The sequence below is a fragment of the Neomonachus schauinslandi genome, chromosome 7 (genome assembly GCF_002201575.2).
Source record: "Neomonachus schauinslandi chromosome 7, ASM220157v2, whole genome shotgun sequence".
In the NCBI taxonomy this organism is placed as follows: Eukaryota; Metazoa; Chordata; class Mammalia; order Carnivora; family Phocidae; genus Neomonachus; species Neomonachus schauinslandi.
In genome coordinates, this window is record NC_058409.1 from 12,635,466 (window position 1) to 12,779,644 (window position 144,179).

Genomic DNA, 144,179 nt, shown 5'->3' on the forward strand with positions numbered 1-144,179 from the left:
AAGCAAACTACAGGCTATGTGTAGAGTGTAGACCACCTTCAGGTTTGATGATTTGCTAGAAGGACTCACAGAACTCAAACACTATTATACTCACAGTTAAGGTTTATTACAGCAAAAGGGTATGGATTCGAATTAGCAAAGGAAAAAAACACAGAGGACAGAATCCAAGAGAAACCAGGCACGAGCTTCCAATTGTCCCCTTCCAGTAGAGTTTTATAGACAACATTTAGTTGTCCCAGTAATGACGTACAGCAAACACATAGTGTTGCCAACCAGGATGCTCACCTCAGCCTTGATGTCTGGGTTTTCATTAGGGGTCAGTCACATGGGCATGGAATGACTGACCTTCGTTAGTCTCCAGACCCTCCAGAGGTCAAACTGATACCTGATGGTCCAGTGTCCCAGGCAAATAAGAACGGAAGTTAACCAGAAATCACATAGTTAGCATAAACTCTCTGGTATGGCCCAAAGCCCTTGATACACAAAGACACTCCAGTTAAGGAGGATATATCAAGGACTTAGAGATTGTCTCCTGGGAGCTAATCAAGGGTCAGTCCTTTCTTTGGGATGTACAAGTTTTGGCCATCCCAAGGCTGCAGAGTTACCCCTCTACTGTACATAAGACCTACTACGGTTTAGTATAGGAAGGACTACACAAGGGCATGAATTCTGGGATGCTTGGTTCTTTGGGGCCATCTTTGAAAACGAGGTACCATATCACTATTTTCCCCTCATGGCTCTAACAGAGCTAATAGAGTACTGAGGGTGTCTGGAGTTCTTCATGCGATAGTCTGTTTTAACTGGAAATGAATATATATATAAAAAATGAAATAACAGTGGGCTAACCTGTTAATAATCACATTCTTGTCCATATGAAGATGTGAGTCCCATCTGTGCCTGTTAAGTTAATCTATTCAATTGAAGAAATGATGATTGAACATCTTTCATGTGTCCAACACCAGTCTGGGGCCCAGAACTATACAAGATTACCTAATTCCTGTACCTGAGGAGTAGTTTACTGACTGGCGGGGACAGTGACCATGCACAGGTAAGTTGGTACAAAATTAAGATTTCCAGGGTGAGGAGGATTCCAGGAAAAGCTTAGTTAGCCCCAAATAGGCTGCCTGGCTTTAAAATTTTCAAACATTTTTTGAGTTTTGAAATTGAGACTTTAAAAGCAGTATGCTCAGGGCGCCTGGGTGGCTCAGTCAGTTAAGCGTCTGCCTTCGGCTCAGGTCGTGATCCCAGGGTCCTGGGATTGAGTCCCACCTCAGCTCCCTGCTCAGCCGGGAGCCTGCTTCTCCCTCTCCTTCTTCCTGCTGCTTCACCTGATTGTACTCTCTCTTTCCGTCAAATAAATAAATAAATAAAATATTTTAAAAAATAAAAATAAAAGATAAAAAATCATTTTTCCAGAAGTTGATTGCAGCCAAACTTGTGAAGCCAGAGAAACCCTGGCTTCACATCCTTGTGCTCAGTGAGGGGTGTCTGCATCCCGTGAGGCTTCAGACCAGAACACAGAAGTGCACGATTTGAGCTGGTCCTGTGAGCATGGCCCTTCCCCGTTTCTTGGCAGCCTAGCCAGTGAGCCAGATCCCAGGGGGTCCTGCCCACTATTTCGTTCTGTCTTCTCGCTTGTCACTGACCACTGCCCAGCTCCCTGAGTCTTCAAGAGGAAATAGTAACAAGCACCATGTCCTCTTGTCAGCAAAGGACCAGGAACGCAGCCCGAGGAAGGAGACCAGTGTGTGGTTTGGACCCTCACTGCGTTTCACCCCCGGTGGCTTTCCCTGTGGCTCTTAGACAAGACAGGGGGCTTTTCCTTTTCATTGGATTATGTTCAGAGAATTGGTGTCCAGAGTCCTTTTTGGACAAATCATAACACTTCCTCATACTTGCGAACTCATGACAGGATTTTTTTTTTTAATATCTCCTGATGACAAAAAGATGGGCTTTTGAAGTTTTAGTTTTAGTTTGTTTTATCTATCTCTTGACTAACCACAGAATTTCAACAAAGAATAATAATATAAACATGGCTGATTGCTTTAAAACCCACTCTGTGTTGTGAACCAGTTCGGCTTTTATTTGCAGACCGAGAAAGAAGATGTCACCTCTAATCTGTGTGATAGTGTTCGCTACATTTCTTTCTCCCAGACTTTAGAAGACGCAATCCCACTGATAGGACACTGGCTTCTCAGTCCTTATTTAACTTGAGGAAAGAGAAAGCTACCATCTTGGTAAGAGGCTCTGACTTCCTGGTGGCAGTCAGCAAGAATTAAGTTTGGAGATTTAAGACGACCTAAGCTTTTCAGTCTTTTTCCAGGGCTGATTTTAATACAGATGCTTTTCCTAAGTAGCTTACCTTTAACTCTTCTGATGCCAAATGGGCTAAGGCTCTGCGATGGAGGGCCTGAGGCCATAGGCCAAGAGGGTTCTTGGCTTTGCATGAGAAAGAATTCAAGAGCAAGACTTTCAGAGAAAGGGACTAAGATTTATTAGGTATAGAAGTAAGAAAGGTGGGGTGGGGCACCTGGGTGGCTCAGTCGGTTAAGCATCTGCCTTTGCCTCAGGTCATGATCCCAGGGTTTTGGGATTGAGTCCCAGGTTGGTGGGGGATGGGGGTGTCCTTGATCAGTGGGGGGTATGCTTCTCCCTCTCCTTCTGTCCCTTCCCCTTCCCCTGCTCCTGCTCTCTCTCCCTCTCCCCCTCTCAAATAAATAAAATCTAAAAAAAAGTAAGAAAGGAGCTACTTCATAGACAAAGTAACGGTCTCTTCTCCCAGATGGAGAAGACCACTTCCCTTTGCCTCTAACAAAGGGCTTTGTAAATTCTCCAAAAGTAGCTAACCATATAGGGAGGGGCTTACTCTTTAACTTTGGAATCATCACTTACATTGGGTTGTTAGTTGTTTTTATCATTTTAGGGTTGTGGAATTACCCACAGGGAACATTTTAAGAATGCCCAACCTATGTGGCTTTTATGGCCAGTGGGAGTGGGGCCTTGTGGTCTTCCATGAGTCTGATCTTTTATCTCTTTTTATGATCTGTGGACTTTTAGGTTAAGGGTCAGCCTTAAACCCAAAATGGCTTTACCTTGGCCAACTTGTCTCCCGAGTCTCCCTTCCCTCCTGCCTTACTTCTGTTTAGTTATCATGATATTTAAGAAAATCTTTGTACACACATGTGAAGATTCCACTTTCAGTAGAAGAGTCTTATGTTCAAAGTTGATATGAAATCTGTTATGAAAATCATGCAAACTTGAGGAGCAAGAGACATGAATCAGTGAGCCTAAGAAGCATAGTTTGGCTACTCCTTTCCCTCGCCATTTGTGAGTATTTTCTGTAGATGAACTCCCACATAAGGACTGTGTGTTTTCCTCTGACAGCACCTGATGGTAGGAGTTATGGGGTAACAACCCTGCCTGAAGAAATGGGGTTTGCAAACTGACAGCACCTGATGGTAAGACACAGAAGTTATGGGGTAATAATCCTGCCTGAAGAAACGGGGTTTGCAAACACATATGGGGCTAACTGAAACTGGCCAGGGTTGAAGAGTCTTCTCTTTTTTTTTCGTTAACACTTTTCATTTTAAAATAATTATAGACTCATAAGAAGTGGTAAAAATAGCACAGAGTCCTATGTACCCTTCATCCAGCTTTCTCCAGCAGTGACCTGTTGTGTAGGTGTAGTACAATATCAAACCCAGGAGTTGACAACGATATGTTGGCACCAGACTACAGACCTTATTTAATTTTCACTGAATAGGGTTCATTATTTTTTAACCTGCGTTTGTGTGTGCGTGTGCGTACACATAGAGTTCTACGCAATTTTATCCTATATATAGATTTGTGTAACTACCGCCATAATCAAGGTGCAGAACTGATTCATCATCACAAAAGAATTCTCCCCTGCCACCTACTTCCTTGTACTCACACCCCCACTCCCTCCTTCCCCCTTCCATCCCTAGTAACCAGTCATCTGTTCTCCAGCTCTGTGGTTTTTTCATTTAGGGAATGTTGTATAAATGGAATCCTGAAGTATGTTATCTTTTGAGATTGATTTTTTTTCCCAAGTAGAATGCTCTTGGGGTCCATCCTGGTCCCTGCATGTACAGCAATGCACCCCCTTTTTATGGCTGAGTAGTATTCCGTTACATGGATATACTAGACTTTGCTCAACCATTCGTCCACTGAAGGACATTGGAGTTGTTTCCAATATTTTTCTACCATGAATAAAGTTGCTATAAACATCTGTGTACATGTTTTTGGGTGAAATAAGTTTTTATGTCTCTGGATGAATGCCCAAGTGTAACTACTGACTCATATGGTAAATACTGCAAAAAAAATTTTATTTTCCAGAGGGGCTATGTCATTTTACATTGAGAGCAGCAATGTATGAGAACCAGTTTTTCCAAATCCTTGCCAGCATTTGGCATTATCAACATTTTTTACTTTAGCTGTTGTAATACAGGTGTAGTGATAGCTCACTGTAATTTTATTTTTTTTTTTTTTTTTTTTTTTTTTTTTTTTTAAAGATTTTATTTATTTGACAGAGAGAGACACAGCGAGAGAGGGAACACAAGCAGAGGGAGTGGGAGAGGGAGAAGCAGGCCTCCCGCTGAGCAGGGAGCCCGATGTGGGGCTCGATCCCAGGACCCTGGGATCATGACCTGAGCCGAAGGCAGACGCTTAACGACTGAGCCACCCAGGCGTCCCAGCTCACTGTAATTTTAATTAATGAAACATCTTTTCAGACTCTAATTATTTTACTTTTTTTGTTTTAAATTTCCATTCATTTTCTTGTATTCTTTCTTTTGTTCTCTCCTCCTCTCAGTAAGCTTACTAAAATGTAACATATATATAGAAAATCATAAGGGTACAGTTCTGGACGTTTCTCACAAAGGGAACCCACCTGTTAACCAGCACTTGAATTAAGAAAAGAACATTTCTGGAGTGCCTGGGTGGCCTAGTAGGTAAAGCATCCAACTCTTGGTTTCAGCTCATGTCATGACCTCTGGGTCCGGAGATTGGTCGAGTTGGGCTTCTGGCTGGGTGTGGAGCCTGTTTAAAATTCTCTCCCCCCCGGGGTGCCTGGGTGGCTCAGTCATTAAGTGTCTGCCTTCAGCTCAGGTCGTGATCCCATAGTCCTGGGATCGAGCCCCGCATCGGGCTCCCTGCTCGGCGGGAAGCCTGCTTCTCCCTCTCCCACTCCCCCTGCTTGTGTTCCCTCTCTCGCTGTGTCTCTCTCTGTCAAATAAATAAGATCTTTAAAAAATAAATAAAATAAAATAAAATAAAATAAAATTCTCTCGCTCCCTCTGCCCCTCCCTCCCCACCAGCACTTGTGCTCTTTTTCAGAAAACAAAAAAACAAAACACCACTTCGATTACTCAGAAGTCTCCCACCCATTCTGACTTCTGACACTAGAGACTAGTTTTGCCTGTTTTTGAACTTCATGTGAATGGAATCATTCGGTATATATTCTTTCATGACTCTTTTTTTTTCTTAAGATTTTATTTATTTGAGAGAGAGAGAGAGAGCACAAGTGGGGGTGAGGGGCAGAGAGAGAAGGAGAAGAGAACTCTCTGCCAAGCAGGGACCCCGACGCGGGGCTCCATCCCAGGACCCTGGGATCATGACCTGAGCTGAAGGCAGACGCTTAACTGACTGAGCCACCCAAGATGCCCCTTTTGTGTTTGCTTTTACTTAGAAGATTCATCAAGTATTCTCTTGAAACATCTCTAAGAGTGATAGACTGCAAACTTGAGGTGGCAAATACCATGAGGATGTTGTGGAGTGAAATGTTAGGACACAAAAGCCCTGGGCTCCCTGCCCACTGAGGCTTAATGTCAGCAGCCAACCAGAAAGTAGTTCTGATGCCCGACAAACACAAATGACCAAGTCTTATTGTGGCTTGATGATGATAATGGTCTGGCCAAAGCAACTTTTGAAATGTACGCCACTGAGCCAACCTCCTACCCTCTCCACCTTCTTCTGGATCCACCTTTTCAAGGGTGTAAGAGCTGCTTTAAGGATAGCTTTGGTATGGCGTGCCTGAAAGGCTGAGTCGGTTAAGCATCTGACTCCCGATTTCTGCTCAGGTCATGATCTCAGGGTCGTGAGATCGAGCCCCGCGTCCTCGGGCCCTGCGCTGACATAGAATCTGCTTAAGATTCTCTCCCTCTCCCTCTGCCCCTCCCTGCCCTGCTTCCCCACGCTTACTCTCTCTCTCTCTCACTCTCTCAAAAAAAAAAAAAAAAAAAAAAAGAAAAGTTTTGGTAATAGGGAAGCAGATATTATCAAGAAGGAAGACGAATGAGTTGAAACAGGGATCATACTTCCCTGAGGTGTGATGAGCCACAGCCATCAACTTCCTAGTACCTTCTCAAGAAATGGCATTACTGAGATCATTTGGATACAGGTGGAGGCAAATTGCCAGATCTGTGCCCCCATTCCAATCTTCTCTACGGCTCCAGCAGTTACAATTCGAAAACGTTTGTGTACAAATAAGAGTGGCTCAAGGGAAACATTGATGGAAATTCTTGCAGATGAAACATTCTTTATTCCAGGAAAGAGGAAGTGGCACATTTGGGGTTATTTTAGTCAAGATTAGTTCTTGCAGAGATAGAACGGCTATCTCTAAATTTAATCCTTTCCTGTCTTCTGAGCTTTCTGTCCCTTCTGCAGCTATCTTGCATTGATCATCTTGGGATTCAGCATTTCCCACTCTGAATATGATGCTGTTATCATGAAGCATTTCCTGTGTGCCAGCGTGAAGCTGTTAGCTGTTTTATTTATTTATTTATTTTTTATTTTTTATTCTTATGTTAATCCCCATACATTACATCATTAGTTTTAGATGAAGTGTTCCATGATTCATTGTTTGCGTATAACACCCAGTGCTCCATGCAGAACGTGCCCTCCTCAATACCCATCACCAGGCTAACCCATTCTCCCACCCCCTCCCCTATAGAACCCTCAGTTTGTTTTTCAGAGTCCATCGTCTCTCATGGTTCGTCTACCCCTCCGATTTTCCCCGCTTCATTCTTCCCCTCCCGCTACCTTCTTCTTCTTTTTTTTTTCTTAACATATATTGCATTATTTGTTTCAGAGGTACAGATCTGAGATTCAACAGTCTTGCACAATTCACAGCGCTTACCAGAGCACATACCCTCCCCAGTGTCTATCACCCAGTCACCCCATCCCTCCCACCCCACCCCCCACTCCAGCAACCCTCAGTTTGTTTCCTGCAATTAAGAATTCCTCATATCAGTGAGATCATATGATACATGTCTTTCTCTGTTTGACTTATTTCACTCAACATAATACCCTCCAGTTCCATCCATGTCGTTGCAAATGGCAAGATCTCATTCCTTTTGATGGCTGCATAATATTCCATTGTATATATATATACCACATCTTCTTTATCCATTCATCTGTTGATGGACATCTTGGCTCTTTCCACAATTTGGCTATTGTGAACATTGCTTGTTAGCTGTTTTATATTGTACTGTGAGGTATGTCGTTCACTCTCTGCAGAAGAGACACTGATCCTGAGAAGATAAGAACTTTTTGGAGTGACTCAGCTGGTAAGTGGCAGAGCCAGGGCTCGAACCGAGGACCGACACTGAGAGTCCTCTTCTCTGCGTGACATCCTACAGCTCCCAGAATGGGTAGGTGGCTGAGGTGAATTCTTAGTATTCACCTTCTCTAGTTCTAGATGTTCAATGACAGGATGTTCGGTGGTGGGTCTAAGAAAGTGGCTGTCAAAAAATGATCTAAATCTCCTAAGTCCCGCCTTTACCTGCATGAGGCTTGTTCATGCATATCCAAATTAGAAGGCTGACAATTTTTAAAAGTAACAACGGGCACGTTACCGAAAGTGAGAAAATTGAGATCCTTACTACCATGTCCACAAATCAGATGATTGGGTGAAACAGGTGGGTGAGGGATCCACTTACTGGCTGTTACTTTGTGCCGGTTACTTATTTTCTGTCTCGTGTTATTTTGATCTGTTAAGTGGAGATAATTGTGGTATTTATGTATTACTTATGTAAAACACTTGGGTAAAGAAAAGCACCTAGCATATAGTAAATGACTGATGCCTGGGAGCTGCCACCCCCCCCCACCATCATCATCATCATCACCACCACCTGTGGACGGGGATGTGTGGGTGAAGGGGTGGTGCCGTGTGGGAGCTGAGGCCAGGTCTCTGGGCTGAGATCCCTGTATAGATGACAGCTACATTTTCTAAGAAAATGCTGGTTATTAAATTTGAGATTTGAAATATACTTGGGCATCATCCTTGCTGTTTTATGAAGAAGGAATCTAATGCACAGGGAGTTTATTGAGGAGACCTGCTTAATCCTGGGGCATTTTAAATGAGCAGTTTATATTTGAGGAAGATTCAGATTCAGAGTTAAATATTCTTCATTCTGAAAATATTCACTATCTTTCAGGTTGCACCTTTCTCTTTACTTTCAGGCTATAATAACATATTCCACCAAGGGTATTGGGGCTGTGCTAACAGTTTCATCCACCCAAAACTAAATTCCGTCTTACCAGTCTGCTGACTTCTCCAGCAATGACCCCTCTCATTCCCTGGTGCCTAGCTGAGATCATGTTCTTGGTGGATTCCAGCTCCAAGAAAGGTGATTGGTCAGTTCCTCCTGCATCACCCTTGTCTCTGGCTGTAGGTTTGACATAAACTCTATGTACATAATAAGTAAACCACATGGACACCATCTGAGTAGAGACTTTCTCCTCTGTTAGCTCTTTAGGATAAACTGAAAATTTCGGGGGACTGCTTGCCTGTGGCTCCTCCAGTCTCTTTATGGATTCTTTGTTTTGAGGCCTGGAATTTCCAAGGTCATGACCAAGTAAGCATGGGGGAAGAGGGATGATTGACACTTTTACGTAGCTATGGAAACACAGGTATTGACTCTGGCATAACTTAATTTTTGCGTGAAAGGTGCTTTATATTAACTGATTAAATCCATACGTAGCCAGAACATAAGACCTCTGTCCATATGTTGGCAGTTGTTATCTGCATTTTAGGAATTATCTTGATTTCTAATGTTCTGTCTTCTTGTCATTCCATGTGACTGGACTGCAGAATATATGTAATTGAGAATCCCTAGGTTCGTAGGGCATCAGGACCTATTATGTTGTGGTAATTTACATTTGCTATTTGGCATTCATTCTCATTCTATTGTTAACAATATCTTAGGGCAGCTGGGTGCCTCAATTGGTTAAGCATTTGCCTTTGGCTCAGGTCATGATGACACCAGGGTCCTGGGATTGAGTCCTGCATCTGCCTCCCTGCTCCATGGGGAGTCTGCTTCTTCCTCTGCCTCTGCCTCTGTCTCTCTCTCTCTCTCTTACGAATAAATAAACAAATAAAATCTTAAAAAAAACACAAAACAGTATCTTGGTTTTTCTTTAGGAGCACCACCTGTCCCTAACTCTCTATCCAGGTTCTGATGTCAACTCTAATGATAATTGGGCACGTGACCTGGGTCTGGCCAATCAGAGCATTTCCTCCCCGTTGAGTCAGCCATTGATTCGGGGATGAGTACGTAATACAGCCACATGATCAGGTCAACTGTAGATCATCCTAGAACTTCCACTTGAGAAACAGGTAAAGAACTCTTCTTTCTCCTCACTGGACTTGCAACCATGAGGTTTTGAGTCTGGAGCTTCTGGCAGACGATGTGTTTCCAGGAGAAGAGAGAAAGTGAGTCCCAATGCAGTCATCTGAGGGGGTGCTTTGAGCCACGTCTGCGGTCAGCCTTCGCTTGGACTTCTTAGTTTCAAGAGCCAATACGTTTTGCTAGAGCCAGTTTGAGTCAAGTTTCTGTCCTTATAACTGAAAGAGTTCTGATTGATAACAAGGTGATTGCTGGGCTGGTTTTGTGTTCCCCGTGGAATAGAGAAGGGGGAGGGAACCTAAGAAACCGCTAGTCCCAGGAAACCTTGTCAAGAAACAGACTAGTGGGCACCTGGCGTGGTCAATGGACACAGACCAGCCAGAACGCAGAATTAAAGTCTTTTCTGAAGCATCATGAGAATGTATTGATTCAAATTAAGGTTTATTATTTGTAGGCACTTGTGATCGTTTATTTAAGTATTGTGGAAGTTGTAAAGTGTCCTCAGCGGAAGAAAACAAGCTTTGAAGCTTGGGAAAGTGGTTTCATTTCCTTGAGCCACTCTTTCCTCATCTGTAAAGTGGGTATATTCTACTTCCAATAATCATTAAAGGTGCATAAAACACTCAGAACAGGATGTCTAGTACATCCTTAATAAATAGAAGCTATTACTATTAATAATGCTCTGAACCTTTCCTTTTTGGGCTCTGTGATGGATCATATTAAATCCTTGAGCCAAAATTAAGAGTCAAAGTAATGTAAACTAATGAATGAAATCTTGCCATTTGCAAGAACATGAGTGGAGCTAGAGGGTATAATGCTAAGCGAAGTAAGTCAGAGAAAGACAAATACCATATGATTTTACTCATTCGTGGAATTTAAGAAACAAAACACACAAGCAAAGGGGGGAGAAAAGATATAGAGAGACAAATCAGACTCTTAACTTTAGAGAACACACCTATAGTCACCAGAAGGGATGGGTGAAATAGGTGACTGGGATTAAGGAGTGTACTTGTCGTGATGAGCACTGGGTGATGTATGGGAGTGTTGAATTCCTATATTGTACACTTGAAACTAATATAGCTAATATAGTTAACTTTATGTTAACTAACTGGAATTAAAATAAAAGCTTTTAAAAAGCATAAGAAATAAAAATAAAGCCAAGAAAATTCAGAATTTTGCCATTCGGCATGACACGTTAGAAAAATGTAAAACAATGTTGTAGGATTCTCACGTTAAAGGCAGAATTGTGTAACAAGTAATAAGCAATGATATTAAATATTTTAAAAATAGATTAGTAGTCGCAAATACACATGTAGTCAAATTTGCTGAATAATCTAATATGCTCCTCAGTTTCTAGGTTTTTATGCAACTCCAAACATCACTGCAGAGAACTGGGTCAATCAGAAATTAACTCTGAATATTAAACAAACAAAAATAATAATTTGTAGCTGACACATCAGTGTGAACAGGTGTATGTATGCAGCAAATATCGATGCACATGTAGAAACACACACAAAGAAAACATACCTAGTTTGCATAACTCTGTACATTTATTAGAAGTCATTGCATTGCATACTTAAAACGGAATTTTTTGGTTACATAAATTATGCATCAATACGACTGTTAAAAGAAAAAAAATGAAAACTGTTAACTGAAAAAAAAGTTTACATGAACGAGTCACAAAGACCAAATAATTAAACTTTAAAAATGATACTAATAAAAAACTAATTGTTGAGATAAAAAAACAAAAAATAAAACCATAAGCTGGAAGCACAAACTCTCTAGAAAGAGGATGTTAGGTACATTAAACATTCTTTTTTTTTTTTTTTAAGATTTTACTTATTTATTTGAGAGACAGAGAATGAGAGAGAACACATGAGAGGGGATAGGGTCAGAGGGCAAAGCAGACTCCCTGCTGAGCAGGGAGCCCGATGCGGGACTCGATCCCAGGACCCTGGGACCATGACCCGAGCTGAAGGCAGTCGCTCAACCAACTGAGCCACCCAGGCACCCACATTAAACATTCTTTAGACTGCCTAAGGTTTGTTCACTAGCTCTTTCAAGTTGGTAAGGCAGAGGGAAGCCTTAGTACTGGTTGTTTTCTTATTTTTGGTGAAGGACCAAGTTACTTAAACCTTGCTCGGTTTAAGGCAGCTACAAGCTCTCAATGACAGTCCTTCTCCTGATGGAAGCAAGAGTTCAGGCCAAGCTTTATCTTCTGGGCACTTAAAAACAAAAGAAAAAAAACAAACACAAATCAAAAAGCTCAATCCAGACTAATTTAGTACTTAGGGCCTGGCCAAACTCTGTGGGCCATCTTGTTTTCCATTGCAAGTTGAGAAGGTAAGAAATCCTATCGTCCCTTTACAGGGGAGAAAATTTAGGCTCGGAAAGAAAGAATGGTTGAAGGACACACAGCTGGTAAGTTTTTTTTGTTTTGTTTTTTTTTGAGAGAGAGAGAGCACGAGAGCACAAGCAGGGGGAGAGGCAGAGGGAGAAGCAGACTCCCTGCTGAGCAGGGAGCCAACATGGGCTCCATCCCAGGACCCCGGGATCATGACCTGAGCCGAAGGCAGATGCTTCACCGACTGAGCCACCCAGGAGCCCCCACAGCTGGTAAGTTAAGGAGCTGGGAAGATAACCCAGACTGCCTGACTCCGGAGCCCTTTGTCCAGAGCCCTTTGCACACACGGCCCCTCGCCTGGGCACCAAGTCCCGCAGAATGGGAGTCTTGCATTTGCTCACTGCAGGTCTGAGAGCATCATGAGACCTAGTTGCCAGGAGTCAGTGTCCTCAGGATCACCCAAACGACTGAGACTGAGATTTTCCAGTGACAAGTTACAGATGGTGGGTGCAGAATTGAATCACTCTGAGGAAAAAGGATGTCTTTCCTGGGAAAAATTGTTTTATCTCCTTGTTGCTCTGAAAATTTGGGAAAGATGCCTCATTGTGGAAGGACAGTCACTCCTTCCTAATAAGCACTCAATCATTGATTTGATTACACGTGGCTAATATGGGAACCAGATGCAGGTAGAAAGTTATCTGCTCTTTTAAAAAATAGTGCTGAAAGGGGGAAATAGAGATGTTTACTTGAAGCAAGCGATTAATGTGCATTTTGTATAGATAAGGTGCCTTGTTCTAAGATGAATTTAAAACAGTGGTAATGAATGCTTCCCATCACTCTGACAATCCTTGAAGTTTCCCCAGTTACTGTGATGGGTTATTATCTGAGGTCTTTGTTGTTGCTGTCAGATGTTGTCATTAGCTTGGCTGCTTTCCCTGAGATGTGTGTGTGTGTGTGTGTGTGTGTGTGTAACTTGGTGACAATAGAAATTCCCAAAAGATATGAGCAGATACTGAAACAGCTATTGATGGTCCTCATCACACAGCAATGACCAGTGTGCTGAAAGTCAGAGCCACCATATTGCACAACACCAGTGGTTCCATTTGCACTGTTTTCAGACATCCAGTGTTCCCTGGAAGCCCAATGGACCCATGCTGGAGACTATGGAGACAGAAGGGCTGGAATGGTTGAGGTGGATGTGGTGTTTCTGGGCTGCCCAGAATTCATTTATTCTCTAACAGCCTCCAGCATTAACTGGGAATCTACTCTTCTCCTCTCTTCAGGCAGGTGGAGCTCATTTCACCTCTGGCCCCGAAGGTGGCATGTGACCCAGTTCTGACCAATCAAAGCTTCATATTCCCCTAGTGCACAGATGGATAATGACAAGCCACCCGGACTCCATGTTTTTTTGTTTTTGTTTTTGTTTTTTTGCTGAGACTTCTGAGCTAGACCTTGACGTAGTGACTCCTCAGTCGGGAGACAAGGTTGGTCTGCTTCTAAGAAGTTCCTGGGCTTTGGGGGCCTGATTGTGAAATCATATTGATTTGAGCAGATCTAAAGCTGGGCAGGAGCCCAGACCCAATGGCCAGAATACAAGTTTGTGGTGAGTTGGAGACATCTATTTCTCTGTAATAAATGAGCATCGTGGGGCGCCTGGGTGGCTCAGTCACTGGGCGTCTGCCTTCGGCTCAGGTCATGATCCCGGGGCCCTGGGATTGAGCCCCACATCAGGCTCCCCGCTCCACGGGAAGCCTGCTTCTCCCTCTCCCACTCCCCCTGCTTGTGTTCCTTCTCTCACTGTGTCTCTCTCTGTCAAATAAATCTTCAAAAATAAATAAATAAATGAGCATTGTGTTCGAGGGACCTGTGTTAATGGCAGAAGGGTGTTAGGGAGAGGAGTTTGGTGAATTACATCATGACAGATTCTGAATTTGAAACCTGCTGGAGGACTCCAAGATTCAAGATTTGATGTGTCCTCCAAGTTGCAATAAGCTTCCCCTGGCTTTTGAGATCACTGTAGTACAGAGCTTTGGCTATATTCTTCTTCGTCCTTCAGTTAAATGTCTTCATGCCAAAAGATTGAGCCATCGCTCTTTCTACAGGCATCTGGAGTCATCTTCAGTTTCTAAGGTACCTTGGGGATTGTCTTTTTCATCTCTCATCTTTTCTCTGTCTAAGCTTACGTTCTTATTTAGCACAACACCTTGAATTTTTTGGAGGAGAGCTATCGTAGAAATATCCAGTGAAAGAATGAACTCTTATGGCAGACGTTTTATAATTTATTTTCGATTTTTTGTTTTGTTTTGTTTTGGATCGTAGCTTGGAAACCTGTTCTGCTGACTCCGTGTGTACTAGTAAGCATCAGCCAGGACTCAAGGAATCTTATTTCTACTGTCACAGCTGTAAGGTATTCACTCCTCCCTATATTTTTGCCTGACATCCTGCCTGCAGCATCTGACTAACTCATTTGAGGGAAAACTATCTTACTCAGCTCTATTCGTTATTCTTTTTCCAGGCTGGGCTAATAATGAAAAAAAAAAAAAAATCCCCAAACACCCTGTATGGTAATTAGGTACAATGTGCCACCACCATATATGGGGCCCAGAGTTTTAGAACTTCCCCAGGCACAAAGGACTCATGAATGATTGTGGATCATAATCGGGGATTTCTATTTATGTCATTCCAAGAGAGGTGTATTTCCCAGGCTCTAAATCTGACCTTTCTCTTGCTCACTGAGTGCTTACTGAAGGACTTTGAAAGTTACTCGTTGGCCTTTGTACTACCTGGTTACGTTAGTGCCATGATAAATTAATTCAAGGACTACTTGAATCACTGACCATAGCAAGTATTCTCATAAACAAGGCATTTGAGCTCTGGTGGCAAATCAGAGGGCAGAGACAAGCACTGGAGGGTGCCTTCAGCATCCACACAGGAACCCACCACTGTGTCGATCAGTCCTGGAGAGCGTTCTCTGGGAAAGTCAGCAGCAAGAGAAATAAGCTGCCCCCAGCAATATTTTCCTTGTCTTTACAGAGATCTGCAGATATTGGCCGTGCCTTTGTCCAGAAGAAAGTCTCCGGGTTACTAGAAGGGGAACAAGTATGGGGGAAATAGAAACAGAATGGCAGAGCCTAGCCTTAAAAAACAATGAATGAGATGCTTCTGTGGCTCTGTGCTCCCTCTTGTGGTGATGTGGTGCTATTGCTTTCTAACTACGGGAGAACCTCTAAGGCAGAAATCACCAACCTGTTTAACCTGACGACATACGTAGCTTGGACATAACAATCCAATAAGGCAAGGGGCAGGGGATCTATTGCATTTGGAAACATTTCTCAGAGAGTCAAGGAATTCCACTGTTAAAAGCTGTAAATAGGTGCGCCTGGGTGGCTCAGTCGTTAAGCGTCTGCCTTCAGCTCAGGTCATGATCATGATCAGGTCCTGGGATCGAGCCCCGCATCGGGCTCCCTGCTCCGCGGGAAGCCTGCTTCTCCCTCTCCCACTTCCCCTGCTTGTGTTCCCTCTCTCGCTGTGTCTCTCTCTGTCAAATAAATAAATAAAATCTTAAAAAAAAAAAGTTGTAAATAAGCATGTCAATCTGCTGTTTCCACCAAGAGATGGTTTCACACTTTTCCCACCAAATGTTGGGCGAGTATAGAGGAGTTTAGGATCTGAGGGGGAAAGAAAGCACCAGATTTTCACCCTTATGAGCTGAGATTTCACCCTTTCAGCTGAGAATCAATAATAGAAATTTTCACAACAAAGAATAAAATTGTACGTCCTGAATTCATATAAACATTCCAATGCCGGTCACCTGGGTGGCTCAGATGGTTAAGCGGCTGCCTTCGGCTCAGGTCATGATCTCAGGGTCCTGGGATCGAGTCCCGCATCGGGCTCCCTCCTCAGCGGGGAGCCTGCTTCTCCCTCTCCCACTCCCCCTGCTCGTGCTTTCTCTCTCTGTCAAATAAATAAATAAAATTTAAAAAAAAATTCCAATGCCATTTTATATATGTGACATGATATAAGAGATATAATGATATGCAGTGATACTGGAATTATTTTATTTATGGGTTTTTTTCCCCTCTATGATATACCCCCCTGCAGCACAGAGAGGAGTGGAAAAACACACTTTAATTGGGAAATTCCTTTTTGGAAAACCTGAACAGGATGGGCAGCTGTCCAAGAAAATGTGCCAGGAGTAGATTTTGTTTTTTTAGGAAAATGAGCTGGCAGCAGATGTTAAAGTGCGTGCCTTGCTTTAGGATCGTTCGCAGTCGGGCCAGGTACATTCACTGTGTTGCTCATTAGTCTTCAGTACGTTGGTATGTGGTGTTACATCAAAACAAGATGGAGTCTTTTCAGGCACAGATCCTATTAAGGGCATTCTGTAACTGGCCTGGCTGCTTGGGCATTGTCAAGATAGCTGTAAACATTTGTCTCCCCCTGGCGTGGAAGACAACCTCCATGGTTTCTATGATCCTCCTCTCTTGGTCTTCATACCTTTGTGTAATCTTCTCCCTTTGAGTGTGCGCTGGACTTACTGACCTGCTTCCAGGGCACTGAATGCCACAGAAGTAATGGGATGCTACTTCCAAGATGAGGTTACAGAAAGACTATGATTTGCCCAAACTTGGAAGCAACCAAGATGTCCTTCAGTAGGTGAATGGTTAAATAGACGGTGGTACATCCAACAATGGAATAGTATGCAACACTAAAAGTGAGCTATCAAGCCAGGAAAGGACATGGAGGAAACTTAAATGCATGTCACTAAGTGAAAGAAGGCAATCTGGGAAGTCTACATACTGCATGACTTCTACTAGAGGACACCCTGGAAAAGACAAGACAACAGAGTCTGTAAAAAATCAATGGTTGCCAGGAGGTAGGGAGAGGGAGGGATGAATAAGCAGAGCAGAGGATCTTTAAGGCAGTGAAACTATTTTGTATGCTCCTACAGCGCCATTATACATTGGTCAAAACCAGTAAGATGTATAAAACCAAGAGTGACATCTAAAGTACACCAGGGACTTTGGCTGATAATGACGTGTCAAGGTAGGCTCATCAGTTGTAACAACGTACCACGCTGGTGGGGGATGTCGACAGTGTGGGAGGTTGTGTGTGGATGGAGGTAGAGGGTCTAGGAAGACTCTGTCCTTGATGCTCACTGTTGCTGGAACCCTAAAACTGCTCTAAAGGGCTTCTCATTTTTAAAGAGATATGGCTTTATTTATTTATATGTTATTTATTTATTTTTAAATACATCTGGCTTCTGTCTTGGGAGTCTTCTCTTGCTCTGTCATTTGCTCACTCTGAGGGAAGCCAGCTGCCATTGGGGATGGCCGCCCATCCTGCAGAGAACTCACGTCTCCACCCAATAGCCAGCAAAGTCCACCAGTGGCCGTAGGGGTGAGCTCACAGTGGATCCCTCCCCACAGAAGCCTTGAGATGACCACAGCCAAAGTGTCCACCTTGATGAGAGACATTTTGAGAGACTCTGAGCTTGAGTTACCCAGCTATACCATGCCCAGAATTCTAAACCACAAACACCGAGATAGATGAATGTTTGTGATTCTAAAGGTTTTATAGTAATTTGTTATGTAGGGTAGACAACTCCTATGCCTTTTAAACTACCTCGCACAGGCAAATGTCAAAGAGATTCTTTTTTTTTTTTTTCTTTTTTTTAAATTTATTTATTTGAGAGAGAGAATGAGAGAGAGCACATGAGAGGGGGGAGGGTCAGAGGGAGAAGCAGACTCCCTGCCGAGCAGGGAGCCCGATGCGGGACTCGATCCAGGGACTCCAGGATCATGACCTGAGCCGAAGGCAGTCACCCAAGCAACTGAGCCACCCAGGCGCCCTCAAAGAGATTCTTTAATACTGAGAAGTAGAAGAGAGGATGCATAGTTCATACCAGGAATGCCAGGCACAGTTAAACATAAATATATCCAACTGTCTGCAAGTATAAAGTTAGAATCACTGCGTTGTTCTAGAGTAAAACATCAATCCCTTCTCATAAAATAATTTTCGATGGCACTTATGATTTACTAGACACTTAAATGGTATCTCTCAGGAGGATATTAGGGTAGTTAAATAATTTAGATAGATAGAAGGAGAGGAGATGGGAGGAAAAGTCAAGTGTCACTTTCAAGTGATCAGTCTTTCCAGAACCTTCCCTTGAATCTTCTATATCCTCCAGTAATCCGTGACAAAGTCAGGCCTTCCCCATAGTCCACAATTATAGTGGGATAATTGATACATATTTTTCTCAGTAACCGATAGAACAAACAGGCAAAATGTCAGTAAGGATAAACAAGACTTGAATAACATGATCTGCAAACTTGACCCTGAGCCCCAAACTGCAAAATACACATTCTTAAGTACACATAGAATCTTCACTAAAACTGACCACATGGTGGGTCCTAAAGCCAACCTCAGTATATCTAAAAAGATTGAAATCAGAGTAAGTCCTCTGATAATAATGCATTAAGCTCAAAATCAACAACAAAAAGATTATGAGGAAATTTCCTTATGTTGGATATTAAGAGATACCTGTAAATAACACCTGTATCAAGAAAGAAATGATAATAAAATTAGAAAACAGTTAAAACTGGAAAACCTGAAAGTTTTCTCTGAGGAGTGTGTGGTAGGTGGAAGAGAAACAAGGCCATGGATTCTAATGATGAACCACAGGGACTAAGCAAGACAGAAAGAAGACAAGAAGAGGCTGTAGGCATTGAGAGAGGCATGGGAGTCATGCACTGGAGGGGGTCATGATGATAGGGAAGAATTCCACAGTGGGAGCACTTGAGCTGAAAACGTAGCATGTTTGGACATATTTTTCAGAAGTGGTAAGAGGCGATGAACATGTCCAGGATGTGACCGTGGGAAAAAATGCCAGCAGTGGATTGGATAGAAAAAAATCTCTGGAGGTGAGAGGAGGAATAACGAGGAGGCACTGGACAGATGGTGCACACGTTCCTGAGGACTCCAAGCGGAATTCGGGAGTCGAGGTGAACAGGAAGGCAGCCGAAATACGCTGTGTGATGAATGCGGGGTTGTGAACGGGAAGCCGGAAGATTGAAAGCAACGAGGAGCTATGAAAGTGGGCGGTAAACCCCCAGGGGCTCAAGTATCAAAAGAGCAGGTGTACAAGATAAGCCAGGTTTACTCCCAGAGCACATTTCATCAGGTTCGTTCTATAAAGAAAGACAGAAATGGCAGCAACTCCCCATACACTGAAAATGGTTTTCAACCTTTATATGATGCCCTGGATTAACGGCTGCTTCCCCCTGGGAGAAACCAGCGAAGGTCCTAGTCCTCGCAATGCAGCCTCACTTAGCATGCCTCTTCTCGGTATTCTCGGCTTCCCCCTGCAATGATTTGTTCAACGCGCAGTACACACGCTTGCTTGTGGTTTCTCTAAGGGAGATACGCATCTTGGAATTCGGGTGTGGCTAAAACAGGCTTCGCAAGCCACGCAAATGCTGTGATTTCTTTAGCATGACGTTATCTGCTTGCAACTGAGTGGGTTTTAAGCTGCAACACATGGGATTGTATGGAGCTTCAATTGTTTATAAACGTTATTCACTTGTATAATAACACAGTACATTTTCATATTAAAAACAGGTCAAGCCGAAGTCTCCTTGATCACCGGCATGGTGCTCAACCCAGGGTGAGAACTGACGAATTACCTGCTGTTGTGTTCCTTCTGGGCTTTTCTCTGCGCATTTATAGACTTATAATGTAGTTTGCACATCAGATCATTTCACTTTCCTGCTTTTCAAGGGTTTCCCATTATACTTCGAATAAAATCTATACTCCCAACCGTGGCTTACAAGACTAGACACAATCTGGTCCTTGTCTATCTCTGACCTCCTCACTGTTCCGGGAGGTGCGAAAGTGTTTTCCCCATAGGGCTCTGTATGGGCTATTTCTTCTGTTCTGAAACCTCTGTCCCAATCCTGTCTGACAGGTTCTTCTCACTGTTCAAGATACAGCTCCAAACTCACCTATTCACAAGCTTTTCCTAGGTATACACTCTCTAAATTAGTACCTCCCTCCTGTCTCTGCTTCAAATCTCTTCTGAATCCCATTACCTTGTTTGAGCAACGGAGCTATACCCTGTGGGGGGCGGGGGGGGGGCGCAAATCGTGCTGCCTAAGTTATTGACCGTTTTTGTGCTTTTAGGTTCCTCATCTGAAAACAAGGATAATGACAGTTTCTCCTTTATAGATTGTTATGAGACCATACGAGCTAATATTTATAAAACACCAAGAAAGTGCCTAGAACATAGTGGACTCTGATAAATCGCTCAATTTTTTCCTTAGCACTTGCAATCGCTTGGAATCATTCCTTTATTTGTATGTTTATCATCTCTCTTCTCTAGAATGGAAGATAGGTAATTCCAGGGACTTTGCTTCTTAGCACCAAGAACAATGCCTGACTCATAGTGCACAAGTATTAATAAATAAAAGTGGAATGTATGAATATTCAAATCTTGACTCCAGCATAGGGTTCTGTGTGCACAAGAGATATGTTTAAAACAGAAAACATGGTCTTCCTTTTAATCCATGCTTTTAACTTTTTTTTTTTTTAAGATTTTATTTATTTATTTGACAGAGAGAGAGACACAGCGAGAGAGGGAACACAAGCAGGGGGAGCGGGAGAGGGAGAAGCAGGCTTCCCGTGGAGCAGGGAGCCCGATGTGGGGCTCGATCCCAGGATCTTGGGACCATGACCCGAGCCGAAGGCAGACGCTCAACGACTGAGCCACCCAGGCGCCCCGAGCCTTCTTTTTTTTTTTTTTAAGATTTTATTTATTTGAGAGAGAGAAAGAGAGCAGAAGCAGGGGGAGCGGCAGGCAGAGGGAGAGGGAGAAGCAGGCTTCCCGCCGAGCAGGGAGCCCGATGCGGGGCTCCATCCCAGGACCCCGGGATCATGACCTGAGCCGAAGGCAGACGCTCAATGACTGAGCCACCCAGGTGCCCGCCCCCCCTCCCCAACACCATGCTTTTAACTTTTATAGGCTGGCTACCACTAGGGGTTTCCCCACAGCTTATGCATCTTACCCTAGAATGGCTATTACTCCTCCAAGACTGCAGAGTAAGACTGAGCCAACTGCTGTTCACTCATGTGTCTGACTCTTCCAGAAGAGCACAGGATACATAAGGTCAGGGTAATAGCAACCACACTCCCATGATATTTATAAAAATACCGCCAGCAAGGGGCGCCTGGGTGGCTCAGTCGTTGGGCGTCTGCCTTGGGCTCGGGTCATGATCCCAGGGTGCTGGGATCGAGCCCCATGTCCAGCTCCCTGCTCAGCGGAAAGCCTGCTTCTCCCTCTCCCACTCCCCCTGCTTGTGTTCCCTCTCTCGCTGTCTCTCTCTCTGTAAAAAAAAAAAAAAAAATACCGCCAGCAGTTATCACAGGCAAAAATAACATTTCCAGATTCCAGCTTCCCGGTCACACTGGGCAGGTTAGCAGGGTCTGTGAGGCTGAACGCAATGGGTGAGATCTGTAAAGAGGTTGCACAGACCTGGCTTTCTTCAGCTGCTTTGTAGCCCGCTCTCACCGAGATGGTGCTTTCGAGGTCCAGGAAAGGCACGCTCCCAGAACCCTGCCTCCTCCAAAAGAAGCATAAACCTTTCTTTCCTGAAAATAACTTCTTACTGCGTCGAGTCTAACCTGGGTCATCTATCCAAGGCTGAGAAACAAGATAAAGGAGAAAACAATTAACAAAAAATCCATTTGATTTCTACCTACGAAGCTGAGCTTGAGAAAAAGCCAGGTCTGAAGGGTTCCATTCCTGCTACTAGCGATGGGTCTGAAGTTCACGCAAAGGACAGTTGCTCTAAGGTCCCCCCAGAGAGCTCCTCGTGACGCAGAAAAGAAACGTCTGTCTCCATCCAGGACTTGATTCTGACTTAGGCAGTCTGAGTTCCTGGAAAGGCTGTGTTGATTCCCAAATGGATCTCTTCTTTTATTAAACTCAGCTGCTGTGGTCTCTGCGCTAAATCAACCTGCACCCCTACCATCTCAAACCAGCCATGGGGAATACTGACGTTTTCATCATTCCTTGTCATCTTTTAGTTCCAGGTGGCGATTCTTATCTTTTGCCACACCGGGCCCCAGTATATTTGGGGTTCAATGTGGACCTCTCCCTATTTCACAACCCGAGCTCTGCCCAGTGCAGGGTTAGAAGAGGTATGCCCACAGGAAAAAAGAAAAGAAAGCAGATTATGAAAAAGCACATGTTTGTCCTAATGCCCAATGCCAGGCAGCCCGGGTTGACCACTCCGTGGCTCAGGTGGTTGTGGAGACCAAGCTGCCATACTGGGAAAGAAAGGACAGGAAGGAGATGGCCGAGTCTCTGGACAGCTCAGAAGCAGTCTTGCCTGGCTTGCTGATCCATGTGCTAGATGAGAGGAAGCAGAAGAAAACCCTCTGTGTGGGTGCAGGAGGTGAAAGAGACATGGGGCTTGGTTACTGCCTTTAGAACCTGGTATCATCACCCAGTAGTAAGTGTGGTTCAGTGTAGGTCTCCTTGGCCATTCAATCAGGTTAGCCAGTCCTCCTTCTTTGGGGGAGACATATTAAGTGGGGCCCATATGAAAGAGGGCCTAGATATGGCCTCTTGTTCACTGTTGTTAAAGGTATTCTCCAATAGGTTGGGGCGCCTAGGTGGCTCAGTCGGTTAAGCGTCTGCCTTCGGCTCAGGTCATGATCCCAGGGTCCTGGGATCGAGTCCCGCATCGGGCTCCTGGCTCAGCGGGGAGCCTCCTTCCCCCTCTGCTGCTCCCCCTGCTTGTGCTCTCTCTCTGATAAATAAATAAATAAATAAATAAATAAATAAATAAATAAATAAAATCTTAAAAAAAAAAAGGCATTCTCCAATAGGAAGTGGCTTCTGTCTGGCAGCAAAAAGAATGCCCTTTCTCTGCCCTGTTATATCCCTCTGTGCCCTGCCCACTCTCCATATACCAGTAGAACTAAGCCATAAAGCTCACTCAGTGTCTCCCTTAGAAGAGTAACCCCTTAGAAAAGAGATATCCGTAAGGTGGGAGCAAAGAGGACAAACTTAGGAGGAGTTCTGACTGGCAGGAAAGATGAAGAAGAATTCTCACTGGGAAGAGGATGGAAAAAGAGGAGGAAGGTAGCTGATAGAGGGTGGGCTTAGCATGGGTTCTTCAGGGACCCAGCCCCCCTGTTCCCTTCCCCAGCCTGAGCTTGAAGAAATGAGGCCATGAAAAGGATAATCCTGAGTCTGAGAAGTCACTGCCAATGCAAGGAACTTGAATCAGCAGAAGGTAACCACCTGTGGCAGAATGGTAATGGCCATGGCCTTGGCTTATGGGATGGGGGAGCCGAAGGTCCTACGCCTGTCTCTTTTGGCTCCTGGCTGGCACGGAAGAGATATAGACATATATATTTTTAGTTTGTTTTAAAATTCTATTTGAATCATTTTTTATTTGCCTATATATGTTTGTAAATCTAGACTTATATAGAAGTTGCTAAAATAGTTCAGAGTGAGAAAGAACACCCAGCAGATTCTAGGAATATCTAAGCCCATATCAGTAGCTACACGGAAAGCAGAGGGCAATATGGCTTTAAGGTCCACCCCTGCCTCCGCCAAACCTTTCCTCTATGTCAAGGTGACATTTAGGCAAGAAGGAGGAGGGAGAGATCTTGAAAGGGCGCATTTGCCCCAAACAGACCGAGTTACCTTTAACTGGCAAGTTTAAATGTCCTTTCTGCCTCCCCTCCCACAAGAATGAGGACTTGAGAGGAAGGTAAGATGCCTGGAGAATAATCTACACTTAACGTAGCAGCGCTCTTGCAGAGTATTAAGTTACACACCTCACTCTACTTCCAAGACTTATGTCCTAAATCTGCACCACCTCCCATATTCAGGACATGTTTATTTGGGGACTCACTGCACCCCATGCCCATTGGCCCTGGTCTGGGCCAGGTGAGCCCCAGTGTGAGTCTCGGACTTGGACGTGTTAGAATGGCTCCCCAGCAATGACTGAGAAACCTTTCCTTCTCGCTCCTGTTGCAAGCTGTAAGTTGAAAGCACTTCATCCTCCATTACAACTGGGTTGATTTTGCACTTGCATTTCTAAGAGTAGGAACCACGAACCTAGCCTTTTTTTTGCCTTGTACTTCTTCTTCTTCTTTTTTTTTTTTTAAAGAGTTTATTTATTTATTTGAGAGAGAGAGAATGAGAGAGAGCACATGAAAGAGGGGAGGGCCAGAGGGAGAAGCAGACTCCCTGCCGAGCAGGAAGCCCAAAGCGGGACTCGATCCAGGGACTCCAGGATCATGACCTGAGCCGAAGGCAGTCGCTTAACCAACTGAGCCACCCAGGCGCCCCCCCCCCCCCGCTTTTTTTTTAAACAGAAGAACAGGGTTATTGGATTAAACGAGAAAGATCCCAACACAAGATAGAAACAGATGTTCAGCCATTGGGATCTGGGCCCTGAAGCCACGGGAAGCTTGGTGAAGGGGCCAATGCACCTCTCTTTAGGCCCCCTTGTGGGCTGGGGTTTAAGGTGTTTGGGCTGTGCTCAGTTGTCCTAATTCCATCCTTCGCGGGTAGGGAGCAGGGACGTGGAGACCAGTATTTGCTGAGTTGTCACATAGGCTCACTCTTGAACGGAGGATTCCCATTCGGTTGAGCCCCAGGCTCACTTTCACTCAGAATGCCTGCGGACAGAGGCCAGGCCTTCCTGGTGACCAATGAGCAAAGAAGTTTGCGGTTGGTCAGGTCGGAGGACAGCGCAGAGGAGCCTCTGGGGAGAGCAGAAGGTGGGGTGGCAGCAGTGCCTGTGGGGGACTCAAGTGAGCTCCACCTCCAGGACTAATTTTTCCCAGTAGGTTTTTGCTCGCCTTGTTTACTTCTGATTGATCCACAATAATAGGGCAGAGTGAACTTTCCGCGATGTTAATGTGTAGCCTGGAGTAATCTTGCTTAAAACCATTTGAAGCACTCAATTCAAACATCTAAACATGATCTGACTGGCTGGTTATTTCTGCGGCTTTACCACTGCCCCTAACCCCCACCCCTCAGCCCCATCTAGCTTGTGTTTGCATTGCCTGTAATGTTCTTTATTTGCAGAGCTTGCTTCTTAAGGTGCTCTGTGTGTCATCTCCTTTGGACATTTTCCTTTGTCCCCAGCAGGGTTAGGGACCCTTTATTTTGGCACTATTGATGTGATGTTTTGGGTGTGGGGTCTGGGAGTGAACTCTCATGAAAGATTTCTTGAGATGTTTCAGTGCAAAAATGTGGTTTTATTAAAGCACCAGTGTGGTGCCAAAGTGGGGTGTCTCTTGGTTGGATGGGGCCCCCCAAATGTGGGGCGACCATCTGGTGGAGGTCAGTGGTGCAGCCGTGAAAGTATTCACCTGAGGCAGAACAAGGCAATAGAAGTTTATTGAACACACTTCAAGGAGCTGCTGTCTCCAAGGAGGTAGTGGGAGGGGGCTGTTTTTAGAGGGGGAAGATTGTGGACATTGCTGCTATAAACATCGGGGTGTCCACAATAGCCAAACTATGGAAAGAGCCAAGATGTCCATCGACAGATGAATGGATAAAGAAGATGTGGTATATATATACAATGGAATATTATGCAGCCATCAAAAGGAATGAGATCTTGCCATTTGCAATGACGTGGATGGAGCTGGAGGGTATTATGCTGAGTGAAATAAGTCAATCAGAGGTCACATGTATCATATGACCTCACTGATATGAGGAATTCTTTTTTTTAAATTTATTTTATTTATTTGACAGAGAGAGACAAAGTGAGAGAAGGAACACAAGCAGGGGGAGTGGGAGAGGGAGAAGCAGGCTTCCCGCTGAGCAGGAAGCCCGATGTGGGACTTGATCCCAGGACCCTGGGATCATGACCTGAGCCGAAGGCAGATGCTCAATGACTGAGCCACCCAGGCACCCTGCTATGAGGAATTCTTAATTTCAGGAAACAAACTGAGGGTTGTTGAAGTGGTGGGGGGTGGGAGAGATGGGGGGGCTGGGTGATGGACATTGGGGAGGGTATGTGCTATGGTGAGCGCTGTGAATTGTGTAAGACTGATGAATCACAGACCTGTACCTCTGAAACAAATAATACATTATATGTTAAAAAAAAAAGAAGATAGTAGGAAGGGAAAAATGAAGGGAGGGAAAGTGGAGGGGGAGACGAACCATGAGAGACTACGGACTCTGAGAAACAAACTGAGGGTCTAGAGGGGAGGTAGGTGTGGGGATGGGTTAGCCTGGTGATGGGTATTAAAGAGGGCATGTATTGAATGGAGCACTGGGTGTTATATGCAAACAGTGAATCATGGAACACTACATCAAAAACTAATGATGTAATGTATGGTGATTAACATAATATAATAAAATTTAAAAAAAAGGGGGGGAAGGTGAGAAGGTATGGCAACATATGAAATCTTCCCTTTTTTGGGAACCGTGTCTAGTTGTAAGTAGCCCATTGGTTAGTTAGCGCCTATGGGTATTTTGAGATGGGTCTCCTGAGGGGCCTGTCTGTATTCAGCCAGGTGGTTGCTATGGCCCTTTCTGCATTCCATTGCTCAAGCCCGTTGGCCCAAAAGTGGCCTCTACAATGGGGACAGGACCCATGGACAGAAAGAGCTGCACTGGGATTGTGAGGAGTGACTGATTATATACCTTTTAGTTAGTGGGGGTTAGGGATAGTGTAAGTCTCTGAGGAATTTGGAAGCAAGGCTTTCAGGACCTTGAGGGGGCTAGCTGTTGTTTAGATAAGGTTCGTAAGACCCTTCAGATGTATATGAGTGGGCAGGATGTTGGAAGGATGATTGCTAACATATATTTTGGGGGTGGGGGTATAGATAAAGGAAGTTTCCAAAGGGATTTTTATATGTTAAAGAAGACTTACAGGATTCTGGAGGTTGGGCTAATGTCAAGCTAAGGTTGCTTTTTGCCTCTAGCCAAGTATTTTTATTTTTGTATTTATATTTTTATTTTTTAAATTTAAATTCTAGTTAGTTGACATACAGTTTAATATTGGTTTCAGGAGTAGAGTTCAGTGGCTCATCATTTACACACAACACTCAGTGCTCTTCCTAACAAGTGCCCTCCTTAATACCCATCTCCCATCTGGCCCATCCCCCACCCACCTCCCACCATCTACCCTCAGTTTGTTCTCTATTGTTAAGAGTCTCTCATGATTTGTTTCCCTCTCTCTCTCTCTCCCCCTCGCAAATGTTCATCCATTTTGTTATATTTCACGAGTGAAATTGAACCGTATTTGTCTTTCTCTGACTTATTTCACTTAGCATAATACACTCTAGCTCCATTCACATTGTTGCAAATGGCAAGATTTCATTCTTTTTGATGGCTTAGTCCTATTCCATTGTGTGTGTGTGTGTGTGTGTGTGTGTGTGTGTGTATCACACACCTTCTTTATCCATTTAACAGTAGATGGGCATTTGGGCTTCCATAGTTTGGCTATTGTTGATAATGCTGCTATAAACATCAGGGTGCATATATACTCCTTCCAATGTGTATTTTTGTATCCTTTGGGTAAATACCCCGCAGTGCAATTGCCTCTAGCCAAGTACTAACACTAAGGCAGTTGAGTTTCTTGAGCAAGGTCATTCTGCCTGCCTCCAGTATTTGTCAATGGGCTGCAAGTTGTAAGGAGATTTAATATTTTTTAAAAAATTTTATTTATTTATTTGACAGAGAGAGACACAGCGAGAGCAGGAGCACAAGCAGGGGGAGCGGGAGAGGGAGAAGCAGGCTTCCCGCTGAGCAGGGAGCCGGATGCGGGACTCGATCCCAGAAGCTTAACGACTGAGCCACCCAGGCGCCCCGGAGATTTAATTTTTCTACATTTCTTTTCCCTTTTTTCTCCACATCACTATTAGCGACCTGTGCAGATTTATCATGGTTTAATCATGATGCACTGTTATGAAAGGTTTACCTTTAATAACTTTGAATAGCTCTGGAGGAACTTATTCATCTGGAAACTTGTGCCTACTACCCATAGATGCTTAATAAATGTTAAATGAATGAATTACAACATACGACCTTTCTCAATATTCAGAAGCAAAGATCATTTAGAAGCACTTGTTAAAAGCTTTTTTTTTTTTTTTCTTTTGGCCCCAAAGATTCTACTTTGGGAGGTCAGGGTGAGGGTTCAGGACTCTCTGTTTTTGACAGTTCTTGGATGATTTTCATGCACGAGATTCATGGATTACATTCTAAGACATCTTTACCCATTGGTAAAGGGTGCCTTTTTCCCTTTAGGGTTTATGTCTGAAAGCTATTTGAGGATAGGGGCTGCCTCCTATTTCTCTAGGCTAGCGTCTAAGTCCAGAAAACACTTGTTGAATGAATGACAAAATGATGGGAGAATGGATGTACGCTTGGTGCCTTGTCAGCCATTTACCACACAGGTCCTAGAGGATCCCATTACTTCTAACAGCGAAAGTGGCCCTTTGAAGTCAAACCTCTTGAGGAGGCTCTCCTAGCCCCTGGAAGCACCCTGGACTACATTTCCCAGAGTTCCAAGGGATTCCTGCGCAGGCGCACTTGGAAGACTGCGGTGTCCTTTTCCTTCCCTGAAACTCGCAGGTCACTCCCATCCCCTCACCTCCACTCACTCTTTCCTCCGTGTCTCGCAGTGCGAGCTGCAGCTGTTCGGCTTGTGTGTGTGTCTGTCGCAGCAGGTTGGACTCATGGCCTCGCCCCTGCGTTTCGACGGGCGGGTGGTCCTGGTCACCGGCGCGGGGGGAGGTGAGCACGCGAAGGCCGCAGGGCGGACGCCGGCCTAGCTCTTGCGCCCGGAGCCCCCCTTTTCGTCCCGGGATACGCGCGCAGCCGCAGCTGCAGCCCCAGCGGCGGGGCTGCGGGCAGCGTGGGGCGGCGAGGAGAGGCGGCTTGGAGAACCAGCCAGGGGTCCGGTGGGCAGGGTGGGAGGACGGGTAACGGCAGTGTTCGAGGAGCCGACTCTGCCGAGGAGGGAGAGGGGGGCCTGGCCAGCGTTGAGTCACATAGTCCCGTGCAGCTCCCCGAGGCCCCGGGTCCTGCAAGAGAGAGGCCGGGCCGGGCTGTGGTTGGCGGGACTCGATAAAAGTTCTCACTGATGCTCGATCGCCTCTCTTCTTGCCTGTCTTAGGCCTCTGTCAAGTAGACTAGACCTCAGAGGCCCCTACGCGGCGGGAATCACCCCCAGAGGAGTAGGGATGTCAGCCCCTTGCCTTTGAAAAGTCGGCCGTGCAGCGTTTCTCTTCCTCTTTCGGATGGTTTTAAGTTCTCGAGAGGTTCTTCTTTAGAGAGGGGATCTGATAAGAGTCTTCTCCTTGGAGTTTGTATGCTTATCAAGCCAAGCACTGTACTGGACTGACCGGAGTCTTGGTGCGAGTTGCAAATTCAAAATGCCTACGGGAGTCAGGCAGGTGCTAGGGTGGGGTAGGGACAGTAGGAACTGGGGAACAGACATATTTCTGAAGTGCGCCAGATCTTCTAGGTTTCAGGAGAAACAAAATGGAGATTTGTTACGTGAAATAACCCTATTCTTGAAGGAGAAAAAAAAATGAAAACCGCTCATACCCATGGTGATGGCTCTACAGTGCGATTTTTCGCTATTTCCCACCAGCAGGTGATCTCTCTAACCCCCAAGTGTTGGGATCTTGACCTTCCTTGCCTTTGATTCCCACTGGTGGTACCTTATATCTAGAATAGACCTAAAGTGTAATTAATTTAAATTGTGTATTAAAAGTCACAACAGTCGAATTCTGTTAATCCATTTGTAGCTACATCTGCATTGATAGAATGGATTCTAATGCCACCTTTCAGAAGGTGCTTTTAGTATTAATTGGTGGCCAAGAATTTTATACTCATAGCTATATTCATCCTAAAATGATCATATGTTTTTGGAAAACTTTTTTTGTTTTGTTTTTTAAAGTAGGCTCCATGCCCAGCATGGAGCCCAATGCGGAGCTTGAACTGATGACCCTGAAACTGAGACCTGAGCTGAGATCAAGAGTTGGTTGCGTAACCAACTGAGCCATCCAGGTGCCCCTGGAAAACATTTTGTTTACACTTTACTTTTGATGGAAATAATTAAGTGATGCACTCGGTGTTTTAAGCCTGTTTAAACAGTAAGTGATTCACAGTATGAAATACATTTTGCACCATGACCCAGGACACCCATACACCATTCATGACATGATACATAGTAAATGAAGTGCACTCTAAAATTTTCTGTTTCATTAAGTAAATGCACATTGCAATGTACTAAATTGATTTTATGAATCATTAATGAGTTGTGAGTAGACAATTATGGACTTAGGACCTCCTGTTTATAGAGTCCTGCAGACTTTCCTTTGCCTGGATTATGGTACGGTCGCTAGCTCTTGTCGATCTGAGGGAGAAATATAATTTTGTAGTGAAGTTGAGACTGTCCTAGGTCATCACTGAGGAAGGGAGACAGAGATCAAGTTGCAGTCCTATAAGGGAGACTGTTGTCCTTGAGGTCTTGGGTTTCTCATTTAGAGATTCATACCCATAGAACTGAGGCAGTGATGAACGTCCCAGGAGGGTGTCCGTGAATGCCTGCTGGGCCTGTGTCTGAGAATTAGTCTGACTCCAACCCACTCCTATTCTACAGATAAAGAGAAATATATCAGGGCGCCTGGGTGGCTCCGTCGGTTAAGGTCTGCTTTTGGCTCAGGTTATGATCCCAGGGTCCTGGGATCGAGTCCCGCGTCGGACTCCCTGCTCAGCGGGGGAGCCTGCTTCTCCCTCTCCCTCTGCCTGCCGCTCCCCCTGCTTGTGCTCTGTCTCTCAAATCAATAAATAAAATCTTTTAAAAAAACAGAAATCTATCTGCCCTATTTAGATGCTGTTGTTTAGCTTGAAATATAGATAAGTTTAATGGGAGACCTGGAAGGAGAATTATAGAATTGTCCAGACAATTCTCTGCTTATCAAGCCAAGCACTGTACTTCGACTGGAGTATTTTGCTGTGATTGGTGGTATTACAGGGGAATAACAGGGTATAATAGCCATTTATTGATTGACTAAAGTGGTTGTGGGGGATGTAACTTGAGAGTGGAGGATTTGGGCCATGGAAGAAGGAAGGAAGTCCAGCCATTTTGGATTTCAGATGGTTCTGAGACAGCAGATATTGGATCTGGAGCTAGTGAGAGTGTGTGAGTAGCTGGAGATTCTGAAGTCACAGGGGAGATGTTGAAGTTATTTGAATTCCTTCAGTTGGTAAAGCTGGAAAGGGAAATAGTCTAGGAAGCTATTTTCAGGGGCTTTGTTGTTAACTTTAGAGTGTAAACCACCTAACACTGAATGAGCAGTCTGAGTTAAGAATCAATTGAGATTTGACAGTGCTAAAGAAATTAAGGTCAAATAAAAAAAAGAGAGAGAAATGGAGGAGGAAGGGTGATTGGCAATGGATTTAGGTGTGGGTGAGAATTAGGAGAATTAAGAAGGTGTGGGAGAGGGCGCCTAGTTGGCTCAGATGGTTAAGCATCTGCCTCCGGCTCAGGTCATGATCCCAGGGTCCTGGGATCGAGTCCCGCATCGGGCTCCCTGCTCAGCGGGGAGCCTGCTTCTTCCTCTGCCTCTCTTTCTCTCTCTCTCTCTGTCTCTCATGAATAAATAAATAAAATAAAATCTTTAAAAAAAAAAAGGTGTGGGAGAATTAAGAGATTATGACAAAATGGAGGCTGTTGGATTTAACTTTTTGTGCATTTGACTCTAAAGCTGTGCTGGGTGTTGTGGGAAAGGCAAAAGAGTGACATATTCAATCTCACCCATGAAGGACCTTCTAGTTTAATTAGGGAGGCGGACTAATGGACATAAAGTATTTAAATAATGTTTATTTAAACACAATATTAAAACATGCAAGGACCCTTCCTAATCTGCTAATGAATTAGTGGTGTTGGAGGGAAAAGAAAGGAGACTGTCACTTTTTACTAAAGCTTACTTTATTACTTTACTTTATTTGCAGATTTATGTATAGTTTATATGGGCCTTGATGATAAAGGAACATCACTTGACATTATCTTTTGAGAGAACTATATAACTTGATTTTAAGTTGAGACAATTCTCTGATTAAATTAGGTCACTCTCTCTACCAGAGACCCACCCCATTCCTTTCATCTGATGATTTTCTACTGTGTTACCATTAATTTTGCATTCTGGGATTTCTGGTCATAAGAGTGATTTCCTTAAAAACACAATGTTTAGAACACGTGCTTCAGCCTTGATCTGATAAGATATGAGAAGACTTGAGTTATTTGTATTGGCTAAAGACTTTTTTTTTTTTTTAATTTATTTGTCAAAGAGAGAGAGAGAGAGCACAAGCAAGGGGAGAGGCAGAGGCAGAGGGAGAAGCAGACTCCCCGCTGAGCAGGGAGCCCGATGCGGGGCTCCATCACGGGACCCTGGGATCATGACCCGAGCCGAAGGCAGACACTTAACAGACAGCCACCAAGGCGTCGGCTAAAGACCCATCCCCCACCCCCCTCCCCTCTAGAACCCTCAGTTTGTTTCTCAGAGTCTTCTTTATTCTAAAATAAATTATTTGGTGGTATCTTTCAGTTTTGGATAATTTTATATTTCGGGTTCTTTTTAGAAGAGTCTGATACTTTAGCGATCTCAGTTTGTTATTTGTATGCTTCTTTATCAATTTAAATTAAATTTAAACTACTAATTAAATTTATCAGGTAATTTAAATTAGAAAAATGTATACATGTTAAAGCGATTTAAATAATATAAAGGGCGCCTCGGTGGCTCAGTCGCTAAGCGTCTGCCTTCAGCTCAGGTCATGATCCCAGGGTCCTGGGATCGAGTCCCACATCGGGCTCCCTCCTCGAGGGGAGGCCTGCTTCTCCCTCTCCCAATCCCACTGCTTGTGTTCCTGCTCTCGCTGTCTCTGTCTCTATAAAATAAATAAATAAAATCTTAAAAATAAATAAATAAATAAATAAATAATATAAAAGTAAGCCTTCCACTCTTGGTTGCTAGTCACACAGTTCTGTTCCCCAGAGGTAGCCTCTTAATTGCTAGTTTCTTATATATTCTTCCTGAGATATTCTATGCTTCTAAAACCTATATAAGTATATGTATGTATTTTGGATAACAAATTTGCACCTTGTACCTTTGAGTCAGAACTAAATATTTTTTGTATTTGGTAACTGTGTAGGCAAGGTTCAGTACAGGATATAGAAATCAGTAGATATTTGAAGCAGGAAAGGATTTAGTACATGTATTTGGGGGGTGCCTGGCTGGCTCAGTTGGTAGAGCACGTGACTCATAATCTCAGGGTCGTGAGCTCAAGCCCCATGTTGGGCATGGAGCCTACTTAAAAAAATAAAATTAAAAATTAAAAAATAAATTAACCACCACAGGCAGTTGGGTCTTTCCACTTCGTCTTGCAGTGACTTCTGGAATAGTCGGAACTGGTTCAGTAGGGGAGCTCCTCCCTCGGAGGCAGCTGTTGGAACTGCTGCAGCCCAAACAGCCCCTGGATACCAAGGGTCTAGAGAGTGGAAGCTGCTAGCTGGAGCTAGATCAAGAGGAAGCTCAATCAAGAAGTTGGCACTACACACTCTGTTTCTTAATACCCAGGAAGCTTCAAGAAAGCAGCTTCTTTATTTTTTTTAATTTTATTTTATTATGTTAATCACCATACATTACATCATTAGTTTTTGATGTAGTGTTCCATGATTCATTGTTTGCATATAACACCCAGTGCTCCATTCAGTACGTGCCCTCTTTAATACCCATCACCAGGGCTAACCCATCCCCCACCCCCCTCCCCTCTAGAACCCTCAGTTTGTTTCTCAGAGTCCATAGTCTCTCATGGTTCGTCTCCCCCTCCGATTTGCCCCCCTTCATTTTTCCCTTCCTACTATCTTCTTCTTTTTTTTTTTTTTTAAACATATAATGTATTATTTGTTTCAGAGGTACAGGTCTATGATTCATCAGTCTTACACAATTCACAGCACTCACCATAGCACATACCCTCCCCAATGTTTATCACCCAGCCACCCCATCCCTCCCACCCCACCCCCCACTCCAGCAACCCTCAGTTTGTTTCCTGTGATTAAGAATTCCTCATACCAGTGAGGTCATATGATACATGTCTTTCTCTGATTGACTTAAGGAAAGCAGCTTCTTAACCAATGGCAACAGCCTGAAGTCACCATAAGCTAACTTCTGCCTCATTTCCACCTTCCGGATGTGCAAATGCCTATAATGGTGGAACCCAGTTCCCTTGGAGCTTCCTAGCAGCTAGGTAGGGGGGTAGGAAATGATAGGCAGAATAGGTGGAAAATACAGTTTTAAGCTTTCTGACCTCTGTAAGTAGAAGAGGGTGAGTTAGATGGGGAGAGTACCAGGGAAGGCTCTGTCACTGTAATACAGTTAATTGCTCGCCAGTTACTTTAAAATAGGGGTTGATTTGAATGGAACCCCCAAAGTGCTAACATTTGCTCAACTTTCTTGATGCTTTTGTTTTTTATTAGGACTGGGCCGAGCCTATGCCCTGGCTTTTGCAGAAAGAGGTGCATCCGTTGTTGGTAAGTTGATACATTTTTCTTTTCTTCTCTCTTTTTTTTAAGATTTTTATTTATTTTATTTATTTATTTGAGAGAGATAGTGAGAGCAGGAACACAAGCAGAGAGAGTTCGAGAGGGAGAACCAGGCTTCCCGCCAAGCAGGGAGCCCGATGCGGGGCTTGATCCCAGAACCCCGGGATCATGACCTGAGCCGAAGGCAGACGTTTAACGACTGAGCCACCCAGACGCCCCAATACATTTTTCTTTTTAATGAGTAGCTTGTATGGAAAGTACTGTCGTCACAAGTCAGTCACCTTTGTCTTTATGTCAAATAGTTTGTCAAGGTCAAATTTCATCACTAATTATTTCTTCTGCCAGCAAAAATTTTCCTCCTTGAGGCTGACTCTCTAACTTACTTTTTTAGAGTAGACTAGTTTCACAGAATTTGCAGCCGAACAGAATTGATAAAGATGGTCAGGCATTCATTGTATAAAAGGAAATTCTTGAATTTGGAAAACTGTGAGCTGTAATTTTTTGAGACAGAAGGCTGGTTCAAGATGAATCCCTTTAAGTATAAATATATCGATGAGAATAAGAAGTGCATTTTGAGGACTAGAAGTTTGGAGTCAGGGAATCCAGAGTATTTTTATTTTTTTCTTTTTAAACCTCTTTAATCAAAATTTTTTGTATGGGAGCTTTTTCCGACAAATTGTTAAAAGTTTTTGTTGAAGGGACAGTTGCATGAATTTTATTATGGATCATCGGTTGGAAAATGCTGTATTGAAGGATCAGAAGGTGGGAGGTTTTAGTAATTTAAATGTTTTGGCCTGGTATGATGTGGTGCATGCAGGAGTGGATTTGTCTGCCACCAAGCCTTTGTGGGCAATAATTGAATGAGTGCTCAGTGCAGGGTAGGTAGGTAGGACAGATGATAGGGCCTAATATTTATTAGTCTCTAATTATTCCTGTGCAATATTCTATTTATTGCACAGGAACTATAATATTTCCTGTGCAAAGAAGGTACTTTGTTCATTGGATCTTTTTTGTTGTTTGACATAGACTCTTCTTGGAGGGGGGTGGGGGAGGGGACAGATGTGTCTTTGAAATTGGTTGAATAAATTCCTATTTTTTGTGGGATTAAGATATAATCTTAGTTTATAGATTATAAATTAATAATCTGTTGGGATAAAATTGTTGGCCCACAAGGACTTCCTAATGACAGTTTTTCTACCTCTTATTAAGGGATAGAGAGAGACAAATTTCCCCCAATTTGTTTATGGAGACATGCATAACCAAAAGGTTATACACCCCGGTTTTCTAGACAAAGAACACTCAAGCAGGACATTTAATTATACTCTTCTCCCTCAGGGTAGATATGTAGCTTATCTTTATGGAAGGGACACAGAATCTTTGGATGTTCCTTGTTTAAAGACATATCCACCGTCTATTAATCCAATCTGCTTCTTGTGGCAAGCACAAATTTTGACATTGTGGTATTTAGCCAGAGGGTGTATAGTTCAGGCCCTGTTTGCCAGATTTTTGTAAGATACTTCATTGTCAGGGTCCACAGACCCATGTTGGTACTGTTTTTGTTTTTTTTCTATCCGTTACTTAATATTTTTACCTTATAACTTTTGATTTGTCTACATTTTTTCTGCTCAATTCTGTACATGTAAGGACTCCCATTTTATCTTCTGTAGCTCCTAAAGGATTTAGAATATTTCCTTTGCAAAGAAGGTACTTTGTTCATTGGATCTTTTTTTGTTGTTTGACATACACTCTTCCTGGAGGGGAGTGGGAGAGGGGACAGGTGTGTCTTTGAGATTAGTCAAATAAATTCCTATTTTTTGTGGGATTAAGATATAATCTTAGTTTATAAACTTATTTTGTAAAGACTTTTACAGGAACGTGTGTTCGTGTGGATCAGTTTTCCTGTATTGATCTCTTACTGCTGAATTTATTAAATTCAGAACAGGAGTTTTTGAGTTCTAACAAAAAGATAAAGAGGTCCAGTGTGTCTGTTTATTTTGTCATTGCAGCAAGCGCTGGTGAAGTCCAGCAGGACAGAAAGTTTGTATCTTGGAAAATCATTTGTCATACTTGGCTGAAGAGCCAGATTTTGTTTGGTTAAGGGGAAAAGTTGATCTATGTGAAACGGCTTAGCTTTTGGCTGATTTTTTTCTACTGCTTTTTTTCTGCGACCTACCTGTGAACTTTCTAGACCAACCGCAATTTGTGTTCTTCCCTGGCCACTGCTACCCCCTAGTTTAGCTTTTCAGATCCTGCTTCCAGTTTGCATCGCACACACTACTGTTACTCCTTTGTTAGTTTTTGTTCTGCCCTGCGTATTTTTTTACATGAGTAAGAAAAAGTAGGGGAATAAATAAACCTGGGAGGGTATGACATCAGAGTATCTTGTCTATGAAAGAGTGATTCCTCCTAATTTTATGGCTAGCTCAGAGTTCCATAAGAAGTAAGACCAAAAGGATAGAGTAGCTTGTTTCTCATATAAGTCACCTTATGCTGGGTTATGCTGGGTTAACAAACAAATCTCAATGGCTGACAATAGTAAAGAATTATTGCATGCTTTTGTGGCCTTTTAGCCTCCAGTAAACTGTGTCTCTGCTCTCAGTGTCTTCCTAATTTCAGGATCCCAGCTAAAGGAGCAGCTTCTGTCTGGGACCTTGCTGTTCTTGGGATGGAGGGAGAATACCAGTGGATCCACTTGATGCCTCCTAAATCTCTTCTGTGATAGCATGCCCCTGCCCTTCCCATTTCGTTGGCCAGAGGAAGTTCCTGGGCCAAGCATCACAAAAGATATTCTCTAACTTATGTTAATATGATTGCTATGTTTTATATTCCGTGATATAAAGAATTATGGGAGATCTCAGTCTGGTGTAAGAAGTGCTCAGCCTTTGGCTGATAGTTACAACAGGGATGTTCAGCGTTGTATAAACTACATCTTACAGGAAATGTTTACACATGCCTGAAGTGAATGTTGGCAATGGAATTGTTTTGGGCTTTTCTCAGTAGTTGTGTCATAGGCAGGACTCTGAGTCTTGAGTGTTCTCTTGAGGGCATGAACACAAAGATGACTCAAGTGGTCCAGCAAGAAGAACCTCTCTTTTGACCGTTAGAATGGCAGAACCTTTTCAATTCTTGAAGTGGAGAAGCAGCACCTTTGGGTAGTTGAAATCCTGATCCTTTTAGATGGGCATGATTTCTTTCCCGTGCTGCTGTGGCCCAGTGTTGGTAAAGATGACTCTTAGGTTCCCGAGGCCTGATGCCAGCGCCTGTCTTTTCAGCCCCTGTGTGATCCTCACAGCTGAAAGGGGAACCATGGTGGGAACACTGCCCTGCCTTCGAAGTCAGGTCGTGCTTCCAGTCCTGGCATCTCTCACTGTTAGTAGCCACCTTCTCGAGCTTCGAGCATTATGGTGGGGATTAAGTGACATCAAAAACAAGGCCTTTGTAAAGGCAAGAGAACCGAGCCGATGATAGGGACCGCCTGCCATGCGCTAGGTGCTGTGCTCACGACCTGGATGCGTCAAAGTGAGCCTGAGTCTTGCCCACTCAAGGGCAGTCTAGCCTCCTTACATAAGACGTGTTTCTTTTGTAGATTCTTTTTTAAAATTTTTATTTTATGTTAATCACCATACATTACATCATTAGTTTTTGATGCAGTGTTCCATGATTCATTGTTTGCGTATAACACCCAGTGCCCCATGCAGAACGTGCCCTCTTTAATACCATCACCAGGCTAACCCATCCCCCCACCCTCCTCCCCTCTAGAACCCGCAGTTTGTTTTTCAGAGTCCATCGTCTCTCATGGTTCGTCTACCCCTCTGATTTCCCCCCCTTCATTCTTCCCCTCCTGCTATCTTCTTTTTTTTAAATTTTTTTTGTTATGTTAATTCCCATACATTACATCATTAGTTTTAGATGAAGTGTTCCATGATTCATTGTTTGTGCATAACACCCAGTGCTCCATGCAGAATGTGCCCTCCTCAATACCCACCACCAGGCTAACCCATCCTCCCACCCCCTCCCCTCTAGAACCCTCAGTTGGTTTCTCAGAGTCCATAGTCTCTCATGGTTCATCTCCCCCTCTGATTTCCTCCCTTCATTCTTTCCTTCCTGCTATCTTCTTCTCCTTTTTTTTTTTTTTAACATATCATGTATTATTTGTTTCAGAGGTATGGGTCTGTGATTCAGATTTCTTTAAGGATCTTTTGTAGATTCTTAAAGAAAAGAGCCTGCCTTAGGCACTAATGTATTCTCTCAAGTGTAAGCTTGGTGCTTTGCTTAGTGATCAGTCAAGACATACATGCTGAGACTGGTGTGGCCACTCTGGAGAAGAGTATGGCAGGTCCTCAGCAAGCTCAAAATAGAGCTACCCTATGGTCTAGCAATTGCACTAGTAGGTATTTACCCAAAGAATACAAAAATACACATTCGAAGGAGTGCATGCACCCTGATGTTTATAGTAGCATTATCAACAATAGCCCAGATGCCCAGATCTGGAAACAGCCCAGATGCCCATCGAGTGATGAATGGATAAAGAAGACACACACACACACACACACACACACAGGAATACTACTCAGCCATCAAAAAGAATGAAATCTTGCCATTTGCAGTGTTGTGGATGGAGCTAGAGCATGCTGTGGTAAGGGAAATGAGTCAATCAGAGGAAGACAAATAACAGATGATTTCATTCATGTGGAATTTAAGAAACACAACGGACGAACTTACGGGAGAGGGAAAAAGAGGGAGGGAAATAAATTATGAGAGACTTTTTTTTTTACTATTTTATTTATTTATTTGACAGAGAGAGACACAGTGAGAGAAGGAACACAAGCAGGGGGAGTGGGAGAGGGAGAAGCAGGCTTCCTGCGGAGCAGGGAGCCCGATGCGGGGCTCGATCCCAGGACCCTGGGATCATGACCTGAGCGGAAGGCAGACGCTTAACGACTGAGCCACCCGGGCGCCCCAGTCATGAGAGACTCTTAACAACAAAGAACAATGTGAGGGTTGATGGAGGGAGGTGGGTAGGGGATGGGCTAGATGGGGGATGGGCATTAAGGAGGGCACTTGTGATGAGCGCTGGGTGTTGTGCTGAACTTTACTCCTGAAACCAATATTGAACTGTATGCCAACTAACTAGAATTTAAATTAAACAAATAAATACATAAATAAATACATAAAGGGGAAAAAAGACATACATGCTGATTAAATGAATAAGTTATATGACACATGGAGAAAGATCTCAAGAAGGCACGTGTGGATTTCAGCTTATAATAAATGAGCTATATGTACAATGCCCACGGCTTCCCCAGGTGCTTCTTGTGACTATCACGATCCCAGGTTATGGGGGCAGCCTTTAAAAATAGCTTTAGAATAGCTCTGGACTGTTTATCATTTTTAAATGATAGAAAAACTAAAAATAAGGGCGCCTGGGTGGCTGAGTCAGTTAAGTGTCTGCCTTCAGCTCAGGTCATGATCCCAGGGTCAGCAGGGAGTCTGCTTCTCCCTCTCCCTCTGCTTGCCACTCTGCCTACTTGTGATCTCTCTCTCTGTCAAATAAATAAATAAAATCTTAAAAAAGAAAAAGGAAAACTAAAAATATTTTATACAGTTAATAGACAACATCATATGGACTCCTTTATTCATCCAACAGTTATTTATTGGGTGCTTGTCATGTAGCAAGCCCTGTTCTGGGAGCTGAGGGGATGGAGTGGGGTCCCTGTTTTCATAGAGATTACCATTCTAGTTAGGGGGGCATTGGGGAAACAGACAGTCAATACATATATAAAACTGTATCAGATAATGAAGAGTGCTGTGGAGAAAAAGAGTGAATGGCCTGGAAGAGAACTCTGAGGAGGGACCTGGGGGCAGGGAAGGATTGTGCCAGGAGAAGACCTGGGGCCCAGCTGGTGCCTCAGTCTTGAGGCGGGAGAAGACTAACTTGTGTTCAAGGTCAGCAAGAGGGCCATTGCAGCGGGAGCAAGGTCATCGAGGGGAGCAAAACTCGGAGATGAGAACAGAGGTCACAGAAAGCCAGATTGTGTCAGATCCTTTAGCTCTGAGTCAGGACGGGCTTTTACCCTGATTGAGATGGGAAGCCATTGGTGAATGGAAACAGAGGGACAGCATGACCTGATTTAAGCTTTAAATGGATGGTTCTGATTTCTGTGTAGAGACTGATTGCGGGAGAGCAAGCGTGCAAGCGGAGGATGATGAGGTCATTGGGGCTTTTATACTATTAACTCTTTTTGTACATTCTTAGGCTTTTTCCATTAAAGGAGGGAGAGAACGAAGAGGAAGCAGAGAGTCCTGTCAAGATACTGCAATAATCCACATAAGAGATGGTGGCGATTTAAATAGGTCATAGGGGTGAAGGTGGTACGAAGAGGTTAAATTCTAGGTATATTTTGGAGGTAGGTAGGGCAGGGTTTGCTGATGTGCTTATGTGGGTTGCAAGGGAAGGGGAAGATAGGGACCATTTCCTGAGACCGGGAAAGACCGTAGGAGGACCGGATGGGCAGGGAGGAGATGTTCCCGCTAGACTTTCAGATGGAGGTATTCAGTAGGCAGTGGCATACAAGCCTGTAGTTGGGGGACAGGTTACAACTATATAAATCTGAATATTCTCAGTTTATAAATGGTATTTGAAGCCAGGAGGCTGGATCACATTACCCGGGTGGGGAGTATAGACGAGCAGGAGAAGGGGTCCACGGACAGAACTCTGGATGATCAGTTTCTAATTTTCCCCTTTTTTCTCTAAGTAAGGATGCCTTTGATGCCATCTTGTTGTTCAGACAAAGAAAATCAGATACAGGAGCTTAATTTAAGACCCTGCTGTCTAAACTACCACTGCATTTTGTGGCCCCTTACATATTTAGAAACACGATGGCCACGCTGGAGAGGCTTTTTGATGAACGAGAGTGATTGTATCTTTCGGCCAAACAGTGAAAACAGTATGGCAACTCTGTGTCGTTCCCTTTCTGTTTAGTGGAAAAAATTGTTTTTAGGATAAAAGAAACTTGCTTCCAACATTAGAGGAACGGAGTGGCATTGTGGTAGGTCCAGGTTCTAGTCTGGATTTTGCCATTTCATGCAGCCTTGGAGCCTGGGGCAAGTCACCTAACCCTTCCCGACTTTCCTCAGCCGAGAAACTGGGAACAGCTGTTCTGCCAGTGTTCCCAAAAGCTCTGTCGAGATCAAAGGCTGCAGTGTACCCCGTGGTTCTTTGAAAACGTCGAGTATGCATATACCAGTATAAGGTACGAATGGTATTTTAAAACTTTATTATTATTATTCCTTAGAATTTTAGCCATCCATTTAATGGTAACAGTGTCACCTAGTATGGATACATTTTTCTTTGCATGTAATTGCAAAAAGATCTTTTCACATTGTTGCTATCCCAGGCTTTCACTGTGTAACCTGAGAAGTGCTTTTCTAGTTCAGGTTGTAACCCTGTGATTTAAGTTTGGTGACAGTGGCATGATGAATGGGGCCAGTGTTCATGGAGTACATTCTAGTATAGAGACTTGTCTTGAATAAATCTGTTCTGATGCTGTTTAACTGCATGGCACTGATCTCAGTAAATTATTTACCCAGGCTTCAGGGCTTACCTGTTTGGTTGCACTTTGAACAATTTCCACTTGAGGGTAGTGTTCCATTGCCCAATGGAGCAATTCTTTCTAAACATCCCATTTGCCAATTTGCTTTTGAACTTTGCCTTACTTAGTTAAAAAGGCTCTTAAAAGACTGTTAGCTGCATGTCTTAAACTCCTGATATTTTTTACTGGTTGTTTCCTGTCATTTGAGTAATTTCATGGAAATGAACAATTAAGAGAATTTAGTCTTGAGAATCTTTTTTTAATCTCTTGAGGGATAATGTAAGCCTCTCCATTATTTTGTGTCTTCATACCAGTTTTTATTTGCAGTAAGACAGTAAGACTACATGGTAGAAAAATATATTCCAGTCCACCTTCTGAAAAACTTTTTTCCTTAAAAAAGTTATATGAAAACACATTTGACTTAGCTGATTTTCGGTGTGGCTAGGCATTGGCTTTGTCCCTGCCTCATTCCCTTATCTTTAACCACCCAATCCCATCGAGCCTTCACCCGAATGAAAAAAAGAAAAAAAAAAAGGGATTGAGAGAGAGGAGAGAAACATTCTTTAAAAGAAAAAAAAAATCTTGTTTTTTTTTTCCCCCAGATGTGGCAACCATCGATTTGATAATATTAAACGGCTTTAAATTTTGGTATATTACCATGCGTTTATTAACTAGTAATTTTTTTTTACTGTTGTTCCTCTAGATTTATGTAATAATATTATTACAAAATACTCATTTTGCAATGTAAATTATTTCTTTGTCCCAAGTGTTTTTATTAAATTGTTTTTTTCAAGTTATTTGGAATTGATCTATGCATCTTCTCATTAGTTTTGGCATGTTATTTTGTAAATTTTACCTTAAATTGTGACATACACTAACTTTGTTATTTGTCCCCATTATTTAGTTCTGTTGGTCTTTATGTACTTGTTGCTGAAATCTGTATATTACTCTAGCCAACCCATACTTTAACGTTCAGTAGATGAGAAAGTCTTTGAGGACCAGCACCATTCTCCTACGTCTTAGTGCCCCTCTGTAGTACAATTTCCTTGCGAATAGTAAACGCTTGATGAATCTTTGTATCTGTATAATTGGACACAGTGAGATGTTATGCGGTGAGTATGGTCAGTTGTTAAACATCTAACGATGGAGTCATGGTATCAATTAGTGGCTGAACACGTTTGAGTTCTGTATATAGTTTCTGATCTCTTTTAACAAATAATTTTTATTTCTTTCATGGTAGACCCTACTACAGTTTGTTTTATGAATATTTTTCTTCTTTTTGCTGGAAGTGGGTTGAATCATATTCTTTTGTCTTTTCAAAAAAGAAAAAGCATTGCAAAGTTAAAAATCTTGTGACCTGAACCTGCGTTTAAATATTTTTGCTGCTTCATGTATCTCTCTCTCTAGAAACAAAGGGCCATGTTTGAAAGTATATATGTATCTCCTGGCATGTTTCATAAGACGGGGATAGGGTCAGAAGGAACTGAAGAGGTGACAAAAGAAATACACTCACAATGGGATTTTATTTCCAGTTCGTATTTTGAGGTTGAGAAATGAGTTCTTGTTTGTTTTTGCATTGCAGTGAATGACTTAGGAGGGGACATCAAGGGATTGAGTAAAGGCTCCTTAGCAGCTGCTGATAAGGTTGTTGAAGAAATAAGAAGTAAAGGTGGAAAAGCCGTGGCCAACTATGGTATGGTATTTGAAAGAGCTATACTATTCTTGCATTTTCCTTCAACTAATGCTGTTGTTCACATTAATAATCATTGAGCAAATGTCTCAGCATTCCAGTGTGATTATGAGATTAGATTTTCTCTGAGTCAGCCAAATCTGTTTGGCTGTCTATTTTATATAATACATGAGGTTTTTAAAAACTTTTGATGTAGGTTATTTCATGAGTCTTAACTTTTAGCATATTGTTTAACATTTTTATTAATCAGTGCATGATAAAATCAGTAAATTACTAATGATGTGGATAGGAATATGCTCTTGTTCTTGACATACCCGTTTTAGCTACAGAATAACATTAGATTCTTCTTTTAAAATTGTTTTAGAAGAATTCTTATAGTAATATAGCACAGAAAGTTGTTTTAGACAGTGTTGTTTTGGATAGTATTTGCCAAAATGTTATTTATTCCCCTCTCCATTTTTTTATTTTATTTTTTTTTGGTACTTTAAAGAATTGTTTTAGGGGATACATTTCCTTTGTAACATTAGATCGTCTATATTTTGATTTGTTATGTGCCTGCAAATATAAATTTGTTTTTGTGGAAATGAATTCTGTTGAGTGAATAGTATTTGTCATGTGCTCTGATCCACAGAATTTAGAAGTTATTTCTGAGGGATATTACTGATGTTTTGTAACTAATTTTCCTTTCCTCCAGATTCGGTGGAAGCAGGAGAGAAGGTTGTGAGGACAGCACTAGAAGCTTTTGGAAGAATAGGTGATGTTTCTTTGTGTTTATGGTACTAACAGAGCAGCTTCTACCTTCCTAATCAAATTTTTTTATTTTACTTTTGTTTATAAGAAATTCCTTCTTTCTTTATAGCCAAGGTTTTATTTATATTTATTTATTTATATAGCCAAGTTTTTAGATTTCTTTTAGAAATTAATTATTTTATATACCCTACCTTATTCCACAAAAGGCTCGAGGTGGCATTTTTTATGCAAAAATGTGTTGAGTTTGTTTTATATTTTTTTGGACTTAAAAACTTTAAAAAACTTACGAGCATTTTCTGAGCTCTTTATTTATGAAAATTTAATTATACCCCAAATATGTTTATAAAACAAATATTTTGGCAGTAGAGGACCCTGTGGAATCTTTTAGACAATTATGATTTGGATCATGAAGATTCAATACCTTGTGAATTGATTAAGATGAATTATATGTAATAAAAATCTTTATTTTTCAGAAAGAAGGATTTCAGATGTGTCGTTCAGTTTATCCCTCTCTAGATAGTCTTCCTGGTTTAGTTCCACACGTTCCTAGTAAAAGGTTATTTTAAAAAATTTTTTTATTTTTAGTGAAAGGTTATTGAATTACTATAGGGAAACATTCCTGCAGATAAGCCCAACATGTTTACATTCTGGAAGACATTAATTTTTGTAATTTGAATGTGCTCCCTCCGCCTTTTTTTTTGGTCGTCTAGCAGATTTGTTTTTCTGATTATGTTGGGTTGAGCTTATAAGGGACTTGTTCACATGCAATTTGACAGAGGGATGGAGGCCACAAAGGCATGAAGTTATAGGGTGAGAACAGCCCTAAGATGATGGTTGAGCCTTTTTTTTTTTTAATAATAATGAGAATACAATTATGTATTAAGATAGGCCACCAGTTTCTAACTCTAATAGTTTCCTTTCTGGAATTTTGACTCTTGAGTGGCAAAGAAAAATCTTTTAAACTTTGAACTGTCTGAGTGAATTCTGAGGTTAAGTGAGGGATAGCTTGTGGTTACCGTTGAATGCTAAGAACCTTAAGAGTTGGGCAACAGCTGATTCTATCAGTAAGCTGGTAGAATTTTGGCATAAGGTGAAGGTGGAGACATTTACATATGTAAATTTGAGAGGAAAACTCTGACATGATGAGATACTTGGGAATCAGGTTTTTTGTGTGTTTTGTTTTGCTATAGGTATAAAATTTTTGTTCTGATAGTACTCTTCTGCTGTTATTATTATTTACTTTTCCATGGTGGGGAGAAAAAGCCCAATTTTGAAAGAAATATGAGTTGTAAGCCCATGCAAATTAATATGCTTGTTTTTATGTTTGTGACTTGGATTTTTTTTATATTGTAGATGTTGTGGTCAACAATGCCGGGTGAGTATTTCTTTTTTTCATTTTGAGTAGGATGATAATGTCCATGCAAAGTTTTTGGGTGTTTTAAAAGTGGATACTCCTCCTTCTAACCTATGTAATATCATTGTTTTTAGAATTCTGAGGGACAATTCTTTTGGTAGGATAAGTGACGAAGACTGGGGTAAGTTGTTTGTAACATAGGTCTCTGTGGGGCAAAGCTATCCATTTAGCCTTTTTACTATTTGAGACATTTGTACATTTAAGGAGAAGCCTGCTTCTGCCTACTTTTGCTTCTGCTGATGTCGATGACGAACATGATGAATAAGCTTTACAGCCGAAAATGACCACAACAGTTGGAAGTAACCTATTTTCTTTTAACATTAATAAATGAAAACTTTTAAAATCATTTGGCAGAAGTTACCTGAAAAGATTGTGTGTCTTTCAATTCGCTTTCCCCTTTATCTTCTTGAGAAGTTGTTTGCATTTTCCAGCCATATGAACTCTAACAGTCTGACACGCGCTTAGCTACTTGTGCGATTCTTATTTCAAGAACAAGAGCAGGATATGGAAAGGAGTCTGGGGCCCTGGAAATGTTGGAGATCTGAGAATTGTGGGGGACCCCTAGATGTAATTTTGAGGCTTCTAATGAGTAGGGGAAAATCCCATTAGGAATGCCACGTTGGAAAGATTGAGTTTAAATAACAAATCACTTTTTATTTTCTGTTTGCTCTTCATACCTTTACTTTCTTTTCTTTTTTTAAAAGATTTTATTTATTTATTTGAGAGAGGGAAAGAGAGAGAGAGCACAAGCAGGGGGGAGGAGCAGAGGGAGAGGGAGAAGCAGGGAGCCCGACGCGGGGCTCGATCCCAGGACCGGCTTTATGTGTAAAATTCTTGAATGTTTGTATTAGTGGATTTTTGTATAAAGTAGGCATAAATTAAAGATGGCATTGTATTTAGATGTGTACAGGGATTATAGTAATTTTATCATAAATTATAGGGAGAATGGGTATGAACTGTTGATTGGTTACATAATTGGGACAGAAGCAAAAATGGTTACTCTTGGAGCAATATGACAGTAGTTGATTTTGAATGCTCAGTATAAACTGAACATCTTTGTATAAATAAATCATTGCTTATGTTGATTCTGAGACATGCCTATCTAATTTTTGACAAAGTATCTAATAAAAATATTGTTTTAGATATAATCCACAGAGTCCATTTGCGAGGCTCGTTCCAAGTTACTCGGGCAGCTTGGGATCATATGAAGAAACAGAAGTTTGGAAGGTAGAGTTGTGTGTGACTGTCGGGGGTGGGGGGTCAGGGATGCTGTGCATGGGTCCTTGTGTACAGGGAGAGATAAGTGCTTTGATAGTGAGGAAGATCTAGTCAGAGAAGCGCAGGCTTTTAATGTACTCTTGGCATATACCCTCTCATTAAATTGGTGTCACTTAGTCAAGGATTCGCTGAGCTGGGCAACTTTATATTTCTTTTCACCTCCTACTTTTCAGTTTGAACGGATTTCCTGGTGTTCTCTGATATTCTAGCAGTATACGAACGGTGAGGATTCAGCTGTACTTCATTCTCTAACCGAAGTGTAGTGATACCGCGTCCAAGGCCCAACTGAGGACAGATGAGCGCTGTGTCCAGCTCGCTAGTGCTGGTCCGACCTGAGTTGGTCTTTAGATACTGGGAGCTGTAGGAATGTGGCTGTGTCTGTGTGAGTGACCGGGAGCGTGGCAGAGCCAGGAGGTGGCTCCGTGGACTCTGTCCGGCTCCTTCTTGTTAACCTGAGGTTCACACACATCTACCAGCAGGAAATTGTTTGTGATACCTGTTCCTCTTGGAGAGTTCTAGCTTCTCCTAACTACCAAAGTTTCTGAAAATAAATGTTAGAAATTATTTTACTTGGTCTACTAAATAGGGTGAGATGGGGGTCACGTTTTAGAGATGGCATTGTTTTAATATGAGGCATTTAATATTATCCAGAAAGAGAGGGGCAAAGTAATGAGAACTAAATAATTAGAACTAATTTTTCTAATGTTTCTTACCATAACTTGTACGTTGCCCTTTATTTTATGTTTATAAATATTTATTGCTCTTTTCAGTAGATAATGAATATATATTCTTGTACTTGAATTCATTTGGTCTTGATCAGGGATTCTTTTCAAAACAGTTAAATCTTGTAGTTGAATTTTGAGAGATTACTTTTATTATAAATATTACTTTGTGTATATGAATCATGACTGTAGGAACCTAATGACAGTATACAGAATTGCTTTTGACGGGTGTAATAGGACAGAAAAAGAAAATAAAAGGCTTAGAGTTGCAGTGTTATCAAAACATGGAAAAGAGATTTTGAGACATTGATTCTCCTTTTAGGATTGTTATGACTGCATCAGCTTCAGGAATTTATGGCAACTTTGGCCAGGCCAATTATAGTGCTGCAAAGCTGGGTCTTCTGGGCCTTTCAAATACCCTTGCAATTGAAGGCCAGAAAAGCAACATTCACTGTAACACCATTGCCCCTGCTGCTGGATCACGGATGACCCAAAGCATTATGCCTGAAGGTAAGTAGCTTAGATTTTTCGGTGGCTCTTAGCCACAAATCTGTGCAGACTGAGCTTTGCAGAAGTATTTAATTTTCTGAATAGTTTAAAAAGTTATTTATCTTACCTTTTCAAAAAGCAGTATGTATAATCTGTGTTCATTATGGAAAATTTAGAAAAGCACAAAGGAAAAAAATTTAAAATGACCCGTAGTTCTACCACCCAGAGATAAACTTTCATTCTTTTTCTCTGTGTAGGTACACATAAATACATTTATATCTTTGTTTTTTTTTTATAGAATGAAGTAATAGCATTTTTTTTTTTTTTTTAAGATTTTATTTATTTGCGAGAGAGACAATGAGAGACAGAGAGCATGAGAGGGAGGAGGGTCAGAGGGAGAAGCAGACTTCCTGCTGAGCAGGGAGCCTGATGTGGGACTCGATCCTGGAACTCCAGGATCATGACCTGAGCTGAAGGCAGTCACTTAACCAACTGAGCCACCCAGGCGCCCGAAGTAATAGCATTTTGACCATTTTATAGTAATAATTATTTTTTAAAATTAATAGGCTATTTTTTAGAACAGTTTTAAGTTTATAGAAAAATTGGGCAAGATGGTAAAGACAGTTTTCCCTGTTATTAACATCTTGCATTAGTGCCCTGCATTTGTTATAACTGATGAACGAGTATTGATCCATTATTGTTAACCAAAGTTTGGAGATTCCATTAGGCTCACTCTTTGTATTGTACAGTTGCATGGGTTTTCACAAACACATGATGTTCTGTATCCACTGTTATATACAGAATTCTATTATATAGAATAGTTTCACTGCCCTGAAAATCCCCCATGATTCACCTCTTCATCCTCCCCTCTTCCCAAATGTTGGGCAGGACTGAAGTTCATTTCTTTCTTTCTTTTTTTTTTTAAAGATTTTATTTATTTATTTATTCATTTGAGAGAGCGAGAAAGAGAGAGAGAGAGAGCACATGAGAAGGGGGAGGGTCCGAGGGAGAAGCAGACTCCCTGCTGAGCAGGGAGCCCAATGCAGGACTCGATCCCGGGACTCCAGGATCATGACCTGAGCCGAAGGCAGTCGCTTAACCAACTGAGCCACCCAGGCGCCCCTGAAGTTCGTTTCTTTTTATTGTTGAATAATATTCCCTGGTATGGAGGGACCACAATTTATTCATTCACTGAATGAGACACATCTTAGTTGCTTCCAGCTTTTGGCAATTATGAATAAAGTGGCTATAAATATTCATGTCCTGGTTTTTGTGTGAACATAAGTTTTCAACTTGGAGTAAATACCAAGGGGCATGGTTGCCGGATTGTATGTTAAGATTATTTAGCTTTGTAAGAAATTTCCAAACTGTCTTCCAAAACGGCTGTGTCATGTTGCATTCCCACTAGCAATGAAGGAGAGTTCTCGTTGCTCCACATCTTTGCAGGCATTTATTGTCCATCTTCTGCTTTCTCGTCCTTCTTACAGGTCTGTAGTAGTGCCTCATGTTGTAATTTGCAGTTCCCTAATAACATGATGTTATGCATTTTTCCTACGCCTATTTGCAGTTTATCTATCTTCTTTGGTAATGTGTCTGTTCACATCTTTTGCTTATTTTGAAGTTGGGTGGCTTATTACTGTTGAGTTTTTAGCATTCTTTGAATATCTTGGAAATATGTTTGTTACCAGATACATGTTTTGTAAATGTTTTTTCTCAACCTGTAGCTTATCTTTTTATTCCTTTAATCTCTTTCAGTTTTGAAGGATAATTTCACTGATACAGGTTTCTGGATTAGTAGTTTGTTTCTTTGAACACTTAAATATTTCACTCTACCCTCCTCTTGCTTCTTACATGGTTTCTGAAGAGAAGTCTGACATAATTCTTTCCTTGTACCTCTAAGCAAGGCATTTTTTCCTCTTCCAAGATTTTTCTCCTTGTTTTTTTGCAGTTTGAATATAAAATACTTAGGTGGAGATTTTTGGCAATATACTGCTTGATTGCCTGTGAACTTTTGGATCTGTAGTTTGGTGTCTTTCATTAATTTTGGAGAACTTTCAGCCATTACTACTTCAAGTATTTTTCCTGTTTCTCTCTTTCTTCTCCTCCTGGTATTCCCCTTATGTGCATATTATATCTTTTGTAATTGTCCCACAGTTCTTCGATATTCTGTTCCTCTCTCAAAATTCTTTTTTATTGGGGTGCCTGGGTGGCTCATTTGGTTAAGCGTTCTGACTCTTGATTTTGGCTCAGGTAATGATGTCAGGGTTGTGAGATCGAGCCCCACATTTGGCTCTGAGCTGGGCATGGAGCCTACGTAAGATTTTCTCTTTCCCTCTCCCTCTGCTCCTCCTCCACTGTTTGAGCACTCTCTCTCTAGAATGAATGATTGAATGAATGAATGAATGAATAAATACATTCTTTTTTATTTTTGTATTTTAGTTTGGGAAGTTTTTTTTTTCTTTTTTTCTTTTTTTAAAGATTTTATTTATTTTTCAACAGAGAGAGACAGCGAGAGAGGGAACACAAGCAGGGGGAGTGGGAGAGGGAGAAGCAGGCTTCCCGCTGAGCAGGGAGCCCAATGTGGGACTTGATCCCAGGACCCTGGGATCATGACCTGAGCCGAAGGCAGACGCTTAACGACTGAGCCACCCAGACGCCCCAGTTTGGGAAGTTTCTATTGACATATATTTAAGCTCACTGATTCTTTTTTCATTTCCATTACATTGTTTTGTTTTATAGCATTTCCTTTTGATTTTTTCTTAGTTTTTATCTCTCTGCTTACCGTGGCCATCTGTTGTTGCATGTTATCTACTTTTTCCATTACAGCCCTTAGCATATGATTTATAGTTATTTTAAATTACCATTTTGCTAATTCCGAAATCTTATATTTGAGTCTGGTTCTGATGCTTGCTTTGTCTCTCCAGCCTGTGCTTTTCTTGCCTTTTAGCATGCCTTGAAATTTTTGTTGAAAGCTGAGCATGATGTATCGGGGTAATAGAAAGTGAGGTAAATAGGCCTTTCGTGTGAGGATTTAAGTTTATCTTGTGAGGAGTTAGGCTGTGTTTATTGTTTGCTGTAGCTTTCAGTGTCGGAGGCTTTTTTCCCTCTGTGTTCTTGTTTTTGTGTCTCCTGTTGTCTTTGGGTCTCCCTAGAAATTCCTTGTTAACTAGAGTGTGTATCTTGGAGCCTTCTAGTTATAATCCGTTGTTCCTATACTGGAGTCCTGCTGATGTGGCTGTAAGGGGAAATGTTCTATAATCTTATGATGAAATCTCCATTTTGTTTAGTGAGTCAGAGTCCTGGGTTGTGACTTTCAGAAGAGTTTCTTAGCCAATTCTTCCCTCTCCCCTTAATTGAGACAAGAGGGCTAGAGAGGCTCCACTTGTCTAATTGCCCTTCCCCTAGGTCAGATAAGGCTCTGGTAGTCTCTTGTGAGGATAGCCCTTTGTTAAGGAAAGCAGAATGCTCGGGTATATTTCAAAATGATTTTTTTTTTTGGGTCATTCTCTTCCTTTTTATTCTGTCATATTTCACAGTAAATCTTAGACTTTATATTCCACCTAATAAATTCTTGGAAATGTATCTCTGACAGATAGGGACATTATAACCACAATGCCATCATCACATCAAACAAAATAACTCTTTAACATCACCTAATACCAAATTAATATTACAGTTTACTAAAAGATAGCTTTTTTGAGTCGGCTTATTCCACAGGGATCCAGATAAAGTTCGCAGGCATTTTGTTACGAGTTCTTGTTTTATTTAATACAATCGTTTGTTCTTTTAAAAAAGCCACTTATTTGTTGAAGAAACTAGTTCATTTGTCCTATAGACTGGTACTCATTCTTGGTGTGGGCTACCTTTGCCATTTGTAGAAAATCACTTGACCATATAGATGTGGGTCTGTTTCTGAATAATGTGTTCTGTTCCACTGATCTCTGTGCCTGTCCTTTTACCAATGGTTTTGATTTACTGTAGTAAGTCTTGAAGTCTTGTTTTTGTGAGTCCTTCAATTTTGTTCTTTCTTTCAAAAAGTAAAATGTAAGTGTATGAGAGTCTGTGCTTATACTGTTATATAAAGGATACTACATTAAACATTTACCTAACATCTCTGGAGGTAGAGACCTGTTCAAATAAGTAAAAGCTACATTCTCAACAAAAAACAAATTTAAAACCTAAAGTTTTAGTATTTTCTTGAAAACTTACTGCTTCCCAAAGAGTGTACAGTCTGTGGCCAAAAAAAAAAATGACTAAGGTAGAAATCTAGCAAAAGAATGATAAACACAAAATTCTAAATAGTGTTTATCTCTTGGCATGAAGCAGAGGGGTAGATTAAAGGGTACAAAGTTAGATTGCCATGTTATCAGTAAGGCTCCAATTCCAGGGTTGAGTGGCAAGTTCATGACGATTCATTATATTTTTATGCTTTTCTTCTTCCCAGTAACACTGTGAAGTGTTAAACAGTAACACTGTTTTGCATATATGTGTAGTATTCTACTTTAAAGGAAAAAACATAAATTATCATTTGGTTTGCTTGTTTTTGATCCTCATGGTATTATTATATACCATATTTTTCTTTTGTGGATTCCTCTTTTTTCCATGCAGTGTTAAATCTTTAAGATTAATTTATGATATGTATAGCTGTAGGTCATTCGTTTTTACTGCTATATAGTAGTCCATGGTGTGAATTTATCTAATTCTTATTAATGGACATCTTAATTGTTTTTAATTTATTTGCTTTTTTGAACAGTGTTGCCATTCTTTTACATGTGTCCTAGATCACATGTAAGATCACACAGCAAGAATTTTTCTGGGGTGTGTAGCCAAAAGTAAAATTGCTGAGTTGCAGAATATGCAAATGCTGAACTTAAGCTAATGCTAAATTATTTTTGCATGGGTTCAACCAATTTAACATCCACCAGTGATTATAGAGTTCTCACTGATCTTTGCTTGGGTTAGGGTCTCTAGGCTTGATTCTCTAGGGAAGTTACAGAACTCAGACAAAGCTGTTAACTCATAGTTATGGTTTTTTACAGTGAAAGGATACAGATTAAAATCTGCAAAGGGGAAAGACACATGGGGTGAATTTCAGGAGAAACCAGCCCCAAGCTTCTAGATGTCCTGGATGCATCTTATTCTCCCGGCAGTGATGTTTGAAGAAATGTGTAAATGTTGCCAACCAGGAAGTTCACCTGAGTGTTGGTGTTCAGTCTTTTTACTGGAGGTCAGTCATGTAAGCATGCACCCCCTGTGTGACTGACTTCGGCCACTCAGACTCCAGCCCCTTGGAGCAAAGATAGGCTTCCTTATAAATCACATTGTTGGCACAAACTGATCAAACTAGTTCAGCATGGCCCAAAGATTCAGGCATATTCTTATTAGTCAGAAAGCTCAGAGCTCATCTCCTAGGAACTGGCCAAGGGCCAGTCTTGAAGACCGACCTTTCTTGGGAGTCTGCAGAGTGTGAGCAACTCAGGCCTGTTGAGTTAACCCTTTTCCTACACCCTAGTCTTGTCCAGATCTTGGCATTGTCACTATATGCCAATCTAGTGAGTATAAAATGGTATCTCTTTGTGTTACTAATTTCTATTTCCCTGATTGCTAATGGCCTCATGCTTTTATTAATATGCCTGCTCACTGGCCAGACATGTTCTTCTATGAAGACAAGTTTTTTGGGCCATTTTGCTATTGAGTTACTGTCTTTTTCTTATTAATATGTAGGAATTCTTATTCTGCTATTTTGTAGACATATATTTTGCAAATATATTTTCCCACATACGTGGCAACATACTTTTAATTTTTAAATAAATTGGGATTTAATATTTTTGTTATTGGTTTCAAACTTAATAGCTTTGTAGCCTGAAAATGTGGTCTTTGTAATAGTGGTTATTTGAAATTTCTTGGGATATCCTTAATAGGCTAATATATGATCAATTTTTATGAATGTTCCTTGTGTTCTTGAGAAGAAAGAGTATCTTCTAGTTGATAGTAGCAGAGCTCTTTATAGCATAGCAAGCCTGGTAATTGTATTTTTGAAATATTCTTTATATTTATTGGACTTTTTTAAGCTCAACTTTTCAATTATTGAGAAAGATGTATTGGTTTTTGTGCTTTGAAAATAATATATAAATGAATACTAGTTTCCTCCTGTATGTCTGTCAATTTTTGACTTGTAATTTTTCAGGCTATTTTATTGATTGCTTGTGTGTTTAGAATTATTAAATCTTTCTTATTAACTGACTTGTTTATTACTGTCTTATGCCCTCTACTATCCCTAATTTTTTTTTTAAGTCTTTTTAGTCTAATGTTAAAATAGGTGTTTTTTTTGTGGGTAGGTATTTTCCTGGTATTTCTTTTTTTAATTTTTACTTTCAGTCTTTCTATATTTTTCTGTTGTAGACATTTCTTTTGTGAACTGCCTATCTGGGCAATATAAAAAATCAAATCTGGCAGTGTCTTTTTTAACTGATGAATGTAGTTTATTTACATTTATTGTACCACTGATAAATTTGAATTTTTTCTACCATTTTGTGTTGTGTTGTCTGTTAATAATATTTTTCTGTGCATCTGTTATTTCTTGTATTTTTTTTTATTACTAGAGATTGTTTTAAAATTTCATTTATTTGCTCTTTTCTATGAAAATATATATACTGTCTCTACTTTAAACAATACACTTTATTTTTTATATTTTTTTATACTTTATTACTAAAGTATGGTTGACATATGGTGTTCTAATAGTTTCAAGCATACAACATAGTGATTCAGCAGTTCTATACATTACACAGTGCTCATCATGATAAAAGTGTAGTTACCATCTGTCACTGTACAATGTTATTACAATATTATTGACTATACCCACTGTGGTCCAATTTTCTTCTCTGGGACTTCTTTATTTTATAACTGGGGGTTTGTACCTCTTTACCCTCTTCACCTATTTTACCCATCTCCCCACACTCCTCCCCTCTGGCAATGACCAGTTTGTTCTCTGTTATTAATGAGTCTGTTTCTGTTTTTTGTTTTTTGGTTGGTTGGTTGCATTTTTAGATTCTACATATGAGTAAATCATGTGGTATTTGTCTTTCTCTGACTTATTTCACTTAGCATAATACATTCTAGGTCTTTCCATGTTGTCGCATATGGCAGGATCTCATTCTTGTTTGTGGCTGAGTAATATTCCATTGTAGATATATACCACATATTCTTTAACCATTCATTTCCTGATGGACACTTAGATGGCTTCCATATCTGGGCTTTTGTAAATAACACTTCAATAAACATAGGGGTGCATCTATCTTTTTGAATTAGTGTTTTTGTTTTCTTTGGGTAAATACCCAGTAGTGGAATAACTGGATCATATGATAGTTCTCTTATTAATTTTTTGAGGACCCTCCATACTGTCTTCCACAGTGGCTGCACCAGTTTGCATTCCCACCAGCAGTGCACGAGCGTTCTTTTTTCTCCACATCCTCACCATCACTTGGCAGTTCTCGTGTTTTTGATTTTAGCTGTTCTGACAGGTGTGAAGTGATATCTCATTGTGGTTTGGTTTGCATTTCCCTGGCGATGAGTGAAAAGATTTTGAGCATCTTTTCATGTGTCTATTGGCCATCTGTACATCTTCCTTGGAAAAATGTCTTTTCAGGTCCTCTGCCCATTTTTAATCTGATTATTTGTTTTTTTGGTGTGTGTGTTGAGTTGTATAAGTTCTTTATATATTTTGGATATTAACCCCTTACTGGATATGTCATTTGTACATACCTTCTCTCATTCAGTAGATTGCCTTTTTGTTTTGTTCGTGGTTTCCTTTGTTGCACAAAAACATTTTATTTTGGTGTAGTTCTGATAGTTTATTTTTGCATTTGTTTCCCTTGCCTGAGGAGACATACCCATAAAAATATTGCTAAGGCTGATGTCCAACAGATTACTGGATGTATATTTATTTCCTTTTTATGGTTACTTTAAATGATGTTTTAACTCCTGTTCTGAACAGTATAAGGATTCAAGAACACTTTAAACCTAGTCAGTCATCCACCTTATGACTTCTGTGTTATTACTTTCCATTATTATAGTTTTCTTTTTTAAAACTCTTTATAAATTAGATATTATCATAGTTATTATTATTTTTTAAAGATTTTATTTATTTATTTATTTATTTATTTATTTATTAGAGAGAGTCGTGTGCACAAGTTAGGGGGAGGGACAGAGGAAGAGAGAGAGCAGACTCCCTGCTGAGCAGGGAGCCTGATATGAATCTTGATCCCAGGACCCCGGGATCATGACCTGAGCCAAAGGCAGATGCTTAACTGACTGAGCTACCCAGTTGCCCCATCATAGTTATTATTTTATATGGAAAACATTTGTTTAGATTTATATACATTTACCATTTTTTATATCTTTTACCGTCTCTTTTGTGTCATTTTCCATCTCCTTAGAATATGTCCTTTAGAAGTTCCTTTAGCCCCAGTTTTTTGTATATTTTCTCAGTTTTGTTTATCTTAAATGTATTTATTTCATTTTCATCCTTGAAAGAAAATTTTTCTGGGATCACAATTCTAGTTTGATAGTTATTTTTGCTCAACCTTTTTGATGAATCTGATCCACTTTCTCCTGACTCCGATAGTTGTTGAATTGTCATTTTTTTAATAGATGATTTACTCTTCTCACTGGTGCTTTTAAGATCATGTCTTCCTCTTTTGTGTTGTATTCTTTCATTGATGTATCTGGGCGTGTATTTCTTTTTATGTGTGTAGCATATTCGGTATATTACGTTATGATTTCTTGATCTGTGGATTCATGGCTTATATTTATGGTTAGTTTTATAAGTTCCAGAAAAATGTTAGCCTTCATCTTTTGATGCGTTATTCCTCTGCTCTCTTCTTTCTTTCTGTATGTCAATTAGATGTATGTTAGACCTAATTCTGTTCTTTTTCTTTTTCTTTAATTTCTCATAATTACTCTTTAATATTTTGATATTCTCATCTCTTACATTGAATTCTGAATATTTCATCAAATATATCTTTCATTTAATTAATTCACTCTTCATCTGTGTCTAATTTACTATTTAACATATTTAAAATTTTTTTTCCTTTTAGTAATCCTTCCTATACCCCACTTCCAGATCTACTCTATTTCCTCTTGATAGTTTCTTTGTGGTTGCTTACCGTTGTGACTGTATTCTTTATTTTTTAAATCAGTAATTAGCCTTCGTATATGATATATTTTAAATTCCAACATCTCCATCTCACTGTAGTTTAAATCTGTTTGTTTCTTTTGATTTTCACTCATGGTGGTTTTCCTTCATGTATTCTTGGTGATTTTTAATCATGAGCTCTTTGTCTCATCTTAATCTGTGTTTATTCTACATTATGAAGTGGTGGTGTTCTCTTCAGAGAGGATTGGTCTTTGCTACTGCTGGTAAGCAGGAGACACAGCCAGCCTTGGACTACTTCGGTCTTCCTTGAGCGTTGAGGTTCAGTGCAGAACACTAAAGGCTCAGGACACCATCTTGATGCTGGCCTGCCTCTAAGTATCTATATATTATTGCTGTTATTGGTATCTGTATTCAGAGTAGTCTTGCCTTCACTGCAGTGCAGAGCTAAGGACTATTTTCCTTATGTCTTTCCGGTCGAGGGATACTTTCTCTATCTCAGCAATGCTTCAAAAATCTAATTTCTGGCAGCAGAAGGGTTCTTCAGAGTATGTGGCTTACTGGAACGCTAGAAATCCTGTCATCTGGTATTGTGGAAAACACACTTGATTGAATAATGAATCTTAAGGTTTAATTCTATTTTCACATAACTTTGTATGTATTAACTATGGTAGTTCTCAGGAATTTCACTTACCCCCTTAAACCTTATAAAATTGAGTTTAATAAGATGTGAGTTAACTAGAAAATTTGGGATATGTTTGGAGAACTGGAAAGCAACATATTTACTTAACATTGTTAGTGATAATATGTGAAATAAGATGCAAGGCAGAAGTGTTTTTGCTATGTGGCTTTTGTTGTTTTCTTTTTTCTCACGTAAGGTAATATATGCTCAGTTGGTTTTCATAGATGCATTTTTTGTTGTTGCATTCAGTATAAAGTTAGTCACCTCAACCATGTGAATCTACACAGATTTGTCAGTTGATACATAAGAGAAATGAGAGGAATGGTATGTAATGAGATGAATGGTATATAGGTTAAGAATTTGCTTTTTCATGTAATTTGAGGTGGTTGGAGTCTACCTTTGCTTAATAGGGAATGGAGAAAAGTGTGCCACTGGGTTTTTTTCATACTTGAGAGCTATTTTAGAGGCTATAAAGTAAAAAGTTTTTGGAGCTGCTCTTTAATTTACAGGGACTGTAAATGTCATCTTTGTTGCTTTAGCATATTAACCTAAAATTCTATTTTGTCATTTCACAATTAAGATGTGCATTTATTTGATTCTTTAAAGATTATAAAGTAGGGGCGCCTGGGTGGCTCAGTTGGTTGAGCGACTGCCTTCGGCTCGGGTCATGATCCTGGAGTCCTGGGATCGAGTCCCACATCGGGCTCCCTGCTCGGCAGGGAGTCTGCTTCTCCCTCTGACCCTCCCCACTCTCATGTGCTCTCTCTCATTCTCTCTCTCTCAAATAAATAAATAAAATCTTTAAAAAAAAATAAATAAATAAAGATTATAAAGTATATTAACAAATCATATCTCACTTGAGCCTTGGAACAGGTTGGTGGAATAGGCAGGGAAAGCATTTTAATTAGCATCTTTCTGGTGAAGATACTGGTTCAGGGGGGTTGAGTGATGTGCCCCAAGTCCTACGTTTATGTACATGGCAGGGCTAGCGGTAAAATCCAGGTCTTCTTACTCCTGTGTAGAGTAGGCATACCTCATTTTATTGAGCTTTACTTTGTTGTACTTCACAGAAATTGCAGTTTTTGCAAATTGAAGGTTTGTGGTAACCCTGCATCAAGCAAGTCTGTTAGCACTATTTTTCCAACAGCATTTGTTCACTTCATGTCTCTGTGTCACATTTTGGTCATCTTGTAGTATTATTGCTATATTTATTAGGGTGGTCTGTGATCAGTGATCTTTGATGTTACAATTGTAAGTGTTTTAGGGTGTCACATAGAAGACACCCATAGAAGATGGAGAACTCAATAAATATTGCGTGTGTTCTGACTGCTCCACCAGCCAGTCGTTCCTCCATCTCTCTCCCTCTCCTCAGGCCTCCCTGTTTCCTGAAGTTAAACTTAATAACCCTACAATGGCCAATACCTGCTCAAGTGAAAGGAAGATCACATGTCTCTCACTTAAAATCAAAAGCTAGACATGATTAAGTTTAGTGAGGAAGGCATGTCAAATGCCAAGGTAGGCCAAAAGCTAGGCCTCTTGTGCCAACAGTTAGCCAAGTTGTGAAGGCAAAGGAAAAGTTCTTAAAGAAAATTAAAAGTGCTGCTCCAGTCAACACACAAATGATAAGAAAGCAAAACAGCTTTATTTTTATTTTTATTTATTTATTTATTTTTTTGAGAGAGAGATGGGGTGTGAGCGGGATGGGGGAGGGGCATAGAGAGAGAATCTCAAACAGGCTCATCCCTCAGCAAGCAGCCCAAAGCGGGGCTGAATCTCACAACCCCAAGACCGTAATGACCTGAGCTGAAGTCAAGAGTCGGACGCTTAACTGATCGAGCCACTCAGGTGCCCTGCAAAACCACCTTATTGCTGATACGGAGAAAGTTTTAGTGGTCTGTGCAGAAGATCAAACCAGCCCCAGCATTCCCTTAAGCCAAAGCCTAATCCAGAGCAAGGCCCCAATTCTGTTCAAGTCTGTGAAGGCTGAGTGTGGTGAGAGAGCTGCAGAAGAAAAGTCTGAAGCTCATAGAAAACAGAATTAAGGGTCGCCTGGGTGGCTCAGTTGGTTAAGCGGCTGCCTTCGGCTCAGGTCATGATCCTGGAGTCCCTGGATCGAGTCCCACATTGGGCTCCCTGCTCGGCGGGGAGTCTGCTTCTCCCTCTGACCCTCCCCCCGCTCATGCTCTCTCTATCTCATTCTCTCTCTCAAATAAATAAATAAAATCTTTAAAAAAAAAAAAAGAAAGAAAACAGAATTAAACCTTAAGATTCATTACTCAATCGAGGGTTTCTTCCACAATACCAGATGACAGGATTTCTAGCGTTCCAGTAAGCCACATACTCTGAAGAACCCTTCTGCTGCCAGAAATTAGATTTTTGAAGCATTGCTGAGATAGAGAAAGTATCCCTCGACCGGAAAGACATAAGGAAAATAGTCCTTAGCTCTACACTGCAGTGAAGGCAAGACTACTCTGAATACAGATACCAATAACAGCAATAATATATAGATACTTAGAGGCAGGCCGGCATCAAGATGGTGTTCTGAGCCTTTAGTGTTCTGCACTGAACCTCAATGCTCAAGGAAGCCCGAAGTAGTCCAAGGTTGGCTGTGTCTCCTGTTTACCAGCGGTAGCAAAGACCAATCCTCTCTGAAGAGAACACCACCACTTCATAATGCCGATGAGGTCTAAGGAAAGAAGCCGTCTCCGTATCATCAAAGTGCAAGGTGCACACAAAATGCTGTTACAGAAGCTGCAACAGATTATCCGGAAGATCTAGTAAAACAATTCGTGAAGGTGGCTACAGTAAACAAAATATTTTTAATGCAGACACGACAGCCTTCTGTTGGTAGAAGATGCCCTCTAGGATCTTCATAGCTAGAGAGAAGTCGGTCTGGCTTCAAAGACTCTCTGTTAGGGGCTAATGCAGCTGGTGACTTTATATTGAAGCCAGTGTTCATTTACCATTCTGAAGATCCCAGGGCCCTGAAGAATTATGCCAAATCTACCCCGCCTGGATTCTATAAATGGGACAGCAAAGCCTTGATGACAGAACATCTGTTGACAGCATGGTTTTTTGAATATTTTAATATTCAAGAGCTTTAATATTGAATCTTTTAAGCTCACTGTTGAGACCCAGTACTCAAAAGAAAAGATCCCTTTCAAAATATTACTCCTCATTAACAGTGTACCTGTTCACCCAAGAGCCCTGGTGGAGGTATTGGAGATCAATGTTGTTTTCAGGCCTGCTAACATCATCCATTCTGCAGCCCGTGGATCAAGGAGTCATTTCAGCTTTTAAGTCTTATTATTTAAGAAATACATTTCATAAGCTATAGCTGCCAGAGATGGTGATTCCTCTCATGGATCTGGGAAAAATAAATTCAGAACCTTCTGGAAAGGATTCATCATCTAGATGCCATTAAGAACATTTGTGATTTGTGGGAGGAAGTTAAAATATCAACATTCAAAGGAGTTTGGAGGAAGCTGATTCTAGCTATCATGGACGACTTTGAGGGGTTCAAGACCTCTGTGGAGGAAGTCACTGCAGATGTGGTGGAAACAGCAAGAGAACTGGCATTAGAAGTAGAGCCTGAAGATGGGACTGAATTGCTGCCATCGCGTGATAAGACTTGAATGGATGAGGTGTTGCTTCTTACGGATGAGCAGAGAAAGTGGCTTCTTGAGATGGACTCTACTCCTGGTGGAGATGGCGTGAAGACTGTTGAATGACAACACAGGATTTAGGACATGACATACCCTTAGTTGATAGAGCAGCGGCAGGGCCTGAGAGATTGAGTCCAATTTTGAAACAAGTCCTCTTGTGGGTAAAATGCTATCAAACAGCATCGCATGCGACAGAGAAATTATTTGTAAAAGGCCGAGTTAATCGATGAGGCAGACTGCATTGTCTTATTTTAAGAAATTGCCACAGCCTTCTGCAACCACCACCCTGATGGGTCTGCAGCCATCTACATGGAGGCCAGGACCATCCTCTAGCTAAAACACTGCAACTTACTGAAAGCTCAGGTGATGGTTGGCATTTTTAAGCAATAAAGTATTTTAAAATTGAGATGTGTACATTTTTATTTTAGTCATAAGGCTACTGCACACTTTAACTGATTATAGGATAGCATAAACATAACTTTTATATGCAGTGGGGAACCAAAAAATTCACCTGCCTAGCTTTGTTGGGATATTTGCTTTATTGTGGTGGTCTGGAACCAAACCCACAATATCTCCAAGGTATGCCGGTTCCTTTCACTCTGTTAAGTTGCTCACAGAAAAGCGTGCAGTGGGAAAATAGTGCTTACACTTTGTTACCCATCAGAATGGTTGCATTTCATGTCATTGTCTTACTGCCATTACAATTGTTAGTGCTGTTGTGTAGTTTCCTGGCTTCTGGTTAAATTGCTGGGAGAATGAAATAGTTTTGGGAATGAATGGTACTTCAGTTCCTCATGTTAAATAGAGTTTTGCCCGTTAGTTACTCCCTAGGCGGCTCTAACTTGTCTTCACCTGAATAGTATGTTACCGTTCTTGGAAAGGTGTGTCTGTTACTTTCTAAGAAGCTTGAGGGAGGGGCACCTGGGTGGCTCAGTTGGTTGAGCGACTGCCTTTGGCTCAGGTCATGATCCTGGAGTCCCGGGATCGAGTCCCGCATCGGGCTCCCTGCTCGGCAGGGAGTCTGCTTCTCCCTCTGACCCTCCTCCCTCTCATGCTCTCTGTCTCCCATTCTCTCTCTCAGATAAATAAATAAAATCTTTAAAAAAAAAAAAAAAAAAAAGAGAGGTCATATGTTCAAATACAATTTAAAAAAAAAAAAAAAAGCTTGAGGGAGCTTCTGGAATTTCTCCATTGGGATGCAACAGTTCTTCCAGAAACCCTGAATGTTAGGCTGATTGATTATAGAGATCCAATTTTGTTCTTACTTATTTAACAATTCTCTGAGTTACCTATAATTTATAAGGAAGGAGTTTTCAGAAAGCACAATCATTGATTAAGTATGTAAACATTCTTGTTTATAACCCTTTTTTGGTCTTTCTTTCAGATCTCGTGGAAGCTCTGAAGCCGGATTACGTGGCCCCCCTGGTCCTTTGGCTTTGCCATGAGAGCTGTGAGGAAAATGGTAGCTTGTTTGAGGTATTCCACAGCTTCCTGCTTTCTCTCAAAGCAGTACTTGTGTGTTATATGTACAAAATGATCAAAACATTAATGTTTTCCGGTTGCTCACATTTGTAAACATCTGTAAGAGTTGATATCACTTGTGTATTTTTTATTATCATGGATAACTAAGGAACAAATGTTGATGAATGTCTTTCTTAGAAGAAGTAAAAGCACCTTCATACCTTCTCTTTATCCTTATTTCTTCATTTCTAGTGTTCTTACCAAATGAAAACATGGCTGGTTTGATGTGTTTACTCAAATAGAGAAAGTTTTGTTTGGTTTGGGAACTTGGATGTGGAAGTAGAAGGACAAAGGGTAGGGTTTAGAGTCAGCGAGGCCAGGTTTTGAATTCTTTGTTTTGATAATTGCTGGCTCACTGGAATATCATACAAATTAACGTCCCTGAGCGTCAGTTTTCTTGGGTTCTTGTGGTGACAACTAGAAATCATATTTTTATTTTTTAAAAAGATTTATTTATTTGAGAGAGAGAGGCATAGAAAGTGCAAGCGGGAGGGGGGCAGAGGGAGAGGGAGAGAGAAACTAAAGCAGACTCCACACTGAGCATGGAGCCTGGCACAGGGTTTGATTCCACGACCCAGAGATCATGACCTGAGCTGAAACTGGGAGTCGGACACTTAGCCAGCTGAGGCACCAGGTGCCCCGAAATCATATTTTTAAAATTTTGGCATTGGATCTAGTACGTAACAGTCACACTTCAGGGGCGCCTGGGTGGCTCAGTTGTTAAGCATCTGCCTTTGGCTCAGATCATGATCCCAGGGTCCTGGGATTGAGCCCCACCTCGGGCTCCCTGCTCAGCGGGGAGCCTGCTTTTCCCTCTGCCTCTGCTGCTCCCCCTGCTTGTGCTCTCTCGCTCTCTCTGTCAAATAAATAAATAAAATCTTGAAAACAAAACAGAAAAATCAGTCACACTTCAGTTGTAACTATTGTATCACTATAGTAGAAGTTTAGTCTGGGTATCATATATCAGTAAACATAACTTATTATTTTAACTTTAAAAATAAACATTTCCATTTTTCCTTGTTGCAGAGCTTTAAATGTTTATTGTAAAAATAAAAAGCACACATCCAGTGAGATCCAGTTTTCACTCCACAAAGTCCTTTTAGATTTCTTTATGCCAATTTATACATCTTTTATTCCTCATTTGGGTGTGATCTCTTTTTTCCTAGAACTGTTACATTTTAGATCGCCGCCCCCAACCCCTATTTTATTCTCTGTGGTAATAATGAACGTCTTCTATGAAGAATACTAGGAAATCCAAAAATATATCTTGGTAGCAAAATAAGCTGGCTTAGTTTGAAGTGAACGTTATATTAATCTGATGCATTTGAATAAAAAGCTGTTTAAAAACAGTTTGCATATGTCTAAGCAGAAATGTGTGCCCCCACTTCCTAATCACAGCCATTGAGTGTGAATTGTGGAAAATTAGAGGTGGAAGGAACTTTATAAGACCTTTGCAAATTTAGTAGTATTAAGCCATCTGGGGCTCAGAATTTGGTCTATTTGTCTTTTATATCATTAAGGAATTTTTTAAACTTTTTGTGTTTTATATTTACATTTGTTATTAATTCTATGGACAAAAATCATACATGCCTTTGTAGAAAACTTAAAATATCCTGGGAAGTGTACAGAAGAAAATAAAATTCGTCAGCATTACCCCTATCTAGATATAACTACTATTAGTATTTTTTTGTATCCTTCCAGGCTTTTATTAGATGTGCATCTTATATGAATAATCTCTTTTCTTAGATCTGCATTTTATATACACAGCCAAACCTATGCAGACAACAAGGTCATTTTGTAGGTGAAGTTTAATATGTGGTTGCTCTTTTACTATGTTGTGAACATTTTTAGTGAGGAACATTTGGTGTGCATGATTGATAATTATAGTAAGAAACATCTGTGATATTCTGACTGAAACCTTGAAAATAAATTTTGCCGCTTTGTTTGCAAGGTTCTGAGAGGTATCTAGAGTGTAAGGTAGAGATTCTTTGGCTCAGTGCCTGGGGCTCAGTGCCTGGGAGGAGCTTACAGCTTGTTGCTTCATTCCCCAAATATGGTAAAATATGATCTCTCTCTTGTCTGTTACATAAAACCACTGTTGATGTGTCTACTTTGCCAGCATCAGGACTGATGGGTCTATTGTAAAAGTTGTGGGCATATTCATACAGAGGCAAAGGGTGATAAAAAGCCATACTTGACCGAGAGCCCTAAGATGCGTTCTGTCTGCTGATACATTTTCTGTTGTCCTGTTCATGTGGAATTCTCATGATAAATTCCAGCACACTGTAGTTGTGCTTGAAGATTGACAACAAGATTTTTTTCTTTTTTTATCACTCTCCTCTGGGGATTCCCTTGTATGACCTCTGGAAAAAAAACTGATCTTTCCATGTAGCAGTTAATGTATTTGGTCATTTGCCTTCTCTCTCTAAAGATGCTTTATTAAAATGACTATACATAGTTCATTAAGTCAGGTCCTACTTTTATTTTTCTTTCCTTTTTATTTTTTTATTCACTAGAACCTTCTAGAGGGACATGTTCTTTCACGCCTGTGTTGTGCTGGGCAGTTTTAATGTTTTATATTGTTTCACCTTCATGGTTATCTCATGAAGAGTAGTCTCATTATATTACATAAGGGGAAATTTGGATTTAGGGAATTCAGATAATTTGTTGAGGGTCACACAACTAGTAAGTAGAAGAAATTAGTACAAAGCCTGTTTTCTGACCTCAGGCATGCTTTTCCATCAGTTCGCATTTCTACTACCTTGTGCTGCTTTGTATTTCTACTCTGATAAGATGAATGTCGCTCAGTCCTGGAGGTCAGTGGGCTTTTGTAGAGCTGTCTTCTTTTTATTCACTGTGATCTAGCCCTCTAATACTCTTATAGAGGTAGATGCCTGTTTTTCTTTCTTTCTTTTTTTTTTTTTTAAAGATTTTATTTATTTTTGACAGAGAGAGAGAGCGAGCACAAGCAGGGGGAGCAGCAGAGGGAAAGGGAGAAGCAGACTCCCCGCTGAGCAGGGAGCCAAATGCGGGGCTCGATCCCAGGACCCCAGGATCATGACCTGAGCCGAAGGCAGACGCTTAACTGTCTGAGCCACCCAGGCGCCCCGATGCCTGTTTTTCTAATTTAACAAATCTCTGTGTGATTCACTCTCGATGGTATAACTGTTTTTTCTTCTTTTTGGTAGGTTGGAGGAGGATGGATTGGAAAACGTAAGTCTCTTTCAGTGTTTGGTTTGTTGTACGTTTCTGTATTTTTAACCCCGCACATCCAACTGGAGCTGCATAAAGATCTTGCCAAATGCCTCATTCTTGGAGCTCATGCATACATATTCACACTCAAACATGGTTCTACCAAAAGGTATTCTAAAATGTGGAAGCTGTTCTGCAGGCCTTCGGTATTTTCAAGAAACTGTTGAGTTTTTGTGGTTGTTTTTCCTGTCAGCAGCCCTTATTCAGGACTTGTCTGTTCCTTCAGACAGCACGATCTCTTTTTATATTGGTGTTTGTCCTCCCATATCTCTGGCGTCCCACATGATAGTTCTCGCTATTTCTGCAGAGAAGTGAGTGGGAGAGAGGACTGTTTGGAAAAGCTGGGAAGAGCCCTGTGCTAGATGGCACAGCGGGAAGGTTCTCCAGTTCTCTTATTGGATTCTTTTCTTCCTTGGGGCCATGAGGCAACAGGAGGTGACAGTGAGGAATCACAGTGGACAACTTGCTGAGACAGAAATTGCAGTTGATGTCTGGAAATTATTCCACTTCAGTCCAGTAGGAAACTCATGTTTCCTTTCTTCAACCCTCTCTTTCTCCAGCTCTCAAATCTTTTGTGCTGCAAATTGGATAATTGTTTCATGACATTTAAAAAAATATTGTGAAAATTCCAGTATCCCAAATCAAGTTTTCAGTTGGCTGCTGGTATCAAAGTTAATTATTTAAAAGGTGGTCATTATTGGAGGGTATCGTTATAACATAGAGTATCAATATTTTCATCATTAATGACCATTCTTTTCGGTTATTAAAGTAACATATACTATTTAAGCATTGTTCAGTATAAGTGTCTCGGGATATCCATTTGGAAAGAAAATAAGTTGTTGAAATAAAAGCTTTTTCTGGGACTTTATCAGTAGGAAAGCTCTAGAAGCAGGCTTTTCTGTCATTGCCTGAAACAGATCTTTAGTTTAATAATCGTTGAAGTCTGACCATTGTGTTTAAATAAGGTTATTAGTGGCTATTTTATTCCTTGGGCTCTTTGAAAAGAAAATGGTGTTAAAAATTCTCCTCATAGAGCTTCTATAGCAATGATGATTTTTGTGCATCTGCCCTATTCTAGTTGACTTCCTGTGGAAAAGGAACAAGAGCAAAGGGGGGCGCGAGGGAGAATTATTTGGGGCTGTGTGATGTATTAATTTGGTTATCTGGAGTCTTTGACCTGTTATCACCATCTGAGTGATCTGTGGTCATGAAGTCAGTCTTTTGGTGTGATTATGTATAATTAAAATTTTTCTGGTTCAGCCGCACATTCTACCTTTAGGAGTGTCTGGCATAGTCAGTCAGAGGAGAGGTTTTTCCCTTCAGCTTTAAATTTTTTTTTTTTTAATTCACATTATCCTAATGGGTTTGTTATTTCAAGAAAAATACATTTAAAGGCTTGTAGTAAAACTCTTCGGATGTTAGAATCTGTTTTTCCCCCTGAATTCCCTTTCTTTTAAAGTTAAAAAAAAATTCAAAGGGCTCAGATGGATTTTACTTTCTTTGTCCCTCTTAGACTCTGTGCTCAGTGTCTTCATTTTGTTTCTGTGACCAGTACGCTGGGAGCGGGCCCTTGGAGCCGTTGTGAGACAGAAGAATCAGCCAATGACTCCTGAGGCCGTGAAGGCCAACTGGAAGAAGATCTGTGACTTTGATAATGCCAGCAAGCCTCAGAGAATTCAAGGTAGAGTCCCAAGTCCGTTCACTCCCGGCTGGGAAACCAGAGGCAACAGAGTGTTCTCCGCTCTTTCGGAATTGTCTTCTGTTTTAACTAGGGCATATTTTCTGCTCTGGTAGCTATTAGAACTCTTCAAATTTAAGATTATATATATATCAGCCCCCCTGTCCATTTTCCTGGCTTGTTGTAATCCTTTTTTTTTTTGGTGGGTGTCCAGGTTGGGGATGGTGTGAAGTGTTCACCCTTTCGTGCTCCACGCATCTACTCCCTGTCTGACGGCTCGTTTCAGAGTCTTCTGTTACCTAACCATATACTCTTTACCTCACTGAATTTTTCTCTATTGCCCTAAAAGTTCGTTTAGGCCAATTTTGTTTAGGCGTAGCTCTTTTCTGTCTAGTGAGTAGATTTTGCTTTGTTTTAGTGCTTTGTCTTTGCCGCTGTTTCTCTCCCCTTCTCAAACGCCCCTTCCTCCCTTTATCACGTCTGTTAATTTTAGTGCTTCTTTAGAAATCTAAGCTCAAGCCCGGGATGTTCACCAAACCACCCCCATATATTTCATGCTACGTGGATCTCTCTCGGCTCAACCCTGACCACTTGGCATCTCATCAGAGCTGCTTTTGCGTCCTCAGTATGTGGTTTCTTAACTGTGCAGTATGTTCCTTTGGAGGCAGAGACTGTGTCTTGTAAGCACTGCTCTTGTATTCGGTGCCAAACTCAGGAAGGATTCATAAATGCTTGTTACCGTGAATTATTGAGTCGTCTGTGGTCTGTCACAGGAATAGCAAGCAGTAGAAGTCACATTTTTTCTAGTATAACTCACATATGCATATAGTATATGATGTTTAAAGGACTTTTCTGGGAAAGATAATGATTCAGGATTATTTTACAGACAAATCTTTTTCTTTTTTCTTTTAGTAATTTTGTATTCAGTGTTTGGTAGGAGAATATATCTAAAAAACTGACTATTCTGGTTTTTTTTCCCTCCTTAATGACACTTTCCTGTCTGCTGGTACACTCACTGAAATTCTCATTGTGCTCTTTCTCAATCAGATGATAATAACATCATTGTTATGTCGTTGATGGGAGCATTTGCTGTTTTCCATATTTTGATGTTGGAGATAAATTTAGCCTGTGAATAACAGTCACCCATTGATGAAAAGGAATGAAAGGAAAAAGGAAGAAATATAAAAACTTTCCTCTGATGTCCAAGTTCCGCTTTATTGCCTTAAAAGTATTATAAAGAAAAAACTACCTAAATGAATCATGAAATTATAAATGAAAAAAATGCCTCTAAGTATTCGAGGTACAGTTAGAAGAAAAATCTCACATTTTCTGTACAGCTGTTCTCATCTTACAGATGACACGACTAAGCGCCCCACAAATGCAATGATCGGTCCAAGCTTGCTCAGCATCTGAGCCGAGTTAACTCAGGCTGCCCGAGTCTGGGTGCCGTGCTTTCAACCTGTAGCAAGGTGACTTTCAGTTACAAGCCTCCTTCTGGCAGCAGTGTGAGTGGGGGGGTGAGGGGACGATTCAGTAGCCCCAAGCCTCTCCACTAGTGTCACCAGGAATGGGAGATTTCCCTGATCACATCGCATTCTGTGGTTTGCTTAGAGGTTTTGTCTGAGTTTGGAAGGAGGTCCGTAGCGCCAGGGTTTGTTAGAAAAGTCCCAGAGTCTTTGGAATCTTATGGCCTATGTAGATGCCCCGTGAATCTCCTTCGTTAACCTTTTTGACCCCACAACAGCAGCTTCTGAACCCTGTCTGGAATCTCTGGTCACAGTGATGGTTTTCCCTGGAAGAATTTTTAGTACTGTCTTCAGAGCTATCACTTGAGACGTGGGGGGCTCAGGGGTAATCTTGGCATTGTTCCATCCCAGAGGAGGGGGCAGTGGTGGGGAGAAAAGGGAAGTTAGCTTTTCCTTTACCAAAAATTGCATGTCTCTGGTCGAGGGTCCCAGTCTACGGAGTTCTAAAATCTGTCAGAGACGTTGCAAAGCTCAGAACCTCCTTAGACTCATAATCCAGGAAGAGTATGCTGGACAGTGCCTTGTTCTCCAATGAAAACCCCCAGTTACCCTTGGTCTGTTTCAAAGTCTTTGACGGTTTTTTCCTATAATAGCCCGACCTCTCATTCAGTACTGTGGCAGGCTTGCTCAGTGTCATAGGAGTGATTAGTGAGCGCGTCGATAGCTTTTCTTAGTCACATCTTTAACAAAAGCATCGTTGTTGTTATTATTTCTTTAGAATCAATTGGCAGTATAATTGAAGTTCTAAATAAAATAGATTCAGAGAGAGGAGTTTCGACAAATCCTACGAGTCACGCATCATCAACAGCTACATCGGAATTTGTAAGTGGGGGAGAGAAGCCTATGTTTTTTCTGAAGATTCTCTCTTTTCTTTTTTTCTCTCTTTTTTCTCTTCTTTCACACAAAAAATATTATTTTCCAAGCTACTAATTTATTGTTAAATAGGAAAGATAGATGATGACAAAACTTTTTATAAAATATGTACCTAATAGTTATAGAATTTGAATGAACATAAGGCTAAGATGTAGCCTTGTGTAACTTTTACTTCTTTTTTTAATTTTTAATTAATTTATTTAGTTAGTAATTTTTACTTTTGCTTCTTTAGTATAATTAGACAAGTATCTCACCCCCCCCCCCCCCCCCAATTTTTGGTACTGTTGTGGATAAGCCTACTTTAGTTACTATTTTTCTAACTTTTTAGAAAAGGATATCTATTTAAGTGCCTCTTTGGAGCCTTTTTTTTTTTTTTTTCCTCAGGGAAAGCATCAATAGATTGTATTTTGGAACTATTTCAACATGGCTGCAAATAAAGAGCCTCCCATTGTGTCCGAAATTCTAATAGAACTGTGGTTATAGCTCGTGAAGTTCACTGATTTACTGTCTCCCGTATTTAGCCTTTAAACAAAAAATTATAGTGCATAAATAGAAGAAATAAATCATTTGATGCATTTGATTTTGGAGTTCTGTGACTCAGGGCAAACATCGTGATAAAGTTAATCTAATTTTAACCCTAAGAATATGATCGGGTTATAAATATGATTTTACTTTAGAATAGGATTTGGCAAACTTTTTCAGGACAGGGCCAGATGATAAATGTTTTATGGATCACATACTATTTCTGTCACATATTCTTCCTGTTTTTCTTTTTTTAACCATTCCTTAAAAATGTAAAAATCATTCTTAGCTCTCAGCCCTTGTTTACTGACTCCTGTTTCAGAATGAACATGGTCGACAGTTGGACATCATTCTTTTTTAACCTAATACATACTTTACACGTTAGCTAGACATATCATAACTAAGTAGAAAAATACAATATCAGTGAGATAAGGGACATTCCTAGCAAGGAACTTAAGGTAAAATCGCAATTTAACTAAAACCATTGTGAGGCAGTCTCATTTACAAGCATTATGCAGTGTTTTGCTCATCTCTTTACAGTGAATTTTATACAGTAGCTCTTATAGGGCAATTCACTATCCCTATTTATGACACATTCATTATAATGATGATTTTTTTTGTATTTTTGAGTTGCTAATAGTTGCCGGATTAATAGGGCTTCTCACCATCAGATATAGGAAATTTGAAAATGAGACAAACTGTCGGTAAGAAGCAAACAATAAAAAAGTACTTATCTGTAAATGAAACCCTTTTCTACACATTTTCTGATTGTTTGCTATTAAAATATAATGAAACAGTTCAGAGACCCCATGGATTTCACCAACATGGCATTCTATTCACATCTGTTTGAAAGCAAAATAGGTATGCAAGCAGTTGGTAGTTTTGAAGAAGTTAAAATGTTAAGTATTGGACAAAAATATCAGTGAAAAAATAATTTTCTACACCTCTCTCATAGGCTGGAGCCATTGGCCATAAGCTTCCTCCCTTTTCTTCTGCTTACACGGAACTGGAAGCTATTATGTATGCTCTTGGCGTGGGGGCATCAATCAAGGAACCAAAAGATATGAAATTTATATATGAAGGAAGCACCGATTTCTCCTGTTTGCCTACCTTTGGAGTTATTATAGCTCAGAAACCTATAGTAGGTGGAGAATTATCAGGGATTCCTGGGTTTTCAGTCAACTTGGAAAAGGTATGCGTAATAAGAAAACTTTATTTTGCTTTTTTTTGGTTTCTTTAAATATGATTGATCTCTGTCACATATGTGTGTGTGCACACGTGTGTGTGTGCATGCGTGCACATGTGTATTAATAAAATTGTGGCACTTGATTCAGGAATAAAGACTTAGCATATCTTTTGATTTTTCTTGAAGCATAAAAGAGAGGAGAGTTAGTTGAAAGGGCAAGCAAAAAGAAGAAAACAACAATTAGGTCCTGTGCCCCAACTGTGGCATCATGTTCTTAATTCTCTCTCTGCCATTTACTTACTGTTCGACCGAGGGTAACGAACTTCACTAAGCTTCAGTTTCCTTGTCTATAAAACGGGGGTGATAATTTTTACCTGATGTTACTGGTGAAGGAGTAAACCAGGTGGTGATCTGGGAAGAGTATTTGAGGCACAGAGAAGAAGCGTGGAAGGCCCTGAGGCAGGTGCATGCTTGGCTTGTTTTGGGAACAGCAAGGGGGCCAGTATAGCTGTTGGAGGAACGGGAGGGCAGTGGTCGGAGAAGAGGGCCTTGTGGTCATTAGAGGGATTTCAGCTTACCCTCTGATTAACACGGGGGCGGGGGGCAGTTTGTAGTGCTTTGAACGGAAGAGTGATAGGATCTGCCTGTGTTCGCTCACAGGCTCATTTCTGCTACTGTGTAGATTATATGGGAGCCCAGCAGAAGCAGAGAAACCTGTTAGGAGTCTCTTCTGTAATTTAAGCAAAAGGCTGGATGTGAGGGAAAGGAAAAAGGAGTCAATGATGAAGGTTTTTGTAACTGGGATGATGTATGTGCATATATGTCTCTATACATTATTTATGATTAATTACATATGACACACTTAATATGTATAGTAGTTACATATAACATTGTGTATGGTAAGGTAGATATATCCAATTACTTTAAGGTGGGCATGATCAGGAGTTGGTTTTGGACAGACTTGAGATTCTATTACTTATTCAGGTGGAGGTATAAAATTATAAAATAGGTAGTTGAATATGTGAGTCTTGAGTTTGGGGGAGGGGTCTCACTGGCGTTCTTAGGCTTTCAGCGATGTGTAAAGACACCAGACTAGATGAAATCACGTAATGTATGAGTGTAAGTAGAGAAGAGCCTGAGCTCAGGGACCCTGCAAGTGTTGAGAAGGTGAAGACATGAGGACGAATTAGCAAGAGAGACTGGGAAGGAATGGCTGGTGAGGTATGAGCTCTGACGAATATCAGGAGGATGTGGTGTTTGAGAAGCAAAGTGAACAAATTGTTTCAGGAAGGAAGGAGTCGAACAACTGTGAGAAAGCTTTTGAGGTGGGGTAGATTTCATTGTTTTGGAGTAAGGTTCAGAGACTGAGCCCGGGGATAACTCTTAAATCATAGAGCTGTGAGCCAATTTCTCTGACTTTGCTAATTAGAGGACCCATTCACTAGAGGATCGGTTAGCCTATTGCCGCTCTGAATCTGTGAAAAATGATTTTATTTGAGCATCTGATGAAGTTGGGAGGGAGACAAGAGATATGTACCAGGTGGTTTGTTGTTTTAGTCCCTGTCCCATGGTATTCTGTTTGGATAATTCAAGTACAAACAAAGCAGATGTTTCAAAATTCTGCAAAATACTCCTTCAGAGTTGGAAGGAATTGGAACAATCATAAATGGTGTTCAGAGTCTTCGGCGGGGAAGAATAGCCATCTTGAATTGAAATCCCTGTCTTCCCAGCTTCAAGCTTCCAGGCCATGTGATACAGTGGGCTGTCCTGCGTTTGTCCCGTTTGTTCCCTTCTGGCTTTGGAGGAAGACGCAGAATTAAAGCTGTCCCCTGCCAGTGGGGTGTGGTCATTTGAATATGTGGGTCAGGTTTTGTTTTTCCTGTCCTATTATTTTCCTACATATATTGGTGTATTCTTGTTTCCATCCATTGAGGTTAAGGGGCTATCAAGTTACACAGTGTCCTTGGTATCTACTAATAGATAATTTATAAGATATATCTTATGGATGCACATATATCTACGGCTATATCTATAGATATAGATAATTTATAAGATACTACACCAAGGAAATGTTGACCATGATAGTTTTTTACTTTGAATGTGTCGTAGGGTTTACTTTCGTGTTTTAGTTGAGTTGTTTGTATGTGGTATGTGTGATTTGAAATTACTTTACTTGCACTGGCCAGTTTGTTCATTTTTATTTAACAGATATTTATTAATTACCCAGTATGTTCCAGGCACAGTGATAAGCACTGGAAATATAGCTTAGTTTAGTGTTTGCATTGGCAAACAATACATAATTAGCAGTCAACAAAGATTTGTGAACGTCATGGAAGAAGACAGAGGTATCTTTTCTGCTCCAAAAGATCTGACTGTCTTTAGATTGGGGGACTGATTAATTTTGAATCATATGGTTAAGAAGTAGAAGCCAAACTGAGACAGATAATTTGGGGAAGTAGTGATGTGAGCATGTAGACGGTGAAATATCACTTGTGATTAGCAATATTCACAGCAGAACCTGTGAGACATGAAAGTCTGCTAATAAAATTTTGTTTACCCTGACATAGGTTCTCCACGGGGAGCAATACTTGGAGTTATATAAACCGCTTCCCAGAGCAGGTGAGTGCGTGAAGCACTGATTTCTTAATCATACCCTCATTTTATTTCCTGACTAACCTTCCATACTGTGTCATTGTGTTAAGCTGGTGCAGAGTGACTTAAATAAATCATATGGCAAGGTATTGAATGGCCTGTCAGCCGTTAGAGTAAATTGATGTTAAGGAGTAGCTGTTTTGGTGACCTTAGACTTTGTCCTTTAGTAGCCTAATTTAATACATTACTTCAGAACACTGACAGGTTATCTCCATTGATGTATGTGTTGTTAACAAGTGAAAAGAGTCTTTTCTAAGTATGTGTGTTCTGAACTTAGTAATTGTGTGTAATCAGCTATGATTCCTATGAATATGGTTTCTGATTCCTTTCTCGGGTATTTATGTTGGTAGTGATTTTCATAAAGCAAACCACATTAAAATACAGACCGAATTTCTTGTAATTAACTTTTTCCTGCTTTCTTTTCTAAAAGTAAAAAAAAGTAAATAAAATTCACGTCTGCCTTAATAATGAATTTTCTTTTCCTCAGTAATATGTTTGCTCAGTAAAACTGCTTTTCTCATTTTTCCACTGTAATTTGACAGGTTTGTTTTGTTTCACTGCTCTAATGTCAGCATATTGTCTAATTAAATACCATATAAGATGGAAAATACAAAAAAAGTGCTTATCATTTCACATATAACGTAGAGGTCAGCAAGTAGCTGGGCTCCTCCTTTAATGTTTCCCCAATTCTTCTTATTTTACTAAAAATTTTATGAGCTTCTCATTGCATAAAGCCGAATAGCTTTATTTCGGTGTTATGGCCTACGTTTTCTGTGAGGCGGTGCCCAGCGGGTGGTAGCCGCCTGCATCAAGTATCTGCTGGTCACCTGCCGTGGGCAAGGCACAGTTTTCAGTTTTGGATGAATTCTCTAACCTGGCTACCTACTGCAACAGCCTGTTACTACATTATATTATATTAACTGTTATTTCATTTTATTTTATTTATTTTTAAAAGATTTTATTTATTTATTTGACAGAGAGAGACACAGCGAAAGACAAGCAGGGGCAGTGGGAAAGGGAGAAGCAGACTCCCCACCGAGCAGGGAGCCCGATGTGGGGCTCGATCCCAGGACCCCGGGATCATGACCCGAGCGGAAAGCAGACGCTTAACGACTGAGCCACTCCAGCACCCATATTTTATTTCATTTTTTTTTTTTTTAGAGTGGGGAGAAGGGCAGAGGGAGAGAGAGAATCCCAAGCAGGTTTCATGCCCAGCATGGAGCCCTATGTGGGACTTGATCCCACAACCCTGAGAGCACGACCTGAGCTGAAATCAAAAGTTGGACACTTAACCGACTGAGCCACCCAGGTGCCCCTACCTGTTTTTTTAAATAAAATAGGAAGGTTTTGTGTGCGTGTGGTGTGGTGGTGGTGCTGGGGGCCGTGGCAGAGGCCAGGAGGGTCCCTCTCTGTTGTGTGTGCCACCAGCCTAACATGGGTTCACTTGGGAACTAGTGCTTTGAGGAAAGCAGAGACGTCTGAGACTTCTGCCTCTAGTAGGGATTTTAAATCTGGAGAGAGAGCTAGAGGCGTATACTCAGAAGTGAATACAGCAGCAGTGCCTGGATGGCTCAGTTGGGTGAGCGTCCAGCTCTTGATTTCGGCTCAGGTGTGATCTCAGGGTCCTGGGATTGAGCCCCGCATCAGGCTCCATGCTCAGTGGGGAGTTTCCTTGAAATTCTCTTTCCCTCTCCCTCCACCTCTTCCCCTGCTTTCACATTCGTGTGCTCGCTCTCAAAAGTAAATAAATAAATCTTTAAAAAAAAAAAGATTACAACTGAAAAGACATATGAATAGGAAGGTGTGGAAAATAGCTCTGTCAGCTTCTTGTACCTTCCTAGTCTCAAGTGATGTTTCTCATGAATTATTTTTCTTCAGTAGCTTCTGTACATTTTCTTTAAGTAGTGTTAAAGTTTCCTGTCTAGTAAATAGGAATATTCAAAATCTGAGATGCTTAAGTTTTAGAACCTCTTTAAACTGTAGAAAATCAAGGTGTGACTGCTATTTATGATCTTCCCTTAAAACTTAGGTGATGAGACAGGACCACAAACATCGGGACACTGATGTCGGCGTCTCTGTGTCTCAGTTGGCTCACTTGTTAGCTGTGGTGGCGCTGTCAGAGGCTGAGTGACCCCTCCTTGGGCTAAAAAAAATAAGCATTAGATTGAGTACAAGAAACCTAACAGCAGCACTTTATTTTCCATCTAGTTCGGGATATGCTGGTCCCTCGATTCTCTGGGTATTAGAAGTTTGATCTTATGTTGCTCCTTGTTGTTTCAAATGTAGTGACTTAGGCATGCTGTTTCCTTTTAATGTTGAATTATTCAGCATTATATTGAAAATTGTTTCAAAGCATAACTTTTTTTTCCTGAACTTACAGTGGAAATTATGTTACATTCTCTCCTATCTGGATGCAATAACTTGATGGTCTTCAAAAGTGTCTGTTTATTTATTTATTTTGCTTTTCATTTTAGGAAACTTAAAATGTGAAGCAGTCATTGCTGATGTCCTAGATAAAGGATCCGGTCTAGTAATTCTTGTGGATGGTAACTCACTTCCAGTTCTTCTCATAATATTGTTAGATTAGTAGGCCTTGTATGTAACCTAATGCTTCACCCTAGAATCTGATCAGTGAGTTTGTGTTCATCTTCTAGTTTGTGAGAAAACAAGATAAGCGTTCCAAAAATTTATAAGTTCTTAGAGAAGAAGCAAAGATGGGGAGAAAGAGTGGGTTGGGGTAGGGGTGGGAAGACTGGGGTGTTTCCGACACAGGACCAAAGCACAGGGGTGAGAGGTGTGGCAGGTGTACAGAGCATGGTGGTGAGCTCAGCTCTCTGGACTACGGGCTTGGTGGGAAGGCACACATCGACAGCCATCGGTTGATAGTGAGCCGATGTTGTAGATACTCTTGTCTTTGTTAGCTCTTTGGAACTTGGAACGTATTTGACCCCTGAGTCATTTTCATAAACAGTAGTTAGGTTCCTAATGTTGCGCATTCAGGCCTGTTGAACTCAAATGTGGCTTCAACACTGGAGCCACATTTTATTTGCAGTGGGGAAAAAAAAGGTTACAGTAGTTTAATAAATGTTGAAATGCTAGTAATTAAACATCAGCTAAAGATCCATCGCTTAAAATTCATTTATCCTGAAGTTTAAGAAGATAAGAAATAGATCTGTATTGTTAAAAAATTTGGAAATAAATTATAGTGGAAAGTTTAATATTGTCTGATAGTTGGAATATAGGCTTCATCATTTTTGTTCTAACTAGATAAATAGAAGGTTTTACTCTATATGCTGTTAGAGGAGCTTGTCTTGTTTTTACTAAATAATATGCTGAGAACAATTTTGACGCTCTTAAGTGTTCTACTAAATTGTTTGTGTTAGCTCATAGAATTTCATCGTATGTCTTTTCTCTCTCTTTTTCTCTTTCTCGTCTTCCTCTTCATCCCCCCTTTTCTGTTGTAGATTTTTGTATTTTCTTGTCATTCCTGAAGTTGGCCAACATTTGGCTTCAACTCTCCTAGTTTTCTTTTACTCTTCTCCCCGTGCTACCAAATATGTAACATACCACAAAACAGAGGTTCTGCCGTGACCTTAGCTACCCTGTTTACTCTTTTCTTTTGACCTACACCACTGATCTAACTCCAGCTTGGTAATGGGTAATAATATATTAGAATTTGTAGACAAAGTGTATATGAAATGAGATATCCAATTTCCTGTGTAAGGAAGAGAAAAATCTTATTTTAAATACAAATTGCCATGACCTTCCTTATTTTTTATTGTAATTAGATTTTTGCTTAGTCTGTCATTCAAAGTCATATTTCTAGTTTTCTAGAACTGAAGTCATATTTCTAGTTTTCTAGAAAGATAGTACTCAAACTCTCACTGGGAAATTAGTTAGTGGAAAGAGGGACAGTTGTCCTACATTCATTCATTACTTATTCACTGACTTGCTCACTCATGTCATATATTTGTTAATTTACTCGTTAATTTAATAAATATTTATTAGGTGCCTTTTCAGTCCCAGGTACTATTCTGATTGCTGGGAATAGGATGGTGAGGAAAATGCCCATGATTCTGCCCTCCTGAATCTTACACCTTCATTCTCACTATTTCTTCTTTTACACTCCAGGCTCTTTTTGAGTCCTTTGGCAGAATGTGTGAATGTTTGAGAGTGTGGGATTTTTGGAAATGTTTGAGATGGAGAGAGTTGAGATACGATAGGCAGTTGAGGAGTTTTAAGAAGAGGTGAGAGAAACTACTGTTTCATAATGAAGAGAGGATTTGTGAAGATGCTCTTCACTCTGCCTTCTAGAGACTGGTAGTGAATGAATTAAAATCATGCTTTGGAAACCAAACTTGGGCATCTTTAAATTACCATACCTTTCAGTAACTGGATTTTGTTTTCGAAACTTTGAAAGGAATCGCTGATCATATATTGGTAACTAGTCATGTCTTTTGAGAATAACTTTTATTTTTTCTTTCATTTGCTTTTCAGTCTATTCTTACTTTGAGGAAGAACTTGTATGTTATAATCAGTTCTCGATTTTCGTTGTTGGCTCTGGAGGCATTGGTGGAAAACGGACGTCAGACAAAGTCAAGGTAGGCTCTGGCCTTATAAGCAAAATATATGGGTATTTAAGTGTGCTTATCTATATTTTGAATGCACATATTACTATATGTGCAAACTACACATATTATCATATGTATAATTTCGTAGCATAGGTCCTCAGTAATTCACACTTCTTTGAATCAGAGTACGCTTCTTGGATCGGAAGTGTTGTTTATGTGTGGATATTTTGATCGGTAACACATGACATATATAGAAAAGTCTGGCTGATAAAAATATAATGTACCTGAGATAATTATGGGAATATTTTTACTTACACAAATTTTGTAGTACCCAGAAGTCTTTAGAAAAACCCAATGCATGCAAGTGATCCTTGTATAAAATAAAATCTTTATTAAATGACTTAAGCACTTCTTTTATGTAAGACAATGCTAGTTAGTCTTTAGTTCTCAAATTCTATCTAAAAACATTTTTTTCTAAAAATACTTTATAACTTGGATTTGACACTAATTCAACCTGGGCTTTACCTCAAACATTTCCAAAATCCCACACTCTCAAACATTCACACATTCTGAAGCCAAAGAACTCAAAAAGAGCCTGGAGTGTAAAAGAAGAAATAAGGTTTGAGGTAATAAGATTCTACTATAGTAAATATTCCGGAGTAAATGAAGTATACTTAAAGCAGTATGAAGAAACTGCTTCTGGAACGACGGTGTGAGGAGTTCCCTGGACCCTCTCCCCAGTGAAACGGTCATGGCATCGTAACTGGTAAAAATTAAAACAAACAAACGTTTGAAGTGTCTGGGAATTGTCCTCAGGGCATAGAGCAAATGACGAAATGTTTATCCTGGTAAGACAGTGAGACTCTGTGGTATTTGAGCCACAGACCTCCCCTTTCTCCCTCGTCCCCTGGTTCAGCCTGGTGGAATCTCCACTCCAGGCGTGTGCAGCCAAAACACATGATCCGTCTGCCCCGGCTTCCAGAATAGGGCCATGCTGACTTCCCAGGAGGAGGAGGTCACTAGTTTTTCTTACCCCGCCGCCACGCCCGGCTTGTGTTGCTGAAGCTCTTTGAGGTAGGAATAGCTCAGGGTCAGGGGATTCTTGTCCTCTCTCCAGCTCCCACGTAGAGGGTGGGGCTCGGGCCCCACTCCCTCTTGCCCCAGCTTGCAAGATTCTGGAAGAGGAAAGCTGAGGAGACCAGTAGCTACTTGCCCTGCCCAACACCACTTCTCCTAAAGTGAGGCTGTCACTTGGAGATAAGCGGGCCACCCTCTTTGCCCCTCCCCCTACCACAGTTGAGGAGGGGTTTTGCCCAGGGGGTAAGGCAGGCTGTCATGATAAGAGATGGCTGAGGTTCTTCCGAGGAAACTGACTCGTCATGGAACAGAGTATTTGGAAATTCAAAAGTAAGGGTGCCCACAGAAACTAGATTATGTTAGTGATAAACAATCAAGAGGAGGCTGGTAAGCTCCATGAGAGCAGGAAGCTAACAACTGGCCCAGTTAGAAGTTTACTAGAGAGAACCATGGAGAGGGAACTAAGGAGAGCCCTCATGGGATCATTAAATCTCAAAGCCTGGCTTCAAAGACTAGCTCTGTGAAGAGGCCTGACTTCAGAGCCGTTTATGTCCCACGGCACTGTTGAAAATAATAGAGCAGTCATCTGGCATGTGGAGTCTGGAAGTTGGGTATTAGGATACCAAACGAGGCAGACAATTGAACAGGGAGCTCTAGGAGAGACAGCCGCAGAGACCCCTGCTAATACCGTGGAGCTCCCGGGGTGACTGCGTTCTTGCCTGAGGCTGCACCTCTGAGGAGCACCACCAGGGGCTGCTCACGGTGGGGGACGTAGACTTAGCTAAAACAGGCTAGCCAAGACACTATACAAATAAACTAGGGTCCGGTCACCACAAGCCTGCCGAGGGGAAAGGGGGTCAGTGTCCGGAGTTGCTGTAACAGGTTATCTAAAATGTCCAGTCATCAACAAAAAATTACAAGACACACAGGAAACAGGAGCACATGATCCAGAGACAGGAAAAGAAAACCAGAACAAAACGGGCAATAGAAACTGCCTTTGAGAGGTCTTTTTCATAGACGAAGACTTCCAAGCAGCTGTTCTAAATGTGTTCAGAGATAAAGGAGAGCATGCTGAAGGAAGTCACATGGGATGGCACTGACTCTCAGAGAAAATCAAGAAAGAGAAGTTATGTAGCAGCACCAAACAGAAGTCCTGGAGCTGAAAGTACAATGAGGGAAAGGAAGAATTTTCTAGAGTGCTCAGCAGAAGATTTGAACTGTCAGAAGAAGGAGTCAGAAAGCTTGAAGATCTGTCTCTCTGTCCATTTGTCTACCTACCTACCTACCTACCTACATCAGTCTCAAGAACAGAGAAAAAAGATGGAGAAAAGAAAAAGAATGCAGAGCCTCAGGGAAATGTGGGATACCTCAAGTAGGGCAGCTGCGTGTAGTGGGAGTAGTGCGAGAGAGCAGAGAGAGAAAGAAACCGGCAAAATGTTGGAAGGAATACTGGTTTTGATGAAGAACTTTAATCCACACATCCAAGAATCTCAGCCAACTGAGAGACCCACACCCTTAGTAAAGTCCATTTAAAGATGAAATCAATTCAGGCTTGAGTTGTTCGTCTAATTCTTACAGTTATTATCACCTTTTGCCCTGGGAGAAGAGTCTTCACCTCTTTCTCCTTTGTGGCCCAGAGAACGGATCCAGTTGTGTAATTCCTTTCATTAAATGGGTCATTTCAGGGAAATCACACAGATGAGGCCAGCAGTTAGGAAATTTTAAATGTTATCTCCTGAGCAAGAAATATTTTTAAAAGCTTTTTATCTAACTTGCTGATTTTATTACATTGAAACATGGCTGTTCATCAAATACCAGTTTGAGTAAAGAGAGTGACTGTTACTCTGTTAGTATTTAACGTGTGATGTTTTTGATTTCAGGTCGCTTTAGCCGTGCCTAATAGACCTCCCGATGCTGTACTTAGAGATACCACCTCACTTAATCAGGTAAGATTGTAGTTTCCAAAAGTGATAAAGCCCCTGTTTGCTTTGTTGGCAAGGGCTTAAAGAGACTGCCTCGCTTAGTAGTGAAGAATTGCATTAAGACCTTGGCGAGCAGGATAAAAAGAACTAAAAGGCAAATTTTAGTCACCTTTTTCTCTTTCCGGAAAGAACATTGAGCTACGCTGCTTGAAAACAGATTATTTTTAGGCCAGTTTTAGTGGACAGGCAAAAAGAAAGCATCTTAGGAAGGGTGGGTGGTTTAATCTCTTTTGTTTGGCGTACATAATTTGTTTTCTGATGGAGGAGATAAAATCAGCTGACAGATTCTGTGAGCATGCGAAGATTGATTTAAGAAACAAAAGGTAACCGTGAAGATGCAGAAGGCCACTTTGTTTGTTTGAGTCCCGGAAGAATCTTCCCTGCAGTGGCCAGAGGACAAAGCATGCAGATACAGAACAGAATACATAAATCTCTGATGGTCCTCCGTGAGGGAGCATCTGTAAGGACAGCAAATTATTTATAAGTTTATGTGGTTTTTGATGCTAATTTTGATATGCTTGATATGGGCACTTCTGCAGGATTTATGTTTGCAGGCAAATAGAAATATAATTTCAGGAGCCAGAAAGAATTAAGATCAGTAAATATGTAATTGTATTTTTTTTTTCTGCAGTATGGAATCAGGTGATGGAAAGAAGAACCCTTTTTTTTTTCCTGAGATTCGTTTTCGCCTTTCAGTGTTTTTCCCATCCCCATTTCTTACCCATTTCTTAAGAATGCACCCAGGGCGCCTGGGTGGCTCAGTCGGTTAAGCGACTGCCTTTGGCTCAGGTCATGATCCTGGAGTCCCGGGATCGAGTCCCACATCAGGCTCCCTGCTCGGCGGGGAGTCTGCTTCTCCCTCTCCCCCTCCCCCTGCTTGTGTTCCCTCTCTCGCTATGTCTCTCTCTGTCAAATAAATAAATAAAATCTTAAAAAAAAAAAAAAAAAAAAAAAAAAAAAGAATGCACCCATATTTATGTTTAATTAAAGCATCATAGTGAAATTAATTTTATTAAGTCACTAAAAGGACACAAAAGGCTTGGTGATTTCATGGTTCAGAAAACCCAGCAGTGCTCCTTTATTATTCTTGGGTTACTGAAATAACAAAAGGTATCTGCTGTACATAAGAAAAGCTGAATAGTTTCCAGGGCTTGAATTTCTACACACAGTAAGTCGAGAGATTTTTTTTTGTTTTTCTTTTTTTCAGAGAAGTAGAACTTTTCGTTAGTGTTCAGCAGAGTTGACTCTTTTGCTGTGTGATGAAGGGCAGTTTTTAAGTTAACAAATATTTTTGGTATAAATAACGGGCACCCATCATTTGACAGAGCGTTTTGTCTCTTATGGTCATTTGAGAGTACGATGAAAGCCACCTTCTATTTCTTCAAAAGCCATTTTTCATAAAACTTTGCATACGCTTCAAGGGATTTAGGGCTGCTTTAAACTGAATCGGTGCCATAGGAGCTCCAGATCAAGTGGAAGAAATGCGATCTATGGTCAAGGAGATGAAAGGACACTTGGATACTCAGGATGTCAATGTCGGAATAACTAGGGCACCTCTTCCAAGCAGTGAACGATTAAACGCGGGCTTTGAATCGGTGCGTAAGTGCTGTAGACATTCTGAGAAGGGACACTCATTAGGGAATGGTGTTTGGAAGGTTCTGGTAGGAGAGCTGGCACTTAGCTGGGCTAACGTGGGGTGTAGCCAGAGATGTAGGGCTTGCAGTTTGGCCGGGCCGGGGATAAGAAGTAAGGAGAGCTCATTGTAAGAGAGGAGGAGAGCATGATGCCGTACAAGGGGTGAGAATGGGAGCGACCACATGAGACAGTAGTGGGAGGTGGTTGTGGATGGGCGGATCCAGAAGGAGAAGTGGAAGGAAGGAAAAGATGATGCAATTATAGCATCAACTCTGTGCTAGGTGTTTACGTTAAATCAGTAACTTTTTGGTCACTAAGGAAACTGGCAATCATATTTTTAGCTCTACCCCATATCACTTCTGGGACAGTCTGTTTATCATGTCTTTAGGAGCATTTCTTCATCTTCAAACTGGTATGACATTACAGGTGTCCTCTGTCGTTTTTCATAATTAGTAAGTAGAAAATGCATCCTTAGTAATCTAGAAAGACAAGAAGAAATAGATGTTAGATGTCAGGCTTTACAGTTGGGGAGAATGAAGACAAACATCTAGTTGCCCCAGATACATATTTCATACCACTTATTCTAACATTAGCTACTATCATTATTAAATAGAGTTAGTCTTGGGTATATTGGTTATACCGTCCATTAAGATATTTTTTATTGAGTTACCAGGTGTATAATGAGTAGTACCTTTTTTGTTTGTTTTTTATGATTCTGTGTGTTGCCTGGATGTTCCTTCTGCCTTCACTCACATAGCTGTTCTCCGATGGTGGCTGGGCCGGGCCAGGAGGTCCAAAGTGACATCTTTGATAAGTGTAGGGTCTTTGTGCTGATTTCTGCCCAAAATGCCTCTAAACTCCACAAGGCCTCTTTCTTCATGTGATGGCTCATCTCCCAGGGCCTTTCTCTACTACGGCCCTCAAGGGGACCAACCTCTGTTTAGATTTCTAGAGCTCTCTTCTGTAGCTTCCCCCTCTCCAGTGCAGACACATTCCAGGGACACAGTCTCCCAGAGCTCTGATCTTTATCTCTTTAATTCATTGAGATTGTTTTGCTCTGTTTGGCTCTCCCTTTTTGCCCTGCAGTCTGAAAGTGTTGTCCTGCAAAGAGCTGTGCTCTCTTGTTTGTGTCTCTTCTATCAAGACACAAAACTGCTCACTCTGCAATGTCGAAGAACAATGCCCCCCTTAGATTTGCAAATGATTATATCAGTCCTTTTGCTCAATGTTGCCCTGTCACCTCTGGGTTGAATAAAGCTCCTCCTGTGGTAGATTCCCCAAGAAGGGCTCATGTGTATAGTATTCCTTTGGTTCCTGTGTATTTAAAACCGTTTTTCCATACCCTAGATGCTTAAAGAACAACTTGGTTGGATATGAAGTCTTGAGTTTCTCAAAAATGGTGTTCTGTCGTTACCTTGCTTTTATATGTGGCTTTTGAGAATTTTGATGCCAGCCTAATTATCTTTCTCTGAGTTACTTGGTCTTTATCCTTGAAGCCCTTAGGATATGTTTCTTTATATATGTATATATATATATTTTTTTTTTTTGAGAGAGAGAGAGAGAGTGAGTGAGTGCTCGGGCAGTGGGGAGGGTGGAGGGAGAGGGAGAGAGAATCCCAAGCAGGCTCCATGCTCAGCACAGAGCCTGATAGGGCTCTATCTCATGACCCTGAGATCATGACCTGAAATCAAGAGTTGGACGCTCAACTGATGGAGCCACCCAGGCGCCCCTATTTTTCTTTATCTTTAAAGCCTAATAGTTTTATTAGGCTGTGTCTCAAGTGTTGCCTGTTCCTGGTCAATTTCCCCATGCCGCTGGTAGGCCTTTTTAATAGGTATATTTACATCTTCTTTTCTTTTCAGCAAGTTTTCTATAATTTTAAATAGTAGTTCTCATTCATTCTTTTGTTTTTCTTAAGTACTTCAATTTTATGTGTGTTGGATCTTTTTCTGTCTTCTTTTAGCCACTTTGTCTCTGCCTTTTTTACTTCCTTCTTGGTCTCATTTCTGTTCTCTTGGTTCTTTCCCTCCCTTTCTTTTATGTCCCATATAAATTTTGATTTGCATATGTTTCCCTCTAGGCATCTTATAATTTTTTTTAAAGATTTTATTTGAGGGGGATGTGGCAGGCAGAGGGAGAGAGAGAATCTCAAGCAGACTCCCCACTGAGCATGGAGCCCCATGAGGGGCTTGATCTCACGACCCTGAAATCATGACCTGAGCCAAAACCAAGAGTCAGATGCTTAACTGACTGAGCCACCCAGGAGCCCGTAGGCATCTTATAATTTATTCTTCATTACTGATAGAATTTCCCCCCTTCCCTTCCTTTCCTGAGTTTAATCCTATCTTATTTCATTCCTTCATGTTTGTTGTCCATTTGATGTTCTTAGTTTTTGAGTTTTAGATTCATGGTGTTTGTTTCATATCCCCAAATGCTTGAGTGTTGTGTTATAGTTTTCTTCTGTTTGGTAGTTGTTTTGTTTGGGGAAATTTCATTTATTGTAATGCTTTGGTTCTTATTTCCTCTGTTAGTCTTACAGTAGCTTTCTACAGATGGAGGCTGCTTACCTGTTTGCAGTTTGTGGGTAAGATTGGTAGTTTGTGATGGTTTACAAGATTATCTCATTAAGGAATTCAGGACTGCCCATTTCGTCAATGCGGCAAAGTGTGTTTTCTTTGAGAGATGGCTTTTTGGAGTGGGACATTGTCAGGAGCTGTTTTATTAAAATCATTTTTTTTTTAGTTCTCTTTATCTTAAATTTCCTGTCTTGCTTATTTTTTCCTACATTATCTAGTTTTGAAAGCGGACTTCTTTGTTTTATCCTCTTCTCCCCCAGAAATGTTGCCTTTCTGGACTGCCACTTGGAGGCCTATACACTTCTAATTCTTTTCTTTGTAGTCCATGTTCTCATCTTTCAGGATTCTCCTCAGGACTTTTCTTTTTCCTTAAGGGGGGCTTTCTGGAAGTGATTTTTCTTTCTTTTCCTCTCCTCTCTTCCACACTGCTTCTGCGCTCCCCTTCTTACCCCCTCCACTCTCTCCAGTAGCTTTGAGAGGGTGCTCAGAAGGTAGCTCTGCTGGAAATTGGTGCTTATTTTTCTGCTGATAGCAATTTGAAGTTGGCAGTGTTCTCTTGTCTTCGGTTACTGTCTGTAGGCTTGGGATCTGTTTTATTTGTTCTTCGTGTTGATTTGTATGCTTTTTTGGAGCATGTGAGGATTTGGCAAGTACACATTTCTGAGCCTTCTGATTTAGCATTTAGTTTAACTTAATGATACAATTTTTAAAAATAAAATTAAGAACTAATTATCTGATATGTTGAAGAGCCTCCCACTCACATATAATACACAAGTAAGGCAATTTAGAGCTGTTTTTCTTAGTTGTGTGTGTACGTGTGTTTGTGAGTTTTAGTGATTTTTGTATCTAGACAGAGATGAAACAAAAAACAAGATTTTAGCTTTCCTTCTGAAAGTTGAAATATGAATGTCTGTCAAAATATTCAGAAAGTAAGCCTTGACGGTGTTCCTTATTATTTGGAAAACGGTTATTTTGCATTTATGATTGAATTTAGTAAAACATCCAGTCCCTTGACTTTAGTCGTGTCTCATGCTGGCTCTGTTCTGTCTTTGCTTTCTCTGCCATCTATAGGAAGCAATACTGTCATTGAAATAATATGAGAATTTTCATATTCCTTTAATAGGATTTCTTTAGGAGAATTGGTTGTTCTTCATTTATAGGAATGATATCTGTGGGGTAAGAAGACTGGTACTAATCTTAAAACTTGGTTGTTGTATCCTTCTGCACGAACACTGCCGTAGGTTACGGTTGTGACCTCAAGTGATCTCAAGGAGGAATAAAAAGGAGGAACCAGAAAACCAGTTCAACTGAGACATGCAAGCAGTATTTTTAAACAATCAGATATATAGAAACATCATGTATTAAGATGACCCCAGGGTCTTTCTCATGTCTGTGTGGAAATCAGAAAACCTTAATTTTTACATTCTTAACAAATTATACCTTATGACATGCAAGTATTTGGAGAAATGCTTGCAAGCACATGTTCCCCTTTTCCCTTTTGTATATATAATCTCCTGTAGCTAACAAGCTTCAGGACAGTTCTTTTTTTTTTTTTTAAATTGACTTTTTATTGTTATGTTAATCCCCATACATTACATCATTAGTTTTTGATGTAGTGTTCCATGATTCATTGTTTGTGCATAACACCCAGTGCTCCATGCAGAACGTGCCCTCCTCAATACCCATCACCAGGCTAACCCATCCTCCCATCCCCCTCCCCTCTAGAACCCTCAGTTTGTTTTTCAGAGTCCATTGTCTCTCATGGTTCGTCTCCCTCTCCGATTTCCCCCCCTTCATTCTTCCCTTCCTACTATCTTCTTTTTTTTTTCTTAACATATATTGCATTATTTGTTTCAGAGGTACAGATCTATGATTCAACAGTCTTGCACAATTCACAGCACTCACCATAGCACATACCCTCCCCAATGTCTGTCACCCAGCCACCCCATCCCTCCCACCCCACCCCCCACTCCAGCAGCCCTCAGTTTGTTTCCTGAGATTAAGAATTCCTCATATCAGTGAGGTCATATGATACATGTCTTTCTCTGATTGACTTATTTCGCTCAGCATAACACCCTCCAGTTCCATCCACGTCGTTGCAAATGGCAAGATCTCATTCCTTTTGATGGCTGCATAATATTCCATTGTATATATACACCACATCTTCTTTATCCATTCATCTGTTGATGGACGTCTTGGCTCTTTCCACAGTTTGGCTATTGTGGACATTGCTGCTATAAACATCGGGTGCACGTACCCCTTCGGATCCCTACATTTGTATCTTTGGGGTAAATACCCAGTAGTGCAATTGCTAGATCGTATGGTAGCTCTATTTTCAACTTTTTGAGGAACCTCCATACTGTTTTCCAGAGTGGTTGCACCAGCTTGCATTCCCACCAGCAGTGAGGAGGGTTCCCCTTTCTCCGCATCCCTGCCAACATCTGTCGTTTCCTGACTTGTTAATTTTAGCCATTCTGACTGGTGTGAGGTGGTAACTCATTGAGGTTTTGCTTTGGATTTCCCTGATGCCGAGCGATGTTGAGCACTTTTTCATGTGTGTTGGCCATTTGGATGTCTTCTTTGGAAAAATGTCTGTTCATGTCTTCTGCCCATTTCTTGATTGGATTCTTTGTTCTTTGGGTGTTGAGTTTGATAAGTTCTTTATAGATTTTGGATACTAGCCCTGTATCTGATATGTCATTTGCAAATATCTTCTCCCATTCTGTCGGTTGTCTTTTGGTTTTGTTGACTGTTTCTTTTGCTGTGCAAAAGCTTTTTATCTTGATGAAGTCCCAATAGTTCATTTTTGCCCTTGCTTCCCTTGCCTTTGGCGATGTTTCTAGGAAGAAGTTGCTGCGGCTGAGGTTGGAGAAATTGCTGCCTGTGTTTCCCAACACCATTTGTTGAAGAGACTGTCTTTTTTCCATTGGACATTCTTTCCTGCTTTGTCAAAGATTAGTTGACCATAGAGTTGAGGGTCCATTTCTGGGCTCTCTATTCTGTTCCATTGATCTATGTATCTGTTTTGTGCCAGTACCATACTGTCTTGATGATGACAGCTTTGTAATAGAGCTAGAAGTCGGAATTGTGATGCTGCCAGCTTTGCTTTTCTTTTTCAACATTCCTCTGGCTATTTGGCGTCTTTTCTGGTTCCATACAAATTTTAGGATTATTTGTACCATTGCTTTGAAAAAAGTGGATGGTATTTTGATGGGGATTGCATTGAATGTGTAGATTGCTCTAGGTAGCATTGACATCTTCACAATATTTGTTCTTCCAATCCATGAGCTTGGAATGTTTTTCCATTTCTTTGTGTCTTCCTCAATTTCTTTCATGAGTATTTTATAGTTTTCTGAGTACAGATCCTTTGTCTCTTTGGTTAGATTTATGCCTAGGTATCTTATGGTTTTGGGTGTAATTGTAAATGGGATCGACTCCTTAATTTCTCTTTCTTCTGTCTTGCTGTTGGTGTATAGGAATGCCACTGATTTCTGTGCATTGATTTTATATCCTGCCACTTGACTGAATTCCTGTATGAGTTCTAGCAGTTTTGGGGTGGAGTCTTTAGGGTTTTCCACATAAAGTATCATACCATCTGCAAAGAGTGAGAGTTTGACTTCTTCTTTGCCAATTTGGATGCCTTTGATTTCTTTTTGTTGTCTGATTGCTGTGGCTAGGACTTCTAATACTATGTTGAATAGCAGTGGTGATAGTGGACATCCCTGCCGCGTTCCTGACCTTAGGGGGAAAGCTCTCAGTTTTTCCCCATTGAGAATGATATTCGCTGTAGGTTTTTCATAGATGGCTTTTATGATATTGAGGTATGTACCCTCTATCCCCATACTCTGAAGAGTTTTGATCAAGAAAGGATGCTGTACTTTGTCAAATGCTTTTTCTGCATCTATTGAGAGGATCATATGATTCTTGTTCTTTCTTTTGTTAATGTATTGTATCACGTTGATTGATTTGTTCAGGACAGTTCTTCAGAGCAATCTGAAAGACTGTTTCCCAGGCTAGAGTCCTCAGTAAGACAACGAATAAAGCATTTACTCACCTACTTTGACCCTGGCTTTTTTTCAGCCTGCATACTGTTGCTAATACCTTTTAAGATAATAATAAGAGCTCACATTTATTGAGGTATAAATATTTATCAAGGATAGTGCTTTGTAAGAGGTGTATTACCTCTCAGTTTTTTAAATGAGGAAATTGAGGCTCAGGGTGATAAGGAAACTTGCCCATTAATGGCAGAGCTGGATCTGAACCCAGGTCTGTCTGGCGTCAAAGCCCATGATCCATCATGTTTGACAACTTGCCCTTCAGGCTCTGAAATGTATCTTTGTTTTCATTTGTATGCAACACAGCCCTGTATATTTGCCTAGTGTTTTATTGTTTGCAAAGTGCTTTTTAAAAATGATCACTTAATCCTCTAACATATGACACAGAATCTTGCCAGTCACCACTATACAATAATTGTTGATTTGTATTTAGTTATTTTTAGAAGGCCATATAAAGGGAACAATGTTGAGTAATTGAGAAAATGAATCATTTATAGAACTATTACAGGAGGGATGGAGAAGAGAAAGAGCTTATTAAAATTGTACAAAGCGTATTTAAAAAGGAATGGCGTTTTCCTATGCATTATGGAAAATGTTTTCTAGAAATAAAATGTATTAAAAAAGAATAATCAGTAATTAAAAATAAGAAGAATCCGGTAATTAAGAAAGTCAGATATGCTGACACGATGAGTCTTTACGCCGCATATCAGTAGTCTTGGAAAGCCTGATGTAGCAACTGATGAGAAAGGGCAAAAGTACTGAGGCAGATCCCAAGGGGAGAGTTAAATAAAGATACACAGAATACTAACTGTTGGCTGTTTGGTGAGTCTCTCCCCGTCAGTACTGAAAAGTTTGAACGCTAAACAAGTTAAATGCTGGGAGCTATGGCAACTTTTTCCCTATTGTTTTCTGTATTGTTCTGCTCATCCTGCCTCATCGAAGTAAGGAAGTGACAGGAAAATCTGGCCTAAGTAGAAATTTCATCTCCCCGGCAACCTGTCAGTCTGTTTTCTTGCAGGATGAGCTCATGCTCAGGATTTAGGGTACCAGGACAGTGAAAGTCGGCGTTCGTCTTTGATGTTTATGTGTCTAGTATTGGTTTACAGGCTTCAGTTCAAATTACCCCGTTAAGAAAGTTGGCCTAAATTTTGCTTGGTTAGAAGAGGCTGTAAATATCTACCTTATCTTCATCGTGTTTTAATGAGTGGATTGATGGATTCATTTCTGTGACTTGCTCCTTACCCAGGTGTAGTTCGTGGCTCCCCTTGCCATTATCTGATGGGTCCCCTCCTCCCCAACTGGGTTCAGTGGCAGGTGTTGCAAAACGCATTTGATTTACAGTTCATCTTTCTGTGTTAGAAATAGTTATTTTTTAAATCAGAGCGTCACTTAGAATATGTTTCTTATTTAATAACCAGCCATATATCCTGTTTTTCTTTTAATGTGTTCTCAGAAACTAGTTACTGAGAATAGCTCATTACTTTTATAATTCTTTCTCCGCAGGCTGCTTTGTACCGCCTCAGTGGCGACTGGAATCCCTTACACATTGATCCTAACTTTGCTGGTTTTGCAGGTGAGTTGCTCATGATATGTACCAATGAAAACGACTAGCTTTGGTCATCTAAGTAACACTTAGAGACATTGCTACTTAGGAGAGCTAGTTTGAGTAATTTTTTAAAAATAACCCTCTCCTAACACATTGATGCTAAGGATGGGGAAAGGCGGGATACAGGGTTCAGAGGATGGTGTGCTTGGAGTTCATAATTCAGATTGTGGAGGACGGAAGCTAGTGCAGAGTTTCGATTGGATCACATGGGCGGGTGTCTGAGTTCTCCTGACAGGCAAGGACGTTGGAGGTTAGAGCAAGGGACTGAGAGGTGACAGAAGGATCATCTGATACTGAAATCAATATGGATGATTTCATGGTTACAGCCCCAGCTAAACAGAACAATTCTTTGTGTTCCCACATCTCTAACATGCATTCCTTTCTTGTTTCTTCTCTGTTTGTTTATTTCATAGTTTTCCCCCCGGAGGTATTTTTTACAACTCTTTTCCACGTTTCTTAAAATAGATGGTATAATTCATCTGAGTGCCGTTTGAAATCCTGAATTAATTATCCTTGGCTTTTAAACGGGATATGTGCCTATGTCTGACCAAATTCTCTTTCTTTTTTTTTAGGTTTCGACAAGCCCATATTACATGGATTATGTACCTTTGGATTTTCTGCCAGGCATGTTTTACAGCAGTATGCAGACAATGATGTGTCGAGATTCAAGGCAATTAAGGTATGTGTGTATTATTGTGTAATTTGAACATTAGTTCCTTTTTTATTTTTGGAGAAGGAAAGGAGTTTTAGTGACTTCTCTTAATATAGGTACTGTACTGAAACAATACACATTTCTGTTATTTCACTGACTTGGCAATCAGCATGTGTTCGTATTGTAGCTATAAATACCTCTCACACTTGCACCGTGAGGATATCGTATGCAATTATAATTTCAACAGATTAATTGGATTGCTTCATAAATTAATCGGGAGCATACACATGTCAGCCTATAGGCATTAACAGAAACTTGAGATTTACTTTTTTTTGCACTCTTTTGTAATTTGCCCTAACTTAATTAAAAATGTTAAGTGGCTGCATTTGAACTCTCAGAAACATACACCAGTGTCAGCATGATGGCTGCTTACTGATTTTCACATTTTCATCCCTTATAAATTATAAAAAACCCCTATCTCTGCACACAGTACCTTTGTGGAGGTGTACGTCAAAAGGCAGACGCTGAAAAACAATGTTTAAGACGGTGTCAAATAGCTCCAGAAGCTTTTATCGATTTGTGCTCTATGAGGCAGTGAAAATGCATTTTCTGATGTGTTGCCTGTAATAACACTGATTATTTTCATGGTTTTCACTTTATTATAACTACTTGTATTATTACGTAATCCTGTGTACACAGAGCAAATACAGTGGTAGAGAAGATGATGAAATAAGAAGTGGCATTATTTTGTCCTGCACGCCATCCCAGATCTTATTCCCCAGATGTACTTGGTACCACTTTCAGCTGCATCCTTTACGTTGTCCTGGGGATACCTGTATTATTCTCCTTAACATGATGGTGCTTCTGTTTCTTGCTTTGTCAAGATTAAAGACTAGTTATGGACTCTTTATTTTGAAAGATAAACTAGCTTATACAAACTATATCCATTGTCTAATTTTATCATACTACTATTTGTGTTCCTTTATGAGTTTAAATGTATTTAAACCTCTGTTTTCTTCCTTTTATGTTCTCTAACATCCGTCTGAATTTCTGTCCCCACAAGTAGGAAGGTTTCATTTTAAAACATGTGTAACCCTCAAACTCATTTCTTTTAAAGGTTCGTTTCGCAAAACCAGTGTATCCAGGACAGACTCTACAAACTGAGATGTGGAAGGAAGGAAATAGAATCCATTTCCAAACCAAGGTATGAGTCATGTAGTTAGAGGTTCCTTGTTTTGTTACCTGCATCACCACACCCTGTAACCCTGGTCCATCCTACAGCGTTCTTTCAGTGAATACTGGGGGTATGACGGAAAACCTAGAAGGTTTTTTTTTAATCAGTGGTACCTTTTAATTGAAAATAAGATGGCTTTGTACCTTTTTTTTAATTCTGTTTTACTTTTTACTAAATTGGTGCCTGTATGTAGGAATGGCATAGCTGTTCGGAAAACCCAACCAACCCTATCTTTTTGGCTCAACCAGTCAACCAAGTCATTGTCAAAATATAATATTCAGAATATTAAAGGCATGACTCTCACACAGATACAAAATGAAAATACGACGGAACGCTGTTTAATTGCTTAATGAGGGAGCTGGCTAGATGATAAAACTGGTTCGGAAGAGAATTAGAGCAACAGTGTCTGGCCCACCAGGACCCGCTGCCAAATAACCTTGCTGGATTAGACGCAAAGCTAATTAATGTCCTACAGAACAGTAAAACCATACCCTTTATGGTTATGTTTTCTACTGCACAGGAATCATGTGCATCTTGATCACACCAGAATCCAGAAAGTAACACCTTATGTCACAGAGGTTGGGCCTAATTAAGAGTGGGTGACAAGACAAAAAATAACTATGTCTCCCTAAAGAGCTAAGTAATGTTTGGGTGAGGCTGTTAGTAGTGTTCCAGTAAAATACTAAAAGGCCATGCAATCATCCCTTTATTTGTAAGATTTTTAAAGATAATTTTTATCAACACGGTTGACCACGCTAGTACTTTTTTTGGCCGATCATTTTGTACTTGTTAAAAATCAGATGGTGTGTGTTGAGCCATGTAGACACCACCATGAATAATAATAGTAGCTATTAAATACCTCTGAGCAGGCTGTACTATTGTCTCTAATATGCCCAAGAACTCTCCATTCGCAGGAAGAAAATCTAGGTTCAGGGCTCTTAAATACTTGCTCACGGTCACACAGAAAGTGGTCCAGCTGGGGGACACACCCAGGTCTTCCTGGCTCAAAGCCCCAATCCCAGAGCCCTCGCTCTTCTTACTGTATCACAGTTTCTTTCATCAAGAAATAACTGTAGACCTCAGCTTTATGTGGCTGCCTTACTCCCCATTAATTCCTGTGGCTTGCAGTGTCACTTTCCTGCTTAATTTGTGTATACCCTTCATTTCCCGTGGCCTCCTGTCCTCTCCTCTCGGCTTCCTTTCAAGCTCTCCCTTGCCCTGAGAGGCGGCCCCTTACCACTCACTCCATTTCCTGCCCCCACAGACTCACATATGGCCTTTCTCTGAAATCCTCTTGCAGTTAATATTTGTGCCACCTCTTCTGGAGCCTTCCTATTTTCTAATTATTTTGAGTAAGTTTTATTTTTTGAGTAAGATGATGAAATCTACAAGGGGTCAGGTCTATGACCACTTTACGGGTTTGTTTTTTTTTTTAAAGATTTTATTTATTTATTTGAGACAGAGAGAATGAGAGACAGAGAGCATGAGAGGGAGGAGGGTCAGGGGGAGGAGCAGACTCCCTGCCGAGCAGGGAGCCCGATGCGGGACTCGATCCCGGGACTCCAGGATCCTGACCTGAGCCGAAGGCAGTCGCTTAACCAACTGAGCCACCCAGGCGCCCCGGGTTTTTATTTTCCTCAGTTGCAGTAATGAACAGCATAGAAATCAACTCCATGGATACAGACTTAAAGGGCTGAGAAATAATTTAATAGCTAAATAGAATACCTTCTTGCCATTTTGATAAATTCTAAGCATATCTTCCTCTCTTTTCACTGTATTTGCCTCCCTCCCCCCCCCAGTGATTAGAGGTACTCTTTGCTATTAGTTATAGATAGGAATCCTTCTTTCCTTCCTTCCCTCCTTCCTTCATGTTGTATTTTAAGAAATATTTTAAATGAATGTTCCAAAGTGACATGCTTGGCTTGGTTGCAAGAAAGTAATTTACTAAAGTGTATTTTGTTCATAAATTGTCTCTTTCCATGCTTTGCACTGGAATATAATTAGAAATAAATAATTAGAAATAAATTATAATTAGAATTATTTATAATATATAATTAGAAATAAAATGAACAAATTGAAAGATCTTTTTTCTGAAGTACAATGGCGAGTGGTCAAGGGAGAATGATCTCAATTGTTAAAAATCAGTTTTAATAAATGCTGCCTTAATTTTTAGACCTGGTCCTCCCCATTTGTAGCAATACCATAATTTTATGAAAGAGTAGCCATTAGAATAATTTTAGATGAAGGATTAGGGATTCGAATTAGAGTTCCTTTCATGAGTATTTTGATGAAAGTCTAAGCATTTAGTTTATGCTATGTACCCTTCCTATTTGAAATAAGAATTAGAATTGTTACTTAAAAAGGATCACTGTGGTCTGTTCCAGAGGATTTTATTCTCTCTGAATAGAACAAATGCACTTTGAGCATCACTACTTCATGTGGATACTCACCATGCCTTGTACTATTTATAAGAATTCAGCAGTTCTCACCGTGGCTCCCCATGAGACACACTTATGTTTAAAAAACAATTTCCCCAAATACCAATGCCAAGGGTCCACCCCAGGGCATTTAAATTAGAATTTTTGGAGATGGGACCTCATCATATGTATATTTTAAAAGGGCACCAGTTGATTCTACAGTTAGGGTTAATAACAGTTGTATTAAAACAGCAAGCCTTAGTGTTTATTCATCTTGACATTTAATTTATAAACTTGATTTAATTTGGATTCTTATTTTCTTTTTCTTATGAGGAAAAATTGTTGTTTTCTTTTAAATGACTGTGTACTGTTTCACAACGATACTGTGTTTTCATTGGAATCATCAGAGTGAACTCGTTTTTTTCCCTCTTAAATCTTAAGATCGAAGAAACCGGAGACGTTGTCATTTCAAATGCATATGTGGATCTCATACCAACATCTGATACTTCAGCGAAGACACCCTCTGAGGTGGGTTATCAAAACTGGTAGCCAAGTCATTTTCTGATTGATGATTTTCAGTTAAGATTACTTTTAGAATGTTCAGGCTGCTTTAGAAAATTAAGAGCTGTGAAAGATTGTTAATTCTTGAAGGACATTAATCCAAAACTGCTTCAGGTAAAAGGAATATTTTGACAACTTAGGAATTTCTTAAACATTTTTTAAGGCAGATACTGGGGTGCCTTTCAAGAGAAAATAATTAATTTTCTAGTTTTACAGTAACTGAATCAGTCATTTAATGAGAAATCTTTTTTTTTTTTTTAAGATTTTATTTATTTGTCAGAGAGAGAGAGAAAGCAAGAGCACAAGCAGGGGGAGCGGCAAGCAGAGGGAGAAGCAGGCTCCCTGTTGAGCGAGAAGCCCAGAGTGGGACTCGATCCCGGGACCCCGGGATCATAACCTGAGCTGAAGGCAGATGCTTAACCAACTGAGCCACCCAGGCGTCCCAGTTGTTTAATGAGAAATCTTAAGCTAACAATATTTTGGAGAAAAATAGAGGAAAAAGTTAACTATCCTGTACCTTTGCTTGATTTAAAGATTTGTGTAAAGCTGTGTATGCAAATATAAAAACAATAGCATGGGGCGCCTGGGTGGCTCAGTTGGTTAAGCGATGCCTTCACCTCGGGTCATGATCCCGGAGTCCCGGGATCTAGTCCCGCATCGGGCTCCCTGCTGAGCAGGGAGTCCGCTCCTCCCTCTGACCCTACCCCCTCTTGTGCTCTCTCTCTCAAATAAATAAAAAAATAAAAAAATAAAAACAATAGTATGTATTATTTATTAAAACATTTCTGTTATTCTCTGTTAACATGAGGCTTTTAATATAAATGTTTAGCCTCGGGCTTCAGAAGAGTAACTTTGTAGTACTGAGGTGCTCAGACCCATGATCTTTAATTTTCTGTCGTAAACTACATCATCACATAAAGGCCTGGAGATTAAGATCCCTTAAGAAGAATCTAAGATCAAAAACTTGAGAAGTGTTAGAGCTACAGGGAGATGCGGGCTTCACATAACTTAATCCCATTTTACAAAGAAAGAAACGAGACCACAGAGGCTAATTGATTTGTCCAGTATCTTCCTGCTCTCGTTAGTTAGGACGTAGGTTGTATAGCTCCTAGGGTTCTCTTAAAATATTATTTCTGAATGCTGATAAAAGTAAAATCCTCTTACTAAGACTGAGGTCGTGGATGACATGAATAAACATAAGAAGAGTGGGAAAGGAGCCTGGTGTGAAAAAAATGAGTTTGCCTTATTTTTATGCAGATTTTTAAAAAAAATCACTTTATTGCACATACATTTTATAATCATTTTCCCCCTTGAGTCATTCTTATAAAACTTTTCAAGTTACATTTTTTCTTTTTGCTAGGGTGGGAAGCTCCAGAGTACCCTGGTATTTGAGGAGATAGGTCGCCGCCTGAAGGATATCGGGCATGAGGTGGCGGAGAAAGTAAATGCCGTATTTGAGTGGCATATCACTAAAGGTGGACACACTGCAGCCAAGTGGAGTAAGTCCTGTCCCTGACTTTATACTGTTCTGAGGTAACTCTTAGTAAGTAGAGATAAAGTAGCCTTCTTAACATTAAAGCCTGTCTCTTTGAAGGTGGCTCAACCCCACCTACCTGCGTACCTTCTCGTGGGAAATACCAGGTTTCAGGGCACTCGAAGATGTGTGTTTTTCTGGGTGCCTGGGTGGCTCAGTTGGTTAAGCGACTGCCTTCGGCTCAGGTCATGATCCTGGAGTCCCTGGATCGAGTCCCGCATCAGGCTCCCTGCTCGGCAGGGAGTCTGCTTCTCCCTCTGACCCTCCCCCCTCTCATGTGCTCTCTCTCATTCTCTCTCTCTCAAATAAATAAATAAAATCTTAAAAAAAAAAAAAAAAAGAAGATGTGTGTTTTTCTGAGATGTAAAAGAATCCATTAAAATGAAAATACCTATTTTAAAGATTACATTGTAATACCTGAAATGAGTACTTTGAAACAGTCATGTTAGCTATATGCTTTTTTTTGGAGGGGGGGGTTCCTTTTTTTAAATTCTAAGTTTAATTAATTAACAGTATAGTGTATTATTAGTTTTAGAGGTAGAGTTCAGTGATTCATCAGTTGCGTACAACACCCAGTGCTCATTCCATCACGTGCCCTCCTTCATGCCCAGCACCCAGTCACCGCCCTGCCCCCGCCCCCTCCCCTCCAGCAAGCCTCAGTTTCTTTCCTATGCTTAAGAAGTCTCTTACGGTTTGTCTCCCTCTCTGGTTTCATCTGGTTTTATTCTTCCCAGGTTTTTTTTTTTTTTTTTTTTTACTAACCAGAATCATGCTGCATGTATGCTCTTTTAATCTTTAAATGCCCCTTACACAGAAAGCCAGTTCATCAGGTCAAATGAAATATTTTTAGGTCATTGTATTTTGAGACTTTCAAAATTGCTTTCTTCATCCCACAACATTAATAATTTGAATTATCACCTTAATTATCAGAATGCTATTTAGACTGCCTATTTGAGTGCCTTGGAAATCCATGTGTTTTATTCCTCACTACAATTAAAGATCGCTATAAATGCTCACTTAGAGCAAAAAATTAAAATACATCTCTGAGTCAACGGAAACTTTGAAATAGTCTTCTGTTTGTTATGTATTCCTAGAAAAACATTTTTGAAGTTTTGTTAAACCAGTTTTGGATCAATATTAACAACCTTCTTTTTAATATGACAATTGTGGTTTCTGTTAAGCAGTGTATGTTGATGGCCTAAAATTGGATAAAGGTATAAAGAAGAAAATAATGATCTATAATTCCACTACCCACAGTTCACATTTTGAGGTTTGTTCTTCTGGAGACCCTGTGCTTCTAGGAAGTTAGCTCAAAAGGAGCAGGGGATAAGGCAGAAATGTTAATAGGAATTTAATCCTCCAAATTTCAAAGCGTCTAATTTTTTTCTCAGGAATTTCATAGACTAACACTGTGTGTGCAGGTTTTATCACGTGCCTTTCTTCGTTCTTTCTGTCCTTCCTTTTTCTATCTTTCCTTGATGGAATTCAACTTCTTCCCTAGGGATGAACGTATATTGGAAGTTGAGTGACAAATATAAAGCACGGGATTTTTGAAGATACTGGTAGAGGAGAGGAGTGAGGTCTGATCTGTACGAGTGAGAGAAGGTGCTAGAACCATGTGTCTCATGGGTGGCAGACCAGAAGCCTGTAGGGACTGGCACAGGGTACATGTGGTGCCTTCGTGGCAAACAGGGTAATTTCCTTCAGCTTAGTGGCTAACTCAGATTTCCCCCCTTGTCTTGGTGACACTTGCCTTGTAGGCAGTATTAGAAAATGTGCTTTTACAAGTGACCTTTAATTAACTTAGGAGAAGGGTTTTTCCTGACATTTCCACTGGACAGATGGGAATATCGATATCCTGTTAATAACTACTTATTACTGATACGCCTGGTGGCTTTTGCTTGTCTTAGCATCTCTTCTCTGTGGCCTTGGTTATTGAAGCTCATGGTCACGTGGGGTCTGAAAGCTTTCTCTGAAAGGGTTCACCGTTTCCTTTGGTCGTCGGCCTGCCTGTTGTTTGATTCTCAGCCGTGTTGTACCTGTCTTCGCTTGGGGCTGTTGTTTTCTCCCGGGCTTTGTGTCGGACACCGTGGCTGGCAGAAGTAGAAGTGTCCAGGCCGCCAGGCTTGCGGTATCTTGGATAACGATTCCACGTTGGCATCTCTCTTCTTCGTCTTGGCGCTTATTGACATGAAATTGAGGATTGAATGCTTTGATTTAGGGAATAGATAGCATTTCTTTTTCACGATCAGTTTTAAAAATCACTTTAATAACAAATATTTTGTGTTTTATGGATTTATTTATTTGAGAGAGAGAGAGCGCGTGAGCACACGCACAAGCCGGGGGAGGGGCAGAGGAAGAGAGAGAAATCCTCAAGCAGACTTCTGGCCGAGTGTGGAGCCAGAACCGGGGCTGGATCCCAGGACCCTTAGGTCACGCCCTGAGCCGAAATCAAGAGTCGGGCGTTCAACCGACTGAACCACCCAGGAGCCCCCAAATATTTTGTATTTTCAGTTGCTCTTAGTTATCCCAGCCTGGCTCACTTCTTGGCAGGCCGGAACTGATTACAGAGACTAGGCTGAAGCTCCTCAGTTCACCTTGGCTGGGCTGAGGTGTCCCCTGGAGTTGCACAAGTCTCGGAACCAAGGGGTTTGGGCTTAGTGGCCTAGGAGGTGCATTCTAGCCCACAGATCTTCCCCTCTGTCCCCCACCATGCCATCCAGACACCACCACCGCCCCCAAATCTCTGGGGCAGCATATGTGTTTGGGGGTGGGGAGAGTACAGAGTCTTTTTTTTTTTTTTTAAAGATTTATTTATTAATTTTAGAAAGGACAGGGGAGGGGCAGAGGGAGACCCAGAGTCCCAAGCAGACTCCCCGCTGAGCACGGAGCCCCACATGGGGCTCAATCTCACGACCCTGAGATCATGACCTGAGCTGAAACCAAGAGTCCCACACTTAACTGACTGCACCATGCAGGTGCCCCAAGGAGTGTCTTTTAAAACCAGATTAGTGTCAATCTAGGGAGAGTTAGGTGAGTTCTGGTGTCAGTGCTGGGTCAGGGTCGGTTTGGGCTGTGGAGGAGGAGTCGTAGCTGTACCTTTGAGATTAGGCCCCTCCCAGGCCTGTTCTGCACGGTCATCCAGGCGCAGGAGGGCGAAGGCCAGTGTGTTCTCTGCCTTGCTGGGCTGAAATGACCGGAGAGAGGCTGGACAGCCTGTCCTTTCCTTTCTTGTGGGCTGAGAGCACAGAACAGAGCGATGCAGGCTCTGGATCTGCCTAAGAAGCCAGAAGCAGGGTCTTGGTGAGGAACTTAGGGGAAGGAAGCCATATCTTGGAATGCTCACTGCACCTTCCTATTCTACCTCTGGAGACAATGTTTTGTTTACAAAGTATTGTTTTAGAGTTATTAAAAATGTTCTGATCCACACACAGTGCTTCTTTACATAGAAATCAAGGTAGAAGCCTATTTTCCTCATTTCACCGTTACTATTATATTACTATATAATGTATAATATATAATTACTATATAATGTGTAAAGTAGTATTATATAACATGTAACAATATAATATCAAGGACATATGATCTTGTTATCTCTGTCTTTTTATTACTCTAAAAGGTAATTGAAAGCCTTGCCATGTTGGAACACCTTTTTCAAAGATGCTATGGCTTCAGGTATTTTACCCTTTTGAATAAAGGTTATCCTTTGGCTTTTTACTTTCCTAGGGATTCTTTGATTAGGTTGCAAAGGTGCAGATGGACCATCAGCTGGAGAAATAAATCTCTGAATTTCCTTTGAACAGTCTGTTGCTTGTCACGGTTCTCTTACTGTGTTACGATCATTTATAATTATATGTCTCCTCCCATTTGACCTTGGGTTTCAGCCTGAGAAAGAGCTGCAGATTAGTTTTTTATTGCTAGCTTCTGGTACAGCCTGTAACACAGTAGCCTCTTTCCGTGTATGCTGAATAAGTGCTAAAAGCCAGGTAGAATGTGTCATCTTAGATGGAATCATATGTCAGCTTAAAAAAAAAAAAGGGTTGAAATTAGTGCCTTTCCCTATCTTAAAACAATAATGTGTTGTGTGGATATTTTCTATTTAATATGAGTGAAACCTTTTATAAGTATGCAGTGTAGCTTACAGTATTTATTACTGTTAATTTCTAAAGCCAGCCAAAAGTTTTGTTCTGATAAACCCTTTGGATCTCATTCTGTTGTTCTGAGCAGCAGATACAATTCAGAGGGTTGGCAGAGGAAGGCAGAAAGAAGGTAAAGAATCAGAGGCTGCATGTGGCCCAAAGAACGGCATGCTCCTGAAAATGAAAACACAGCTGCCGCTTTCAGCAACTCCAGAAACCAAAAAGTCTAAACATGGAATGGTTTTTGGTTTTTTCCTTCTAACTCACTGATGGCAAAGCCTGGCTGGAACTTAAATGATGCAAATGACTGTCCTTATCTCTCACCCTGCGAAAGAGTTGAGTACAGAAATCCTGTGTTTGTTTATAGAGTGTGGCATCATTGGAACTCTTCCGTACTCTGGGATACATGTCTTATGCACCGTCTTTCCTTCCTAAAATCTGAAAAATTCTGATTTCTAGAACACATCTGGCCCGAAGGAGTCCAAATAAGGAACCTCCTCACATCTATAAATAACCCTGAACAGGATTGATAAGAGACATGGAAAAGGTGCTGTCAGCTTTCACAGAATGGGAGGATTGGTTCATTCAAGTAATAATCGAGTGTTTACCATGTGCTAAGTTCTCTGCTAGGTTGCAGATTACAAATATGAAAAGATAGGCTTTTTTTTTTTGGTCAGCCTGAATAACTCTTAGAGGCAGTATGCAGGAAAGTGTGAATACAGAGGTTGAAAAAACAAGGTTTGTTGCATTTCAGATGAAAGGGAAGGAAGACCTAAATTGAGGTCATGGCAAGAATGGAGAGAGGAGGGCCTCTGTGGATAATGGTTAAGAAGAAATGACCACCTTGGCTACCGATGATGTCTGAAAAACAAGAGGCACGAGACAGGGTCAAAACTAATGCCCAAGTTTGGAGCCCTTGGGGTGGGAATGTTGACTCCATTGCTAGATTCGTGAAACGTGGGCTAGGAGACGAGTTCAGGGAGCAGGTGATAAGCCAGGTGTGTTTGTGCTTACCTGTGGCAGACTGAGATCTGGACTAGGGGCTGGGAACGGTGGGCTTGGAACGTGGGATAGACTCTCGGCCGGGACAGATACTTGGAAACCATGCTTGTGGAAATGGTAGTTGGAACTCAGAGCATTAGCTTTGCTGTTGGGCGTCATGGCCGGCAGGAAGAAAATGGAGGGAAGTTCCTGTTGATCCTACGAGAGTATCTGCTCCCAGCTCATGACTCCAGCATTCCCATTTGTCTCTAAATAAAGTGATCATCTTACAATGTGGCCCACGAATCTTAAATATGCAATTTATTGTAACTTTAGGCATGAATATTACCCCATCTCCAAGTAGGAATCTTTTTGTTGTTTTGATTGTATCCAGTGGCTATAAAATAGCCCTACAACTGAAACTTTTGATGAAGACAGCTTTATTTTCATGTAGTAATGATATAGTGCTGCTGTGTAAAAATATGTTCCATTTTCCTTCGGATGATAGGTTTAAGCTGGTTGGCATTGAACAATTTGGTTGTTTTTTTCCCCTCATGGAAATTGAGTTTCTTTTCATGTATTTGTAGTCTTTTCCATTGTAGGAACATAATTGGAATTGGCATTTATATAGCAAGGTTATAGACATACTATGCAGTATTGCTTGACTGTTCCTAGTTAAGTAATGAGGTTATTTGGGTCTAAAAAAAATGCATCCTGAAATTAATTGTGTAGAGCCAAGTCTACATACTTGGACCAGACCCAGGCATCCGTTATGCATTATGTGACAATGACTGGACGAAGATGTTCTTTAAATGTTAGAGGTCATTTGTTTTGGATCTTGGAGATTGGCCAGAATGTGGAAAGATTTATTCAGATTTGGCAACGGGCGTTCTTTTAAGAGCAGAATACATTCACCCTGGAGGACACACCAGTTGGTCACTAGAACCTATTATTAGCTCCTGGGTCAGTGCTCATCTTCTAGCGGTCAAACCAGTTCGCCTTTTAGGGTTTCTCAGCTGTGCTAGAAACTAGATCTTAAGGAGGCTGGTTCCACATTTTGGATTGGGATCCAAAAGCGTCTCATGGGTTTACAGAACAGACTTGGAAGATGACCTTTGGAAAGAAATACGGTGTCCGGTCAGGGATGGGGACCTGTGTGTTGGAGTGGTGTCTGCTTCAGCTCCATTCCCTTAGCGGTGGTGGCTGCTTCCCCCCGTCACAGCATAGACCCTGACTGCGTGTCCGTGCGCATTCACACGCAGAATCGCTTAAAACTGGTAGGGCTTTCCATCTTGCCGTGGGTGTTATTCATCTTAATAACTTCTTTTTGTAGTTTTTTTATTTTGAAATGATTTCTGACTTACGGAAAAGTTGCAAGACTCGCACAGAGAACTTGTATCCGTCCTTCACCCAGGTTCTCCAAATTATGATTTTATTCCATATTCTTTACTATTTTCTTTTCATCATACATCTTAGGATCATTTTTCTGAAGCATTTGAGAGTTAACTTGCAGATACAGTGTCCCTTTATCTCCAGATACTCCAGTAGCTTCTCCTAAAAGCAAAGACTTCCTGTTATCTAGTCGTAAAACCATTATCAATATCAGGAAAGTAACATTGATACAGTATTATTTAATCAACAGACCTTATTATTTCACCAGTTGTCCCACTAATGTCCTTTATAGTCAAAGAATACTAATTGTAATAATAATAACAATAATAATAGAAATGGAGAAAGAAAAAGGAAGAACTGCCTGGGGTCCAGTTTGGGATCAGATAATACATTTCGTCGTTGTTAGGTCTCTCGTTAGCCTGTTAATCTGGATGAGTTCCTCAGTCTGCCTTTGCTTTTTGGGGCCTTGACATTATTTGAAGAGTAGAGCCCAGATATTTTATAGAATGCTCCACAGTTTGTATTTATTTGCTATTTCCTCATGATTATTAGATTGAGTTTTTGGCAGGAATGGCACAAAGTATCGTGTCCTTCATGGTGTGATTTAAAAGAAATATCTATTATTTGACTTAAGTTTTCCTTTTGTTGTTGTTACTGTTTTTTTTTTTTTTAAGAGAAGTGCTTCTTTGTGCTTTCCTAATCATCCATTAACAAATAGTTTCTAAGTACTTTCTATTCAAGGAGGTGTAGGGGATACGAACACAAAACATTCTTGTTTCAGCAAAGAATTTATCATCTTAAGGGAAGGAGTCATCAATAAAAGTAACTGCTTTCTTCTGTGGTATCCCTTTGTGATTTCTAAGGTACATATATCCCAAGAGTGTTGGAGATCCCTAAATTTCCAGATGCCCTGTTCTCACCTGACACCTCTCCCCCATTAAATGCTGTAAAGTACGACTGAAATTATTTATGTATTTATTTATTTATTTTTTAAAAAGATTTTGTTTATTTGACAGAGAGAAACACAGCAAGAGAGGGAACACAAGCAGGGAGAGTGGGAGAGGGAGAAGCAGGCTTCCCGCAGAGCAGGGAGCCTGATGAGGGGCTTGATCCCAGGATCCTGGGATCATGACCTGAGCTGAAGGCAGACGCTTAACAAGTGAGTCACCCAGGCGCCCCCGACTGAAATTTTAACGGACTCTTTCAGAGCCTCAATGATTATATAAATACAGAGCTAATGTCAGTCATAAAGCTTTTAAAATCATTTCTGCCAGTAGGAGAAAATACGTGCAATCTGTTTCTTCATTTCAGTAAGATTAGCCATGACCACACCGTTGTCTGTAAACTCAAGGTGATGGTGGTGGGTGATGAGGCTCCAGCAAGAGCCATGTTGTAGACCATGACCTGAGCTACCATGGGATTGGCATTACCACTCCTTTACCTCGACCTCCTGTGTGCTTGCTAAGAACCTTCCCTTTCCTCGCCCTCTTTTCTGTTACCAACCCTAGTTACTAGCTTTCCACAGAAGAGATTTACTGCTTTGCAAGAGTCAGGGCTGGGAAGCCACACGTAGAACCAGGGAGAGTGCGAGGGCAGGCGGACAGCGATGAACCCCCATCAACCAGAGACTCACTTGCACACGTGAGCATTAAGATGTGTGCGGTCCACCTTCATGCCTGAGCGGGTCTTGTGGACTTCAGACCTACTTGTGAAGAATTAAAATCATGAAGGTTGTCTGTTGAACACCAGAGGTTTGCTTTTTAGAGTTTAGAGGCTTTCCTTCCTTCCTTTCCTTCCCCAGCCTTCCTGACTCGCTCCCTCTCTTTTCTCTCTTTTCTTTCTTTTCAACTATACAAGCATTACATGAAAACACATGTGTACTAGGGAAGTGCCAGTAAGAACAGAGCCTTTGCTCTGCACGCCTGACTTTGAGTACCTGGCATATCGTCTGACACCCATGGTGGAAACTCAGCAGTGAAGTGAGTGAACGAAGCATACAAAGCAAAAAGTTGCCTTTCTCCTTCCCAGTGCAACCATGATCATCAGGTCACTACTGTTTTACCTTAGTTGGCAAAATTCTGTTCTCTCAAAGAGTTGGCGTGATTTAATTTTCTCTCTGGAGCAAGTCTCAGTTAAGCAGCATGTAACTGAACCCTGTGGGTTTTCCTCACGCGTGTGTAGCTTCTCCTCGGCTCTCAACTTGGAGTTCTGTACACAGTCTCAGGGCCAGCTCCTTCGCTGTAGCAAGAGAGAGTGCCTTCCAGAAGCTGACGCTGGAGGAGTGGATGACTGGTCTCGATCACATGTGAGACAGTTAAAACTTTCTGACACGTCGCTTGGGCATCCAGCTCTATAAATGATCGAGAGAGAGCCATGAAGGTGGTTTTTCATAGCTTTCCCAGTTACCCAGCCTGTTTCTGGGGCACTTGATACTTCTGTCAAAAGCAGTTAAGGGAAAAGAAGCTAATTTTAATGTTTATTTGCAATAATGAGGGCAATAAATATTTTATAAATCATAAGTGCAACAAACAACATTTTTACGAATCTGTTTCGACTGTCTTGCTATGCATGGCGGAACGTTTGATGAAGGCAGGTATTTGAAAGGTGACTAGAGTGTGTGTTTCCTTCCCCCAACCCAACCCAACCAACATGCACCTGTTTTAAAATTCAGCTTTCTGGGGTGCCTGGGTGGCTCCGCTCAGTCGGTTGAGCATCCAGCTCTTGATTTCAGCTAGGTCATGGTCTCAGGGTTGTGAGATTGAGCCCTGTGCTGGGCTCCATGCCTAGCATGCTTGAGATTCTCTCTCAAACTCACCCTCTGCTCCTTCACCCCCACCCCCTGCTCACATGCTGTCTCTCTCAAAATAAATAAATAACTAAAATAAAATAAAACAGAATTGAGCTTTCCTCCTTTGTTGACTAGAGTGTCTGTATTTGAACCTAAAGGCCTTAACCATATAACCTCCAACAACTTAACTTCCTTATGTTATTCTATGTTAATTAACGTTTAAAATGTCTCTGTTCTATAAACTTCTTCACTGAAGTGAAACTATTGATCTATTTTTTTTTAAGGATTTTATTTTTAAGTAATTTCTATACCCAACGTGGGGCTTGAACTCATGACCCTGAGATCAAGAGTCGCACACTCTATGGACTGAGCCAGCCAGACTCCCTTGATTTGACTATTTTGAACAACTTCTTTTTAAAAAAGTCATCTTGAAAAATAAAGGATTTTCTAAATTTTTCTAAATGACAGATAATGTATAATGTAGAAAGCACCACATGAACTTGGAAACTATAAAAATGTTCACATTTCAGTTGGTTTATTTTACTCTCCTATTGTGAAGAAAAAAAACAAACACATTGCTCTCTTCCTACTTTTGACAGCTGTTGACCTAAAAAGTGGTTCTGGAAAAGTGTATCAAGGTCCTGCAAAAGGCTCTGCTGACGCAACCATCACACTTTCAGATGAAGATTTCATGGACGTGGTCCTGGGCAAGCTCGACCCTCAGAAGGTAATGTCCTGACATGCCCATTCATCATCATTGCTTCCTGTTTGACCAGGCAGTTGTTAGCTGGCTCCCAAATGCTGACTTAGAAGACAAGTTCCTTACCACTGTGAAGGAGACTTGGGGGATCTCAGTATCTGGGTTGCAGATCATATATATTTTTAGTGGAGTTCCACACAACCCCCTTTAAAGTGGAATTTCTTCTTCAGCATAGAGTGAAATGGTATAAAACCCACACCTAGACCTTTACATACATTCTGTCATTAGTTCGAAAGTGAAAAACCATATACTAGTAGATACTTCCTAAAATTTGAAATTCATTCCTGGTGTACAAGATTAAGAACTTGTCTTAACAGTCATCACTGAAAACTGGAAATAGTAGAATAGGCCAATAAGAGCCGGTGTCTTACTTAAGGTGAGACCCTTAGAGGTCTTTCCATGGAGAATACCGATGAGGACAAGAGTGCCCTCTCTGACCATTATTCGTGAATATCGTTCTGAAGCTTTTGGCCAATCCACAAACACACAAAATTAAAGAAACTGATGTAACAATTAGAATGGAGGAGACACCCTTGTTACTTTGAAACCCTGATTATGTAGCTAGAAATCCCAAGAGAATCAACTACTGATTCTTAAAATGAAGGACTTCGAGCCAGTGGTCGAATGCCTGATCATTATTAAAAAATCGCTTTTTCACAGCAGCAAACCCAACTAGAATATAGCACTGGAAAAGAAGTTGTTTATAATCCCAACCCAAACTACAGAATATCGGTGACTTCCCTAAGAAGGAAGGCTTGTTTGAAGACAGTCATGCACGTTTACAGGGAGCAGAGCTGTTTCAGTACATGAGAAAGTACAGTTTTCCCGGATTCTTAGAAGGACTAATTTAAAAAGAATTGTCAAGTAGTACAGTAGGATCTTTGACATCAGATAGATCCGAGTCTGACTCTAAGCTCTGCCACTTCCTCTCTCGGTCTCGATTTTCTCATTGGTAAAGTTACTACAATAATCGTCATAATCCCAAAGGCCTGTTATAATTCAGTCTGATAACATATACAGCGCTTGGCACCCCGTGACCTCAGTTGATTCCTTCGCAGAAACGCATTCAGCACTCACTGATTCGGGTGCTTGGTGTGGCGGAACAAGACGGTGCCCTACCGTCTGAGCTTAGTTCTAGAGGGAGCGGGAAGGAAATCTGATTTCGGGTATGAAGAAGAATCCGGCAGAGCAATGAGTGAGAGCCGGGCTTGGCCCCCTTTTTCTGTGAAGGGTCGCCTCGTGGACATTCTCGGCTGTGTGGCCCGATGATCTGCGGTGCACATGCGCAGTCCAGCCACTGTGGAGGCAAAGCAGCCGCAGATAATAGGGAGACAGAGGAGGGGGGCTGTGTCCCAGTAAAAGTGCACGCGCGGAAACAGGCCGCAGACCAGTTTGACCCGCGGGCTGTGGTTTGCCGGCCCCTGGATTAGAGTGTGACGGGGTAGAGAGGGAGGGTTTCGGACGGGCCTGTCCAGAAAGACCCGAGAAAGCGCTGACCACCGTGAGGGGATGAGCTGTGAGGCCGGGGAAGCCGCGTGTGGAGGCAGGAGGGCTTGCTGGAGCCTGGAGCACTGGAGCGGGGAGGAGGTCTCATGAGCGGTGGGGGCCGAGCAGGAGGTGATGGCAGACGGGGGAAGGGCTAGTGTGCGCGGGACCTTCGGGGCCACCTCGGTGGCTTCCTTCATGATTCCTGAGAATGGCTGCTCCAACAGGTGACTCATAGTTCATTCGTCTCACTTCTTATTATCCTTCACACCATCCCCAGTCCGTTTTAGTCCTTATCGGCAGCCTAAAGTGTGCAACTTACAGAACATCTCTGTTTCCCAGCACCCTCACCTATCGTTCTGTTCACTTGGTCTCTTGTTCCTGCCCCTACCATTAAGCTTCACAGAGGCCTCCCATTTGTTGACACAACCCTTCCGTCTTGGCTTCTCTCCCTGCTCCATTCTCGTCATAGCCCCTGGAAATACCCTCCCCTCCCTTCTCTCTCTCATCTCCCTTGCCCGAAGACTCCACCCTTTGAACCCCACTCTCCGCCATCTTTACATCCGTCCCTGAATAGGTGAATGGGGCGAAAGCCACACATCACGACAGATTGGCTTCCTTCGAAGTTCTGGATCCCAAGCCTCACGCAGTCTCTCCACGCCGTCCAGCGGTCTGACTCTGGTCTCCAGCCAGCTTCCAGTCCTCTTGTCTGCGATGACTCTTTTGTACTTGTCTTCTCAAAGCTCCCACATGCCTGCCTCTCTCTCATTTTTGCCCGATGGCCTTTCTTGCTTCGTTGGAAAAAGAAGGTTTTCAGATGAAAACTTTGGCTGGTCCATCAGCAGGTCTGCTCTCGCAGCATCTGCCCCATCTCCTTTTCTTCCCTTGCCTTACGTGAAGCAAGTCTCCCCCTTCCCGTCAGAGACTGGTCCCTTCTCTTCCATTCCAGTCACTAATGCTTCTCCTCTCCTCTCCTTTCCCCACGAGTCTCCCTGTCCCACTGCACCAGTCTCCTGCAGCCACAGGCGAGCTAACCTCTCAATTTTAAACCAGCACCCTCTTTGGATATCCGATCCCCATCCAGCATGCCATATCATGTTTAAAAAAACGTTAAAAAGAAACTGGTGAAACTGGTTTTAAATAATACATTTTATTTAACCCAGTACAGCTAATTATTTCACCCTGTATTCAGTAGAAAAGTATTGAGATATTTTATATCCTTTTTAAAAAGATTTTATTTATTTATTTGAGTGAGAGAGGGCACAAGCAGGGGGAGGGGCAGAGGGAGAGGCAGAGGGAGAGGGAGAAGCAGGCTCCCCGCTGAACAGGGAGCCTGATGCGGAGCTCGATCCCAGGACCCTAAGATCATGACCTGAGCCGAAAGCAGACGCTTAACTGACTGAGCCACCCAGGCGCCTCTTTATATCCTTTTTTAAAAACTAAATCTGGAGTCTGTTTTACACTGTTAGTGCATCTCATCCAGGACTCATCACATTTCACGTGCTAGCGGCCCCTTTGTTGGACAGCAGAGGCTTAAACATTCGGCCTTGACTCTGCTCTTCCCTCACTTCCACATCCATTACGCCGCTGGTACTCTTCTTACAAAGCTCACTGATGACTTCCACTTTACCAGCCAATGGATATTTCTCTGTGTCTTGTTCAACCTTTGAGTAGCATTCAACTCAGTTAACCACCAACTTCTTGAAATAATTTCACTCCTTGGCTTTCTTGACGTCATTTTCTCGTATTCTGTCTCTACCTTTGGCTTTTCCTAATCTTCTTTGGTGCCTTCTTCTTCCACCCCAACCGTTAAATTTGGTGCCTCTTCTCAGGGCTCATTTCAGGGCTCTTCTGTAAATAAGAGTCTTTCCCCCAGTGTGTTCATCCATCTTGTGGTGTTTGAAGTCTCGTATATGTTGACAGCTCATAGGCCTGTGAATGCCTGACCTACTTGTCTTCTCTGCGCTCCGTAGTGATGTAAGCAACTCTGCGCCTGACCTCTCTGATGCGAAGTCTTACTGGCATCTCCCACTGACTGTGTCTAAGAACTCATGATTTCCTTTTCTCCCCTAGTCTTTTCCACCTCCGTAAATGGCACCACTGTCTACCAGAGTTAACATGCTTGGTAACGTAAGAATTGTCTTGGCTTCTTCCTATACCTCTGTATTCTTTTTGTCCTTAATTCTGCCTGATCTTTTTCCAGAATATATCTTATGTTCATCCTTTCCTCCTCATCACTAGAGATACCACCACGATCCAAGCCCCCAAGCATCTCTGCTGGCTTTTGACAGCAGCTTCCTGGCAGGTCTTACTGCCCCCATCCTTGCCTGTCCCCCCAGGATCCAGAGTAATCCTTTAAGAAATGTAAATTAGATTATAGGTCACCTCACCTGAAAACATCTCTAAGATTTCCTTTTGGACATGGATCAAATCCAAACTACCTATTATTGTGTCCTACCTGACAATTTTCTTGCTGGTGTTTCTAGCTTCAGCCCACACTGCTTGCCTCCCCGCTTAGAGTGCTGCTTCCATTCCCATTGTCCTTTCTCGAAAGTTCTTCCTGTCAGCGTTTATTCCTTCAGTGTCTATGTGTTTGCCTTTTCTGGAATTTGTCCCCCAGCTTTTTGTGTAGCCGGCTTCAGTTCATGCAAAGTAGTTCCTTTCTGTTACAGTCTCTGAGAGCATCCCATTTTCTCCTTCATAGCATGGATAACAGGTCTTAATTACTTGTTTACATTTCATTTTTTGACTCCCCTACTATAATGTTGGCTTCATGAGAACAGAGAGCAATATCTGTTTCCTGCCGAGGATATTACCTGGTATACTGTGGACACTCAGTAATACTTGAGTAGATTAAAGCAAGGATAAAATAAGGAACAGAAGCTCAACAACAGCAATTTAGGGCGCCTGGGTGGCTCAGTTGGTTAAGCGGCTGCCTTCGGCTCAGGTCATGATCCTGGAGTCCCGGGATCGAGTCCCGCATCGGGCTCCCTGCTCGGCGGGGAGTCTGCTTCTCCCTCTGACCCTCCTCCCTCTCGTGCTGTCTCTCATTCTCTCTGTCTCAAATAAATAAATAAAATCTTAAAAAAAAAAAACAAAAACAAAAACAAAAAAAAAAAAAACAACAGCAATTTAGGCCATGTAGAAACTGGAAACTTCACCATGTCAGACTCCATAAGATATTCCCATAAGCCTGGGGGAAATAATAAAGAGAACGATGATACACGGTTTAGTGGTATCGATAGCCTTTGCAAAATTCTGGATAGCACTAAATATAAAAAACAGGGCAAAAGATATGAACCAGTAATTAGTAGAGAAATAGAAATGACTCACATGCCTAAGAAAAACTACTCGTTTTTCCCGGTATCCACAAAATGCAAATTAAAGGATGTCATCTTGCCTCACGTTTTCAGAGATTATGTTATAGTTGGGGTAAGAGAATTTACGTGTAGTTTCAGGGAACATACATTCAGAAGAGTCTTTCTGGAAGGCACTGTGGCAGAGCTTCCGACTTTCTTCCTTGATGGCGACTTACGGTCTCAGTACTTTTTGCCTGGCACTCGTAGGCCAAAAGAAATACCCAGCGGTCCAGTTTATTAAGTAGTTAGGTCCAAACAAAAGTTGTGTGTCACCGCTGTCACTATTTGCCTTGAAAATTTTAAGTATTCCTTCCCGTGCCCGTGAATTTGCTGCCCAGCCGCCGTGTGTGGTTTGGAAGCTGGTGATACTGAGCGTGGTCAGGAACCTTATTTTAGAAAGGTCCTGATTCAGTAGTTTCTTCTTTAGGAACCTGCCCTAAGGAATACAGATCTATTCCGTCACTCCGTGACAACCATCACATGTTGGTTTTGGTGGATTTACTTCAAGGAGTTAAGTGTTCTTATCTGAGGTTGCACGTCCCTCTCGGAGCTGGTACCAAGCGGGCAGGTGTCTGTACTGACCCCCCTGCGGGGCTGTGGGCACAGTGCCCGTAACTGCACAGCAAAAGCAGGTTTAGTTTTGAAGTTGCAGTCTCCCATTTGAACACCGAGCACTTGATCCCGATTGACTGAGTTCTCCTTTTATTTTTGCCGGGCTAAGAAGTTTAAGAGGCTTAAAGAGCTTTTGCTTCTCCTCCGGTTGATGAGGATCTGCTTCTAAGATTAAGTTGCTGTTCGTTGCTAAGTGCTGGCCTGGTCCCCCTTCCTGCTGGCTCGGGGGCCTGGCGTGGGTTAGGGAAGCTCTCGGACCTGAAGTTGGCCCCACTGTCCCCTGGCAGTAAACCGATGCCCAGTCTGCCCACTGCGGGCTCGTGGTTGTGCTTCTCAAGCGAGATCATATTTGTAGGGCTGCTTTCCAATGGTAAGTAGTAGTCATCACGGCTCTTATGATTTTTTTCAATCTATCTAAAAATCTTGGGGCTTCTTTTTCTCTTCGTAGTCCATATACTGTTTTCTCAGCTATACAAACTGTGATGGTTTTGTTTCTCTTGAGAGGGACGTTGACACTGAGGGGGATCTTAAGCAACTTGCGCAAGCCTCTGCGTCGGGTGGGGTCCAGAGGCGATTCTGGAGCCTGTGGTGTTGGACTGTGCAAGGCCTGGCTTGGTAGTAAGGACGAGTTTGGTTTGCGCCTCCTGCCTGTCACACGCTAAGCTAAGCGCTTGCCACACTGATGCGTTCAGCTCCTCAGCAGAGCTGCATTATTTAGGTCCTCTTGTCATGCCTCTTGGATACGAGGAGGCCGGAGCTCAGGGAGGTGGAGGAATTTGCCCCAGCTCCCCTTGCTTGTAAGTGGCAGAGCCTGGGTCTTAACCCAGCCCTTCTGAGGCGACAGCACAGGGTTGATCCGCTACTTTGTGACGTGACCTTATTTTGTCAGTACGTGGCTTTCTGTTTCATGAAGGTGTCATAAATATTTTTACTGTTAGGAATACAGCAAAGCCTTTTATTCGCAGGGTCTCAAATTCACATTTAAGAACATAGACTGCCATCCAAGTGTGGGTTGAAGCAGAACTCACAAGTCTGTTGGTTCAGACAGATTATTCTGTGGTTTTCCAAAATACACTCCCCACCCCTTAGATATCTAGAAATATGGGTGCTATCTATAATCATTAAAGTATCGTTGCTGGATAAAAGTTGCCTTTGTTGTCCAGAGTTGTTATCTCCATTGTATTCAGTGTGACCAATGATCTTTTTAAAAAAGAAATGAAATGTAACGTGATAAAGTCTGGCAATCTTTTTTTCCTCTCTCCTTTCTAGGCATTCTTTAATGGCAGACTGAAGGCCAGAGGGAACATCATGCTGAGCCAGAAGCTTCAGATGATTCTTAAAGACTATGCCAAGCTCTGAAGGACACACTACTTTGAATAAGAATAGAAAAATTAAATACTCTCTTCACCCAGATATGCAAAACTGATTAAGCAAAAGTGATCAAAACTAAGACACAGGGAAGCTGCTTACCATTTTCAGGTTTTAGATAACTTCTGAGATTTTAATTTTTTACTAATTTTTCACATTATCATTCTTTTTACAAGAACCTGTAAGCCAGCACATAATATCTTTCTGTTCTTAGAGCTCTATCTTCATAATAAAAAATTTTCACCCAAGTCTTTAGAATTGTGATAGCATTTATAAGTGGAAAGGAAAATTAGATGAGGAAAGGCCACTTTGAAGTCTTTTACACTTTGTTTTGTTATTTTCTGGTCTCTAACTTACTGATACCCCAGTTTTAACATGAATTGTCACACGTATTCACTTGTTTTTCATACTTTGCTGTAACAGTGTCCTGCTTTAAGGGAGGGGAAGGGTCTTTATGTTCCCAAATAGTTTTCTTTCTTCTCCCCTCTGTTTTGCTGGAAATCCTTTATTTTCATATAATGCCTGTAAATACCAAACAGTTTTCTTGCTTAATAAGTAATCGCGAATCATAAAGATGTGACTAGCAAGTACTGTCATGCTGGTATTTTCCCCACCAGGTAGCTCAGGTGATGTGTGCCGAGCAGATGCCCTTCTGACGGGTTGGCTGCAGAGGTGACCAGCAAGTGGGGTGCCGAAGTCAGGGAAGGCGTGAATGCCCCTCATAGAGCACAGCTGAGGGGCACATGTGTCGGGGGGAGCGGGTGGGGGCGCTGTTACGGGCTCAGTTCCCCGGGAGACAGACTTCAAGATGGAGATCTTTGGGCAGGAACTGAATTTGGAGGTGTTCTTGGGACTGACACCTGGGGGTGGTGGTGGCACAGGGAGACATTCGGCTGTGGTGGGCTGCATGACAACGCCCTGCGGAGGGACCGTGACCTGGGGCCAAGCCGGTTGATGATTTGCTCAGCCGGGGCGGGGGTGGGGGGGGAACGTGGGTACTGTCTTCCGTCTGAAGAAGGCTTCTGGGAGTGTGGCCTGGCACTTTGCTTCAGGGAGCAAGACGGAGGGAGCTAGAGCTCAGGGATCAAAGGAAATGGTCTCAGAAATGTGGAAATGGAATATTTACGCAGTGGTGGAGCCTGGAGGAACGCCTTGATACATTATGGCCGACTTAATGAAAGAGCAGGATATGTAGAAGTATAGAAGAAAAGTTATGTATTTGGCAATTATGCCTTAGCCTCATGATCTCTGAATGCTATCATAAAATTAACTGTAATTTAGAGTGATTTATTGTTATACCAATTGAATTTGTTTTTAAAGTAGCAGTCTTTTAACACTGGTCTTTTATAGTAGAAGTTGTTCCTGTTGAGCTTGGAAGAGCTTTGTGTCCTTCCAAATAGAAATCGCATATTAAAATGAATCAAATGCCCCACATTAATGAAAGTGTTGAATATATACCCTAGATACTTAAAACATACTAAGAAAGATGTTTTAATTATCTTACTAACCTATCTCTGTCAATCTTACAGGTCAGAGTATCCACATTTAGCAGCTGCTTCTTAATCCTTGTGCTCCTTAATCTTTTCTGTAATTTCAATATTGTTGATTTCACCATCCTCCTTAATTCTCTTCTTCCCTTTTATCCTCCAGTGAGAAAGGTATTAACTTCTTAATGAACCCATGGGTTAATCTCCCTGTCTTCTACTTGTCTCCTTTATAATTTCCTCTGTCTCTCTAACTTTTCAGGATTATCAATCAAAGTTTCAGCCCTCCTTACTTTTTGCTAGACATTTTTTTCCTGGTTGGTTTCATCCACTGTCCTGTCTTCAGCCATCACCCGAGTGCTGGTTGCTCTGAGTCTGTATCTTAGCCCTGATCCCTCCGTAACCCCCAGTCCCACCCACAGCTCCAGATCATTACTGGACTGTTGTCCCCTGGTTACTGCGCACGTGTGTCCAGGATAAATGCGTGATCCCCCCGCCCCCGCTCCTGAGTGTGCACAGACGCCAGCTAAGAAACCAGTCACCTTTGACTTTTCTCGTCCTCACCCCCTCCATCCCCTCCTTCACTTCCACTTCCTGAATATTCCAGGGTTTTCCAGCTGCCGCTACGCAAGTGCACCCTCATGGTGGATGGCTCATTTTAGTGGCTTTCCAGCTGGTCCCAGTTTTTCACCACCCACCCTGCCACCCACAGAGGAGCCCTACTAGTACTCACACCTGAATAAATATGTAACTTCCAACCTAAAAATCTGCGAGAGTTCCTACTTGGTCACCTTCCCATCAGGGCTCTGGCATGGTTCATCATGGTCCATGAGCTGGGATTCTTGTTGTGGCGGCCAATAATAAAACCGGTTCAAATTGGCACAGCACAACTTTTCCGCATAACTGAAGAAACCTCTAGAAGGGTGGGTTTGTTTTTGAAGGGGCTTCATCAAACAATTCACTGTGATCCTGGCCCAGTTCCTTGTCATCTCTCTGGCTACTTAGTATCTGCAAGCTCCCATGTGCTACCCTCCCTGGCAACTCCAGGTCATTCCTGTTTGATCACATGAAAGCAACCAACAGGTGCAGCCTCAGAGTCACATTCCAAGTCAACCAGCAGAATAAAGAGCACTGGGTTCTCTCATAAGCCCCAGCGAAGGCCTCATCTAGTCTCACTAGCTGTGCTTGAGTTAGAAGCCAATCCTTGAATCATCGCTATAGAGATGTTGGATATGCTGATTGGCCTGTGTGTATCACGGCCCAAAAGTATAGCTAAGCATAGTGTATTGGAGCTCCCTCAGAGGACCCTCCTGGTTTTGATGATTTGCTGGGAGGACTCACGAGACTCAGCATACAGTCATATTCGTGACTATGATTTATTCTGTCAAAATGATACCAAGCAAAACCAGAAAAAGGAGCGAGGTCCAGAGGAATTCAGGTACAAGCTCTCAAGACTTCTTTTCCCAGAGAGTCACGCAGGACACGCCTAATCCCCCCAGCGTCAAATTGGGACAACACGTGTAAAATGCCTACCAAGACTCAGCATCCAAGGTTTTAACTGAGAGGCTGGTCACACGGGCCATGCTTCTCTTGCCAGAGCACATACCAAAATCCCAGACTCATGAAGGAAAGCAGGTATTTAGCATAAACCCCATTGGGACAGTTTGGGAACGGGGAGCCGCTCTTCTCAGGGAGGGAATGGGGGGAATCCTCTCGAAATCTAAGTTCCCAGATGCCAGCCAAGGGTCAACCTTGCAAGCAAACCTTTCTAAGGACAGCAATCTCAGGGATGCCCTGTTAGCATCCAAACTACATGTCCTGAGAGCTAATCAGGTGTGATATCTGAGGACATCGAGACTACGGGGGACCCAAATCACAATGGTCCACTCCAAAGGCTCCTTAACTCTCATGTCTCCCAACTTGCTTTTTTAACTTCATCACCTGGTAAACTCTCTATCCTTAAGCCTCCAAATGTGCACCTGCGTGAAGCTGTTCCTAACATGGTGAGAGCAATTTCTGACTTCTCATAGAACTTGGCTTATCTATTTTAAAGCAAACAATCTGAGAAAGCAGATTTTTATACTGGACAGAAATAGATTTGAGGAATAATGTATTTGGTAATACCACCCCAACAAAAAGTTTACCGTTTATGCCAACAAATAGATCAGCAAAATTAAATGGTAACCCAGCCCCACTGAGAAATTCTGATATCGAGAAACCTCAAAACCTGAAAGTTAATGGAGAGTGACTTTCTGAAGAGCAGAGCATTTTAGGTCCATGTGGACTAAGCTATTTAAGAGGGGAGAGGAAAGAAAAAAAATACTTTTTAAAAACCCATAGATGGGCAAAAAAGAAAAAATTTTCAAGTCTTTTTCAAAAAGAAAAAAGTGGAATTAGATTTACATTACACATATATGGAGCATGTTGTCTTTTGACATTACAGGTCAGTCAGTCTTTAAAGGACCAGTTAGTAAATATTTTAGGCTTTGTAGGCCACATATGGTCTCCATAGCATCTTTTTTTTTGTTGTTTTAAACAGCTTTGCACAAAATGTAAAAACTTGTACAAAAACAGGCCGGGAGTTGGATTTGGCCTGTAGAGTGGGTTCCCCGGGGATAGATGTTGAGTGCTGATTAAGAAAACAATATTTATGGGGCTCCTGAGTGGCTCAGTCGGTTAAGCGACTGACTCTTGATTTCAGCTCCAGTCATGATTGCAGGGTCGTGAAAATGACTAGAGCTGTGTGTTTAAGTGACTGGAATCTTTGACCTTTTCGAATAATCACCGGAAGCTGGGCCCAGTGGCAACCAAGCCTCAATCCAAAATGAGCCACCACCTCTGCCCGTGTCCCGAGGGGGGACACATGGACTGTGAGAGTAGAGGGTGCTTTACCTTTGGGTTCTGATTGGGATATGAGAGGTTGGGGTGTTGGTACCCCTATCCTCTTGCCTGCTGTCCCCTGTCAAAATAGGCCTCTCTTTTTCTCCTGCCTAGTTCAGAGTCCTCCATTTTCTTGGCCTGTGGAGGTGAGTGAGGACACATGGGAACACATCATTTCCCCTCACTCTTCGCCTGTCAGCTTAATATGGGAGCAATGCCAGCTATCTGGTTTTTGCTACGTAGGACCATATGGATTCCCAAAGAACAATTTTCAAGACCCTTAATGGATGGATCCTCAGTCAAGGAGTATTCACTGGACTCCTAACGTGTACTGGGCATTGGAGATTCAGACATGAACAAGGAAGAGAGAGTATCTGATGTAATGGAGCTGATTACATTGAATGAGGTTACGCAATTTTACTGTTATTGTTTCTTAAGACATTATCATTTAAAGAAATTCCTCTTCTTTAGTAGACCGTGGCTTCTCAGGTTTAATTTCAATTGCATTTTTTAATCAGAGAATAAACATTTGCCTATGAGTTGTTTAAGGAATATGTATTTCAAAGCACCTGGCTGGCTCAGTCGGTGGAGCGTGTGATTTGATCTCGGGGTTGTAAGTTTGAGTACCACGTTGGGTGTAGAGATTACTTAAAAAATAATAATAAAATTAAAAAAAAAAAAAGAAATATGTATTTCCGCACCTATGAACTGTCAGTTTCTAACTTGTTGGAGTTGACAATGAACAAAACCCATTTGGGGGCGCCCGGCTGGCTGGGTGGTAGAGCATGCAACGCTTGGTCTCAGGGTGGAGAGTGCAAGCCCCGGGTTGGGCATGGAGCCTACTTAAAAACAAAAACAAAACAAAACTAACCCCAACCCATTTGGCCATTGGCCATGAACCTCTAACAAGACAATGAGTTGTGCCAGGTCCTACTGGGAGAGGTATGAGCACCAGACCAAGAAACAAGGTCACCAACTCCTACTTCGTCTTTATTCTACAATGCACTTGAAGCAATACCTCAGAACATACCTCTCCATCCCTACCTTCTACAGATCATCGGATTTGTCTTAGACTCCTTAATTAAGGGGAATGGGGCCCTGAGGAGTGATGTTTCTATAAAGCCAGCAGTATTTGAACTCTGTAACTTTGGCGTTATAGAAAATTTTCTAAAGCAGAAACAGGAGAAGGCTGGGCATTTCAGAATTACTTGGACCAGTGAAGCCCCTTTATCTCTGACATTTTTTATTGCTTTTTTTTTTTTAAGAATTTTTTGTTGTGGAAAAAAAAAAGGGAGGGGGAAAGATGGCGGAGGAGTAGGGGACCCTATTTCAGCTGGTCCCCGGAATTGAGCTGGATATCTACCAGACCACTCTGAGCACCCACGAAACCAGCCTGAGATGTAAGAAGATCTGGATCTCTACAAACAGAATATCGCAGGCAGTTGGTTTTGAGGTACGAAGCGGAGAGCCGTGATTCCATGGGCAGATATCGGAGGATAAACGGCGGCAGGAGGGTGCCTGGCCGTGGGGATCCTACACCGCCGGTGAGTGACAGCCTCGCGTGCTGCGGATGGGGCATAAGACTCGCAGACCAGTAGCGTTGGGAAAGAACTTTAGGGCAGCCCCAGGGGTGGAAACCTGGATTGGTGGGGTCGCGCCAGCGAACTGCAGCCCCCGGACGGAAACCCTGAGCGGCGGGGTCGCGGGTGCTAGAACTGGGAGCGTTGGTGGTTTTAGAAGCACGAAGGGCAGAGATGTGCCCCAACCTGGAGGCAGGACTGGGGGCACTGCGGAGGGGCGCACAACCCAGGACGCTGCAGTTTATAGCAGCACGGACAGAAATGGAGACGGTGTGGCCTGGAGAGCTCACTGAAGAACAGACTGTGGTCTCTCTGCTCTGAGGCAGAGGGTTGGAAACGATCTCTTCTGCTCTGACTCGCGGAAGAGACGCAGAAAGCCACCAGGGAAAGGTGCCAGAGAACAAAAGCCCCAAAGACTGATTCCCACTGAGCCCATCCCCCACCACAGGGGCGCAGGGCAACTCTGCCCAAACAGGGTTGCCTGAGTAACAGTGTGGCCAGCCCCTCCCACAGAAGACAGGCTGGGAAAACAAGAGGCCGGCAACCCTAAGGTCCCAAGAAAACAGGTGCATCTTGCTTGGGTTCTGGTCAATAATTTGGACTCTATACATTCCCTCAAACACCCATCAACAGAATGACTAGGAGGAAGAGCCCCCAAAACAGAAAAGACTCAGAGATTATGACTTATGCTGCAGATTTACAAATGGATGCAGATATAACCAAGGTGTCGGAGATGGAATTCAGGCTAGCAATTGTGAAGACAATGGCTAGAATGGAGAAATCAATTAATGGCAACATAGAGTCTCTAAGGGCAGAAATAAAAGGTGAATTGGCAGAACTTAAAAATCCTATCAATGAGATCCAATCCAATCTAGATAATCTAACAGCTAGGGTAACTGAGACAGAAGTGAGAATAAGCGATCTGGAAGACAGTATAATAGATAAAAAGGGAAAAGAGGAGGCCAGGGAAAAACAACTCAGAATCCATGAAAATAGAATCAGAGAAATAAGTGACACCATGAGGCGTTCCAATGTCAGAATCACTGGAATCCCGGAGGGAGTGGAGAGAGAGAGAGGACTAGAAGATGTATTTGAGCAAATCGTAGCTGAGAACTTCCCTAATCTGGGGAATGAAACAAACATTCGAGTCCTAGAGGCAGAGAGGACCCCTCCCAAGATCAAGGAAAACAGGCCAACACCCCGGCATGTAATAGTAAAACTTGCAAATCTTAGAACCAAGGAAACCATCCTAAGGGCAGTTAGGGGGAAGAGATTCCTTACGTACAGAGGGAGGAACATCAGAATAACGTCAGACCTATCCACAGAGACCTGGCAAGCCAGAAAGGCCTGGCAAGACATATTCAGGGTACTAAATGAGAAGAACATGCAGCCAAGAATACTTTATCTGGCAAGGCTTTCATTTTGAATGGATGGAGAGATGCAGAGCTTCCACGACCGGCAGAAGTAGAAAGAATATGTGACCACTAAGCCGGCCCTGCAAGAAATATTAAGGGGGGTTCTATAAAAGGAGAAAGACCCCAAGAGTGATCTACAACAGAAATTTACAGGGACAATCTATAAAAACAACATCTTCACAGGCAACATGATGACAATTAATTCATCTTTCAATAATCACTCTCAACGTGAATGGCCTAAACACTCCCATAAAACGGCACAGGGTTGCAGATTGGATAAAAAGACAGGACCCATCCATATGCTGTCTATAAGAGACTCATTTTGAACCTAAAGAGACATCCAGACTGAAAGTGAAGGAATGGAGATCCATCTTCCATGCCAGTGGACCTCAAAAGAAAGCTGGGGTAGCAATTCTTATATCAGACAAATTAGATTTTAAACTAAAGTCTGTAATAAGAGACACAGAAGGACACTATATCATTCTTAAAGGGTCTATCCAACAAGAAGATATAACAATTGTAAATATCTATGCCCCCAGCATGGGAGCAGCCATCTACATAAGCCAACTGTTCACCAAAATAAAGAGTCATATTGATAACAATACGTTAATTGTAGGAGACCTCAATACTCCACTCTCAGCAATGGACAGATCATCTAAGCAGAAAATCAACAAGGAAACAAGAGCTTTGAATGATACATTGGACCAGATGGACCTCATAGATATTTACAGAACATTCCACCCTAAAACAACAGAATACTCATTCTTCTCGAGCACACATGGAACTTTCTCTAGAATAGACCATATACTGGGTCACAAATCAGGTCTCAACCAATACCAAAAGATTGAGATTATTCCCTGCATATTCTCAGACCACAATGCTCTAAAACTGGAACTCAATCACAAGAAAAAATTTGGCAGAAATTTAAACACTTGGAAGCTAAAGACCACTCTGCTCAAGAATATTTGGGTCAACCAAGAAATCAAAGAAGAACTTAAACAATTCATGGAAATCAATGAGAACGAAAACACATTGGTCCAAAACCTATGGGATACTGCAAAGGCGGTCCTAAGGGGGAAATACATAGCCATCCAAGCCTCACCCAAAAAAATAGAAAAATTCCGAGTTCACCAACTAACTCTACACCTTAAAGAACTAGAGAAAAAGCAACAAACCACGCCCAAGCCACACATTAGAAGAGAAATAATTAGAATTAGAGCAAAAATCAATGAATTAGAAACCAGAAACACAGTAGATCAGATCAATGAAACTAGAAGTTGGTTCTTTGAAAGAATTAATAAGATTGATAAACCACTGGCCAGACTTATCCAAAAGAGGAGAGAAAGGACCCAAATTAATAAAATTATGAATGAAAGGGGAGAGATCATGACTAACACCAAGGAGATAGAAACAATTATTAGAAATTATTATCAACAACTATATGCCAAAAAACTGAGCAACCTGGATGAAATGGAGGCCTTCCTGGAAACCTATAAGCTGCCAAGACTGAAACAGGAAGAAATTGACAACATGAATAGGCCAATAAACAGTAATGACATTGAAGCAGTGATCAAAAACCTCCCAAAAAAACAAGAGTCCAGGGCCTGATGGATTCCTTGGGGAATTCTACCAAACATTCAAAGAAGAAATAATACCTATTCTACTGAAGCTGTTTCAAAAAATAGAAACAGAAAGAAAACTTCCAAACTCATTCTATGAGGCCAGCATTACCTTAATCCCCAAACCAGGCAAAGACCCCATCAAAAAGGAGAATTTCAGACCGATATCCCTGATGAATATGGATTCCAAAATCCTCAACAAAATCCTAGCTAATAGGATCCAACAATACATTAAAAGGATCATCCACCACGACCAAGTGGGATTTATCCCCGGGATGCGAGGGTGGTTCAACATTCACAGATCAATCAATGTGATAGAACACATTAATAAGAGGAGGGAGAAGAACCATATGGTCCTCTCAATTGATGCAGAAAAAGCATTTGACAAAATACAACATCCTTTCCTGATTAAAACTCTCCAGAGTCTAGGGATAGAGGGAACATTCCTCAAGTTCATAAAATCCATCTATGAAAAACCCACAGCGAATATCATCCTTAATGGGGAAAAGCTGAGAGCCTTTCCCTTAAGATCAGGAACACGTCAAGTGTGCCCACTCTCACCACTGTTGTTCAACATAGTACTAGAAGTCCTAGCAACAGCAATCAGACAACAAAAAGAAATAAAAGGTATTCAAATTGGCAAAGAAGAAGTCAAACTCTCTCTTTTCGCAGACGACATGATACTTTATGTGGAAAACCCAAAAGACTCCACCCCCAAATTACTAGAACTCATCCAGCAATTCAGTAATGTGGCAGGATACAAAATCAATGCACAGAAATCAGTTGCTTTCTTATACACTAACAGAGCAACTGTAGAAAGAGAAATTAGAGAAACGATTCCATTTACAATAGCACCAAAAATCATAAGATACCTCGGAATAAACCTAACCAAAGAGGTAAAGGATCTATACTCTAGGAACTACAAAACACTCATGAAAGAAATTGAAGAACACACAAAAAGATGGAAAAATATTCCATGCTCATGGATCAGAAGAATAAACATTGTTAAAATGTCTATGCTACCCAGAGCAATCTATACCTTCAATGCCATCCCGATCAAAATTCCAATGACATTTTTCAAAGTGCTGGAACAAACAATCCTAAAATTTGTATGGAATCAGAAAAGACCCCGAATCACCAAGGAGATGTTGAAAAAGAAAAACAAAGCTGGGGGCATCACGTTGCCCGATTTCAAGCTATATTACAAAGCAGTGATCACCAAGACAGCATGGTACTGGCACAAAAACAGACATATAGACCAATGGAACAGAATAGAGAACCCAGATATGGGCTCAACCGTATGGTCAAATAATCTTCAAGAAAGCAGGAAAAAACATGCAATGGAAAAAAGACAGTCTCTTCAATAAATGGTGCTGGGAAAATTGGACAGCCACATGCAGAAGAATGAAACTCGACCATTCTCTAACACCATTCACAAAGATAAACTCAAAGTGGATGAAAGACCTCAATCTGAGACAGGAATCCATCAAAATCCTAGAGGAGAACGTGGGCAGTAACCTCTTTGACATCGGCCACAGCAACTTCTTTCAAGATACATCTCCAAAAGCTAGTGAAACGAAAGCAAAAATGAACTTTTGGGACTTCATCAAGATAAAAAGCTTCTGCACAGCAAAGGAAACAGTCAACAAAACAAAGAGGCAACCCACGGAATGGGAGAAGATATTTGCAAATGACACTGCAGATAAAGGGCTGGTATCCAAGATCTATAAAGAACTTCTCAAACTCAACACCCAAAAAACAAATAATCAAGTTAAAAAGTGGGCAGAAGAGATGAACAGACACTTCTCTGAAGAAGACATACAAATGGCTAACAGACACATGAAAAAATGTTCATCATCATTAGCCATCAGGGAAATCCAAATTAAAACCACACTGAGATACCACCTTACACCAGTTAGAATGGCAAAAATGGACAGGGAAAGAAACAACAAATGCTGGAGAGGTTGTGGAGAAAGGGGAACCCTCTTACACCGTTGGTGGGAATGCAAGTTGGTACAGCCACTTTGGAAAACAGTGTGGAGGTGCCTCAAAAATTTAAAAATAGAGCTACCCTATGACCCAGCAATTGCACTCCTGGGTATTTACCCCAAAGACACAGATGTAGTGGAAAGAAGGGCCATATGCACCCCAATGTTCATAGCAGCAATGTCCGCGATAGCCAAACTGTGAAAAGAGCCGAGATGCCCTTCAACAGATGAATGGATAAAGAAGATGTGGTCCATATATACAATGGAATATTACTCAGCCATCAGAAAGGATGAATACCGAACTTTTACATCAACATGGATGGGACTGGAGGAGATTATGCTAAGTGAAATAAGTCAAGCAGAGAAAGTCAATTATCATATGGTTTCACTTATTTGTGGAACATAAGGAATAGCATGGAGGACATTAGGAGAAGGAAGGGAAAAATGGGGGGGAGGGAATTGGAGGGAGAGATGAACCATGAGAGACTATGGACCTGAGAAACAAACAGGGTTTTAGAGGGGAGTGGGGAGGGGGGAATTGGTTAGCCCGGTGATGGGTATTAAGGAGGGCACGTACTGCATGGAGCACTGGGTGTTATACGAAAACAATGTATCGTGGATCACTACATCAAAAACTAATGATGTATTGTATGGTGACTAATTTTAATAAAATTAAAAAAAAAAGAACAAAAAACCCCCCAAAAAACAGGGCGCCTGGGTGGCTCAGTCGTTAATTGTCTGCCTTCGGCTCAGGTCATGATCCCAGGGTCCTGGGATCGAGCCCCACATCGGGCTCCCTGCTCCGCGGGAAGCCTGCTTCTCCCTCTCCCACTCCCCCTGACTGTGTTCCCTCTCTCGCTGTGTCTCTCTCTCTCTGTGTCAAATAAATAAAGTCTTTAAAAAAAAATAATATTTTGTTGCGATGAAAAAAACTTTTTAATATTTTATTTATTTATTGGAGAGAGAGCACAAGCAGGGGAAGCGACAGGCAGAGGGAGGAGCAGGCTCCCCGAGGAATAAGGAGCCTAGTGTGGGACTCGATCCCAGGACCCCGGGATCACGACCTGAGCTGAAGGCAGACGATTAAACACAATTAGCTTATCTCCTCCAGCTCCTTTATGTATTAAAGTTCTATCCCCTAAATGCCTTTTCACAATACCTCAGGGACTCCTCTCTTCTGGACCATCACCCCTACCCCAATATCCAAACAAATACCATTTATCTTTTCCTGATAAAATCTTAGAGTTGACAGTCACATTTTCTCTTGAATTTAATTAGGTTTATAGCTCTATTATAAAGACAAACAGAAACATAAGACATGGTCTATTAATTTCAAGTTCTATATAGTAGTTCATCTTGGTCTGTGTATATCTTGAAAGTAAAATTATGACTGTTATAAACATGTTGCATTGCTGAGGGAGTATGACTTTATCATGCAGCCATTTTGTAAAAATCACAGGTTTAAAATCTCCAAATTAAGTTGATTAAAATGTTTAGTCGATTTACATTTCATAAATTCAGTGACAATTAAACACACATTCAATAATTAGACTACAGCAACAAAAATTTTTCAGTCTCATATTCTTTGTAAAGGCATCGGATTTTCTAACTTTGTGTTCACTTTGTTTCAACTCACCAGAAAATCAGTTCAAGACACAGAAAAGCAAATGAAAACTTTAGAAGTACTGATAATCAAATGGGCCTGTTCTCATATTTAATTCCGCTTTCCTATGTCCAAGAATGAGTTTCATCATGGTATTTTATCCTCAAAAGAACATTAATTTGTTATCCGAGTTACCTGATATAGTAATGTATTGACCTAGTTGATTGGTGTAGTTGAAAGAAGGAGATTATCTGTTGCTGAAATGGATTAATAACATCTCCGCGTTCACTTTTGTTGATGTTTTCCCCAAACCACACACACTCAAGGTCATTATGTGTAGCAGGCCACCATGGAAGCAGCTGGATGAACACAGAGGGCTTTCCTTACGGCTCAGCCCAGCGGGCTCCTCATGGCATGTACTAGACACTCTGGTTCTCAGGAGTGCCTTGGCCCCTGCCACCACTGGAAAGTTCCAAATGGGCCGGCTCCTCTCACATCTGCCCTGCTCACCTCCCACGCCTCTGGGAGCTCCATGCTGTCCCACTTTATCATACACAAACATTTGGCTCATTTCTCCACCAGGCCATCAGAGTGTTTCTTTTCACAGCTGATCAGGATTTCAGTGGCTATCTATGCCTCAACAAAGACACTTCTCTCTCGGAGAGGATTCGACGTCTAGCTTACATGTCTTTTCTCCTTCTGGGCCACCTAGGATGCCAAGGTAGGGAGAGATGTGCATAAGAAGACCCGGGGGCCCTTGGGAAGAGGATGCCGGGAAAGGGACCCAGGGTCCAAGTTCCCTCCCATCTGTAGCACTCCGTGCCGAGGGTTTTACAAGCCTCCTCCCAGCCTGTCATCACAAGCATGTGAGGTAGATAGTATCATTACCCTCCTTACAACATAGAGGAGACAGGTTTGGGGAGGTTAAATCACTCACTCACCATCCTATTGCTTTCAGGTGGCAGATCTGGGATGAGGACACAGTCTTTGTGCCTAATCGCTGTAAAATGCTGCCTTATCTATTATGCTGGTGCCCACACTCATTGTTGCATTTTATTCCTGTGACTTATGTGCAATTTTCATCACTTTTTTTTTTTTTCCCAAAGAAGAAACTTTGCCAAAGTCACAGAGTTAGGATGTAGTGGTGCCAGGAGTCAAACTCAGCTCGCTCAGCTCCTAAGTCTATGTGGCACATTGCCTTGACGGGCTTTCCACTTAAAATATTAATGCAACATACTTGTACTTGGGTTTAACAAGCAGAATTTTTTATAATGATTCCATTAAAAATTTGCAGGCTTTTATAACAAACATCACAGAGTTGATGCGTATGGACATTCAGGACATTCATTTTAAAACTTTACAGTGTGAGCAATAGAAAGAAAAGGAGAAAGAGTACATTGAGGAAGATAAAAGAAAACACTTCCAAATAGGAAAGATGCCACTGGACAAGAAATACACCCATTTGGGATTTTGAGGTACTAGTATTATTCTAATTTTGGAACTCCAAACCCGTGGATTCTGGTAAGTAATATCTTCCTGGGTACGTCCACTTATCAAAAATGAACTAACTGGCAAGTATGAAAAAATCCATTGTCATTTATGTTCACTGTTGCAGTAAAAATACCAAGCTTTCATTGTCCTTTGAAATTAGTGTGCCCACAGAAACATTTTACACATAAAAGCGACAGAGAGGGTGATAGGGATATTGAGTGTGTTTTTCATGAGTAGCCTAAAGGAGAAATTAAGAAAATTTAGAATCAATAGAATCAATAGCATCTGTCAATATCCATCCCACCGGATGCTTCAATCCCCTTTTTAAAGTACCTGGTGTGAGTAGTTATGGAACTTTTACTTGGTTACCTCAGTGATGGAGAACTCTGTTTTTCCTAAGGCAGGGGAGGGACCTCCTTAGGGTGATGGATTGTGCAAAGTGTTATTAAGTTCAATGCAATGATGAAATATGCCTCCTGGATAATCTGTTGATTTGGGTTCTTGCTGAAGGAAGCAGGGGAGATTAAGTTTCCCCTGTTCTGTAGAGTTGGTTCAAATCCCGTTTAAATGGGAGGGAATGTGGTCTAATGAGAAAAAATAGTAGATGTAGCATCAAGAGGCCTGTCTTGGAACCATGAGGCTGGCCTCAGCTTCACACAGTTGTGGGGCTGAGGGCCAGTCATGGGATGCATGGGAATCCCTTCTCTTGCTTGTTCTTTTGGTACATCTCATGGAGATGTTTTAAGAGTTACATGACAGTGAGTATGGAAGTGTTTCAGTAACTTTGCCTCATGGTTTTGTGTCTTGTCGTTCATTTAGTTGGTGTAGACCGTGCTCCAACTATATAGGCAGATGGGTGTAGACTTCAGTGATTCAGGTTTTTTGCTGTAAAGATCTGGGGGCACTTGTGGGCATGGGCTTGTCTGGGGGTGGGGTGGGGGGTAGGTTCTGATACCAGGAGGGGGAACACAGGTTCCAGCCCACCTGCAGACAGATCAGGTCTTTCTCATAGGTAGGAGATGCTCCCAGCTTACTTGCCCTGAAGCAGTCTCTCCAAAATTAATTCCTCAGCCCCTGGGGACCTTCCACAGCATGTTCCTGATTCCCTTAGGGACCAGGGTCTTAATCTCATTGCAGCAGGTGGACAGTGGCTATTTAGGACCCCACCCATCCCTAGTTGCCTTTCAAGGGTGAGGCTTTATTTGTCCCTTGATGGGGATGGGCCTACCGTATGGGGCAGATGTCTGGGACTCAGCCATTAGCCACCTACTTCCTGTCATTGGTGGCTTTGTTTTCTCAATGCTGTGTTCTGCTTTTGGATCCGACTGACCTCACACCAAAACATTTCCTAAACAATGCCTCAGTTTTCTAGAGTTTGGAGACACTATGTCTTCGATCAGTGGTTCTCAGAATATGGTCTGTGGACTGTAGTATCAGCATCTGGGTATTTGTTAGAGAGGCAAGTTTGGGGGCCCACTCCCAGCCTCCTGAGTGAGAAACTCTGGGAACAGGCTCCCGTAGTCTGTGTGTTAACAAGCTCTCCAGGGGAATGTGACTACCATTCATGTTTGAGCACCTCGTCCTGGGCTGTCTGGTTGCCCTCTGTGAAGGCAGATTGGGCCACTTCCTCTCCTCCTCTCCCTGTCCTTGTTCTGGACAAAAGTTTCTGCCTGGCGTCACCTTTTACTGTATCTCTACCAGCCTACTGCTAAAATCCATCAACAGGATCACCATTGTTTCTAAGATTCCCACGAGAGCACAGCAAGCCACGTACCCTGGTGCTGGGATTTACAGGTATCCCTCCTGATCTGCATGAAGTGGGCACTTGCTCTGAAATGGCAAATAACACACAGTCCTCTTACAAACCAAAGAGATGCCACTTGGGGGTGGGGAGTGGAGGACGGAGGGCCTTTAGGGCTGGGAAGTCAGTTAGGATATTACGTAGTTTCACACTCAGGATAATTTTCCTGTACATCCTGCTTTTCTCCTCGGCTTTTCCCTTCTAGTTCTGTTTTCCTTTCTTGCTACAGGAACAATTGAGTAGTTTGACAACGTTATTAGCTTACGAAAAGAAGAAAGCATTACCTTATTTATAGACTTGGGGCGTTAATATCCAGAGGTTTAAATGTGAAAGCTGAGGTAGGTCTTCGTGACTGCTACTTAATTTCCTCAGGAATAACTAAGTGGGAGCTACAATACATCTTTGTTGAGCAGCTATGGTTTTCATTAAATTTAATTAAGTCTCCCAGAAGCTTTAAATTTAGGGCAACTTCAAAATGCAGGTGGTTTCTGTTAAGTATAATTATATTCCCTTAGGAGCTGCCATGGTTTGAGAACGCTGGGCTGTCAGACTTAAAGTCTTGAACAGGCTCACCAGTGTTTGGGTTTCAGAGAGTCCATTTCCAAACACAGCTGGCCTGCCTGGCTTCACACCTCCCTCCCTCCCTTCCTTCTCTCTCTTCCTGCCTCCTCTTTTGCAGAAGGCTAATGTGACTTAACAAAACCCGCCCAGTTAATGCTTACAACCTCACTAAGAAGTTAGGGTCAACATTACAGAGGTTATTTTGCCAGGATTCTAAGCCAGTCTGTTGACCCCCGGCGCAGGTTGGGGTCCTTGAGTTCACCAGGTTCTGTGTCCAAAGAACCAAGTGGCCACAAGGCCTGGAGAGGATGAGAACAGAGGTCTGGGGCAGCCTTCGTGGCAAAGGCCAGCTGCCCCCGGAAGACTTAAGTGCACAGAGCTCCCCCTCGCCTTCTGTCGGACCCTTTTCCTTTGGACTAAGTGCATCCTTTTACACAGGGACTTAGAAAGGACCACGCAAATGTGTTGTATAGGTATTCCGGTAGCATAGCAGAAAGCCTTCTGGTGGAACCATCGGTGTCCCCAGATGACAAACTGAGTCACAGAAGGAACGTGCTCAGGGTCTGTTTTCTGCCCCTTCACCTAAGTTCAGTCCTGCAAACCGAGGTGCGTGTAGGGAGGAGCTCTTAAATAGCCAATTTGCAAAACCTGCCTTCCAGCTCCAACACGTTCATACAAAAAAGAGTTCCTTCTCAGAGACTCCAGAACAAGTGTGTTTCCTGACATCGTGTTGGTTTGGGGGTCAGCATTTTTCCCGGCTAGCTAAGGGCATAATGCATCATTGCAAAGGTAAGGAGAGAGGGTAGGAGTTTGATGAAGCCCAAAGTTTTCTGGTGCTCCTGATATCAACTACACTTCCCTGGGTCTGAACACAGATTATCTAGGTCAATTCGATTTTGTTGGAAGCAAACAATTTTCTTTTGAAGTTGCAAGCAGATGCCTTCACTCTTCATGCATAGTTTATTTGATTCCAACTCTGATCCGGTGAACACTTAATGACATGCGTGATCGTTATTATGATCTGTGGTTCCTGGGGGTCAGTGTCAAGCAGTTGGATAAACTGTTGCGATTCGTGTTAATTACCAAATGTTCGTAAGTTTTGTTTCTCTTTGAGGGTTGTTCGGTATCTATAGTCAGCGTTACTATAATCGATTTTCCAATATTATCGGTTTTCTCGTGCTCTCTATAAAATAAAAACACGTCTCTCCTCAGGATTGGATGTGGACTGGGGATGCCAGATAATATCAAGGAATTTTATTAAGGACAGCAGTGGTGTCCTGGTTATGTCAGAAAATGTCATGTTGTAGAAATGACATACTGAATTATGTAGGGTTGAAGTGACAAGAGTTGATGACGCTGTTCTCTTTTGAACCTTTTCATAATAAAGAGGTAGCCCCCTCAGGCATGTAAATGCAACGCAAAGTGACTGCATCTCATCCACCCAAATATCTGGTTCCAGTCATGGTTCTTGTACCAACGGTGACAATCACTGCTGATTTACTCACACTCCCTTTTTAGGAAACTGCCCTGTTCATAATTCTTGCTATCCTTAATTTTAGGTTATATCCTTTTCCATTACATTGACTTCCTGGACACAGTAGGTTGAGGGAAAAGCCTATATTGTGACCTCAGGCCTAAGCTGTGTTCTCCAAATCTGTTTATCAGAAGCTGCTCGTTGAGGGGAATCACTGGACATTTGTGTGACCCAGCAAGAGCCGTTGACAGAGTGACCTACTACCCTCCATCTGGTTTGAAAAGATGAGTAAAGAATCTGGGAAAGGCTAGGCCTCCTCCTGAGTTTTTGTGATAACCAGAGACACCGCCATGTGTCCAAGTGGGTGTGGGATCCTGGCATCTGGCTGGGAGGCACTGGGGTGGGTGGGGAAGGACAGGGCCGGCTCTTTGCATTCAGGCCGACGCCCCACGATGGTTGGGATATTTATGCTGGGGACCTAGAGGCTCCAGTCCCTCAGTCTGTGTTTACGGGGTGCCGCTTTCCACTGGCTCATGCCTCCCACCTCCCATCTCCCTTCTGTTTCCGGGAAACAGTTCTTAAGTATTCCCTACAAATTTGCCCTCCAGGTACCTGCTGCTTCAATCTGTACCCAGCGATAAGACGGATAAAAGTCACTACCTGGCTGAGATGAAGCCTGGGGGTTCATTTACCCTGAGGTATAATCAGTCAACAAAAGTTAAGTGGTGATAGGAGAGGTTTTCTCATGACGGGGGAGGAAGATGGCGGAGATGGTGCTGGGAAGCAGAAGGGGCTGCTTCCAACTTCCTCCTGTCTGTGTGTGGACTGACGGGGGCCTCGCTCCCTTCTCTGGCCTTTCCTGCCTCCAGCAATGAAGACCCTGAGGGGAACCCCCACCCTTGCTTTTGCAGCTAGGGGGCTCCCTGTTACATTTGGCCGACACCAATGAATTTCATGGCTCTGCAGTGTGAGGTTGTCTTTCTCCAAACGTGACCGGGGACAAGCTGAGTCAAGGCGGCAGCTACAACCAGAGGGTGGGGAGCATGGCTGACACGGTGTTCTCCATGGACTCAGGGGCCAGGGTGGCAGGCTTATTTTGGATATTGTAAGAGTTGGGTTTTCCTCCTCTCTGAGTCTGTCACATAGAGGCTGGGGCTGCATATATAACCCGGGCCAGCTCCGGGTCCCGACATAAGTTCTTCTGACTTGGGCTTCATCCGCACTCCTTGCCAGAAATCAGTTGTAGTTGTTAATATGCTTTGGCAGTGTCTGAAATCATGGTGTTAGTTGTGAGAAGATAATTCAGAAGGGGTGGTTTTTCTTGGGGGGGGGGGGCGATGTTTGTTTTTCATAAAGATTGTCCGTGACTGCTCAGGACCCACAGCATAAGTCCTAAGGTAATCAGTACATGATTTTGCTCCATGATGAAAACTGCAGGGCCCTATGCCAACCTCTTGTGTGCCAGGGACTCCAAGAGAGCCTAAGCTGTATTGTGAGGGTGCTGTGAATGGCCCAGACTGAGGAGAAATGGATTATGGGGGCTGTCAGCGGGATGTGACTCGCAGCCACATTATCCCTTGTCCCGGCCTTACGCAGCCTTTTTTTTTTTTTTTTTTTTGCAGCCGTGAGCTCGCCGAGGGCATGATTTTGCCTTTTGGAATTGTTCACAAGCTCTTAAAGTATTTGCCATAGTGGAAGCTAATATCAGGTACTTCCCCTCCCTATGAGTTTGGAGATGGTTGAAAATGTACAGGGACTTATTGAATTGCTAATAAATGTTAAACCCTTAAAGGGGCTTGTGACTTTAGAGGAATCCTGACCTGGGGAGCAGTTTTCATCTGCTTTTAGAAAATGGACTAAAGGTTTTCTTCATCAGGCTTTTATCAGAGTCAGAAGTTATGTAACAACGATGCCATGATACTGAGACCAGGGTAAAAGCAGTCCAGCAGTGAAGCAGAGGGAGTCGGAATAATTCTGAAAATCTAGGTAAGGGAGCAAGGTCCAGAATCCAGAAGGCCAGGGAATCTGCCAGATTTAGCAAGTGATTTACAAAATCTACCATCTTTAGAGTTGGTGTAGACCACAAATGAGTTCTTGATGGTTTTAGCTGTTTTTCCAGTCTTTTCTATCTCTGAAGTTGGTGTGTGTTGAGAAAGGTTAGTACCTTTCCAGGTGGGAGGTTAATGCCCTGGGATTTATGCAGTGGTTTCCAAATTATGGTCATTGCACCAACAGCATCCGCATCATTTGTTAGAAACACAAATTCTTGAGCCCACATCAGACCCACTGAATCAGCAGTGTGTTTTAATAAGTTTCCTGGTGAGTCAGATGCACAGTCAGGTCAGAACACCACCTGTCTACATGCCTTCAGTGGATCCCAGCACTAGGAAGGTGGGATTTCCAGAGCTCTCGGTGAGGTGGTGGAGAACAGAGCTAGGTTTGTGGGCGTTCAGGTAGCAAATGAGTGAATAGCAGGTTGAGCTTGGGTGGTGAAAGTTGGGAACAAATCCAGCCACAAATTCTTTTTTCTAAAATCTGGAAGATATCTTGCCTCTTTAGTAGGAAATACTCCCAAATCTAAGAAAGGAAAAATGGCGATTCTGGGAAACACCAAGCTACATACCTGCCTAACGGTTATCAAGTTGACAATGTGAAAATCACTGTGCCCCAAAGGGAACTGATTTGATGATATTAAATGAAATTTTATCCAAATGATAGCACATAAAAATTAAATATGGATGGATAGTTACCATGAAATTGTTGAATTTCAGGGAAGGCAATTTTCATTGGCAGAAATTACATTTTTAACTCTCTAGCAGCTCAGAAGCAACATCAGGAGATGAGAGTCGTGAGAGTTTTCCTCCCGTAGCCTGGGATCCATTATGTAATGGGTCCGAGGTGACAATGACATGGCTTAAAGAGGAAATGTCAAGCCCCTCTTGCAAATCATTATATTTATAAAGTTCATCAGGTTAAGGTTAATTTATTTGGTAATACACACAATTCCAATGGGAATATGGAATTTAAGGACTATTCTTTGTAAATGTAACCAGAATGGATTAGGTGGCTACTGGGTAGGCCTAAGACTAATAGTGTTCTCTTTAGTGAAATCACTTGAGGAAGAATCGGCCTCATTCATATGAAGGGCGAGGAAGCTTTATTTATTTATTTATTTATTTTTATTCTTATGTTAATCCCCATACATTACATCATTAGTTTTAGATGAAGTGTTCCATGATTCATTGTTTGTGCATAACACCCTGTGCCCCATGCAGAACGTGCCCTCCTCAATACCCATCACCAGGCTAGCCCATCCTCCCATCCCCCTCCCCTCTAGAACCCTCAGTTTGTTTTTCAGAGTCCATCGTCTCTCATGGTTCGTCTACCCCTCCGATTTTCCCCGCTTCATTCTTCCCTTCCTGCTACCTTCTTCTTCTTCTTTTTTTTTTCTTAACATATATTGCATTATTTGTTTCAGAGGTACAGATCTGAGATTCAACAGTCTTGCACAATTCACAGCGCTTACCAGAGCACATACCCTCCCCAGTGTCTATCACCCAGTCACCCCATCCCTCCCACCCCACCCCCCACTCCAGCAACCCTCAGTTTGTTTCCTGTGATTAAGAATACCTCATATCAGTGAGGTCATATGATCATTGTCTTTCTCTGTTTGACTTATTTCGCTCAACATAATACCCTCCAGTTCCATTCACGTCATTGCAAATGGCAAGATCTCATTCCTTTTGATGGCTGCATAATATTGGCGAGGAAGCTTTTTGACCACAGAGCGACACCAACATGAAAATGATACAAAATTAAAAGCAAACTGTACCTCAAGGCTTTTTGAAGGTGAGAACTTTTATATGCATAAAGGAGAAACCATATACAAAACTAAAAATATCACCTTGGGGGGATGCCTTCCCTTTGGGATATGAGGCTCTTAATTTTCTAAAATTACCCTTTCCCTTGGATGGATATTATATGCTGAAGAAAATTAGAGAATTCTTTTTGGCTGATTGGCTTCCTTCTCAGACTATCCTGAAATGGTGAAATTATTTTTTACAAAGAGGATATAATCTCAGACACTGACTAAAAAAAAAAAAAAAAGTTTCTCAACTCCTCATATGTCTACTGTATGACTTATTCTTCCCATTATATTTTTTTAGAAATAAATTGTGACTCAGATTTCCCTGTGTCATTTTTGTAAACAATGGTCTTTTCAATCTTTTTAATAAAATATGTGCTTGGGCACCTGGGTGGCTCAGTTGGTTAAGCGACTGCCTTCGGCTCAGGTCATGATCCTGGAGTCCCTGGATCAAGTCCCGCATCGGGCTCCCTGCTCGGCAGGGAGTCTGCTTCATTCTCTGACCCTCCCCCTTCTCATGTGTTCTCTCTCTCTCTCAAATAAATAAATAAAATCTTAAAAAAATAAATAAATAAATAAAATATGTGCTTGCTGCTATTAGATGTCTAGAAAAAAACCAGAGCTGTATATCTTCCTTGGAGCTCTAGTGAGGATTCTTTTATGTCAATAATGTTCTTTTTAACAAATGAAGCTTTGGGGTAAAAGTCTATTCAGCAACACCTATGGGAAATAAATGATAAACAACAAACCATAATCAGAAATGCAATCAGGAAACAGGCTAGCTTTTAACCTAGAGCTTTTTTTTAACCTTGTAGGACATAACCTGATCCTAGAAAGCTGGAGATGTATGTCTATATGTAGTTATCTAACTAGACCAAAGTACCTCTTCCCGTAGCCGGCCAGCCAAGGTCTTTATAATTTACAGTAGTGGAAGAATAGCTTCATTATATTTAAACAGTGAGCATCTGTATAAGAGACTAAGATGTTGGAAAGCAGAATGTGAGAATAAACAGTTAAGTGAAGGGAAGAGGATCGAATATTTTAGCTAGAAGCCAAGTGTTCCTACACATTACATCATATAATCCTCAAGACAGTGCTGCAAGGACATCATCTCCATTTTACAAATGTAGAGCAGAGGGATCAATAATAGCCTCAAGATCGTGGACTAAAAATTGGGATTTATTTCAGAAAACTTAGCGAAGATTCAAATATTTGATGTTGGGATGGTACAGACAAGGCCAGAGCCCCGATGGGTTAAACAGTTGATAAAAACACATGCAAGGGGCGCCCGGGTGGCTCAGTCGTTAAGCGGCTGCCTTCGGCTCAGGTCATGATCCCAGGGTCCTGGGATCGAGCCCCGCATCGGGCTCCCTGCTCGGCGGACAGCCTGCTTCTCCCTCTCCCTCTCTCTGCTGCTCTGCCTACTTGTGCTCTCTCTCTCTGTGTTAAACAAACAAATAAATAAAAATCTTAAAAAAAAAAAAAAAACACATGCAAGCTGGCCTATGCCCTTCTTATTTATGGCTCCAACCTTTGCCCCTCCATTTGCCCCGGGCTAATGGATTACTATCTCAGGAGACTCCTCCTCTCAATGCTGCTTCTCTCTGAGTAGAGGTAAAATCTTAGCCAAAGGAATTGTCCCAAGGTGGTGGATAAAGTCTAGTCACCAGAGTATATGTGGCTCTTACAATTCAACAAGAGACACATAACCCAACTTAAAAATAGGCAAAGAATGTGAATAGACATTTCTCCAAAGAAAATATGAAATGCCAATGAACGTGTGAAAAGATACTCAGCATCATTAGTCATTAGGGAAATACAAATCAAAACCACAATGAGGTACCTTTCCATACCCACGAGGATGTGGAGAAATTGAAACCCTTATTCATCTCACTGATGGGAACGGAAAGTGATGTAGCCATGGTGGAAAAAAATGTGTCAGTCCCTCAACAAGTCAAACAGAGATTTATCATATGAACCCAGCCATTTGACTCCTAGGTATATACTCAGAAGAACCAAAAGCATATGTCCACACAAAAACTTGGGCGTGGATGTTCACAGCAGCATTATTCATAATTGCCCAAAGGAGAAGCTTAAATGTCCACCAACTAATGGATGGATGGACAAAATATGGTATATCCATGCGGTGGAATATTATTCCACCATAAAAAGGAGGAGGCAACTGATACATGTTACCCACGGGGTGAAACTTGAAAACATAATGCCAAATGAAAGAAGCCAGACCTCCAAGGCCACATCCTGCATGATTTATATGAACTGTTCAGGGTAGCAAATCCACAGAGACAGAAAGCAGATCGGTGGTTTCCAGGGGGGGAGGGGAGTCAGGGAAAGAAGGGATGGGAAGTGGTGACCAATGGGTGTAGGTGCTCTTTTTGGGGTTGTGAAAATGTTCCAGAAATAGTGGTAACAGCTGCATATTCCTTTTTTTTTTTTTTTTTAAAGATTTTCTTTATTTATTTGACAGAGACACAGCGAGAGAGGGAACACAAGCAGGGGGAGTGGGAGAGGGAGAAGCAGGCTTCCCACTGAGCAGGGAGCCCGATGCGGGGCTCGATCCCAGGACCCTGGGATCATGACCTGAGCCGAAGGCAGACGCTTAACGACTGAGCCACCCAGGTGCCCCACAGCTGCATATTCTTGTGACTATACTAAAAACCTATGAATTGGACACTTTAAAGGGTAAGTTTGACAGCGCATGAATTATCTATCAATAAAAAAACCATTTACATCTCAATAAAAAATTGAATGATGAACAAAATCAAAAGCCCTCTCTTCGACCAAATAAGATCAACAAACTTTTATCCAAAAGCGTTGAGGAAGAAGAAGATAAAATTAAATATCCTACAGAATGAGAATGGCCAAATAAGAGACAACAGGAATATTAAAAAAATAATAAAAAATTACCTTCACATCTCACAATAGCATGAACATATACCGGACTTGATGGTGTATCCTGCCCTTGTTCTCAAATGACTGTGGGCTCAAGTTTTCATCTATTCTGGGAAGGCCACTGTCGGGGCGTGAGATCAAGGTGGGGGCATCTGTAGGCCACCACTGAAGGGGCTTCAAAGGGAGCAGGCATCTCTTTAGCCCAAATCTGCAGCATTGGGCAACCAGGGAAACTTCTGGAAATGCTACCAGTGACCTGGAAGTTTTGGCCAGCCTCGGGTCCCAGATTTATTCCAATGTGCATTTGAGCCAGAGCAGACAAGGACCACTAGATGGCATCCCATTGCAGCGAGCCCGATAAATGGGACCGTTGTAACTTGGAAACCTTGGCCCCTCCCTGGTGGCGCAGGTTCGCCTCACAATTCAACAGTTCTTCATTTACACAACTGATTTCTTCTGTTTGGGTGCACTCCACTTATCCAATTATGGGATTTACTTTCCTCTATGCGAACGAAGTTAAAACAGATGAAATGGCTATGTTCCTTGAAAAATATAAGAGGGCAAAACTAGCACACATATGGGAAACCTGAATAAAACCATAAAGGTTAAGTCAGTTGAAATGGAATTTAACAGCTTCTGCTCCCTGGAACCCCAGGCTCAGATTGTTTTTACGGTACATTCTACCAAACTTTCAAGAAACAGTTTTTTCCTAACTCATACTAGACACTGCAGACAATGGAAGAGAGTGAAAACTGCTCAGCTCATTTTATGGATCTAGGCTAATGACTAAGGTTCACAGGATGTATGTGGGTGCACCGCTCTCAGGGATGTGTGGTTTCCTCAATACCAGCTGGACTTTTGGAGCCTGGGTGATGCCCACTGCGCCCAAAGATGTGCCACAAGGGAGCCAGGTCCTTCCTCTGTCCCTTCTTTCCCCCGACGTCCCCAGCAGATCAGAGCTCTATATACTCCAGACTCGAGTGCTAGGCAGGGACCCCTGATTCACAAGGGGAGTGCAGCTGTAAAGGAAGCTGAGCCTGGGTGACAAAAAGAGGCACCTGGACCCTGGGAACCCCCAAACATCAGAACTGGCAGTGAGCACAGAGCCCACGGTTTGCAGGACACGGCTCCATCGCTCCTCTCTGACCAGGCTGAGGGAATGCCCTCTTCCCCGAGGTGAGGTTGTAACTACCTGTGAGCCACTCCATCCTAGGACAGCTGGGACACAAGCCCTTCCGGGCACTGAGCTGAAATCTGCTTCTTCACTGGCTTCCCTGAGACCTTGATCCGCTTGAGGTGCTAAACTGGGAAGGCGAACAGCAACCTCAGGCAGAAACAGAGACCTCAGGTCTGGGGTGCAGAGCTTACAGTTCTAAGTCTGTGCTGGCTTTCACACACCTGGGATGGAGGAGAGACCAAGGACGTGAAGGGTCCTGACTGGAGGGGCGCATGCCAGCCGGGTTAGCTACTTTGCATACAGCTGCTCTTGCCAGATAGCACCAGATACGAATGTATTGGTAAAATCCCATATTAGCCAGAGGCTTCTCTTTTACACTGTAGGCTTCCCTTATCCCTGGTTTTACTTTTTTTTTTTTTTTTAAAGATTTTCTTTATTTATTTGACAGAGCAAGACACAGCGAGAGAAGGAACACAAGCAGGGGGAGTGGGAGAGGGAGAAGCAGGCTTCCCGCGGAGCAGGGAGCCCGATGCGGGGCTCGATCCCAGGACCCTGGGATCATGACCTGAGCCGAAGGCAGACGCCTAACCACTGAGCCACCCAGGTGCCCCTCCATGGTTTTACTTTATGTGGTTTCAGTTACTCGAGGTCAACCCGGTCCGGAAGCAGAGGGTGCGCCTTCTGGCCAGTACTGGGCATAGCCTAATGCTACAGCACAAGCCTGCTTCATGCACCTAACTTCACGTCACCACACCGGCGTGGTGTCATCTCGCGTGGCCCCAAGAAGGAGGTTGAATGTAGTGCAAGGAAAAAATATTTTGATCGGGAGAGACCACATTCACAGAACTTTTATTGTAGTATATTGTCATAATTGTTCTATTTTACTGTTCGTTATTGTTGTTAATCTCTTACTGTGCCTAATCTAGAAATTAAACTTTATCATCAGACTGTATGTAGAGGAAAAAACATATACATAGAAGATTCAGTACTGTCTGCGGTTTCTGGCGTCTACTGGGAGTCTTGGAACATATTCCCTACCGATAAGGGCGAACCGCGGTGTAGTGATACCATTTCTCTATCAGTCCACATAGAGGAATTCCTGCAAGAAAGACTGAATCTAGGAATTAACTTATTCAAGAGTATGCACATGCTCTATGGAGGAAAGTTAAGATGTAAATAGAGAACATAGAAGATGATCTGAATAAATGGAGAGATGTTTCATGTTCTTGGACGAGATCACTTGATAACATGAAGATGGTGATTCCTCCTAAACGATCTCTAATTTCCATTCAGTCTCAATAAAAATTCCACTGGGATTTTTTTTTTAGTAAACTTATCAAGTTTTACTCTAATATTTATACAGAATGAAGTCCACAAATAGTAAGCCAGGCTCTTTTTATTTTTTAAAAATACTTTATTTATTTGAAAGAGAGAGCAGGAGAGAGAATGAGCAGGGTGGAGGGGCAGGGGCAGAGGGAGAAGCAGGGTCCCCGCTGAGCTGGGAGCCTGACATGGGACTCAATCCCAGGACCCTGAGATCATGGCCTGAGCCAAAAGCAGGCGCTTAACTGACTGAGCCACCCAGGTGCCTCAGCCAGGCTCTTTTTAAAAAAATTCTGGAAGACACATCATAAGGGATCTACCCTTGTAACAGTTTTTTTAAGCGTACAGAATATTGTTAAGCTGTATGCACAATGTTGTACTTCACATCTCCAGAAGTTTTTCATAGTAAGCCAATCTTGAAAGAGAAGAGTAAGTGGGGGTAACATTCCTGTTAAGACCTACTACAAAGCTATAGTAATAAAACCAGTGTGTTACTGCTGCAAGGACAGACCAATAGAACGATGCAACAGGATAAAGAGCTTAAGACAGACTCAGACACAGATTAGAAATTGCTATAATATGGAGGTGGCACACAAGTCAATGGGGGAAAGGAAGGATCATCTAGTAGATGATACTGGAAAAACAGGCTCATTATAAGGAGAAAAATAAGACTGATCTTATCCTAACACCACTCACCATGGTAGATTCCAGATGAATTAAAATTTAAATATGAAAGCTGAAATGATACCGTTATAGGAACAAAATGTAGGAGAATTTGTCGCGACTTTAAGGTAGGGACGGATTTAGTAAAACTTCGGATGTAAAATCCATACCAAAAAAAAGATGATTTTCGGGCGCCTGGGTGGCTCAGTTGGTTAAGCGACTGCCTTCGGCTCAGGTCATGATCCTGGAGTCCCGGGATCGAGTCCCGCATCGGGCTCCCTGCTCGGCAGGGAGTCTGCTTCTCCCTCTCACCCTCCTCCCTCTCATGCTCTGTC

At 41.7% G+C, this 144,179-nt stretch overlaps 1 protein-coding gene and 1 non-coding gene across 6 annotated transcripts; both read left to right on the top strand.

The window, feature by feature from the left end:
• Positions 1 to 28,604: 28,604 nt before the first annotated feature.
• HSD17B4 (hydroxysteroid 17-beta dehydrogenase 4) lies at positions 28,605 to 116,402 on the top strand. Of its 5 annotated transcripts, none has more exons than XM_044916649.1 (24): positions 28,605 to 28,698; positions 34,518 to 34,571; positions 43,758 to 43,868; positions 44,560 to 44,619; positions 45,969 to 45,990; positions 46,104 to 46,150; positions 47,172 to 47,256; positions 48,352 to 48,539; positions 63,401 to 63,492; positions 66,726 to 66,750; positions 68,342 to 68,470; positions 70,712 to 70,815; positions 72,344 to 72,580; positions 75,142 to 75,193; positions 77,701 to 77,772; positions 79,724 to 79,827; positions 82,755 to 82,820; positions 92,626 to 92,695; positions 93,301 to 93,407; positions 94,498 to 94,584; positions 97,473 to 97,559; positions 98,953 to 99,091; positions 109,026 to 109,153; positions 115,912 to 116,402. In XM_044916649.1, exons 7-24 carry the CDS (start codon positions 47,234 to 47,236, stop codon positions 115,999 to 116,001), a joined length of 1,800 nt encoding a protein of 599 aa, XP_044772584.1. In that variant the 5' UTR covers positions 28,605 to 28,698; positions 34,518 to 34,571; positions 43,758 to 43,868; positions 44,560 to 44,619; positions 45,969 to 45,990; positions 46,104 to 46,150; positions 47,172 to 47,233; the 3' UTR covers positions 116,002 to 116,402. The 5 variants fall into 5 exon arrangements, with proteins under 5 accessions (XP_044772584.1, XP_021557432.1, XP_021557433.1 ...); XM_021701757.1 differs by having other exon boundaries at positions 28,614 to 28,765; XM_021701758.2 differs by lacking the exons at positions 28,605 to 28,698; positions 34,518 to 34,571; positions 43,758 to 43,868; ... (1 more) ...; positions 45,969 to 45,990; positions 46,104 to 46,150 and adding an exon at positions 46,240 to 46,328.
• On the top strand, positions 33,270 to 33,342 carry TRNAM-CAU. The gene has a single exon. It is a non-coding gene; the product is annotated as a tRNA-Met (tRNA).
• Positions 116,403 to 144,179: the final 27,777 nt, after the last annotated feature.

Bases quoted from the DNA above. Each gene is read 5' to 3' on its own strand.
- HSD17B4 (XM_021701757.1), top strand. From the start codon at position 28,708: ATGGCCTCGCCCCTGCGTTTCGACGGGCGGGTGGTCCTGGTCACCGGC. The intron at 28,766-34,517 runs GTGAGCACGCGA...GTTTTTTATTAG, and splicing joins GGTCACCGGCGCGGGGGGAG to GACTGGGCCGAGCCTATGCC. The intron at 63,493-66,725 runs GTATTCCACAGC...TCTTTTTGGTAG, and splicing joins AAAATGGTAGCTTGTTTGAG to GTTGGAGGAGGATGGATTGG.